Here is a 143877-nt window from a genome sequence, read left to right on the forward strand (position 1 = left end):
CCCTGAAACGAAGCAGCTGCAGATTATGTTTCCTTTATTGCATGCAAAGAACCAGCTCTGGGATGGTGGAGTTTACAGGAAGCACACGTCAAAAGAGTAAATAATGAATATCAAAGCAGCAGCGAAGGTGAAAGGAGCCCTTTAAGCTTCAAAGTAAGCCACTGGATTGCCCCAGAAGTTCTTAAGGGATCCAGATGAAGCCAAAGTTGGGAAAGGTGCAAGAGAAGCTGCAGGGAGGACGTAGCTGTCGAGGATTCTGGTCATAAACAGATCACAGAAAATCTAGGCGTTCATAGAGGTGCTCTCAGCTCCCTCTCAAGATGCAGGATTTGAAGTGGTATGTGGGGAGATGCATGGGACTGATTTCTTATGACCATCCCTTCTGCTACCTAAGAATTGAGAGATCTGGGGAGGACTGGTGCTTGGAGAACTAGAGATGGGCTGAGCAGTGTTAGGGAATGACAACATCCATTTATGACGCTGTTTTAGGGGCACCTTCCAGGCAGTTATATGCACCAGGAGCATCTATCTGAGCAGCTGTCTTCCCTAGTCTTCTCCTTCATCTGCAGTGGTTTCTTGTAACTGTTGTACTGAGTCTTTTAGTTGGCCCAAGGATAAAAGAGTGAAGCATGCTGATGGCATAGGAGAGCAAGAGGAGAGTGCTGCTTTTCAAGCAAACACCTTATTTGTCAACAGCACAGGCTCAGCCTGCAAGAAACCCATTTGAAATTCACAGTGAATGATTTTGACTAGGAAAACCACCCTCAGTCCAAACAAAAGACAAAATGTCCTGCACCAGTGTTTTGGGAGGAAACAGCCCCTGTTTTCCACTTTGATAAGACATTTGTTTTCAGGTCTACTGTCATGAGATTCTCCAAACTTAAACAGGAGATGAAATGTTTTATTCAAGATGCTTTTTGTCCCTTCTGGTATTTCAGTTTAACTCCAAACTAATAAAACCTATTATTTACAAAGTCCTCATGGGCACAGGACCTGGGGGGCCATGCTGCCACAATAAATGAGGGTTTGATCATGCAGTCCTCACTGCAGGATTTAGTCCAGGGAGATGAGGAGATAATTCCAGCCCTGGCCCAGGATCCCAAACCTTGCAAGGTTGGCAGTGCTTTCAGAGGGAGCTGCCCCATAGCCAGAGAGTCCTGTATGAGTCTGGGCACATCTGCAACACTTTCTGAATCCCCATCTGCTCTTGCAAAAGCTCCTTTGCAGTGTCAGTCATGAAATCTCTGCTGCCTGCTCCTGCGTTGGTGGGTGGTGGTTGTGACTGCAGGCTGGAGCAGCAGGTGAAGGCAGGAGGCGATGCTCTGTCCTCTTCTTCCTTGTGCAAGGGGCTGGTCACTCCTTGCCTCAGGCAATGCCAAAGGCATGTCTCTCTCCAAGGAGACTGCTCTTCTTCTGGGCTATGTCAGGAGTGCTGTACTGGGGGAAAATAGATGGAGAAAAGTGGAGAAAAATATTAACCCAAGGTGTTTAGGAGCTTGTTTCTGAGAAAATGCATGCTCTTGGCATTTGCAAAATCCTCCTCAGACATCTTTCAAGGGTGGAGGAGCAAGGTGACCCACAGTGGGACTGGAGGGGCTGAACCCTGGGCAGAGATGGACCCCACAGGGCTCTGCAGGAACAGGTCAGGCTTGACAGCACTGCTGGCAGAGCTGGGGATGCCAGGACAAGGAGCTGCCAGGGTATTTACAGGCATTCACTGCCAGGGCCATGCAGCAGGCAGCTCTGCAAGGCTGCATGGAGGTGAATTTGCCTTCCCTGCCTCCCATCACTGCTCCACGACATCTGTCTGAGGACAGAGCACAGTTAGAGTGACTGTCCTTGATGCTCACTCTCCTTGTGGTAATGAACCGGGGCTCGTGCTGTTACCTAGCCAGTGCATCGTCCAGGACCAACGCAGGTTCCCATGGTGAGGTTTCCCATCAATCTCCTCCCCATGCCCAGAGCTGCGGGCTCTGGCAGAAGGCAGAGGCTGGTCAGGCCGCAAGTCTCCTACAGCAGCATTGGTGAGGGACGAGAGCAGTGCCGCTCGGGGCAGGGGCAGCGCCTCCTTGTCACCTGGAGCAGCTCAGCACACCCACTTCCACCCCTGGCCCAAAGCATCATTCATTCCGCAGGAAGGGAGAATCCTCTGTGCCGCTATTACCTGGCCCTGGGACGAGAGCTGTGAAGGACACCCGAGGAGAAGCTGGTTACAGGGCCCCTTTGGAAAACTTGGAGAATGAAAAACCCTGAATAAGCCTCAACCCTTTTCTCCAAGCTGGGGCACATACTGCATAGTAGAAACATTTGTTTACTTTACCAGGGCATTTGTTCAACATAGCCGAGGTTTTGTCTTTTTCAGGCTCACCAGGCAGACTGGGCACAGCAGCAGATGCTGCATCTGGACTCAAATGACATCAATAACCACTCCAGCAGGGCTCTGGCTTCCCATCATTATGGACAGGGATGATATATGAAGAAGACGGGACACAGTTTAGTTTTTAGGTGCAGGAGTGAACTTACACTGCTGACAGATTAAAAAAAAAAAAAGTGTTTGGAGCCTGAACAAATGTGTTGTGAACGTTTTCCAAGGAGAATGAAGGGTGTGGGAGGACAGCCCAGGCCATAGCAAGAGCTGGTGCAAGCTGTCCCAGAGGATGACAAGAGATTTGACAGGAGGGAGAACTTTAGTTTCAACCTCTGCTGCTATGTCAGGCCAGGCCTGAAGGAGTCTCCACATCCCTTCCACTGTGGACAGCCCCACCTCAAAATCAGTTGCTTAGTAGGAAGAGATCACCAAACTGATAGGTGATCTGATCCTTGGTGTCAGAACGGTTCTTGCTGTTTTCTTCGGGATGGGAAAGGTGCCATTTCATGTGCTTTTATGGTTCTGCTCTTCTGGTGCTCTCCCCAGCTCAGGGCTTAACATGTTACATCCCTTCTAGGGATCAATATGTGAAAAGAGAATACATACATGGGAAAGGGTGGGGAGGGGAAGAAAATTGGCAGCATTTGACCAAAAAAAAAAGCAAAAAATCTCAATAAATTGAGCACCAGCTGTTTCAATACTTTTTCAAAGGGAATTTGCAGCTATGCCATCTATATAGCTGGTGTCATATGTCCAGTACAGGACCATGAGTTGGTAGTTTGGTGTGTCGCCCCCAGAATAACTCTCAGGCAGTACAACCATATTTTAAATACTGTGCAACTGATGACACAAACTTCGGGGACATGCAGCTGCAGGAACAGGAGCAGCTGCTTCTCTTCACTGTAGAAAGGCGGCTGCCTCTGGATGGAGATACACTAGCTCCTTGTCAACCCATGCCACAGCAGTTCAGGGTAAGCAAAAAGAGGCCAGGATGGTCATGGCAGCAACAAAAACTGTTATTGGGATGCAAACTGTATTTCACACAGCGACTCCTCCCAGGGTTGCTCAATAGCTGGGAAAAACCTGGGCTTGGGGCTCTCCAGAGGACACGCCGGGATTCAGAGCAGAGCCTACACACGCAGAAGATGGTGCTCAGGACCAGAGCTCCATGGACGGACCTGGCCAGCAGTAACCCTGACTGACCCTTTCCATAGTGCAGCCCTGAAGGCACAGCTGAGGGCACGTCATCGTTGACTGGCCTCCCTGGCAGGATTTAAGAGAGTGAGAGAGGGAGGCACAGTTGCCTTTTATTGTTAATACCCTCAGGCAGTTCTGTCCAGGGCTGCCGGGATTTCAATGAGGTCTCTCTACACTGGCTCAGGAATGTTTATACACCAGTAGATAATGTTAACTGTTCTCTGTGGCCGAGTTTAGCTGTCGCAATTACAACCGTTTCCAGCAGCTGGTCTGGGTCCTGCACTCTGCTCTCCCTCTTGCCCCAGCTCTGCGGTTTGCCTGGCAGTTTGACATTTTGTCAGCCTGAGGATAACCCAGGGCAGTTGGAAAGTGGAGAAACCAGCGAAAGCAGCTTTCCTTCCAGAGCCGAGGCAGAATGCAGTCCCTCCTATCACATGCATCAGGTGATCTGGGGTCACACGAGTTCTGTTGTTTTGCTATCTATTATGGGGCTGACTTTGAAGCCCCGGGACAGATACCTGCAGCGAGCCAATATTCTCACACCTCTTTCTTGGAAGCTACTAGGCATTTTCAGGCCCTCTTTATTTTCTTCCCCTGTGAAGTTCTGGTGTCTCCCCCAGCAAGAGGAAAATGCCCTTCTCATTCAAGGGCCCAAACTCAAGGGACACATTTTGGAGGGGCTGTTTTTTGTTGTGTTTTAGGGAGGCAGTGCTTGGGACTGTGGTGCTGTGGTCCACAGTGCCACCCCAACAGAGTTGCATTAGCAAGAGCTCAGCGGAGGAGGTGACCAGCTGAGAAAGGGCTTGGCACACCTCAATGCGCTTTGCCCATCTGGCGTGCGGGCTCCCCAGCACACGCCTGCTCGGGGCAGGGGCAGCACCTCCTTGTCGCCTGGAGCAGCTCAGCTCACCCACTTCCACCCCTGCCCCAAAGCATCACTCATTCAGCGAGAAGGGAGAATCCTCTGTGCTGCTATTACCCACTCCCAGATGGGGGGGGAGCGGCACGACTGCCTCTACTGCCACCTCCTCTTGGCCTAGGTGGGCAACAGCAGGACAGCTGGCCCCCATGGCAGCCCTGAGAGCCCCCCATGGTCATGCCACCAGGGTTCCCCCTCAAGTCCATGGCAGAGCAGGATTGCTTTCCCAGTCCAGACTCCATCCAGCAGCCAGTTGCTCTCTGCTGCTGACACTGCCATTTACACCCTTTCCACCTCCACACCTTTATGCTCATCTGTGAAGCTCCTCAGCCCGTGCCTGCAAGACTACGTGGAGAAATGCCAGCACTGCTCTCTTCCTCAGCTCCAGGGTCTCCTGTGAAACACTGACCTAGATCAACCCTGAGCCACACGTGAGCTCGGGCTGTGCTCCTGCGGCTGCTGGGCACGGTGAGCCCCACTCAAGTACCACCCCTCTTTGGGGTTTTATTTTCCAACCAAATACTCCTCACACCTCATCGGGTGGAAATCCAGACCCTGTCCGGCCAACACAGCTCGTGCCACAGTGCCCAGCATCCACTGTGCCCCTCAGCCTTGGTTTTCTTCCCCTCCATCCCAGCTCCTCCGGTTGCCGAAAGCAATCAGTGGCAGCTGAAGTGCAAAGAAGCCGACACTGTGAGCCGCGGCTTTTGCGCTTGGTGCCCTCCAGCTTCTGCGCTCCCAAAGTCATTGGAGCAGAAATGCCTGCACACGTAGCGCCTCTCCAAAGAAGAGATGCTGGCACTAGGATCTGGTAATTGCCAGAACGTCAGGAATGAGAGATCTTCTCCTAATACTCACTAAGCTCCAATCTTAATCTTGTTTGTCGCTGTTAAGTCTCAGAGAAATCGGGCTGATGCGTTGAAAAGAGGGAAAATAAAAAGATTCAAGAAGAGGCTGAAGTCTCTTCAGAAAACTGAAGAGAAATAATCTTCAAAGGTTCCCACGAGCCTGTGCGCCCTGGCCTGGAAAAGCAGAACAGATAAACACTGAGAACAGCAGCAGGAGCCTTGCTGGAGTTGTTTTTCAGTCTGGTATTTTGTGGCAGGAGACAGAAGAGTTAAGGCTGGAATATCAGAAAGCAGTTATGGGATCTCAGCACCCAGGGCTTGACCCCTTGCCCTGGGACTCCATCCCTCGAGTCACTGCTGCCTGGCAGGCTCGGGTCCTCAAGGCAAAGCCCAGTTCTCGTTTCCCCACTGGGCTGGGGACCAGCTGGAGCAGTGGCACATGAGGGGCTGGATGCTTTTCCCTCAGTGAGAACTCCCCCAGGCAGGTCTGTGGTCCCTTCCCACTGCCCCACGCATGAGTGGGATCCAGCCAGGTGGAAAGTGCTGCAAAGAAACAACCTGTTCTGGGGGGATGGAAGGAGTCGCCTCGGGCAGACAGCCTCTGCCTGTGCCTAGGCAGGGCGTTTGCTGCTCATCATCCCGGACTTTCAGGGCAAGGAGCCAGGGCAGCACAGACCACCTTGCTCCCACCACCCTGCCTGGGTCTGCCTCACCCCTCCCGCATCCCTTTGCCTGCAGCGTCCCTGCAGACAGCCCTGTGCCTGCCAGCACCCTCTCACGGGGGACACGCATGGAGGGGTCTCCCCTCTCCTTGTATCCTCCCCTGTGGCCTGGGGGTTCCTGCAGTGGAAGCTGCTTCCAGACTAAGTATTTGTCGCTGCCCACTGAGCTGCTGCTGAATCCCTTCCTCAGCTCACCGGTTCTTTTAGCCTCCCTGACAGCCCAAGGCAACACGCGGTGCCATTAAATAGGGCCCTGCCCTTTCACCTTGCAAAAAGTGCATGTGTGTGGAAGAGACCAGGGCTCATCCCTGGCATACTCCAAAGGCACCCCAGTGCCGCACGCCGAGCACGCACACATTTGTCCCACGGGCTGCAGAGGGACGTGCCCAGCCCCGGGGTGTTCGCAGAAGGTTTGCGGTGCAGAGATGTGGATAAGCTGAACCAGATCCTGTCTGTGCAAGCAGGGTGGGATCTAATGAGGGTCCTGCACAGCGGGGGCAGCCTGTTTGCAGGCTCTCGGCTAGAACCTGTGGCAGGGAGGCAAAGCACTTACTCCCCAGGCAGCTCTGCCAGCTTCAGGCTTTGCAGCAGATTTTGCCTTTGTCATTGCTCATGTGTTTGGTGGACAGGGGACTTCTGTCTTCTAGGAGGCTGTTAGCAAATGCCTTTCAACAGCAGTCAAATTCACTCAAAAAAAAAAAAAAAAAAAAAAGGCAAGCCATAATTACACCCACACAGCTCTCCACACTGCGCTAAGCTTCACCCCCCTGTCAGAAATGCACCCGCACTGGTAGAGTGGATATGTTGATTAAAAGTCCCCCAAAATGAATAGATCAAGAGAAATCTGCCATGCCCCTGCAGCAAGGGTGAAGTGCTTTTTAATTAAGGACAAAGAGATGCAAATGTCCTGAATCATCACAAGCAAATAGCAAAATAGCACCTGTCAGAATATTAAAAAACAAGCACTCAGCGTTCCCTTCTGATCAGCTCGAAAGAGGCCTTGAGTTAAAAAAAAAATAAATTCCACCGAGAGTTGAAAAACGTAATAGGCTGGGAGCAAGCGAAGAAAATGGCTCGATAAAAATAAGCGGGTATTACTTGCTGGTGGTTTTGGCATGGGAACATGCCAGCGCGGCTGACAGGAGGGTCTGGAGCATCCCCAGCCTGCACTGGACCCACTCTGAGGCCGGCACAGGGCGCTGCTGACCTGCCCGGCCCGCCTGCAGGCTCCTTCCCATCAGCGGCAAAGCCCCGCTCCTCCCAGGTGCGAGATCCCTGCCGCGACCCGACAAAGCCTGTAATCATGAGCGCTCGAATAACCCGTCAGCTGGGAAAAACGACTTAATGCACACTGAAGTGCTTTGCTGGCGGATCAGCCTCCACCCTGATCCCCTCACCCGTGCCAGACCTGCCCCTGCTGAAGGAGAGGGGCTTTAAGTCTTTCCAGGTAGTGAAGGCAATAGGGTTGCGTTTCAGAGCTGTGCGGCGAGACGCTGTAAGCTGTTCTCCTCCTTGCTGTACATTTCTTTGCAAGGCAGCCTGGGAACCCACAGGAAGGGTCCTGCAGGTGTCCAGAGCCTTTATTACTAGGACTGGTTACAGGGGAAACTGGCTGGAAAGGGTGCTGCTGGGGAGAGCAGGCAGGTGGTCTCAGGCTGATCAGGACAGACAATTATTTTCCCAGAACAAAAGGAACGGTGAGGTTTGGGGAATTCTTTTGCATTTTGGGTATTTTCATTGCTATTGTTGCTTGTTTTCACCTAAAACTGTTTGCGTTCAGGTTAAAAACCCAGACGTGGGGGGACATGCTGCTGTGAGGAGCGCCCCATGCGTGCAGCCTCCCCTCTGACCTCCAGCTGCTGGGCTGCATCCCAAAGCAGTGGTCTTGAGCATCCCTTGGCTTAATGACACAGCTGAGACCACTGCTGTCCCCACCACTGTACTGGAGCCGGTGGGGGGGATCAGGGCTGGGAAAGGCAATGAAAGGAGCAAGTGTTGGGAATCGCGGTGAGAGCCAGCGTCGCCCAGAAGCAGCGACAAAGGGCCGGGGCTGTGAAAGGAAGGCAGAGCGAAGGGGAAATGCCTGGAATAATAAGTGACGGACGGATGCCTTTGAAGGGGACTCGGATATCTTGGGTCTCCTGCCTGACCTACTTAAAACTGGCGTCATCTGATGAAGGAGCATCCTCCGGCTCTAAATATAAACTTCTCTCCTCTTTATTTAAATTCCTTCCCTCTGCCACCTGGGGGTAGGACTGTGGTCAACAGCTGCATGCAAGGCACTGTATGTACACCATAGGTCCCAAGTCCTGCAGAAGACCCCCTACCCCAGGAGGGCTGGGGACCCTGGGGAGGCTGCTGGGCACTTTTCCTGTGAGAACAGGCCACGCAGCAACAGAGGCATTAGCACAGAGCCCAGAGGGACAGTGCTGGCATCTCATGGTTTTCTAGCAGCATTGCCTATAGGGGAATTACGGGATACACTGCTGTCAGGCAGCCATTCCCAGCGCAAGCTGCAGAAAACTGCACATCAGGACCCAAAAGTCAGTGGTCTCCCATTAGCTCCTTGTCAAAGGATTTTTCATTTTGTCCAAGTCAAAGATTTTTCATTTTAAATGAACTGCAAATCTGGTGCACGACAGAGTCCTGGGGCATCTAAACAATTGGCAAGTTTAGGCAGAATTTGGCAATTAAGTGAGAAGAAAAACAAAAGCACAATCCAAGAAAAAACAGCTGCTGTCAAAGCACTTTTTTCAACCTGTTTTGAAATAAAATGTTCTGCTTAGGAATGCCAAAATGTTTCATCAATCCATTTTCAAAATTAAATGCCTCAAGTTTTTCCACTCCAGCACACCATTGTTCATTTAAAAGTTGACTTTCTTTAAATAAAAATGGTAGGAAAAGAACCCCTGTTTTGGTTTGAACAACACACTGAGACGACAAGATGGATTTTTTTTCGTTTTTCCTGTTTCACTGGAACGCCCTATTAAAAAAAAGAAAAAGATGTTTTGATTCAATCTGAACCAAATTTAATCCATTCCTCACTCTGCTCCAGAGCAATTTCCATATCTCAATGTGTATTCCCTGGAGAGCTGCTCTCGCTGCAGCCCCAGCCCTGTGCACGCTCTCGATGTGCACAGCCAGATCTGGCACAAAGGAGACGTTCAAGCAACACTCGGCCAGTTTTGCTCAAGGAACTCAGCAGCAATCAGGTATCTGGCGTGGGGCCAGCTCTGTGAGAGAAACAGTGACCACCGGTGATAAAACTCCAGCAGAAACTAAGACCCCTAAGCAGTGAGATGGCCGAGGGCAGAGCAGGAGAATGGACAGCCTGGCCCCACTCCTGTGGAAAGCCCAGCAGCAGCACACCCCTGGGTGAGATGGGGTCACTGTGCTGTCCCCAGGCAGTAGGCGCTGCCACCACTCTAGACTATTGGGCTATAGCCAGGGACTCCACACGTCTGCTTTCATCCTTCCTGCAAGAACTACAAAGCCAGGACATGCCAGGGGCTTCTGGAGCTCCAGGTCTCCCCATTGCCATGTGGGGAGCAAGATGGTTTGGTGAGTATTCCCAGCAGATCAGAGTAAGACTCCTAATATGCTTTTATCGAGGGCTTTCGTCAAGCCCTTACGGCTCCCAGCTCCCTAAGGATATTAAATTTCCAGCTCATGAGCTCTAGCTTATGTATGAGCTATTTAGGAACCCTCATATGCTTTATTCAACTTCCTTGCTTTGGTGGCAAAAATGTATGTGGGATTAGAAAGGAAAAACAATTACGTTAAAAAAGAAGTCATTACAGAAAGTTAGTAAGCTGCACATCTCTCAGTACCGCCATCAGAATTAGATGAGTCTGTTCCCTTTGTGGAGATAGGCCCCGTTAATTTTCTTGGCAGATTCTCCCATGTTAAAGCAACAAGGCAAATGTTTGCTTTGACTTTTCAACAGTGTTTGTGAACCCTGGGAAGCTTGTGGGGAGGGGGGTGGGAAGATAAATTCTCTTAATCTGAAATGCTATACATGTTAATTTTTTCAAAGCTCAAATTTAGGGTCAAATTCAAACTGACAGAGTCTCCTTGAAGGAGGAGGAGGGGCAGAAGATAATATTTGGTAAAGAGAAGAGAAAAATGTGACAGGCAAAGTGGATTTTTTTTAAGCTTGCAGAGAGATACTAAGCTCAATAATCAGACAAGAAAGGCAACGAGCAGTTATCAAAGCAGCAGCCGTTTTAAGAGCTGTACTCATCTGAAAGCGACTTTTAGTTCTTGTGAAAACTGCCGCCTTAACAGCTGTCCCAATTAGAGTCAGCCGGAAATTTCCCAATAAACCAACATTTTTGTCAGAAAATAACTCGCTGAGTCTGAAATGCTCCAAGTTGGCTGAACTTTTGTTGAATCAAAAAGCAGGGCTCCGACTGGGTCCGGTGCTCAGCTGCCAGGTTTGCGCTACGAGTGGCAGTGCTGTCGGAAAAGTCAATTTTGCTGAGCATCTGCAGGCGCCAGAAAGCGCCTGGTTCCCATAATTTATGTTTGGGATTTGGTTTGAGTTGAAAAAAAAAGATAAAAAGGCAACTGAGTTCCTTATAAACTTGAACTTGAGCCAGCTGAATTTGCTCATGCCACGATTCCATATGCCTGACCCGTTTTAGGATCTGGCGGCTGGATCTGTGAGGAAAAAAAAGCAAACCCAAAGTGCTGTGGAAAGACCAGTGCTGGAGGTGGCTCCTGCCAGAAGAGACGGCTCATGGCTGTGCCCACATCTGCGTGACCCTGAGGCCAGAAGGTCTCCTGGGGTCTCTCCTTCCCTGGGGTGGCCCTGGCAGAAACATCCCGATGCCACCTTCCTTCTCTTTTATTTTTTTTATTTGCAAAGTGCAAGCAATGACTACAGTTACTAGTTTTTTCATCTTTGAAAACAGTTGTGTTACCATTGGACGTATCATTTGGATTTGTTCCAGCTGCCTCACTGAATCAGAAACTTATTAAAAGAAGGAAAAAGTCAACAAGACTTAGTCTAGGAGACCCTGTGCAAAGCTTCATATGAGCATGGAGAGATTTTAGCTATCTCTATTTAAATTTATTTAAAAAAAAATAATCACCAGGCAGGTCAACCGAGACTCCCCCCAACCAGCTTCCCAACCACCTTCCAATGGTCTGCCAGGCTCTGAGGCAGCTGCCGGGCCCAGAGAAATCCCTGGGCCAAACTGGAGCTGTGTTTGCAGGGGAAAAATGTTGTTAATGCTCCATGTGACTCCTGACCAGCAGGGAAAAGCCTTTCTGTGAGTGGTGATGATTAATTACTAACAATAATTAACCTACAACAACAGTGGCACTCAGAAACTAAAGCAGAGGCACACATCCCATCATGAACAGCTCTGAATGAATACAGAGAACGCCCCAAAAGAATTTCTTTTTAAAAATGCCTAGAAATTGTGAATGACACATCTGGAGCTTTTCCCCACATGAGTGCTCCCCAGGGGCAGTTCGCAGAGCACAGTGCCCACTTCTGTGTAGCGGTCTCCATTCCCACACCGCCGGCTGTTGCACATGGAGGGGCTCTGCTGCTTTGCCGGGTGGCTCTGAAGGCACCCCTGCAGGCCTCTGCTGCACCGAGCCTACCAGTGCCTCGGGGAGAAGTGCTTTGTTGGGACCCTGCTGCCTCCCCATCACCAGTCCCATCTGGTGTCCGTGGCTTGCTGGCCCCATCACCATGCAGACGTGGTACCAACGCTGCTCATCGTGCTGCCACGCCAACAGAAACGTAGGGGTGTGGGGCTAGAGCTTGAAATCATCCCCCTTTGGTCCATTAAAGTGATGCTAAGGGCTCCTTGCTAAGGGCCCTCTGAAGCTAGAAGAAACAGCATCTGCATCATTCTCGATTTCATCTTGCAAGCTGTGAGATCCCACCCCTCTCACTGCCTATCCCTACTGACAGCCGTGCTTCCTACAGAGCAAATGGGCTTGAAACTCTGTGATCAAAGTAATTTGCATTGATTTCCATGGCCTGGTTTCTCTGCTTGGATTCTGTAGCTGCCCTGCCCTTTCAGAGTACGAACACCAGTGTCTTGCCTGTTTGGGGTTTTGCTGTATCCCTATTTCCTTCCTAGAGGAAGAAAACAAAATATTTGTGCTGGACACCAGTGTTTACCTGCAGGTTTAGCAGCACACACCAAGCTGCTTTTCCTTGACCCAGTCTCAAGGTGGAGGCAGATGTTTCCCTGCACACCGTTTCCCAGCTGACTTTCCCATCTCTGCTCCCTTGAAGGTCAGCAGCTTGTCTGTCCCTGAGCTCTCTGGTTCCTAGCAGACTGGCTCACCTGGCAGCCCCCATTTGTGTCCCCCAACCAGCCTGCCCCCTGAAAACCTCTCAGACAAAGAGCTCGATCCCCAATGAGCTTTGCTGTAGGACCAGTTGCCCCAGTGGGTGGCATCCAGTGTCCCCAACCTAGTCACTCCCAAGGGGGTTGCTTCTGCTTTCTGTCCTGCTCAGAAAAGGACTGTAACAGCATCTCTCACTCTAGGAGAAAAGAGGGTCTCCATGGCAGCTAGGAACAGCACTAGCATGACAGAAAGACTGTGCAAGAAACTTGATATTTTTTTCCTTTGAGAAAATGCTTCTATTTTTGATAAAAGGCCTTTTTGAGGTATGAAACCTCTTACGAAATTTCTCCCACATCAGTGTTTTACATAAACTATTTTGCTGTAGTTGTGTTATTCATTGCACACATTTTACACCAGCATGAACTAGTTTATCTCCAGAGAATGGAAAGCAGAGCCTGGCAATGGGGCAAGGCATCCTGCAAGCCACATCCTCTGCAGGACACGTTATCCAAGCCATGCCTATCACAAACAACACTCCAGCCTGGTGCGACTCCTCTGAATAGGGCAGAGCTGCACTATGGGACAAGAAAAGGGTCCCACCAGCATGAAGATCACCTTTAGCCGTGCAGGAGGAGAGTGTAAATAGGCCAGGAAACCTCAGTCACAGCCTCTGCCGGCGGGAGCTGCAAAGTTGAATAGCATTAAGCTGACTGACGTGCTTCCGAAGAGCCCATGGCCCTAAAGCACATGGGGAAGACAGCCAGCTACACCCTCATAAGGATTAATAGGGTGAAGAGTCCATTCATTGCATTAGTATCACAGCCTTTTTTTTTTTTTTTTTCTTTTTTTTCTGAGCCTGAGATGTCAGGGTTGGTAGCAGATAGTTTGTTTCACAGCAAATGTACAGCAATAGGTCAGGGGAACAAGTGAAAATGCCACCTTTGAGGGGAATTAGATCATTAAAATGTCACAGTAGTACCTTGGGAAGCCAACTGGAGATTCCAGCTGCAGTTTCTTGCTCCCTGTGCTAGGAAAAATAAATAACACCTGCCAAGTGAGACCAGGCCTGCCTTTTCTAAAGAGATTACTGTTTTTTAATATCACCACTGTTTCACACCACTCTGCCGGCAAGAGAGTCATGATTTCATTTTCCATTGCCACAAAGTCTGATTTTGGGAGACTAAAAGCTTTCCTCCAAGCCTGGACTAAAGGATAAAGGGAGTGATCTGGGGACGGTAGCACAGAAGGGAAGCCTATACACTGTTCAACCTCCCAACACGTCTAATGAACATTGAATTAATGGCAGTGCTGTGCTAGGGTTATTCTCTTGTCTAGCTTTTCACCCTCAGTGCATTTTTTCCAGCAGCAATTTGACTCTGTGGGTCTTTGTTTCTGCTCCCCCATCCACACTGCTATTGCTCAGTGCCTTAGAGATTGCCAGACCCATCATGTGAAGAAGCATTGTCCATTGAAAAAATCACAGTCTAGGGCTGACTGCAGCTCCGAAGCTGTCTTGGTTGGAGCCTGCAGCGGATTTGTCAGTGCTCAGCTTCCCAGCTGTGTAATGGAAGAAATAATCCTTATCTTTAGTGTGTGTGCTTAGCGCCGAGGAACACCGCGCTGCTATCATCGACCACTGTCCTTGTTAGAAGTTTTCTTTCCAAGTACATATGGAAGGACATCTGCACAGTAATGGCACATTTTAGAAGAGGCCACAGTCCTCACTGTGCTTCTTGTCCCATCTCCCAGCGGCTGCCCAGAGGAGATGCTAAGGAAAGGGGTAGGTACATGAATGGTTCCTCCTTTTCCAGGAGGACCCTCCACATTTCAGCAAGTCATGTCTGATGAGTTGCTATTGTCCTGTTGCCTCCTTGCTTTCCCAGTCTCTCACTCCTCCCTCTCCCTCGGCACTGCTGGAATTTCTTCCTTTGCCAGCTCAGGATGGAGAAGCAGAGCCAAAACACAACTTTGACTGCTGTCAGGCTACCTTATCTAGGTAGCCAGTCACAGGACAGCTGATGGCAACAGCTGCCATCACTCCTGGCTTTTCTCTGCATTTCTCTCCTGCTTCCCCTCTGGAGGACCAGCTCCACAGCCGGCCCAGACCTTCCCAAAACTCAGAGCACTCCAGCCCTCGAAGTGGTGACCTCTTTGCTCTCTCCCTGCACCATGCCTCAGCGCCTAATTTTCTAATAGTTTTTCAGAGACTTCATTCATCTTCTGCCATAATTGAAGTCTTTGTTCCATGCCATGATGCAGAGGGAATAAAGCAGAGTGAGGACAATGAAAAAAATCAGACACTGAGGGGCAGATGACTTTTTCCCTTTGACCATGCACACAAGGAAAATCAAAGCTACCTGGGTTTTTGTTTGTCAACACCAATCTGGTCCAGGCAAGATAATAACCACAAATGCATGGGGCTGAGGTGCAAAGAATAAGAAGGGAGCACACTATTGTGGCTGGCTGAATGGTTTGACTGCTGGCAAAGCAAAGCATTTTGTCCACTGATTTTTTTTTTTTCCCCTTGCAGATTACTTCAGTGGTTACCTTTTGAGTTTTCCCTCTCTCTTCCTAACCATCATATTACTTAATTTGAAGAATATTTTCAGAAGTTTAGGGGTGGCCAGGAAAGTAATTTGAAGCAAGGGCTGATGTAAACCCCCACTTCTAAAGGGGGCATTAACTCTGCACTGGAATCTGACTGCATCAGTTGAATTCAGCCTGGCACATTTTTAACTCTTTGCCTGGTACTTTTGATGAGCCATTTTTAGCCTGTCAGGCACAGATTAACCATTGGCTTAATCTGTCTACAGGGTGGTCTCTGTACCACAGGATCAGCCAGTGAAGCCCCAGCTACTCCTTTCCTGTCTTTGATTTGATGTTGGGATCTTTTAATCAGAAGAATCACAGATGGTAAATAAATGAACAGTTTCAAAAAACCCAAATTAATGTTTATTTATGCTAAAATTCATCATCCCTTTCGTTTGCAACATACCTGTGCATCAGGGGATTTTGATTGTTTTGAACTTCTCTGACCAGCTCTAGCCCTGAGCACAGGAAAAAAGCTGGGAAGATTTGGAGTCATGACACACAAGCAGATTCAAGGCAGGGAGACACCTAAGAACCAGAATATATTCACAACTGAGGCTTTGATTCTCCAATCCTCCTGGTGTTTACAAGGAGAGAGGGATTGTTTAACTTTGAAACTCCAAAATGGCCTTGGTGTCCACAAAGGTTTTAGAGAGTGCTTGCAACACAGCAGGAGCCAGGGATTAAACTCTAAATCCATGTTTTGTCCCTGAAAAATCTGTCCTGATCACTAATAAAGTGAACTCCATGCTCTCAAGAAATACTTATCCGCACCATTGTAACTCCCTGCTATTGTTGAGCATGACTGGCAGTCAGCAACTGGGAACAAAGCTGTAGAAGCCCTTCAGCCTGAGCTTGAAGTGCCCCTGCTGAGCAGAGCAAGGGCGAAGAGAGGGTCAGAATAGCTAGGGGGTGCCTATGGGGACAGAGGTGCCTCATCATAACTGTGACAACATCATTAGCGGCCCAAGCCAAAATAGCAGGGAAGCTGGGGTCAGGGCAGAGGGAGACAGCATCTCCATGTACCGCCAGTGCCCCCACGTAGGTAGCTCTCATCTGTCCCCCGTTTACATAAGCCTCATTTACCTCAAATGCCGCAAAACAGAGGAAAGAGCTGCAGTGTGACAATACTCACTCAGTCAGCTCCTGCAAAACGCAGCACTTTGCAAAACCATCTCTGCTCTTCCATAGCTCCTTCCAGGAGGTGGGGAACCCTCAAGTGCAGCTGAATGTGACTCTGCAGCCTGTAAGACCAAGGGGAGAGGTGACCACTCCCCAGAGGGGAGGGCCACAGTCAACTCCCACTACTAAAATTTTGGCTGGGAAGCCACTTTGCACAACCAGTAAGAATACCACAACCTGGGCAAGACTCTTAGAGAGCTGCAGCCCTTTCAGGCAGTGGGAAATCAATGGAGCAAGGGGACCGAGCCAGTATGCCACATGTGAAGACCTAGCATATTCTGGAGTTTCCTAGGCTGATGTGAAACCATTTTTTGAAATGCTGTCCTAGAAACCATCATCTGGTGTGTTGCTGCAGGAGCACTGCACATCCCACTGGCCACAGGGAGATCCTGACACATAGGCACAGGAATTTAGAGGCTCTGCCTTGAAGAAATGTCACCAGAGGCACACCGAATACCTCCAAATCAGGCACCGAGCAGCAGGCACACAGCTGAATAGCACTGGGACCAGTATCCCATTAGCCCTGCCTCTTTGGGCATCGGCCACACGTACACCATGCTGCAGCTCCCCAGCACTCAGCTTTTGCTCTGGAGCTGCTGTACACAGAGGCATAGGCAGAAGGAAACACACTGCACCCTCATCTATCGGAGTCAGCACAGTTTGTCTCAGCCAGATCGCTGACTGCAGACGCCTCAGCTCCCTCAGTCCCCAGAGCCATGACTGAGATACTCAAGGTAGGATATAGTACATAAAGTTCAAGTGTATAACTGTGTGAGGCAGGCAGAGGATGGGCAGGGATCAAGGGTTCACCTTCTCTTCTACTGAAAGTACACAAGGAGACATCAAATGGAAGGTGAAAATCATAGCCCCAAACCTAAATGAAGTGGTTCTTTATACTGCAGTTAAACCAGGAAACTCCGTTCTGCAGGATGTTCTGGACACAGTTGATACGAGTTCAAGGAGCAGCTGGATCAACTCACACAACAATGACAATCCATCAAGAGTTATTAGAACAGAATATTTGCAGTTGGGAGGGACATACAATGATCATGTAGTCCAACTGCCTGACCATTTCAGGCAAAATTAAAACAAATTATTAAGGACGGTGTCCAAATGCCTCAAACACTGACAGTCTTGAGGCATTGACCACCTCTCTAGAAAGCATGTTGCAGTGTTTGACCACCCTCTCAGTAAAGAAATGCTTCTTAATGTCCATTCTAAACTTCTTCTGGTACAGCTTTGAATCATTCCCACTCATCCTATCACTGAGTACCAGTGAGAAGAGATCAGCAGCTCCCTCTCTACATTCTATGCTGGGGCCTGCGCTTCGATCACAACAACCCCATACAGCGCTACAGGCTTGGAGATGAGTGGCTGGAAAGCTGCCCACAGTTGGGGTGCTGGTTGACAGCCGTCTGAACACGAGCCGGCAGTGTGCCCAGGTGGCCAAGAAGGCCAACAGCATCCTGGCCTGTATCAGAAATAGTGTGGCCAGCAGGAGTAGGGAAGTGATCGTCCCCCTGTACTCAGCACTGGTGAGGCTGCACCTCGAATACTGTGTGCAGTTTTGGGCCCCTCACTGCAAGAAAGACATTGAGGTGCTGGAGCGTGTCCAGAGAAGGGCAACGAAGCTGGTGAAGGGTCTGGAGAATAGGTCTTGTGAGGAACGGCTGAGGGACCTGGGGTTGTTTAGTCTGGAAAGAGGAGGCTGAGGGGAGACCTTATCGCTCTCTACAACTGCCTGAAAGGAGGTTGTAGTGAGGTGGGAGTCGATCTCTTCTCCCAAATAACAAGTGATAGGACAAGAGGAAATGGCCTCAAGTTGCACCAGGGGAGGTTTAGATTGGACATTAGGAAAAACTTCTTTACTGAAAGAATGGCCAAATATTGGAAGAGGCTGCCCAGGAAAGTGGTCGGGTCACCGCCCCTGGAGGTGTTAAAAAACTTGTAGATGTGGCACTTCAGGACATGGTTTAGTGGGCATGGTGGTGTTGGGTTGACAATTGGACTTGATGATCTTATCACAGAATCATTCAGGTTGGAAAAGACCTTTGAGATCATCAAGTCCAACCATCAACGCTACTCAACCAAGTACACCCCTAAACCATATTGCCAAGCACCATATCTAAACAACCTTTAAACACCTAGACTTTAAACACTTAAACTTAAATCTTAGGGGTCTTTTCCAACCTTATGATTCTATGATTCCTCTCCTCAGGAAGCTGTAGAGAGCAATGAAGTCACCCCCCAGCCTCCTTAACATAAGGATACCATAACATATTTAAACATAAGGATGGGGCTTTTACAGGCAAATCCCTGAGCCACAGATTGCTGTAGGCTGGGAGAGTACCCTGGTGAAGCTCTGAAAGATGCATGAGAGTGAAAAGATCCTAAGATTATAGGAAGCATCTGCTGTTTGACTGCTATCAAAAATTGGACACTGTTTAGACAAGGCTTTGGGTTCTCCCAGTATAGCAGCTCTCCTGTACCTGCAGATTATAAGCCCAGAAAACACTTGCACTAATGTTGGGTTAATTTTAGGAATACCTGCCTTTTCTCCTGCACATAGCTGGGCAATATTTTTTCAGCAAATGACTTATTTGCTTTAAATAAATGCAATTTCTAGGCATCCAAAGTGATGCAAAAATTCAGGTCAAATTCCCTGAATAGCTTCCACCACCAAAAAAAGCAACAAACGCTCTGAAGGGTTGAGCAAATCACATGGAGAAGGGCTGAAGTCCTTTGGAAACACTCCTTTTTTGCTCTTTCAAAAATGCTTCTATTTCAAGCACTTCCCATATACACCAGGGATAGGCTCCTTGTGAGCCCAAGAAGTGCAAACCCAATTTGCTGCTCTCCCCTGGGGTTACATCCCGCCAGAGCTGCCTCCTCACCACCATGCTCCATTCTGCTGCAGGAACATGTTCTCACCCTGCCAGGACTGGAGGAATTCACAGGAGCTGCTTTGAACATCCGTTGGGCTGAGGCAGGCCCCTGAACAGGCACAAGACAGTTCTGACATGGTGCCTCTGCTTCCTGCAGCAGTTGTGAGGCTCAACAAGCTGGCATCTGGGCAGTCAATTTCTACTGGCCCACCTGGGTTTTATCTCATTATCCCCCTCCCTCCCCAAACCACCAGTTGCAGCTGAGCTGAAACAGCTTCCTTTCCCACACGCCTTGAAGAAAATGACATTTTTCTATGCAAGACTAAAGTGATAAGGAATTCTTTTAGCTTTGGAGGAAAGTTCCCCCAGATGGCCAGCCTACTCCAGGCAAAGGAAGAGACGCAACATTTCAGTGGGTGTAAGTTGTGCTGAAAAGGGTTTGGATAAACGCTGCAACCCAGATCCTGTTAAGAGCAATGCATCAGGTTCTCCTTTCACATGTCTGGCCAAACAACTTCACTTGCAGATCCTCAGATGTCCCCTTGGAGAATATTTAGGGGGCTACAAAATCAAAGACCCCTGACCCAAATGTTGGCTGGATCCAGATGCCAAATGTTGACATTTGCCTTTTGTGGCATGCCTTTGGGTTCAGGCTGATTTTCACTTTGAAAGGAAGTCAGCACTATACAGATTTTGCTGATTTTACACAGAATCTCCAAACCAGGAATCACTCTTCAGAAGCCCAGGGCTTTCCAGCTGGAAATGTCTCCCTACAATGCCAGTTCAAACTAACTTGTATCCAGAGGGGCTAACATCATCCCGGTTTGATTTTCAGAGAAGCCATAAGCATTCATAATCAGATCTCCAAATAAGCGTGTAGATATCTAGCTCTGAGTGAATATCTTGGCTTCCAGAGTATTTTAACTAATGTAATACACATTGACCCAAATTTTGGGAACAGAAAAGCTCATTGATTCAGACTGGGTAAAACACAGCACATTTGCGAGGGACGCATTTGAAAATAATTAAAGATCCCATCAGACCTGCTTCTGTCCCTCTTCATAAACACTTCCCCCTGCCCCCCACCCCCAGCATATAGGTCTCCTTACTGGGCCAGCCCTCAGGGCCATTGGACTATCTCCCCTTGCAGGGAAAGGATCTTTTCCTTCCAGGTCTAAGTTTTGAGGGGCAGCATTAGCACATCCTGATTGTGTTTAACTCCCACTGTTTGGTAGAATGATTCATGAAACCTTAGTTTTTCTAAAAGTATTTTCTTCAACTAAATTCCATTCCATTTTCTTCAGGCAATAAATGAATTTTGTTTACAAAGTACTTCAACAAGCCTTGAAATTTCATTTATGGAAAATGGGCCTCAAACTTCCAAGACATTTGAAACCATGCTGAAATATGGCAATTTCAAGCACTTACCTGTCTGCTTCCCACAAGTCTCTGAATCAAAGGTTACCATGACAATGAAGCCCACTCTTGGTCTAGCAGAATGAACTGTTTTTACATTACATCATTATTAGCCAGGACCCAACAAAATTACACAAATGAGAACCCCAGACAGCAGGACTGCAAAAAGTCAAAACAAGTATCATAACAAATTACACCCTAAACTTAAGAAAGGAAGGAAAATGTCACCCAACTCTCCAGCAATAATTCTTTGAAAAAAACCATACCAAAATGGCTGACCTCCTCCCAGTACCCCTGCAGGGCTACAGAAGCAGACCAGCTCTGCTCCGTTACAAGTTAGACTTGATTTCCACCCTGGGAGTTGGCACAGTTGCCTGCACATCCCAGCACACAGCCATTAGCGTTCCCAGTGAGGATGCTGACTCCCAGCACACTCCCAGCAAGCTGGTTTGCATTATGCTATCTACAAGCAATTTAGCACTCTGCGCAGGAGCTGGGAGCCTTTGCTTTCTGATTGCCTCATTAATGAAGGTAGCCTAGACCAGTCCTTCCCAGGGCTAAGTCTGAAGTTTATGGCACCACACCTGAAGGAGAGTTTGTAGGCCTAAAAGCTTGGCTTCTTTTCCCCAGCTGTGCTATCTGTGTAATAAAAAACCACTGCTTTTTCGTACCAGCCTTGCCTCACTTGTATCCTTAGACTATCACGGCTGCAATACCACCTCTGCTGAAACCACTGCTGTCAGTTCCTAATTTGCTATTTATAAGGGACCCCGAAGTACTTTTATAAAATGCCCAATGCTCAGCTAGCTCCTATGCCTCTCCCCTTCTGAAGAAAATCACCTGGTGCTGTTTTTCAGAGACATTTTCTCTCTGCTAGCCAAAAGGGTGGCCGTGGGGATGGGGGTGGCACAGTCCTGCTCAGCCCAGGGTCTCTGCTGTCCCCAGGATGGCTGATTCCCTTGTCCCACCAGAGTGCCCTTCACCTGTGTCTTCCACTCCCCCTGCTGCAAAACACTCATTGTAGCCCCGGGGTGGGGTGTAGGGGGAGACCTGAATCCCACCTGCAGTGCTCATCCCCTCGAGTAGGGACCATGGCAGTAATGGGCTGGACACCTGCTTTGTTGGTAACACTGCAGGATTGTCCAAGAATGATACCCAAGGAGCCCTGCAGTTCCCACACCAGAGATGTCTCCCCTGCCCTGGGGTCACAGCAGGACTGGATCAGGCTGATTCTTCTGCTTCCCCTGACCAGGGGGCTCAGGGAGGCATCCCCTGCTGCTATGGGGTGAAGGAGCTTTGCTGTGGTTGACACCCGCATCCACTGCTCCAGTCACATCACCCGGTCCCCGCCACAGCCTGTATCACTTGCTGCCTGCTTAGGCATGGAGGAGAACAGGACTTCTTCATCCCCATGAAGGACATGGAGGATCCGCAGAAAGAGCTGAGTGCTTCTGTGCTGGGAAGCAGCCCCCCTTTCTGCTCTGGCTGCTGTTAACACATCACCTGACAGCTGAGCATGAAAAGGGAAGGGGGCAGGGGGGGAGGAACGTCACAGCCACTTCTTCCCACTTCCAGTTGCAGGGTGTGTGCTTGTGGCAAAGAAGCCTGGGATCCGCTGCGAGGCCCTTGCAGCCCGCAGCCTGCCAACACATGATGTTGTAACGGAGAATGAATCCCAGCAAGCCTCAAACCTGCCAAGCAAGGGTGTTCTCCAGGGAATGGGGCGACTGCAAAGTCTCAAACCATGTCCCTGCTGACAACCTGCTGATGGATGAGTTCAGTCAGGAGGAATTGCACTTTGCAGAAGAAAGCACTTTTTGCTCACAAGGCAGCCAGCATGGCAATGGTCCTGGGAAGAGCCCTGCAAATTTGAGTCATGCAGCATTGGACCTACTCATCTTACAGGGTGAAGAAATGAGAGAAGAGAGTTTCTTCTGCAGAGGAAACCCTACCTTGATGCTGGGGTTTCTGATCATACCACCGAAATGCATGAAAGCTACCTTAGGGCTGGCTTTGAGGCACTCACCTTGCTTCATGAGGAGGTGGTTCTCAGAAGAGTTTTCTGGAACAGCCACCCTTCGAAGGCAGAAGATGACCACTGCACCCCAGGGAACCCTGTCCTTCACAGGCCTGTGGGGCTGAGCCATCCCTACCGGCCACATTACAGTGGCATAGGGGACACATTTATCTGCTCCCCAACATCTGGCATCTCAGGAGCCACACATCAATGGTTCCCCCTGCTGAGCACTGCTGTAATATAAGCACCTAATAATAAAACCCAGCTATTGCATTCCTAAGACACCTGTCAGCCCAAGCACTACGTGCTGGGGTAATAAATACTTCCTCAGCTATGCCTCTTCTCCACCAATTCTCCTGGCTCTGCCTGTTTTCATTAGTATTTCTTTTCTGTGGACACTGCAATTACACTCTGTTCCTCTTCAGGGCCCTTGTTCCAGGTTCAAATAGAGAAGTGATAATGCAGGGAAGCTTTTCACATCGCTGTTTATTTTTGTCTTCTGAGTCAGGAAGATCTTTTCAGGCTGGGACCAACCCTGTGCAGTTTTGATTGAGAAGGACTCAGGCAGGGGGGTGGTAGGGAAAGGGGGGAAAACTCCAGGTTCCAGCTCTTATGGTTTAAAACAGTGGTGGGCTGCTTCCTTGCCTGCTCTTGCTGAGGTCACCAGCTATGCTTCTTCCTCGGGAAGACATAAGTATGCAGCTTGTACTGCTAAGACCCATGGTAACTATCCATCTGCCACAGCAGCTGCGAGGCCCAGCACTCCCAAGCCTCTCAGTCATCTGAATCTCTGAGCAAGAAAGAGGATTCAGCTGAATGCAGCAAAATCAAATGCGTAACTTTTTTGTTCAAGGTTGCAATATGTTTGGAGATACTGTCCCGCCAGCAAGTCCCTGGTGCAGCATCCAGATGGTGCTCAGGGAATCTGGGGGAGGGTGTTTCATTCCTTCTTCAGGCATGGAAAACAACTGACGATGTCACTGGAGTTATTTGCTTCTCCTGCTATTTCCCAGTGGTAATTGAGGGGGGAAAAAAATCCTCACTGAATATGTGGGATTTGAGTAGATCACCAACTTTTTTAACTAAAAAGTAGCCAAAAATGCAGAAAAAACCCACAGGGGAATATAAGATGCTTCAAGCTCAGGGCAATAGGAAGAACTTCAGCATTTCTTGCAGGTAATTTTTCTTCTGCTTTCATTTCAAGAGATTTACTCCATTTCAGATGTTCCTACCCAGTGCGAAAAATCCTTCTGTCTATTAGTTGCTAAATATAACTTCTCATGCATCCAAGGAGATCCAATGAAGTATCCAAATGAAGCCCATACACCTTGACCTTCCTTGCCAGCAGACCACCCAGTCACCTGGACACCTCATGCTGTCTGAGTGATGTGGCATGGCCAGCTGTCTGCTATTAAGTCTCCAAAAACAGGGTAGCCACAATCAAAACTCCCTGCATCAATGGTTTCTGGACCATGGTAAATCCCAAGTCATGCCTGGAAGCTGTTGGGGTGGACCAAAGTGATAGTGGAGGACGTTGTAACAGCTGAACAGCACAGCAGGGTGGGTTGAACTGCTCACAACATTTCCTGCGCACACATTTGATTTACAACATGGCCAAAGATACTTGGACTAAGGGCACCCATGTCCTTCTCCCCGCCAGGGTCTCTTTAAGGCATGATTCAGTTGCAGAAACATGTGTGGTGGGTTGGATAAACCAGCGCCTTGGCCAAGGCCTCTTCTCATTGGCGTTAGAGCAGCAGAAAGCTCAATCCATGTTGTACATAGAAAGACACCAAAAAACTATAGGAAAAGCAAAGGCTAACCATGGGCCACACACTGCAGGGAAAGAGCACAACTCAGGGTCTCCTTCTTGCCCACCCATCACACCACCACGATCCCATCTTTGAGCTGGTTCCCAAACTCCCCAGCCAATCTGCCTTGAACATACTTTGTGCCCTCCATTGGAAGGGAAAGCATTTTAAACATGACACAATAGGAACCATGGAATAGTTTCAAGCTCTTTTATTTTCCTCTAGAATATTTATTTTTTCATGGGTAGCTTGTCTACTTGTCACTGGACAAACTCCCCAGATGTGCAGATAGCCTGAAGCCCAGAGGTTTGGCTCCCTGGGCTCACCATCCCTTTGTATGTCAACATCATTTGGCTTTGAGAAATAGGCCATGGAAAAAACAATGACACAGATTTTTTTAAAATATGAATTTTTATTTGTTTTGATTGGAGTTCAAGAGAGCAGGTAGAGTGGAAAAGCGGAGTGATTTAATTCAGTGAAGAGGTCTAGTCCTGCCTTGTGTGTTAGATCGGGAGGTTAGTAGGTGGTCAGAAGAGTCATCCTCCTCCACTCAGCTTGCTGACCTTATTTATGTAGTTCTTGTTTCTAATCTCTCTTCAGAACTTCACTGTAATTTTTTGAGACATTTTTCAGTTGCTTTAACTTATTGAAAAAGCTAAAAGATGAAAAAAATTGCAGGACACAAAACCCTGCTAATTAGAATGGGCAAAATTTGTTTTTCTGGCAAAGGTTGAAAAATACGATTCAAAAATACAAACAGGCATTGAACACTGCACCAAAAAGCATTTGAAACACAAATCTCAGAGAGAGAGAGAGAGAGAGAGAAGAAAGGTCACAGTTTCCATGAGAAATCCCTTAAGAAAGTGGCTACCAGCTAGTCAATAGAGAAAATAAAGTCAACAAAAAAATTTAAAAATGCATTTTTTTCTAGTTGTTAATTATTTACAGCTGTAATAACAAGATTGTCATGCGTTAAACTGCTGCCGGCTAGATTCTTTCTCATAGTGGAGCAGAGAGAGTCTCACAAGATGGAAAACAAAGCAGAAGACATACTGGGGCACAGACTGAACCTGAGGCAGTGAGAATGAGCATATTCTCTGGCAATTTGCTGCGGTGTGCTCTTTCCCATGATGGGCTGCCCTAGTGTGATGCTAATGCAACTTCCCCTATGCGGGGCACCAGGGCTGCTCCTAAAGAAGCAGCAGGTGCCCTCACCTTCAGATAGGACGTTCGCCTGCGGCTATCCCCAAGTCAGTCGACAGTGAAAATCTAGTTGATGAAGGGATACTTGTGGCCAACTGACTAGATTTGGTGGGCTGAGAAACTCCCTTGTGACAACCAAGAGCAGCCCCTCAATTCTAAACACAGCCTGGCAAAGGCAACGTGGCAATGACTCAGGTTTCCCTACTCTGCCCCTACTTTTTTGTGTTTGCAAAACCCAAATCGTTCAGTGTATGATTGCCATTACATTTGCTGGGTGTCCTGCAAAAAGACAGGAGGAATAGACTTTTCAGGGGAAACTGAGTGCTGCTAGCAGTGTCACATGAGCCAATGGACTTATCAAGTTGACAGGACCTTCCAGCAGCAATGAAGAGAAGAGGCACAAGCCTTCAAAGACTGTGGGAGCATCCTGGCCCATGCAGCAAACTGGGCCCCCTTCCCCTTCTAGGCAGATGTGTTCATTAAAGCTGTGTACAGAAGAGACCTGCACTGGTGGGGACTGGGACAGTGGGGAATAGGAAAGAGTAGCTAGAACATCATATTTTGTCCTAGAGCCTCATGAGTGAAAACCAGCATAGCCATGCTTGTGGTGAAGGATGACAGGTCAAACACTAGGACTAATCCAAGCCTAGGGCTGTCTGCTGTTTAAAGTAGCAGATTCCTGTGGTGGGAGGCAGGCGTAGACCCAGAAAGAGAACCAGCTTTGTTTGCTTATGAGTGGTGACATCCTTCATTCTCATGGCTGGGACACCACAAGGCACAGGTGGTGATTGCCGCTGACCATGAAAGCCTTTCTCCAGCATCAGAGGAGGGGATATAGGAACTATGAGTGCAGTTGCAGGATAACTGTCTAAATGTTTCTCCTAAGACAGGGGGAGACGAAGGGGTGACAGCAAGGAAGCTGACGCTGGGTACTACGCTAGGGGTGGCACACCGCTGACTTACTGGGGCACCATCGCTCACAGGCTGCCCAGCATCTGTCTTTGGTGCTGCTTGTGCTGAGGCGAGATGAGATGCAGGTCCAGGACACAGCAGCAGCAAAGGCCTATGCTTTTGCTGACCCCTCCCACAATTAGCACATAGTCATGTCTCAGCACATCCCACCTGGATGAGCAGCAAGCAGTGGCCAAGTGCCAGCACCTCCCTTTGCTTTGCAGAAAAGCACAAGCTGAAGCACAGCTCCTACCTGCAGTGCTCCTCTGGCCAGGGACAGCTGCAATGAATCCCACCAGGTTTTGTGCTCCCTCCTGAAGCACGCTCAGGGTGGAGATCTCACAGCCCTTTGCAAGGCTTAGCTACACGTTCCCTGGTTGTGCTATGGGGTGAAGACTAACTGCTTATGGCATTCAGCTGTTGAAAAGCCATGCTGCCTTCCTGGGAAATCCTAGTGTCTGGGACAGGACAAGGGCTGTGCTGGAGAAGTTGACTGGGGCTAAGTTTTCCTGAAAGGTGCTGGGCAGTGCTGCCAGCAGTGACCTTGGTCCAGGCAGCAAGCCTGTACCAAGACCCCAGCATGGAGAGAGGCTCTTCTTTCTTGCTCCCTTTATTCCCTGTGCCTCCTGAAGTCATCTGAGGACCAGCGGAGAGGGATGTACCTCCTTCCAGAAGATTTAGCAAAGAGAATGAGAGGGAAATAAAATAATTGAAAATGGCCATTTTCTCTTTCAAAGAGAAAGAGGTTTGACTTTTAGATATGAAGAGTTTGTGAACATAAATATACACACACACACACACACATATATATATATGTAAAAACCTTTGGTTGACTGAAGAATAGCAAGGTCAAACAGTAAATATTTATACCTGGAAGCCATCAATCTCATCTGTGCTGTGGCCTCTTGCCAAAAATGCCTTCGGGAGTAGTTTAGCTTGATATGGAGAGAGGACTGGTGAATTGTTTGGGGTTTTTTCTCCCTACTTTGATATTAATAGAGCATTTATGTTTTCATGAATGTGCCCCTCTCCTGGGCTGAGCCCTCCCCATCCCCAACAGCCACCAAGGAGTCAGGGAAATGTTATTTTGCTCCAATCTGCAAAATCCACCCAGATATTTGATTGGTTGGGTAAAGTGTGGCCCCAGAGAGGCATACGATTTGGGAAGAGGGCCTGGAGCAAGGGCTGGCCTGATGCTGTATGCTGTGACGGTCTAGTCCCATGGCCCCACGCCAGCCCTCCACCACCCCCAGAACCAAGCACGTGGAAGGGAGGCAATAGCATATCCCTATCAAATGGTTCCCCATTGAGCCCATTGGGAGCTGCCTGGTCCTCTCCTGCTGATGGCATGCCGTGGCAATCTGGGAGAGCACAGTACCTGTCCTCAGTAGCCACTTGCCTTTGATTGTGATCCTTCCTTTTACAGCAGTGTGTGTTTAACTGCTGTGTTCCTCCAGCAGCTGCAAAGGGCTCTGCAAACAGGCCATCTCTACACCACCCTCTGGGACAGGCAACAGCTCCAGGTTTCTGAAGGTTCAGAGACGTTCTTATCAGAACAAAGGGTCTCTCCATGCAAGGTGATCTGGAGCAAGAGAAACCCCTTCCAGCCCTATAATCATCCCCAAGGGATGGCTGAAAGGAATCCAAGATATGGACGGAAGAAATCAAGGCAGCAGATGAGAAATGAATGCACCTTGTGTCCATAGGATAGGTTTGCAGGAACAGGCTTACAGGAACAGGCTGGTCATGGCCTTGTTTGCATGGATGGCTTGTGTCTGGGAATAGCAAGCATGGGGTCTGCAAGTTAACTAGGACCTTGCCAGTGCCCCGAGTGGTATTAGGATGGGGGTGAGCTGTGTTGGCCACAGCACTTGTCTGTAAAACCTAGGAAATGGTAAATCCAGCTTTGCTTATTAGAGCTCAGTGCATGGAGGAGAACCAGGAAGCTCTGTTTTGGGTGTCACAGTCCTGCTCGGTGATAGTCAAGAAGCTTCGGAGATGTTGTACGGGGGGTAACTCCATCAGCCCTTTAGAAGAACGGGTGGCACCAAGGGACTACTTCTCTCCCATCCCTCTCATGTCACCTTGCAGAAGGGTCACAGCACTAACATGCTGCTTTCAGCCACCATGTGCTGCCTCCCCTGCCCTCTAGGAGGACCTCAGCTGAACCGTCCCCCACCTCCCCAGGGCACAGGGCTCCCAAAGGCCACACTGCTTTTGCCCATGTGCAGTTTCAAAGGAGGGAAGAGGCAAGCTGCCAGCGCCAAAATGTCCCTCTGACATTTTCAGGAGGAATGCAACTGCAGACTTGGACTGTACTGTGTGTGTCTCAGGTAGTGCAAGCTACAAAACAGGAGCGCAGACTGAACCGATCATTTTTATCACCCTCAAAGACTTCTAATTCCTGCCTGGGAGACTCTCATCAAGTCAGGGAGGCTTTGAGCCTTGCCAGAAGAAAAAAAATATTGGTGTACTGAGGTTCACAGTGAAATGAAATGCCCACTCTGTGCACAACTGTGGATTAGACCATCAGTGGTCATGTACTGATCTATTCCTATCCAGAACAAATTATAAAAATGGAGCCCTTTCACAGCAAGCAGTAAACCCCAGTAACTAATGCTAGGTTAGGTCTGGCCTAGTGTGTCCTCAGGAGAGGCCCCATCAGCAGCTTTGTGTTAGCTGGGAAGGAATCATCCCAATTTGAGCCACTGACAGATTTTAAAAAAAAAAAACCCAACATTATCTTCTCTGTGATGTCTGCTGGCAGGAAATGTTAAACCACTTATTTATAACTATCTTCCCGAAATGCTTCCCTGCTTGGAAGCCAAACTACAAATCCTGTTTGGTTTGTTGTCTTTAACCAAAGGATGCTGGTATTTCTGCTTCCAGCTGGCAAAAAGATTCAGAGCCAGTGCCAGGCTTTGGTGGGAATAGACTTGGCTTTCAAGGTATGCTAACACAGATCCAGGAAGGCAGCCTTTTATCAGGCAGAGAGCAAAATTTTTGGAGTCAGGAAGAGCAAAGATGAGAAAGCAGATGGGCGTCACTGGCAAGCCAGATTGGTGGGCTGTGTCCTGGGGAGGGACAAGAGTCTTGGTGTCACAGGGAGGAAAGGACTGGGTGAAGAGACAGGCAGGAGATTCACCCCAACAGTTTGGTGACACAGATCAGATAACCCACAGCAAGGGAGGAGGCTCAGATGCTGCCCTGATGCTGAGCACAGCATCGCAAAGAGGTCCAGCCCCAGCACCTTGAGCATCCCCCTGCTGCACTGAGCCTGTGTGGCCTTAGGCAGGCGGCAGAGACAGCGACTGCGAGTGCTTGGGCTGCTGAGAAGCTGATGGTAAGACCTGAAAATTTATGAAGAGCTCTATGAAGCAGGCACCAACGGACACAGGAACATGTAGCGGGGTGATGCACGGTAGGACATGAACCTCGGGGTAGAGGGGATTTTGGGGAATGCCCAGGCTAGCAGAGGAGACCACCTCGGTGCTGGGACCAGCTCAAGTCAGCTAAGTCACTGGATTGTGTATTTAAACTTGCCTTTGATGTAATTCTGTTAGTAAACACAATATACTCTTTGTTACCATTTTATTGTGGGGTTTTTTTTTTGCTTTTTATAGGATTTCTATTCCATTCATTTAGGCCTGAGTATTATAGTGACATGAATGTTTTATGAGATACACGTCATCTAGCTTATTTAAGAAAATGACATCCAAGTAGTTTCCAAAACAAACAGCCTCACAGCTGGTTAGTGTATCACTTCGCACCAGAAAGCCCAGGGAGCAGAAGGGCAGCAGCAATGGAACTGGTTGCTGGAGGGAACGGTGCTAGCATGGAGGGAGCCCCACCACAGGGGGCCTCAGTGGTGAGGGGTATGGGGCCGCAGCTGGGCAGTGCTGGGATGGCTGGGCTGTCGGAGCGGGGTGGCTGCAGCAGTGGCAGGAGGCCAGTGCCAGAAGGAACTGGGTGCCCCAGGTGCAAAAGCAGCCAGGATGTCCCCCCTGCCCAGCAGAAGGCCTGGGGACGGTGCACCCTCCCTCTGCTCCTCCAACCCAATGCGGGGTGCAAAGACGGAGAGCTCCCAGGCTTTCCCCTCCTTGCCACCCAGCGGGGAACCCTCAGGGATGAAAGGCACTGTAGAAATGTCATGGGCGGTTTGGGGTGCAGATGCTGTGCGGGGGGATGGGGATAGAGCTGGTTTCCTTAGCATCGGTTTGGGGGGGGTTGCCACCTCTTGCCCGATGCTGCCTGCTGGTGTGGATGCGCTGGTGGACTGAATGCACTGGGGACTGAGCTAAATGTCTCCAGGCTCCTCTCCTCACCTCAGCTGTAGGCAGAGGGGAGCGACTGCACTGCTGTTCAGCCAGCAAGGTTGGTAAGGGACAGGCAGGACACGCATCAATGCCACCCACGCTGCAGGACAAGGTGCCCTGGCCTTCTGTGCTCCGTCCTGTCATCCCCATGGATATTCCAGGTGGGGAAAATCCTGTGCTTTGTGCTCAGCCCCACTCCTCCAGGGGCAGGGGTAAACTGAGCTTGGCACAGTGGCTCAAAGCAATGCTGAAGACACCACCTTGGGGGTTCTGGGGCCTCAGCCTGGCTGCATGCACGTGAAATGTGCTGGGGGCAGCCAGAGGGTCAGAGGGAGGCCCAGGAAAGAGGGGGTGCATCCCACTCTAGGAGCAGGGCTGTTGGCAGGATCACTACTGCCCACAGGCTGGGGAGAAGAACTCACCAGGCATGGGATGCTTTTCCTTGTAGCAGGACAGTGTGTCCATGGGGCTAGGCACCACGGAGGGGGGACAGATGTTTTGCATGCCACCATTTTGTGCTGCTGCTGGGAAGTGGACAACCACTGGTTTGGGTCCTTGACTGAGGTGGCTGGGAAGGGAGAAAGAGCCTCTCTCCAAGGCACTGGAGAGCTTTCTTTGGAAGAGTGTGCAGGTGTTAAGAGTTGGGTCTTATCTCAATGGCTTTGTGGGATGGCACCTGCCTCACACGGCTCTCCGGGACAGCAGCATCACCCTGCTGTTTCAAAAAGCCCTTTCTGCTGTTCTCCCACAGTGCTGAGGATGTTCAGCTGCATTTGTTCACCAGGGGCAGGGAGATCCCTGGGGACTGACTGTCCCCTGAGTCACCCCCGCAGGTGGCAGAGTGGCTCCTGGTGTGTCCTCCAGGAAACACCCTGCACCTGAGCTGGCCTGAACCAACATCGCTGCTGCTCTGGTGCACCGGAGCAAGGATGCACCATGACCTGGACCTACCTGGCCTGTACTCCTCCCCGTCAGTGTGGCTTACCTGAGAGGTAGGGGCTTCTCTGCCTAAATCCACCTGTGAGCAGTGATATACTACTGAGGGCTGCTGAGTAGCCAAAGGAAGATGAACGGGAAGCTGAAAGAAGGGTCTGGGACAGAGAGGAGATGCCAAGAAGAATAAGTGAATGGGGACAAGAGAAAGTGATAAACCACCCATCTAAACATGAAATCTATGGCTTCCAGTCCTGATGCTGAATGCATGTGGCCTCACAGCTACTATCTCCTCCAAGGCATTATAAAGCTCCTGTCTCAACTTCCTGACTGACTCTGAGAAAAATTATTTCTCTGGTAGGAACCACTCCACCCTCTAACATGAATTGCCCCAAGAGTGCAGGATGGCAGACAGACAAGGTCTTTCTCACCTGTTCTTGTTTGGGGAGCACATGGAGGAAACCAGCAGCTGGGTTTGGTGAAGACAGAGAAGAAGAAGCCCTGTAGATACCTACAAGATGCTGCCACCCTGTTCCACCCCTGCGATGGCTCCATGGACCACAGCAGTGGTGGGTTTGCCCCCAGCAGGCTTTGGGCTACAAACTGGTCCATGCTGCACTGTTCCCTCAATGGACCAGCTCACTGCATCCACAGCCCAGGGAGTACCACCTAGCACAAACAGCCAGGCACTGAAGAGCAGCCTGGCTGACTGACTGACTCTGGAGGCCTTCACATCCTTGAGCTCAGGCCACCAGGAGCATCCACCATGCTAGGGCAGTCCATTGCAGAAGAGGAGGAGGGAGGTGGACTGCAGCAGCAGCCCCCAGCAGAATGGAGCATGGAATGGCAGTGGCATGCAGACCACAGGCACGGCAGGAGGTGGAGGAGGAGAGATGGAAGCATGGGGTGACTTGGACAGATGGGGGACATCAGACTCACAATGTTAGAGGCACAACTTTTTACGATCCTTTTTTTTTTCTTTTGTCATCAGAGACGAAGTAGAATGAAACTAAAGTATACAGGATAAAATTAAAATCACAGTTTTGTTTACATTATAAAAGAATGATCTAATAGTAATAATAATATCAAATTAACAATAATAATTAAACAAAACAGGAAAGAAGAAAGCCCTGGAGAATTCCTGCCTGGATGGTGCTCACTGATGGAAGGTTTGTGTGACTGGTTTTATTGTTTGGGGATCATTCCCTTGATAGCTGACTCCCGGTTTACATATGTGGCCCAGTAGACTAAGTTGAAAATGGCAAAGAGGACTGGAAAGACGATGCGGGACATCTTGTCTACCTTGCTGACGCTGTTGTATGTCTTCTTACTCTCTGGGAGCTTCTCCTCTATGCGGGGCATCTTGGGGGGTACGTTGGTGGCAGTAGCCGTGGCAGCAGCGCTCTTGGAGATGGTGGGCAGGCCAGGGTCCTTGGCAATGTTGAGGGCATATGTGGTGCCAACAATGTTGTAGGTGTTGTTGGTTTTCTTCGCTAATGCCACTGGCTCTTTTTTCTAGGGAAGGTGGAAGAAAAAACATAATAAAGATGAAGTGACTGTAGACCTGCATGGAGAATATTTTGTCCTCTGAGTTTACCAGACTGGATGAGAAGATGGAAAAGGGTTGAGGGGAGCAAGAGACCAAGAAGAAGGCATTGTGGAAGGGAAGGAAGATGTGGTGAGAATACGGCCAGAACCCATGACATCTATCACTTGAGGGCTGCTGGAGCATAAGGACGTGCTGGGCTAGGGTGGACCAGCTACTTCATGTAAGTCTGGCATGCAGCACAGCACAAAGAGGTCCTGGACTGGCAGCTAGTCAAATAACTGAAGCCACATGGCTGGGTTTGTAGTCCCCTTGCAGCCCCTTCGATCAGAGTAGTGGTATAAAACGGTGTGCGCAGACTCACTCGAGCAGTAGCTGCCCCAGACGGGTGACCCCTTGATTGGTCGAGTGCTGCCAGTTCTGTGTTGCTTATTGCGGGGTCAGTATAAGTGAATGCAGGCTCAAACTGTACAGAATCTTTGTTTTCTCACTCAACTGGGTAGTGTTTTATGTTGCTTCAGCCATGGAGAGATGATGCACGAATGCAGTCTTTAGAAAAGAATGACAGCCTGTGTGGTCATGCGGGGAGGAAGAACTTGATTTTTGGCTTTGCTGGCCTGCTTCCTGGGTCAGGTGAGAGGAGGAGATATCACAGAAGATTATAGCTCCATTTTAATTTTTTTTTTTTTAACGGAAAGCCAGTGGCTTTAAGAATGTGTGTGACAGCATCACAATATTTTTGCACCATATTACAAGACCATATCATACACTGACTCAGTGCCCTGAATACCTCACAGGAATACCTCAACTTAACATCATGATGTCTAAAATGTCTCTGAGACCCTTCAGAGCGCCTCATGACCTACCCAGGTAAGATATAGAACAGATGGAAGGCATTTGCACTAGTCCTGGATTTCAGGATTGCTCAACACAGCACTATAGGGCAGAGGGGAACCTTTCATCTTGCTTTCATATCTAAGTGCGGCTGCAAATCAAGGGACATAAGTGCACTCCTCCCACAAGGCTCCAGGGACAGCCATGCTGTCCATGCTGAAGGGAGAAGAGCTTACATAGCCAATGCCAAAAGAGGCACTTATGTGTCAGACATGGTGTACTGAAGAATGATGGAAGATGCTGAAGACAGACAGTTCAGATGTTAATGAAGATGACTGAACAGGAAGACAGAGCTCGGAAGTCATGATAGGTGTTACCCCCACTCTGAGGATCTTCCTGTTGCTGTCAGGGGCCTGAGACCAGCTCCACCATAGACCATATCGTATAAAGCAATACAGGTCTACCAGGAGAAGCCTGCTGAATGAAATCTATTCATATGCAGACACCCTACATGTCCCAGCACTCATGTACTCCATGCAGTGTCCACTGTAATCACACCAAGAACCAGCATTAGACACAGCAATGACTCATGGTGGGAATCTAGTATCTAAACTTAGACAAGGTGTGGCTTTGAATTTCATTTTCTGTTCAAAAGCAACTGAAACACAAGGTAAGGCTTATCCAGGCGTTTCCCAGGGATGCTTGGCACAGTCTTTCATGTACAGGTGAGGGAACCACATACACAGTGATTGTCAGGAGAAGGGGAGAGTGTGCAGTCAGCAGGACCTGTTCATCTCCCCACCCTAACCTGGGAATTGGTAGCAGGCAGCATTGCTGAGTAGCACTGGGAGCTGGAAAGGCCAGATTCACCCAGTCTGCTCTGCAGAGATACTCCAAGGTTTCATGCTGTACTTCCATTTAAAATGTGTCCACAATCACCACAGATATTTCTCGTTACCTCAGTAAATTAATTTTCCACAGTGATTTTCAGAGGGACACTAAAAGCGGACTTCTTTGCAATCTTTAAACACCTCCCCAATAACATCATAGCCAGGCCTGCAGCTTTGTAATAATGCCAGCAATTACAGAAATGAACTTACTGTTAGAAGGAGGTCTAAATGTCTTCAGACTCCAAATCAGACTAAACCACTGATCACACCATATTATTCATAGTCTTTTATGGGAGAGGGTGTTATGATCTTTAACGATTAACTGAGAGACTGATTTCTGCAATCATTAGAGCCATGTTAACTTGTACCCCCTGCACAGCAGGTGAACTTTTCCTGCTGAAGAGCTGACAAGAAGCAAATAAAGGACTAAAGATGTTTCACTTCCTAAAACATTTAAATATGCTTAAGTATGATGACTTATTAACACAGCTACAGGAGGTAATAAAATAATTAATAATCAGTAATGAAATGAAAAACAGGTTGATGTTCGCAGAATGCAATTTGAAGTGTGCTGTGATTATTTTAGTATTAATCAGCCATGTTATTTGTTACAGGAATAAGATGACTACAAGTGACATGACATTTTCAACCTGTCTAGCTTTTCTGCCCCAGAGCTTGGAAAGTGAATTTGTCTTGCCTGGCCAAAGGCATCTGAAAACCTTAGGCTGAAATAGAGTAAAGTCAGGCAAATACGAATGCTGTGGGTGGCGATAGCAAGCTACTGCTCCCATTAGTGTGATCCAGAGCCCTAGAGCATCAACTTCGGCTCCTCTGGACTCAGATCAGGCTTTTCAGGTAGTGCAGAGGCTTGGAAGCCTAGAGCCTGGGCCTTTTTCCAGCTGCCTATGGAGTGTTCTGCCCTGGTCAGAGCTGGGAGCCTGGGGTAGCCTTTGGGTAGCCCATGTGTGTGCTCTGGAGTGCTCTGCTCCTGAGATATCAGAAGAAATGGTTCAGCCTGAAGTTTACTGGGCTGTACTTTATAAATAAATGTTTCAGGCAAGATCTTGACAATCAAACAAAACAAAATGTGCTTATTGCTGTCAGCTGCAAAGTACCCCCAGCACCTTTATGTGTGAGGAGTTCCATGTCCTACCGAAACAGAAGGAAATAGTGGAAAAACACAAGGAAACCTCACATTTGCTTTGAAAACTTGTCCTATTTAAACCATCTATGTTGCAAAGCAATTCCTGCATTTATGGCCCAGTTTGGGCACAGGGAGACTGAACCATTGCACAAAGCTGTCCCTGCACTGCTCTGCTGAGAAAAAAGTTGTGAAAGCTGGCCTAGAGATAAACATGTTCCCTGAATATTGCATCCTGACAAGTTCTTCCACAACACACATAATGGAAAATAATAGCATTTTTGTTAAATATTCTTGTCTTCAAGCCTCTCTGTTGAGGAGCTAATGGCTGAAAGTCTGGATGTGCTCTGCTCCTGAGACATCAGAAGAAATGGTTCAGCCTGAAGTTTACTGGGCTGTGCTTTATAAATAAGTGTTTCAGGTGAGATCTTGACAATAAAACAAAACTGGGAACTACTGGTTCTAGCTATGATCTGCTGGAGATTTAGTTCTCTGCACCTGCTCCTTTGCTAGAAATTTGGGTTGGAAGCACTACCCCTCTGACAGGCCACTCTGAAGGTGACCATCACTACTATCTGCAGTACTTGAGATATGCAAGGCATCTGCCACTTGCCATTCTAGAGAAAAGTCACTTTAATGACCTCCAAGCAGCTCTGGTCTCTGACATACTTGTATCCTGTAATTCAAAGCCCAGCAACTGCAGTTGCTGTTGCAGCAAACATGATACTCCTTCTTCATGCCAGCCAAAGTTCCCCTCTGCAGTATGCTAGAGACTTGATCCTACCAGAGAATAGCGACAAAGTGTTTTACACTGAGACACCTGTACCCTGAGCAGAGCCAAAGGCTGCGAACAATGCAATCTTGCATTAACAAGCAGGCAACGTCACTGCCCGGTTACTGTCAGCTGCTGGTGTAACCTTTGGCATCACTTACCCGTCCCATATCTTCATCCAGATTATGTGGGGCTGAGCCCAATGATCTTGTGCTCCCTGGATCACCACATGAAGACTCAGAGGTTGGATGGAGTCAATAATCAGCCCAACAGATAGTGTTGAGAGAAAGAGGGTGAAATGTGTTTAAAGGATGATACATGGGCTCCAGTGACGATGCTGAGAACATAGATCCCTTGGAGTGCTATGGAGAGCTACTGCAAGTGCAGTAGGACAAAGGACAGACACATGGGCTGCAGAGCATGGTCAGCAAGGAAGAGTCCCAGCAAAAACGTATTTACCATACTGAGGCAGAAAAAAGAGAGATGGGTCTGAACCACCCCATGAGTCTGTAAGGCTTCAAACTTGAAGCCTTGAAAATGGTGGCCTGTCAAGGTTGGTTCTAGTTGCTCTCTGTTGGGAAGGAAGAGACTGAAACAAAGATGCCACAAATGGAAAGAAACAAAGGAGAAAGAAGAGTGATTCCCAAGTGACCTGGATCAAGGGGCAAACTTAAGAATCGCTGAAGAGTGGGCTGGACAAAAAGCTAGGCTTTACTCAGTCAGTGGAAAGGCACCTAGTGCCAATGGCAAACATGCCCATCACTTCCAAAATACAAGAAAGAAAACCATGATGACCATATCAACAGAGAGGTTTGGAGGATGCTTTTTGGTGACTTTCTCTTAGTGAAAAGACGTGAAAAGTACATAAAAAGCCGGGACCTAACCTTCTCACCATGCACTACATGATTATTGTCTTAAGGATGAGAAGAATAAAGATCCAGGACTATTCCTCCATCCAAAGTGTGCTCTTGCTTGTTTCATGTGTCTGACTGCAGCTACTTGTAATGTTTTTGTTGCTTCTTACCACCCAGGATTTCAGGGCAATGTCACACAAGCACAGGTGCAGAGCTAAATCAGATTTTATATGTAGATATGACACTGCAAGTGGAAGTGGGTTTAATTAAGTGTCTTCCAAAGATCCAAAGCATCTTCTGTCTTGAGGAACGGACAACACTTTTTTTGCAGGGAACTCCCTGGTAAATGTCATCTTTGCAGACTTCATGAGTTTCCCAGTGGTGAAGCCACCAACAATGTCTCTCCAGACCGTCATTGTAACAGCTGCTCAGGAAGTGACCTTGTTGGCTCCAGAGATGGCCATCCCTGTGGTTGGGATGGATGGGATGAATGGATGGATGGAACTCACTCTGTTCAGACACAGCCCTTCTGTCCTGAAGTGGATCTTTTTACCAAGATATTGTGAGGATGTTGGAGACAGGGAGCTTTGCTGGCTACTGAAACCACTCATCTTTCAATCTTTTTGGCCTCTCACTTCTCCCCAACTACTGCCATCTCTTACCTTCATCCTGATGATGTTTTTTTTTAAAAAAATCGTCTTTATTAACAAGTTTTCCACATTGGATCCAGATACCTCTCTTCAATATGATTTGCACCTCTAGGTTGCTTGCAGCCACTCTACCATACAAAAAGAGAGGAAATCCTTCATCCACAATTAGCACTTACTGGTGGCAGGTAGGAAAGGCTTGGAAAATCTTTGGGTCCAAAAAGCATTAGTCAAATCTTACCCGAGTGCATGCTAAAGGGAGTTTTTGGTGGCATCTATGGTGATACCTGCCTGCCTTTCGTTAGAGGAGAACTGCAGAGAACGTGCAGAGTAGCTCCCATCTAGAACCAGAACCCAACTGTGGTTATAGCCAGAACATCATCATGATCGTTTTTAATGCAGAGATCAGCAATTCACCAAGATCAGCCCATCATGATAGATTCTGCCTGAATAAATGCTCTGTTCCCATCTAAACTCATGGGCTGGCTAAAGGGGAGAAAGAAAGAATGGAGCCAGCCTGGAGGAAGTGGACACACTGGGAGTGCCTGCCAGCAACCAGCAGCTTTTGCAAGGAAGTGATTTCTTTCAAATGGCATGGGAAGCATTGCTGCTGCCTACATTTGGGGTGAAAGAAGGACTGATGCTTATTGATTTTTCTTCATGTTCATGCAAAGAAACAATCAAACCTGCAGTAAGGATCCTTGCCATCACATCAATAAAGAACATTCTTTTTGGCTGGGGGGAAGGCTCTGTAGAGACCAGGGCTCAGCCTGGGCTTGTCCCCGCTAGTTTTACTCCTGGTACAAACACTTTAAAATGCCAATAGTTATTCTTCTGCCTCCTGTTTCTTTTGTAGTTTCAAACACATGGCTTGTCAATTGTTTCAAGAAGAGCTAATTAAAGGCTGAAACTGAGCCAATGAGGCACCTTCATTGCGTAGCAAATTCACTGCTTGGAAATAATTCAATGGAATAAAGATGAAAAGTAAATATGGTGACACATTGTATTCCCGAGCTCCCTGAAAGCCCACCACTCTTCAGGGAGGTCCCTGAAGTGCACATACCAGGAGTGGCTTAGCTTTCTAGGATAAAGATCAGGGTTAGCTTGAAAAAGCAACCACAAATTTGGAGTCCTTCCTGATTCTCCAGCCTGATACCACTTGCAGCAAACTCACAAAGAGCATTCCTTCTGAAACATTCTTGGTCCCGCCTTGTTTTCTTGTTTGATTACCACGTGCACAAACATGCTCTTACCCTATTGTTTCAGACTGTTAGTCTTGCAGTGCTGGGTGAACGAATAAATTAAGGAGCATGCTTCTTTTATGACAAACTGAAGCTTTTGAGACTTGGCTCCTTTTTCGGCTGTGCCCAGTTCACTTAATTGCCCAAGGCTGTGTGAATCCTGACTTTGTGCTGATTTCCCTGTCCCTGAAAGGGACATGGTTGCTTTGAGGGCCTGTTCTGATCCTTTGCTCATACCAATAACCTGGGAAAGGCTTGTCTCATCTCTAGAGGCCAGATCAGCGTTATTATTCATGACGGAAGGGGAAGACTATCAACTGGCCTCCTCTGGAGCCTTTCTGCCATGAATCTGTTGCTCAGACCACAGCTGCAAAAGCAAACAGATAGAGAGAGTCCAAGAAACACACGAGAGAGGCATTCAACACCCAGTGATGGCTGTGGTTCTCCACAAGGCCTCTGTTCTCCTCCTTTGACCTCCATACCTGAGAGATGACTGGCTATTTTCTTCCCCAATTCTGCCAGCTATTTGCATACAGCCCCACAACAATTTTAAACAACATATTAAAATGCAAAGGGGAAAAATACAAAGGCTCCAGAACCAAGAACAAGGACAAAACTGATTTTCAAATTGATTCAATAAATATAAACAAGGACCAGCATGCTACAGTAAGCAATTTCTCTGTGCAGCTGAGATTAAATCAGTTAGCAGGGAGGGGGCATAAGCAAGGGTAATGGTGGCTGTCAGGAAGGAACCTGCCAGAGAGGCTGATCCTGAGCAAGAGGGGAAAGCGTGGGTGATATCAGGCATAATTTACTGCCAGTTGCTGTTTCTGATTGCTTGCTTCCCACCCACCCTCTTCGCCCGAGCTTACAAAGCCGCAGCTGCCGGCAGCTGTGGGCAACAGCACAAGCATTAGACCTCCCAATCACTGCACCATGCTTACCCATGCCAGGGGAGACCTACAGTCAGGGATACCAGCCGCAGGGGACACAGCGGAGTGGGCCCCTCTCCATTGGTGAGGCTGGCGTCCTGTGGCGTACTTGGGTTTGTGTGGCATGCTAGCAACATGCAGCGGGGCATTTATGGGTGGGACAGAAAGAAAGGGAAGAGGAGACTACTGGCAGAGCAAGACCAAAACATGCAGGCATTCGCATTTCCATGGGCAATGGTCATGCAGAAGGACAGAGGGAAAAGTGAGAAAAACACCTGGGTGTTTTTCTCCAGCTAAGCACAGCAACAAGCCCTCCAAGCCCTTCCTCCCTCCACCCTCAAGAACCGCTCCAGTTGAGACCTGAGCTGGGGAACCCAGTAAGTAACATCCAGCCTCCTGGAGTGCTGCGGGGCTGCATGTTACCAACTCCTGGCCCCGGCGCAGCTCTCTCGTGCAGCGTTTCTTCAGCACCCCCTCCTCCCTGGCCTTGGCCACAGGGCTGACCTTCATCTCTTGGGCCTCCAGCACCTTCTTGCCATCCCAAGCCCAGCTGCGCTTGGTGAAGTAGTTGACAGTGGCAAATTCGATCAGCGCAGAAAACACAAAGGCGTAACAGACGGCTATGAACCAGTCCATGGCCGTCGCGTACGCCACTTTAGGTAACGAGTTTCTTGCGCTGATGCTTAGTGTGGTCATGGTGAGGACAGTGGTGACACCTGTGGAAACACAGCAGGAGACAAGGGTGTGAGACCACACACTCATACTCACCCAGTTTCTGCTCTAACCACAGCTGGCATTTCCATCATGTAAATTTAGGAGCCATCCCCTAAGCCATGTGGCCCTTATTGCTTCTATAATTAAGGCAGCCTTGCTCAGCACAAGTCTAGAATAATGAAACAGTCCAGGTTGGGAGGGAAGCCAGCTTGTCCAACCCCTGCTGGAATCAGGGCCAAATTCAGGCTGCTCAGGGCCTTCTCTGGTTCAGTTTTGAATATACCAAATTCATTTAATCAATGGCAAACACCTGCGTTAGGATGAGATTAATCTTCCCCAAACGCCATCGACGAGATCTCTGCTCACTGTAAAAGAGTCCTAGCTCATAGGTAGGCACCCACACTCAATTCCTTGTCTGCTAGTAGGGTAAGTTGTGTGATGCTAGACCCAGTTCCCTCATGTAGAATAGGGCCACGGAGAATCACAGAATGACAGAATGGTGGGGGTTAGAAGGGACCTCTGGGGATCATCTAGTCCAACCTCCCCGCTAAAGAAGGTTCACGTAAGCAGGTTACACAGGACTGCATCCAGGCGGGTTTTGAGTATCTCCAGGGAAGAAGACTCCACAAGCTCCCTGGGCAGCCTGTTCCCGTGATCTGTCACCCTCAGAGTAAAGAAATCTTTCCTAATCTTCAGATGGAATTTGCTGCACTCCAGTTTGTGCCCATTGCCCCTTGTTCTGACACTGGGCACTACTAAAAAGAGCCTGGCCCCATCCTCTTGACACTCGCCCTTTAGATATTTATAAGCGTTGATAAGGTCCCCTCTCAGTCTTCTCTTCTCCAGGCTAAAGAGCCCCAGGTCTCTCAGCCTTTCCTTGTAAGAGAGATGCTCCATCCCCTAATCATCTTAGTAGCCCTCCGCTTGACTGTCTCCAGTAATTCCCTGTCTCTCTTGAACTGGGGGGCCCAGAACTGGAAACAGTACTCCAGATGTGGCCTCACCAGGGCAGAGTAGAGGGAGAGAATAACCTCCCTCGACCTGCTGGTCACACTCTTCTTAATGCACTCGAGGGTACCACTGGCCTTCTTGGCCACAAGGGCACATTGCTTGCTCATGGTCAACTTGTTGTCTACCAGGACCTCCAGGTCCTTCCCCGCAGAGCTGCTCTCCAGCAGGTCAGCCCATAACCTGTACTGGTGCATGGGGTTATTCCTCCCCAGGTGCAAAACCCTACACTTGCCCTTATTGAACCTCATGAGGTTCCTCTCTGCTCAGCTCTCCAGCCTGTCCAGGTCTCGCTGAATGGCAGCACGGCCTTCTGGCATGTCATCTACTCCTCCCAGTTTAGTATCATTGGCAAACTTGCTGAGGGTGCACTCTGTCCCTTCATTCAAGTCGTTGATGAATATGTTGAATAAGACTGGACCCAGTATTGACCCCTGGGAAACACCACTAGTTATAGGCCTCCAACTAGATTCAGCATTCTGTCCTTCAGCCACTGTCCACTCATCTATCCCACACTTCCTAAGCTTACTTATGAGGATGTGATGGGAGACAGTGTCAAAAACTTTGCTGAAGTCAAGGTAAACAACAACCATTGCTTTCACCTTGTCCACCCAGCCAGTCATGCCATTATAGAAGGCTATCAGGTTGGTCAGGCATGATTTCCCCTTGGTGAATCCATGCTGACTACTCCTGATAATCTTCTTTTCCTCCACCTGTTTAGAGATAATAGCCAGAATGAGCTGTTCCATCACCTTTCCGGGAATGGAGGTGAGGATGACTGGTCCTTCTTCTTGCCCTTTTTGAAGACTGGAGTGACTCTGTCTTTCCTCCAGTCCTCAGACACTTTTCCTGTCCTCCATGACCTGTGAAAGATGATGGAGAGTGGCTTGGCAGTAACATCTGACAGCTCCTTCAGCACTCGTGGATGCATCCCATTGGGGCCCATGGATTTGTGAGTGTCCAGTCTGGCTAAGAGATCCCTAACCCAATCCTTCTCTACCAAGGGGCAGTCTTCCTTCCTCCAGACTTTTTCTCCTACATCCAGGGTCTGGGATTCCTGAGGACCAGCCTTAGCAGTAAAGACTGAGGCAAAGAAGGCATTTGGTAACTCTGCATTCTCCGTATCCTCTGTCACCAGGGCACCCACCTCGTTCAGCAGAGGGCCCACATTTCCCCTGTCTTCCTTTTGCTACTGATGTGTTTGAAGAATCCCTTCTTGTTGTTTTTGATGCCCTTAGCCAGACTTAATTCCAAACAGGCCTCAGCCTTCCTCATTACATCCCTGCATACTCTGACAACATTTCAATATTCCTCCCAAGTGGCTAGTTCCTTTTTCCACATGTTGTAAACTTCCTTCTTCCCTTTGAGTGTTTCCAGGAGCTCCTTGCTCATCCAAGCAGGCCTTCTGCCTCCTTTGCTTGATTTCTTCCTCATAGGGATGAATCAGTTTTGGGCTTGGAGGAAGTGGTGCCTGAATAGCAACCAGCTCTCTTGGGCCCCCCTACTGTCTAGAACCCCAGCCCATGGGATTCCTCCAAGTAGGTCTCTGAAGTTGCTAAAGTTAGCTCTCTTGAAGGCTAGGCTTGCCGTCCTACTGGTTGACCTGCTTCCTCCAAGCAGGATCCTGAACTCCACCATCTCATGGCCACTACAGCCAAGGATGCCCTCAACCTTCACATCCCCAACCAGGCCTTCTTTGTTTGTTAGTATGAGATCCAGCAGTGCACCTCTCCTCATTGATTCCTCCACCATCTGAGTCAAAAAGTTATCATCAATGTTTTGCAGGAACCTCTTGGACTGTGGCTGCTTGGTTGTGTTACTTTTTCAGCAAATATCAGGGTTGTTGAAGTCCCTCATGAGAACCAGGGCCTGTGACTGTGAGGCTGCTTCCAGCTGTCTGCAGAAGGCTTCATCTACCTCCTCATCCTGGTCAGGTGGCCTATAGAAAACACCCTCAACGATGTGTCCCATCTTAGCCTGCCCCCTAATTCTTACCCATAAGCTCTCAACTCGCTCCTCATCACCCCCAGGCAGAGCTGGATACACTCCAGGTGCTCTCTCACATAACGAGCAGCTCCCCCACCTCGCCTAGTTGGCCTGTCTTTCCTAAAGAGTACATTGCCATCCATGACAGCATTCCAATCATGCGAGCTGTCCCACCATGTCTCAGTAATGGGGATGAGATCTCAGTAATGAACAATGAGATCATGGCCCTGCGACCACACACAGACCTACAGTTCTTCTGTTTATTCCCCATGCTGTGTGCATTGGTGCATAAGCACTTCAGGATCAGAGTTGAGCATATAGATTTCACCCTCAAGGGGTGGTAGGGCCTTTGGTTCTCAAAAATACTGCCCCATGAGCACTAAGCTACTACCCCCAGGTGCCTCTCTGGCAGGCCCAGATTCATCCCCATCTCCCTTCAAATCTAGTTTAAAGCTCTGTCAGTGAGCCCTGATAACTGTTGTCCTAGAACCCTCTTCCCCCTATAAGATCAGCTTTTCCCATCTGTTGACAGCAGGCATGGTGTCTTGAAGGTCAATCCATGATCAAAGAACCTGAAGTCCTTCTGGTGGCACCAGTCTTAGAGCCAGGCATTCATCTGCTGGCTCTTCCTGTTTACTACCTCCTCATTCCCTGCAACTGGAGGCAGAGAGGAGAACACAGCTTGTGCTCCCGATCGCTTCACCAGCTGTCCCAGGGCCCTGAAATCTTTCTTCATTGCCCTAGGACTTCTTCTCATGACTTCGTCACTGCCTACCTGAAATATCAAAAGGGGATAGTAATCTGAGGGCCATACTAGGGAAGAAAGCTTCATCCTTAACCTGGGCCCCAGGCAGGCAGCAGACTTCCTTATGTAGTGGGTCTGGCCTGCATATTGGGCCTTCCACTCCCTTCTGAATTGAGTCCCCTATGACAAGGACCCATCTTTTCTTTCCGTTTATCGGATGTTTTGATGCAAGACATACTCTGCCTTAGCCTCAGTGACATCTCCGAGCTAGGCAAGCTGTCCTCTTTGTTATTATTTAGTTCCCCTTGCAGAACATCATACCTGTTATGCAAGGGCACCTGACAAGGTGGGGTAGTCACTGGGCAGACGCGCCTGTTGCGCCTGTAGCGCTGGGCAGGAACTTTTTGCCATTGCCCCCTGTCCTCCAAATCACCACATTCAGCTGGGCGGAGAGAGGACGGGGAGTTCTCTGTAGCAGGGGTTCTGTCCGCCTGCTGGGTTTCTGTCACGGGAGTCAGGGTATGAAGCCTCTGGTTGTTTTTGCAATAAAATAACAGTAAAAAGGACAGCTAGAAGGTTGGGAACTTCATGGGAGGACCAGAAACTGGCCACTCATCCAATGTGATTCTCTCAACGTTTTGGAAATAGTGTCTTGTGACCTGCATGGATAGACACCCGGGATCCTGGGTCCTCCCAGCATGGCCACACACCCATCATTGGCCCAAGCTGACAGAATGAGTGTCATAATGATTTATTTAAAAAAAGATCTGTTGCAAAATGCCTTTTAAACCTTTTTTCATTAAAGCAAGCAGCCATAGCTATCCATTTTCCCCAATAATGTGCTTTTCAGTTAAAAATGCATTAAAAACATTATAAAAATATTGACTAATTTTCACTTCCCTTAAGCCATACTCCTGGTGATTGAAGAGCTTCAATAGTATTGTTGACAGTACTTTCTGAGGGGCAAAAAAATGGAATAAACAATTGGAGTTCTCATCATTTTCTTAATAGGAAAGCAAGGCAATTTGGGAGCAAAGACATTTTTCACAAAGGTAGGGTTTAATTTTTCAGTCAGCTCTTCCCTGCTCAATCTGAGCTGCTACTTGAGAAAACCTGTCTAATTGCAAATATCAGGATAACATAGGAGGGTATCAAATATCCTCAGAGAAGGGCTCGCCCCTGGTGTTAGGAGTGCAGAGATACTCCAGAACTGATGCAGATGTAAGAGCCCACCTGGGGCACAGACAGACATGGGGTAAAGCTGTGCAGTCGGTGGGGTTTAGTTGCAAATGATTCACAGATAGATATGTGAGAAAAATTAATCAATGACTCTCTATATCATAGAAACATAGAATGGTCTGGGTTGGAAGGGACCTGACCTTAAAGATCACCCAGTTCCAACCCCCCTGCCGCGGGCAGGGACACCTCCCACTAGACCAGGTTGCTCCAAGCCCCATCCAACCTGGTCTTGAACACTGCCAGGGAGGGGGCAGCCACAGCTTCTCTGGACAACCTGTGCCAGTGCCTCACCATCCTCACAGTGAAGAATTTCTTCATAATATCTAATCTAAATCTACTCCCTTTCTGTTTGAAACCGTTGTCCCTCAGCCTATCACTATATTCCCTGATAAAGAGTCCTTGCCGACTTTTCCTGTAGGCCCCTTTGAAGTACTGGAAGGCCACTATAAGGTCTCCCCAGAGCCTTCTCTTCTCCAAGCTGAACAACCCTGACTCTCTCAGCCTGTCCTCATAGGGGAGGTGCTCCAGCCCCTTGATCATCTTCGTGGCCCTGTTCTGGACCCACTCAAGCAGGTCCACGTCATTCTTGTGCTGGGGGCCCCAGAGCTGGATGCAGCACTGCAGGGGCAGAATCGCCTCCCTCGACCTGCTGGCCACGCTGATTTTGATGCAGCCCAGGATGCGGTTGGCTTTCTGGGCTGCGAGTGCACATTGCTGGCTCATGTTCAGTTTTTCATCCACAAGCACCCCCAAGTCCTTCTCTGCAGGGCTGCTCTCAATCCACCCTGTATTTGTGCTTGGGATCGCCCTGACCCAGGTGCAGGACTTTGCACTTGGCCTTGTTGAACCTCATGAGGTTTACATGGGCCTGCTTCTCTAGCCCATTAAGGTCCCTCTGAATGGCCTCCCTTCCCTCCAGCATGTCCACTGCACCACACATTTTGGTGCCATTGGAAAACTTGCTGAGGGTGCACTCAATCCCACTGTCCGTGCCCCTAATGAAGATGTTAAACAGCCCTGGTCCCAGTACTGACCCTTGAGGAATGCCACTTGTCACTGGTCTCCACTTGGACATTGAGCTGTTGGCCGTGACTCTCTGAGTGCGACCATCCAGCCAATTCCTGATACACTGAGTGTTCCATCCATCAAATCCAGCTTAGAGACAAGGATGTCACACAGGACAGTGTCAAACGCCTTACACAACTCCAGGTAGATGATGTTGGTTGCTTTTCCTTTATCCACCAACGCTGTAACCCCATCGTAGAAGGCCACCACATTTGTCAGGCACGATTTGCCCTTGGTGAAGCCATGTTGGCTGTCACCAATTGCCTCCTTATTTTTCATGTGTACTAGCATAGTTTCCAGGAGGATCTGCTCCGTGATCTTGCCAGGCACAGAGGTGAGACTGACTGGCCTGTAGTTCCCAGGGTCTTCCTTTTTTCCCTTTTTAAATATGGGGGTTATGTTTCCTCTTTTCCAGTCATCAGGAACTTTGATAGTCTGCCATGACTTCTCAAATATGATGGATAGTGGCTTAGCGATTTCATGTGACAATATGCCTGAGCTAGTCCTATTTTCCACGTGATTTCTGTCTGAGCCCCCCTTTTCCATTCTGTTGGATGGAACACCGAAAAGTGGGTGCTAGAGGGCGATACACCCTCTTCTGCACTTTTATCACTGTTCAGTACAGCTCTTTGCAGTCGAGATAGCACAAACCAGTTTGGTTGTACTAACTGCCCAGCTGCCTGCAGCTGCACTCCTCCCTGGGGATCGCTGTAGGATTTGCCTCACCAGGGAAGGGAAGACAACCTGGTACTAATGGGAGGAAGCTGGTGTTAACCGTAAATTTTAAAGTTTCTTCATGACAAATATTTCACAAGCCCAATTCAACACAAACCCCCTTCTAGTTCATTTAGGAGGGTGCAGAACCACCTGTGACCCTCCCTGAGTTCCGTTCCAGTCCACAACATGTGAACAAGGTCCAGGCCTGTGGACAGGTTCCAGAAAGGGAGACATCAGCCACAAGGAGTATTTCTGTCATGACACCTGCTACAGAGAAAATGCTTCATGATCTTTGAAACCACACCACTTTCTGTCTTATTCAAAAACACGAGCAGGTGGTACCACATATCCCCTCTTTGCTTGGTGAATTTTGTCCAATATACTCTCTGTTAAATGGTATCCGCTGGGCATTGTTATTTCCAGGAAATACAATTCTGCCGCATCACACCTGGTCTGCGAGCATGTGTGTGTAGATCCTGAACTAAAGGTCTTGGCTGGAAAGCGCAAAGCAATTCTGGTTTTAAATGTTTGTAAAAACTATTAATATATCTGCAATGCCAGCCTGACACTGCCTCAAAGGGAGGATCTGAAACCAGCTGAAGAAAATAATAACAATATATTTACCATGCAGTTATACTGCCTCAGCCCAGGAACTTGTTATGTGGAGCTCTGACCAGGGCACATTAGCAATTTCAAAGGTAAAGCTTTAAATGCCTCCCCATGTACCCATCCTCTCCTCAACTCAAAAGCCAATATAGATAAGCAGACACAGCCAAATGCATATAATTAAATGATCAATACCTTGATTACTGTTAATATTTATGGCTTGGCTTGTAGCAGAAACATGGACAGAAGTAATTTTGCAGTGATTCAGTGGAAGCAGGGGCACTGGGAAGACACTGAGAGCTATTCTGGGAAATGGCCAGCAGCTTCACTGATGCCAGTCAAGGCCTGGAGAAGACCAGCTCTGATGCTCAGTCTATTTCCCATCATTTGTGGTGCCTTTCTCCCCCCCAACCTGAGAGGATGGCCCTGTGCTCCCAGACTCACCAAAAACTGTTCGGGCAGGAACGGACTCCCTGTTAAGCCAGAAGGAGACCTGGGACAGGATGACCGTCATGATGCAGGGCAGGTAGGTCTGGATCACAAAGTACCCAATCTTCCTCTTGAGGTGGAAGTGTGTGGTCATGACGACATACTCCCCTGCAGAGACAGCCAGTTAGAGATGCTGAGCCACCGGTGCTTTCCAGGATAGGGCCAGGTGACCACCATTCCATCTCTAAACCACTAAAGATGTGTCCTGAACAAACTGTCAAGGTCTCAGCTGAAAGTGCAGCATGTGTGTCATATTGTCACTGGCTGGCATGCCCTGGTGTCTTACAGCACTGCAGGCCACCCTAACAGCCATGCGAAGGAGGGATGCATGCTGCAGCACACTGTTGGCACTGGCTTTGCACATCCTGCACATGCACACATAGCTGCTGTGCCATGCCAGGCATGTGCTCCAGTGTAGCCTGGGTGACTTCCACATAGCGTTTGTCCTTTCAAAACATTTCTCTGAAGATTTCTTTAATTCACTACAAAACAGTTGTGGGACAAAGGCAAATCAATGCCAATAAACAACCAGGCAATAGGCTTTCACTGTTTCACCCCAGGCACCCTCTGGGCGTCTCTCCCGACCCAGTTCCAATCCCTTTTCTGCTCCAGCCCTGGGAGCCACATTGTGGGTAAGATCCCTTAAGCCTAGAGAGACCCTAACAGTGCTTCAGTAGGATTTCAGGACAAAGGATTTTATTTTCTCTAACAATCCTGAAAATATTCCACCTTTCCTCACTGTAACCATCTCAAAAATCAGGGCAAGTTCTGTCGTTAAAGTTCTGGGCTGTAAACCAAAGAAGCAGCTGTCCCTATTTTCCCTCAGTGCCCTATTCCTCCACTCAAAGCTTTCGATATTTTGTTGGATTATTGTGCCTTCTTGTTGTGAGTGTGGCTCTGCTAAATTGTTACACACAGGAGCCTTTAGCAGCTTTCTTGCCACTTCAGGTTATTCATCCGTACATTTTACTGTAACTTAAGTAGAGAGATGGGCCAGATACTATGACATTTAGTTCCCTGGACTCCCCACATTTCCCCAAGGGAGCTGATATGAGTTGTTACAGACAGACACTATTAAAATCAAGTGCACCAGAGAGGAAATATCCTCAAATGAGAGAACTACTGGTGCATAGAGAAGGAGAAGAAAAAAAAGAAAAAAAGAAAGATGAGAGACACACATGATATAACAGAAGCTATCAGTACCTGGATTCAGAGGGGAAGGGAGGAGCAGCAGATGGGAGAGAAAGATGATTAATATTGGTCATTAATCAGAGGAAACATTTGTTTGGGATAATCTTCTATTAGCTGTGATAATATTTGTGTAAGCAGATGCAATGAAAATCACACTGAACATTATGTTGCATTCACCTCCCCTGCCCACAATGCTCTCCTGAGGGACTGGAAAGGGATCCAAGACAAATGAACCCACAGTACCAAGAACCACCTGTGTGGTGGGGCAAATTTTCCACACAACAGATCATTTTTAGATGCTTGAAATCAGTTTTCTAAAGGGTATGGGCTATAAGGCTCTTTCAGTGGAAACCACTAAAAGCTAAACCCTTTACTGCCTCTTGGTGACTGCTCCAGATGTCCCCAGCCACATTCTTCAACAGCACGTGGCTTGGGAAGTACTATGGTGCTCACTGCTCACAGGTACTGACTCTATAATTATGCCAAATCATGGTATTGAAGCCCATGGCTCCATCTCGTCTGACAGTGCGCTCAGCTCATTGCACTGTGGTCCCACAAGTACCTGTGCTGGATCGAACCATCTCTGTCCCAACAACATGACCCAGCAGGTCATACTGGTTCAGGCGAGAGCCACCCTTCGCTACTTCCACTGATTTATCCTTCCCCAGTGTCCAGGTGTAGATCACCTCCGTCTTTGTGTAGGCATCTGCAGAGGAGAAAGAATAATGAGGTTTGTGCTTCTGCCTGACCAAAAATATACCAAAATTAGCCTGTAGCCAAATTAATCCCTGCTGTGCATTCCTCAGAGCCACATGGCTGAGCATAGCCAAGCAAGGCAGTTCAGCAACTGCTAAATCAAATGAGCAAAAGGGAGCTGGGGTTTTTGGAAGGGAGCTGGAAGAGGGGGCAGAGCGCTGTTGTTGAGACACACACTGTCCCCTTGACATGCTGACTCTGCAAGGGCTGGCTCCAAGCAGAGACAAGATAGGAAGGTGTCCAGGGCAGCAGGCTTCTGGGGCAGGAGAACAGCCACAGCCCTGCCATTCCAGGGACCAGGAGAGTCATGCTGCCAGCAGCTGGTGAGAAAGGCTAAACGCAAATGGCGTTGAATTTTAGGTTAAGGTGGAAAAGTTTAAAATCTTTACCCTAACTCAGAAGCAACCCACTCCAAGCCCCTCAGCTTTAGAAGTGCTGTGCCCTCCCACCAAGATGTTTTTTCCCCTGCATGACCCTGTGTTTGCCAGCCTCCAGGCCAATCCACCAGGCAGTGAGGGAGGGCAGTGCTGAGAAAAGCCTGCCCCCACATCGCAACACAAACAGCAGGCAAGTGCTGCTGGACTGCAGCGTGAAGTAGCGCCGGGCTCTGGGCCAGGGCATCCTTCCAGGAGCTTGCAAGTTTCCCTCTCTATCCCACCTGCCCAACTCCCGATATGCAAACACCTCTCTCTAACACACACAGTCACTATCACCTTCACAAACCTTTGTGACCAAACCCCTGCTTCTCCTCATAGCTGCTCCCTTTCCTGACAGCGCCTGCACGCTCTTGGTTTTGCCAGTCCTATGGTATCTAGAAATTGAGTCTCTCCAGACTCTACTAGGAGCCACTTCTCCCCATACTGCCCAAGCTTTCCGTCCATACCCACTGTGCACCATTTTTTTTAGGCAAGAACAAAGTTCACTAAAACAAGTTTTTAATTCATTTTTACCACCAGCTTCTCATATTAGGACATTATGGAATTTTTTTGGCTGAGGTCAGGTCAAGCAACGGGTCAGGTCTGTTGCAGAAATGTCTCAGCTCCTGCTTTGTGGAAGACTGCATCTTAAAACAACCAGATTTCTCTGATCTTTTTAAAACAGCCACCATTATCCCTGCACTGTAGGTTTTGGCAAACCTGTCAAATAGTAGGCAAGTGCTGTGCAAAGTAGAGGGAGTGGTTTTGATGATCAGTCAGTGTTTCTCAGCACACCAGTGTGCTGCCTAAGCACTTCTGATGCAGGCTGGCACCTCTCATCTGAAGTGCAACACTCTGCTTTTCCAGCCCCTCCTTCCAGCTCTCAACATGCTTCTGGAGACCTCCATGCTCCTTCAGGCTTAGCTTTGCACAGCTCTGCCAATGCTCTTCCACCTTGATGGGCAGCACCTTCCGCTCTAGCAGTCATGGTTCACCCACTGCCACTCAGTCTACCAAAGAAACTTGCCCACAGTTTCATTGCCATCATCCTGGAAAACGCAGTTGTCTGCATATCTGGTCTTCTGGGACAGAAGCGTATCTGGTGTTGCATAGGCAAGGCATGGATGCTTGGAACATATTTAATGCCATGAAGCTGTTTCAGTTCTGCTCAATGCCTCGCTTGCAATGCAGTCTAGTCCAATCCAAATAGGAACAGCTCTTTGGCATTTAGTGGAGCTGGTAACTTCAGCAACATCTTCTGCTAGCCTAGTCTCGGACAGCTGCTGTGCAAATGTCCTATGACTGGCTTAGAAACAGTTCTTCTCTGCTGTGTAGATCCATCTTCTAGGGAGCATGGTGATAGGTAAAGCCATCACTATCACTGCACTTGGTCCAAGGTGGGCAGCTGAAGCTGTCTGAAATGCCAGATGTCCTTACTTCTCCTGCAAGGTCTCTGCCTTCCCTCTTTGGGTGGCTGCCATGGTGGCCCAGGGACAGGAGACCACTGATGAGCCATTCAGGTTGTGGGGATCACTGGAAGGTGGTCACTAAGGCAAATTAGGCTGTCCTTTGAACAGCGGGTGTCTGGCCCTGGCATTGTCCTTCTACTTACAAATCTGACCCACCCTAAGCTTCTTGCAAATGAGCAGCTTCCAGCTGTTGATGGCTTTGTGGTACAAACACTAGTTTAATCCTACTCCAACACGGGACAGGTGAGCTCAGATGCTATGTGGATGGATGCTTTAGAAAGAGCCATACTAATGTTAATCAGGGGCAGCTTGTGTCAAAACTCTCATCATTCAGAGGCCAAATCAGTAAAAATACACAGAAGAATCCCAAAAGGTGTTCCAGCAGAAATATGCACATTAATCTCTTTTCCTCACCAAGAAACATTATAAGCAATGAGATGTGCAGTAGTCTGCCTTCCTGCAAGTCTTGTAATAATCTCAGAGTTTAGGCCTGAGGTAGAAGATTTTATATCACTCCGCACAAGGTCAATTAACATCCTTCTCTAAGGCTTGCCATTTTACTGGCCTTCGTGATGGCTTGTGGCAATGAGTTCTACATTTAATTAGGTGCTGCCTAAGAAATAACTTCATTTTAGTAATTTGAATAATCCAGTTTCATGGATGCATTTTGTCATGAGGCAGAGGAGCAGATGCACATGATAAACATGATTTCTTCTGGTGTCAATCAAACTTTTCAACTTTCTCCTTAGTTAACTCCCAAATGGCTACAGGAAGGAAGTATCAGTTTAGAAAGGCTATGATTTCTCTGCTTTCTTAGAGTCCAAAAGGGAGGTTACTCGTGGGAGATCATTCTTTAGTTGGAGGTGGGTAACTCTTCCATCTAACACAAACATAGACTGAAAGTGGTCCTCAGTTTGTTGGACCTGGACGAGACTCCAGGCAGAGTGGGACTAGGAAAGTTATTTTTCCACATTATGGTGAACCAGTGGCTTGGAACTTGGTTCCTACTCACTTTAGGAATAAAACCGAAAGAAATTTAACTTGCACAAGGGAGAGAAGAGGGAACTTGTTCTTGGGCAGGGTATGGGAAGCCCAGGCAGATGAGCAGCTGCAAGTGTGGGAGGCTGGAGCAGCTTTCAACTCACCAGCAAATCTTCCCTAAACCAGGACCCTTGGGTATTGGGACCGAGATTCTCAGAGTTTCCAAGCCTTTTACTTGACAGCAGCCTACCTGACAGACTGAAGAGGAGCAAGGAGTTTGTAAGTGCCATTGGAGCATGGAGCCAGAGCAACCAGAGATTTCAGGCTCTCCCCAGGTTGGCAGGAGTGATGTAGGTAAACTGGACAGGACACCTTGCAGCAGACACCACTGCTATCTTCCCAAATCTGTACACCCAGGATCACCTTGTGATGAAGGAAAAGCACCTCTGACTTTCCCCTGATGCCAGTCCAGCTGAGGCAGCACTGAAGAGGCAGCACTGCCCTGAAGAAGGCAGAGAGGGCAACGGGAAGCTGCTCTTCCCACTTCCCTGATAAACTTGCAGAAAAACCATAGCTGTCTAACCCATCCTGTGAGCCTGAATAGACCACAGATTTGCTTGCTGTCCATTTCTGATGATGGTAGGAATTGGATGTATGAGCTATCAGGAACAAATTTTTGGTCACATAATCGTTAGCAATAATTAATAACACTGTTACTAAAATACTGGAAAACACTAGCCACACAAAGGACTGTTCTTCAGCTCTGTGCCCAGCTCCTTGCAGAGGCTGATCAGGGTACTTACAGCTCCCAAATTTCAGCGGGCAAGCATGCACATCCATTGGGAAGTCCTCCAGGTGCATGGGGCACTCTGCATGAATCGTTAGCCTACAAGACAAAACACAGGGCGCGATCAGAAACACACAGCTGCGGAGGCTCCCACCTGGCCCTTCTGCCATGGCGTCTTCGCCCTGCATCCATCAAAGGTGACAAAGGCCTCAATGTGGGCACTAACCTCTGGGTCTCCGGGCAGAAGGCCATCATCTGTGGAGAGAACAGCAGGCACACAGATCTGGCAACCTTCCCCATTGTATAAACTCAACCCTATTGACTGATTTCATCTTTATCTACTCAGTGCAATCAGAAAACCTGCCAAAGCCCGGGGCTTTTGTTTGCTTATGCGTTATGCACAAGGAGTGCATTGATGCCTGGTGCCAGGGACATCTCATGGACCATGCTGGAAAGCAGAAGGAAAGAGCTTCCAGGGAACATGGCCTGTTCTTCCTGGTGGGCTGGAAGGAGCCGAGAGCTGGCAGGTTGTTCAGTCAGGAAGCCATAGTGCTACTGGGCTTACTGAACAAAGTCAGTCAGAGCCATGAAGTCAAGGTGTTGCACCAGGGTACAACGCACCCCTGTGCATGTGGGCACCTCATCCCACATCCTACAGCTCTTCCCTCACTGGTGGGACTGCAGAGGATGCTGCAGGCAGATGCAAAACTGTGTGTCCTGGAGCTGTTTGTGGGTGTGCAGTACAACTTGTGTGCTTTATTCATCCACCAAATCCCAGCAGGATACCTCATCAGGAAGTGGTTTTGTAAGGGAGATACAACCATAAAAGCAGCGTGCTGCAGAACATGGGGCCAGGCATAAAAGGATCCATTATAAAAGGCTTTTAAAAAGGTAGCTCTAAGCTCATGTTCCTTCCTGAAGTACTGCAAAGCCTGCAACCTAGGAGGGGCAGCCAGGACAGATGGCTTCTCAGGTGACATCTAATATAATCTTCTCTGAAGGAACCATTTGTGGAAAAAAGGAACCACTTCTGATGGCTCGGCAAAATAACAAATAAACCATGACAGAAGCAACAGCTGGATGCAAAGGGCAAGCGCACAGACCTAAGGTTGAAGGTGGCTTGCGGAAAACTCAGGTCAAGAAGCACAGTAGAAAGATTCTATTGAGATATTTTCCTTCAGCTGGAAAAACATTCAGGGAAGTTATTCTTCATAGAAAATATTGAGGCTTAGTCAAATGCAAAACAAACCCTGAAAAAAAAAAAGGGTAATATTTTGTTCACTAAAAGCAAAGAAGAAGAAAAGGAAAGAAAAACAAAGGTTATTTCTTTCAGGTGGACAAACCTTAAATGATTCTACAAAAAAAAAAATAAACCAAACCCAAAACCCACACACTGTTTTTTAAACTTGGCATAAAAAAATTTGGTAGACCAAACGAAGCACTTCACAAATCGCTTTTAAAAAACCCTATTGGGAAACAAAGCAGAATCACCACGGCTTGGGGGTGGCAGGGGATCTCCAAGGCTGCAGCGATGGTGGCTGCAGGCGGCAGATGGTGCTATGACAGGCGGACACCAGCGCAAGCAAGGCACAGCTGCTCCATGTCAGGTGTGAGAGCAGCCCAGGCTGTGCTGGAAACTCTCTGCCGGCTGTGAATTTTGCTCTGCCAGGTGGGAAATGAACCTTGTGATTTCAGACCCACATCCAGCCTCATCTGATTCTTTTAGAGGGTCTAGGAAAGGTGGCATCCCCACGAGAGACAGGCAAAGGCCTTAAATCAAAAAGCAGAGGAACAGAGTTGGAAGCTGCTGTAATTTTGATGGGGCAGGGCTGGGTGGCCAAAATCCTCCTGGCATGACCTGGAGTCCCTGCAGCACCCACAACAGGGTTTAAATCCCTGTTAAGCCAGCCTTTCGGGATATCTGGGAGGTGAGGCGTGCGGCCCCTTTGCAGTCGCCACTCGAGTCACAGCACCGCAGAGCAGATGGCACCACGAGGAAGTCTAGGCCTTATTCTTGTATGAGCTAGCAAATGGTGAGTTTCCTGCAGACCTTCTGAACACAGCCCCATAGTGTTTCAGTGGTACCTCCTTGTTCCTTAATGCAATAGCAACACATACTAATTTCTGCTGGTTTTCAGTGCTAGGTACCACTGTCCTGACTCCACGGGGCACACCCGCGCCACTGTGTCGCAGAAGCTACCTCACAGGGAGAAAAAACCCTGTAAAAGCACCTCCCACATTCACAGAATCATAGAATCGTAGAACAGTTTGGGTTGGAAGCGACCTCAAAGATCATCTAGTTTCAATCCGCCTGCCATGGGCAGGGACACCTTCCACTACACCAGGTTCTCCAAGTCCCATCCAACCTGGACTTGAACACTTCCAGAGAGGGGGCAGCCACGGCTTCTCTGGGCAACCCGTTCCAGTGCCTCATGAACCTCATGGTGAAGAACTTCTTCTTTACATCTAATCTAAATCTCATCCTATCACTACATGCCCTTGTAAAAAGTCCATCTCCAGCTTTCCTGTAGGCCCCCTTTAGGTACTCGAAGGCTGCTATAAGGTCACCCCAGAGCCTTCTCTTCCCCAGGCTGAACAATCCCAACTCTCTCAGCCTGTCCTCATAGGAAAGGTGCTCCAGCCCTCTGATTATCTTTGTGGCCCTCCTCTAGACTTGCTCCAACAGGTTCACATCCTTCTTATGTTGGGGGCCCCAGAGCTGAATGCAGTACTCCAGATGCAGTCTCATGACAGTGGAGTAGAGGGGGAGAATCACCTCCCTTGACCTGCTGGCCATGCTTCTTTTGGTGTAGCCCAGGATGCGATTGGATCTCTGGGCTGCGAGTGCACACTGCCAGGTCATGTTGAGCTTTGTGTCAACCAATACCCCCAAGTCCTTCTCCGCAAGGCTGCTCTCAATCCACTCATCACCCAGCCTGTATCTGTGCTTGGGATTGCCTCAACCCAGGTGCAGGACCTTACACTTGGCATTGCTGAACTTCATGAGGTTTGCAGGGGCCTCCCTCTCCACTCTGTCAAGGTCCCTCTGGATGGCCTCCCTTCCCTCCAGCGTGTTGACCGCACCACACAGCTTGGTGTCCTTGGCAAACTTGGTGAGGGTGCACTTGATCCCATGTCCATGTTGCCAACACAAATGTTAAACAGCACTGGTCCCAATACTGACCCCTGAGGAACACCACTAGTCCTGATAAACAGCTCTTAGATATTCAGCATCAGCAGAACATGGTCCCCATACACCCCATGGGGACTACTTGCACTGAAGCCCAGAGGGGCTGGCTGTCAAGTCAACATTCACTGTTGGGTCCCAAGGGCTCACAGCCCAACTGTGGCTGATGCAATGCTCCATACTTTGGCCAGGTTAATCACAGTGGGTTTATTGGGTCTGTGCAGGCTGACTCCCTCTCTGGTAGAGGAGGCCAGTGGATATTCACAAAGTACGAAATCTGAGTGTATTCAGAGCAAACCACACTTTGTTGTCATCTCCCAGCAGCCAGTGGCTTACGACTTACAAAGGCTGCATCCAGGCGACTGAGTGCACCAGAGACGAAGGACCTTTTCTACTCTGAGCCTATCCATCCTTTCTGAAGCATATACATAGATAGTGAACCTCATGAGGTTCACCTGGGCCCACCTCTCCAGTTTGTCCAGGTCACTCTGGATGGCACCCCCTCCCTTTGGCACATTGACTGCATCACCCAGCTTGGTCTCAACAGCAAACTTGCTGAGGGTGCACTTAATGTCACTGTCAATATCATTAATGAAGATATTAAACAACAATGGTCCCGGTACAGATCCCTGAGGGACACCACTTGTCACCATTTTCCATCTGGACATCGAGCCATTGACCACTACTCTCTGGATGCAACCATCCAGCCAATTGCTTATCCACTGAACAGTCCATCCATCAAAGCCTTATCTCTCCAACTTAGAGAGAAGGATGTTGTGGTCACTAGGGACTTCACCTGACTGTCATGACTTTTCAAATATCATGGAGACTGGCTTGGCAACTGCACCAGCCAGTTCCCTCAGGACTCTGGAATGCATCTCATCAGGTTCCATGGACTTGCGTATGTTCAGGTTCCTCAGATGGTCATGAACGTTGTCCTCACGTATGGTGGGAGGGACTTCGTCTCCTTGGTCCCCATCTTGTGGGCCATTAACTTGAGAGCTGTGAGGAGAGAGGTTGCCAGGAAAACTGAGGCAAAAAAAGTTGTTGAGAATGTCAGCCTTCTCCTCGTCTGTTGTTACTAGTTCACCATTGCTGCTTATCAGCAGGGGTTCACTTTTTTTGACCTTCCTTTTCTGGTTTACATACCTTTAGAAGCCCTACTTGGTGTTTTTTTGCATCCTTTGCCAAGTTCAGCTCCAGCCATGCCTTGGCCTTCCTGACCTTGTCCCTACACAACTGGGCAACGTCCCTGTACTCTTCCCAGGATACCTATCCCTGCTTCCACTGCCTGTGTCATTCCATCTTGCCTTTAAGTCCTATTGACTAACTCCTTGAAGAGCTGGAAGTTTGCTTTCCTAAAATGTAAGGTCCTGACTATGCTTTTCATCTGCCTTATACCCCTTAGGACAGTGAACTGCACTAGTGCGTGACCACCTCAGCCCAGGCTGCCTCCAGTCTTGACATCTCTGATGAGTTCACTTGCATTTGTGACCATCAGGTCCAATATCACATCCCCTCGGGTAGGGCTGTCTATTTCTTGCCTTAAGAAGTTGTCATCTAGGCACTCCAGGATTGCCTACAGCTTGCCGTGCCACTTTTCCAACAGATGTCAGGGCGGCTGAAATCCCCCAGCAGGATGAGAGCCTGTGTGTGCGATGTCTCCTGGAGCTGGAGTAAGAAGCGTTCATCAATAGGTTCCCCTTGATCAGGTGGCCTGTAGAGGACACCAGCCACAAGGCTCCCTTTGTTGTCTTGATCCCTAATTGTTACCCATAAGCTTTTGACCTTCTCATGGCTATTCTTTAGGGACAACTCTTCACACTCTATCCATTTCTTAAGATAGAAGGCAACACCTCCACTCCTCCTTCCGCTCCTGTCTCTTCTCAACAGCCTGTAGCCGTCAATAGCCACTCTCCATTCATAGGATTCATCCCACCAAGTTTCAGTAATGGCCACTATGACGTAGCCTTCCCGTAGCACGATAGCTTCCAATTCCTCCCGTTTGTTGCCCATGCTGCACGCATTGGTGCAGAGGCACTTCAGCTGGGCTGCCAGCCACGTTACCTTCTTAGAGGGACATCCCTTTATTCACCCTCTTGGCTTCTATTTCCTCAGCAACCTCTAGCTCATCTGTGTAAAACTTTGCCTGTGCTGCAGTGTCCACAGCATGCCTCAGGGCAACAGGCTGAAGGCCCTTACTGTCACCTCATCCCTCCAACCCTGGTGTGTCATCCTGCCACTTATCACAGATAATCTTGATATTATTATCCCCCTCCTCCTTTGCTTCTAGTTTAAAGCCCTGTCAATCAGCCCCGCAATCTCCTGGGCAAAGACCCTCTTCCCCCTTTGAGAAAGGTGTCTCCTGTTTGATGTTGGCATTCCTGGTGCTGTGTAAGCCATCCCATTATCAAAAAAACCAAAATTGTGGCAGTGACACCAGCCATGGAGCCATGTGTTGACAGATTGGATCCTCTTGTTCCTTCCAATGCCACTACTTTCAACTAGAAGGAGAGAAGAAAAAATAACCCGTGCCCTAGATTCTCTTACTAACCGTTCCAAGGCCCTGAAGTCTTTCTTGATCATTCTTGGGCTACTATTTGCTGCTTCCTCTCCACGCACTTGGAAAATCAATAGTGGGTAGTAATTGGTGGGCCTCACTAAGCTAGGAAGTTTCTTAGTGACATCCTTAACCTGGGCTCCACGGAGACGGCAGACCTCCTGTGAGAAGGGTCTATGTGGCATATTGGACTCTCTGTTCCCCTCAGAACAAAGGTGCCTACAACTATAACCCTTCCTTTCTTCCTTTTGTCTATGGTGCGGATATGGGCAGTAGGCCTGACTGTGTAGACAACTCTGGTGTAGCTTGCCCACTGTCCCCATCCTTGTTTAGATGTTCTTCCTCAGCCAGAGCCACATACCTGTTGCTCAGAGGCACCTGGGAGGCCAGGTGGGCAAGAGGGGATTTCGCCTGCTGAAATTTTCTTCTGGGCACTCAAAGGCCACCACTAACAAATTGCTCACTTGCTCTGGTGCCTCTCTTTCATAATCTGGATGAAGATTAGGATTTCAAGCAGCAGGTATGAAAACCTGGCAGTAAGGTGTGGACTTGAGAGCCTTGCTCCTCCTGTTCTGTTTCTTTTGTGGTGCTTTCTTCTGTCAGCTCAGAATTCACTTTGGGAGCTTCATGGTTGGCAAGCTTGTCATGGATCTTACCATTCAATTCTTTCTGTGTCCTTTTCAACTGCAATGGACTTTTTGCTTCTAATATTTGTCACTGTCATTTGTGTAAAGGAAATGTTGATGCATTTCCCCTGTCTCCCTCAGCAGGCCACACAAGACCTTTTCTTTTTAGCTTCCTGTTCATTCATTGGCTTCACTAACTACTTTATTATTTCAAAAGGCTTTAGCAGGGTGTTCCCAAAATCAGCTTTTCCAAAGGACCTCTCTTCTGATCACTGCTTTCCTTCTGATGTATCCTGAACTCCCCCAAAACCCCGGAAAGTCCTTTTTCATCTACTGTACAGTTTGCAAGTCCTGGCCGTCATCAACAGCCACTATGAATAAGGCTGAATGACTCAAAGGACTGCAGATTGTGGGTCTGGTAGTTGAGTGCCATTTAGAGCAGCCAGAAAGAGCTCAGAGGAGGCCAGGAGGCAGCAGAGACCAGCTGGGCACAAGCTGGCCTTGGCCACACCTTCCTGCCCTCTCCAGGCCATGGCCAACACGAGCAAGTATTGTTAAGGTAAGGAGACAACTTTATATGGATGCTGGATGACTCTGCAGGTGTGTGGGAATGCAAAGCGACATTTTAAATCTACAGTGTGTTTTATTATCTGAGCCAGTAAAAAACAACAGAATATATCCATCAACAAACCACTGAAAAAGGAATGTAATCTGCCACTTCTCCACCTACAACTTATGGTGTTTTACATCTTCTAAAATTAAAAAAAAAAAAAAGGCATATCGTTCCAGTGGGACGAGTCCGAGTCTGCTTCAGTAACTTCCACCAGCCAGAAGTCAGTGTGTACACAGATAATGCACAAAAGGAGTCAGCTTCCCTGCCAAAGGGAAAAGCAATACAGGCATTCCCCCTCCCAGGTGTTGTCCCTTGCCTGAAACCTCTCTGCTTTGACTCTGTGCATGCCAGAGTGTGCTGGCTCCCTGAGTTGCTCTCCCCATGACCAGAGTGCATGCACTGCTGCTCACTCCTGCTCACTCCTCTGCCCCCCGCATCCCTTGGACATCTTTCACCCCTCTCCTGCAGCCTCTCTTGCACACACTCATCGTTCAGAGTGCTAATTAGCACAGGTATTTAGGTGAGCTGCGGAATCAGTCACCACTCAGGAGAATGCCCACATTCTCCTTCCATTCCCCCCACTCTGGCCTTCCCCACCACCTCCTGTTGCTGGTGAAGGACTCCTCAGCACCATATGTTTTGCCTAATGAAACATCAAAATGTCAAACTAAGAGGAATATATCTCACTTCCCAGACAATTACCACTGCCTCTGCGGCATTTGGGTAAAAGAGCCTGTTGCAGAAATTCTCATCTTTGGCCCTTACCCTGTGCAAAGGAGCTTGTGGCCAGCTAGCCACAGAGGTTTGCTTCATTGCTCTGATGCCCTGTTCAGGTCCAGACATCTGAGCCCTGAAATGGCATTATAAAGCCCAAGCAGCCAAGCTGCCAGCAATCACATAATCCAGCTGTTGTATCCTTTGGCTCATCTGTCCCAGGCACTAGCAATAACTTATGCAGAACTGTCTTGAAATTAAATTTCAAACTCCTTGTGTTTTCTCTTCACTTTGCTGGCACAATGGCACCAAAGTGGAACATCCAGGAAAGAAACCATGTTTTTCTCTTTAAAGTCATGGGAAGTCCTTTGAACTGCTCAACACAATGGCAAGAAGCGTGAATCAGGCTAAACATACCTCTCCCAGGGCTGACGGTACAACAAACCACTTCAGCTTCGTTCTCATGGTTACCAGGAGCTTAGCGAAGCCTTTGATGTGTCATTAGAGCCCCTGTCGTTACCTGCGTCGTGCTGCAGGATGAGGGAGAGTCTCAGTCCAATTTCTGGGACGCAAACGTAATAATCCCTTGGTGTATGTGTGGTACAAAAACATGACAGCACCCTGCACAGCAGAATCGACTTTGTTTATGCCAGGGATATTGCTTGAGTTTTGTCCTGATTTCTCCTCTAGGAGATTCATTAATAACCACAGTCAGGCCAAATAGTGTTTACAGTTTGGGCTGTGTAAGAATCTAGGTTAGGTTTAATTGCTGGGGTTTGAGCTTGAAAGCCAAATTGCTTCTAGGATCCTTGTGCTGGATCTGAAAGCACTGAATTCACTTTGCATCCTCCCCCAACCCCTGGAGATTTCAGCCCATGATAGCAGAAATGCAGCGAGATAAGGTGGTCTCTCAAGATTTCTCCCTCCTGGGACAACTTCCTTACAAAAGTCTGCCTGCACAAAACCAAGCCTGGGAAACAGATCATTTCTGCCTTTGGATCCACCCTGGAATCTGTAAGGCAGGGAAAAGCACGCTGTGCAAATCTCACCTCATCTATTGGTCTGCTCGGGTCTGTTTTTGGTGTTATCTAGGATCAGCCCCGCTGTGGGATGCAGCCAAATAGTTGCCAGTCTGTAGTACCCAGAGGAGCTGGTGCTGGGATGTCCCAGCTGCTGCTCTTGCCGAAAGGAGAATGATGGTTGCACCTCCATTGTGTGGAAGGGTTCTGCAAGATCCAGCCTTCAGCCCTCTTAAGTTGCCCAGAGGTTAAAAACCAACAGGCAGTAAAGACAACCCAAAGCCTTTGCTGGGAGAGACACTGCAAAGCTCTGTGATTTCAACAAGCAGCTTGGGAAGCTCAAACCCCTGAGCATGCCAAAGTAGGTTCAGGACTTGTTATCTGGGGTTCAACAGCCCCAGTAGGACTGCACATGTCCTGGGTGCCTTTGTACTCAGCTTTCCCTCCTGTTCTGCCTCTGCCTCACCCAGGGGTTCACTGACCCTCCTTCCCAAGTGCTTGTGCACTGCTGCTAAGGACTTCATGTTGTCTTTAGCAATAGAGGCAAAGTCTTTGGGCATGCAGCTGAATGCATCAGCCTAGCAGTTAAAGAAAACACCCTTTAAGTGCATAACTTGAGGACATGCTGCCTGGGATCCACTCTGACAATAAGCACCAAACCTTAACATACCACTCTGACAGTCCCTGTGAGGACAACTCATCTTTAAAGCCTGGATTCACAAAGTTGAATCCCATCGGCACAGCGTTAAGTTTTCACTATTTTCATATGTTTCGAGGCCAGGAAGAACCAGAACATTATCTATGTGCCCCACACAATTTGAGCCAGAGAGTACATCCAGAGATTGATACAGCAGCTGAGTTTTTGTCTGTACCTTACGTAAATCCGTGCACAATTCCCAGTTTGTTGTACTCAGGTCTGACACTAGAGCTTTGAGGCCCTAGCTGGGCTTTTGTGAGGTACTTGGATCTTGTAGGAGCTCAACAAACAAGACTGCAGAGGCAGGGCTACATAATAAAACTGTGTTCCCCATGCCCTCTAAGGCAGCCAGAATAGCAGGGAAGGGGCGAAGGGATCAGTAATCCTGTCCCTTCCTCAGCAGCCAGAAGGAGAGGAATAGTGAAATGCAAGTTTATGATGCAGTCACAAAGGAGATCTTGTCACTCAGGTGCCAAGGCCTGAGTCAGTGATCAGATGTTTGCACTGTGATGTTGCACCGATCCATGAAGAGGCTATGCTGTGACTGAAGGCAATCTCTCGATGCTCAGTTACAGCTGGTGTGCGACTCCTTGAATCTTAGGTCAGTGATAAAGAGGCTCTCTCCAGGAGCTATAAATATTGTCACACAGGTGTAATTTTGCTGGATGCATGTGTCAGAGTTGCTGTTCCACCAGAGCAACTTCATCTATAAACGTAAACCTTGACTAAGAGAAGTTGGCTTTCACAGCAGGATAAATAGCAAGAGACATGCCTCTAATTGCATATCAGCAGAACTGATCCCTCAAGGATATTGGCTGGTACAAGGTAAAGGAGTAGGATATGTCTCAGGAGTCAAACTGCACAGCAAGGTACCAGTCTAGACAGAGCCTGCCAGGGATCGCCTGGGCAGTCCTGCCAGTCCAGGGGAGATCTGGTGGAGGTCCAAACTCGCTTCCTAGTCAGCAGGACAAAGTGTGCCTCTTTGGGATTTGCACTTTGCTGGATGTCAGCTATGTGGGGCTGAGACTGGCTTCACGGTCCTGCTCCTTCCTTTGAGAAGGACACATATGCATGCCCTTGGGCATGGAGAGGAACAGCGAATGTGCCACTTGGACATAAAACATAAGTCTCCTTCCAGCCCTGTCCTGGGAGGAGGTTTCGAAGCACTTACCAAGCAAGGGTGATACCATCATCATTGTTTACAGGAGAACTGAGGTGTGAGTACTTATGAGTGGCAGAGACAGGGAGGCCTGGGTCTCTGAGCCTCAGCCTGATGCACAGTCCTGGACCATGCAGCCTGTGCACCTTCCTTTCTGAGCCCCCACTCAAAAGACCCTGTGTGGCCCTGAGCAGGCACTTCCTTCAGCAGCAGGGAGAAGGGCAATCGTCAGATGCACCAGGGCAGACATTCCAACCTGGATGTGTTGAACGGCAAACCCAGAGGAGCCCTGCTTCACCCCTGGCACACTGTCCTGTGCAGTGGGTAGTGCTTTTCAGATGGCCATCTGGCCAGCTCTAACCACATCTGCAGCATCAGGCTGGTCCAATACTGCTTGGAGCCCCACCAGGATAGGTTCACACACTGCACAGCGGCAGTCTGTGCTGGGTAAGGAAAAGATCTCCATGCACTACAGCTCCTGGTACTGTGCAATACAATATGTGACAAAAGGCCTCATATCCAACCCTCAGTCTTCGGGTATCTCTGAGTGGGGTCTTCACTTTTTACAAAACCTTACAGGTAAATTTAAGGGGGGCAGAAGTACATGCAAAGGGAGGTCCAGATTCTCCTTCATCTCCCCCTCTTCTTTGGGAGACAGCTAAACTGAAGGATGTCTTGAATTTATTTTAAAAATCCTGTTAATTCATTTTCTTCAAGAAGTTCATTCCCAAGAGCCTTGTGATTCTGCCATCCTGACACCTGCCCAGCCCTAAATGGAAAAGTAAATCCAATACTTTCTCAGTCACACAAAACTTGCTGAAGCTAATGGCTGTTTGCTGAATAAAGAAGAAGTGAAATGATAGAAAAGCCCTGAAATTGAGTCCTTTTTTTTTTTTTGCTGTCTTATGCCAGTAGCTCCTGTAATACTTTACAGTCAGGACAATGATACAAACAGGGGGAGTGTTAGTCATCCACATGTAGGTCAAAGAGCCGGGAGCAGAACCGAGCCCTTAAGTCAAGTTGGGCTTCTCCCTTCATTTACCCCATCTGCCTCAGTAATGTGAGATCACTGATGTGTGGAGACCTAAACCCCCAGGGCACAGGGAGTATTAGCTCATATTTGAGAACTCAAAAGCAGAGTATTGTTTATCAATGAAGGTTGTAAAACTTGCTGACACTATGTAGATTCACAGCCACTTAACTATGAAGAGATGAAATTCTGTCTGGTCCTCAAAAGACAGAGGTGAAAGTGCAGCACCTCAGCACACAGAATCGACAATGAAGCCTGTTATTAGTTAGAATCAGCTTGAAGATGGAGGCAGAGAAAATAATTTTTGAAAATAAAATTTACACCTTTCCAAAACTAACTCAATACGTTTCTTGTGCATCTATGGGCAGCTTGTTGTTTCATTTATAAGGCCATTTACCTCGGAAGGTAAATTTGTACATCAACCCCAGGTGGCAAACGTTATTTACGTGGGTGAATAGCTTACAAGCATACAGGAATATCTGAATAGTTCCGGAATGAACGTACAGTTAACCCAAAGGCATTCCTCTTCATGCTCTCCACCTGTTGCACCTTAGTGATAAATGAATATACCAGGGCTGTTCTTGAGAAATCCAGAGAAGACGACTGCCCAAGCATGGTTCCCCAACAGCGACTCATGTTTCAGAGGGCCCCAGTTGCTGCAGCTCACGGTGAGGTTGCACAGGATGTATCACTGCCTGGGGTCTCATGCTGCAGGGCTACCTCATGTTCAGAGCTCCCACTGAGAGCTCAGCAGGGCACAACATGGGCTGGGTTAAACTGAGAACTTCCAATGGCCTCTCCAAACCTGGCACAGTCTCCTCCAAAGCACAGATTTTAATAAGCTGGTGGGTTTTTTTCCTAATGGTGTGCATTGATTAAACAGATTTGGATTTTTGATTCCATGATGCAGGGAAAAAGTCCCCATTGTTCTCACAAGCAAGCTTGGGCTCATTAGATGTTTCAAATGACTCCAGTGTAACATGCTGAACAAGTTCAGATCTGTTCTCAAACTGCTGGAGAATAACAAATTCTCCCATCCTAACGTTCCCCTACCAACACTGGAAACCTGACTTCATATTCCATCAGAGGTCAGGAACAAAAACAAGTTTGGTGGCGCCCCAACTCCATAGATCCCAACGCTTCTGCCTCATCACATAAAAGAAAAACATCAACATGAATGATGAGAAGAAAGCTACCTGTAAAAATGTGCTTAAGTTGAGGATCAGTGATGCTACATAGGTAGGAAACAAGGACAGCGGGGAAAGTGGCAGGGTAAGACTCGAGTGTGCTAACAAAGTCACTGGAAGTCCACATAAACCCTGCTGTAATGTATCCTGAGGTCCCATCCTTGCCTGCACGTGTATAGGGACCTGGATGACCCCGGTCCAGGAGACACAAACATACCTCATGGTGTACAGGAGGGTGCCATTGTCCACCAGGCGTAGCAGCTTGTTGGGTGTTGTCATGTTATGGGCAACAGATTTCTTCCCATTGTGGAAGAAGGTATCAGGAGTCCAGATCTTACTGGCCAGCAGGTTGTTCAGGGGAAGTATTTTCATGGGACCATCAAACTTCAGCCTCTCATCTCTCCAGGATTGCCGGAAAAAGACATCAATAGTGTATTCCTTTGTGGAGAAAGGAGATAAAAATAAGTCTTGTTTTACTCAGCTCTTCATTACAAGCAAGCTGCTTCAAGAAATCATTAATATCTTGAGTCATTGAGCATACTGTGGTTTTGCACATCTTGGCTGACATGAAGGGTGATGCAACAAGAAGCAGGGATTAACAGCAGTGGAGAAATCTGTGAAAGATAGAGGGCATTTACCATACTTTGTATAATGACTTACATATGATGCCAAAATTTGAGTTTCAATGTTTCTGACCACTGCAGACAGTACAGACTACAGTGGCCAGTGGCCACTCCTGAAGTAGCTCTGTTGCACCACCACCAACATCCAGACGTTTCAGGGAAGGGAACCATTGTGTGCAGCTACACAGGAATTTAAAAAGGCAAAAAAAAAGTTCCTGGGTGATGGAATTTGGCGAGGATACTACTAATTATACCCCTGCTCATAAAAATAAATAAAGAAACAAAGTTTCATGACATTGTCTTAATGTTATTTTGTTCCCCAGGCCACCTCTAGAAAAGCATTGCAAGATCCTGTGACTTTCTTTTGTTTTTCTTCTTTTTCCTATTTTTTCCCTTTTTTTTCTTTTTCTTTTTTTTTTCTTTCAGCTAGTGTAGAAACCCATTTTCTAGGACAAATTCCAGCTGGGGTAATTAGAAGCCATCTCCTTGAAACCCTGCAGCCAGGGCCAGCTCCTTGTTCTATGCATAAAGGACTGCCGTTCCTTGTGACCTGAGCCACCCTGTGTCCTCAGAGGGTCCTTGTCACTTGAGGGAAAGTCTTCAGCCTGTCAGCATGAGCTGGACCCACTGCTCACCTCTACCACACACACTTCCTCTTGCTAATGAAGGATCTCATTAGCTCACCAGGCTTTCAGAGAGTTGGGGGCTTTGGAAAATCTGCCTGTCCCAGCTTTTTTTCCCCTGCCACTGCAGACTCGTAGTCTTTATTTACAGGTTCCTAGAGGCTGCAGGATCAACTAAACTTATCATTGTGAGTGATTTCTTTCCTGCAGCTCTTCTCAGCAGCATTTAAAAGCTGCTGTGCATCAGTTTCCTACAGGTCATAGAAATTCCTACAGGTTTTGCAGCAGATGGCAGCTGAATGAAAGCATCTTGGTAAAGAAATTCATCCCTGCTCCCTGGCCACAGAGCCACTCTTGCTTAAATATGAAGTTTCTGGAGCCTGGCTGGGGTAAGGAAAGAAGAGATCCTACGTTCCCACAGGCTCTGCCCTGTACAAGATACTCTGCCCCTTGATGGATGCAATCTTCAGTTTGTGGTTTTAAGCTCAGTAAAGGGATAAAACCAAAGAAATGAGCCTGTGTGCAGTCACAGGAGGTAGGTTTGGGAAAAGTCCTTAGCAGGAGAAGAGCTATTTTATTCAGAATTCCCTATTCCTATTTAAAAAAAACAAAAAACAAAAAACAAAAAAAACAACAAAACCAAAGAAAGAAGCAAAACTTCTATAACTTCCCAGGCCCTGTTTTTCTTCTTTTATGCTAAGGAATCATTCAGAAAGAAAACAGAAATCATGTTCAGCTTCTTCCCCTCTTTTCTGTACTTCTTCCAATGACAGCATCATTCCCAAGTCACCCCTTCCAAGGAGCACACTTAGTTCTACATTATGTTCTTTATCTTGTAGAAATGACTGAAACCATCAAGCCTGAGTCTGTTTTCAGAGTCCATCCACCAAAACATAAAACTCTCTTGAACTTTTTTCTTTTTTTTCCTGGAGACTGAGGCAAAGCTGCAAGAGCTCACTACCGAAGACTCATGTGTATGTCAGCTCCTATCAGGCTCTGCTTTCCAAACCAAACTGAAAGAGAGATTAGAAGTCCCTTGGAGCATCTCAGGGAAAAGGTCTACATGTCCTCCTCCATGCTTTGTAACCAGCTACTCTCCTCCACTCCCCACAGCAGCTTTACCTGCCTCTCCTCCATCATCATAATTACAGTCTCTGTCTGCATCAAGATGCGCAGGAGTGGCTTTCCATCACAATGAGTAATGGCTGTGGAAGGGACGGGAGCAAGATCACAAGGCAGATGCGAGTGGGGAAGGAGGGACTTCCCCACTCCCGAGATGAAAGGAACCACCACAGAAGAGCAGGCTCTTCCTACACTTCCCGAGGAGATGGGGTTTCTCTCCCTCACGTTTCTGAGTGCATTTAGCACCAGAAGGGCATGCTAAACCACATTCGCTATGCATTTGTAAAATGCATGCAAAGGGGAAATAATTTATTATTCTTTAACTGCCTTCCTAATTTTAAATTCATTTTGTCAAATCACATTGAGAAAATACCTTCCTCTTTTCAATAACTCGTATTTCTTCTTCACAGTTCATTATACACACTCCCTTAATCAAATATGCTCCACCTTGGAAGTAATTATCAGATACTCCCCAAGGGCTAAGATTGTTGAATATACTATGGGTCTCCGCTGCAGTAGGAAAGCAAGCGAGATAGAGAGAGAGCTTGTAGATGAGATTAATACCCTCAGCTACACTGACATCAAGTTAACTTCTAACCCAGGAGGCAGTGGTCTTTCCAAAGCCACATGGGGTTGCGAGATGGGGCTAGCACCTCAATGAAACATGGAGTTTTTATTCTCCCCTAACTCCTCCGCTTACTAGCACAGGACTGTCAGTGGGGCAGCTGATGAGATGTTCATGGTCATGTCAGCCCAGAAAATGAAACCTTCTCAGATCCGGAGGGGCTGCAAGAGCTGCAGGACATTGCTCCTGCCTGACCCAGTTGGTGAGAACAATGCCTGCTCCCTCTCCCAAAGTGGGCACCCTCCAAGGCCAGGATGCCACTGCTGGCCTGGGCTGTGCCAGCACCAGGTCACCTCTGGGCCTAGACGTGCAGGAGGGTCTCAGTGCTGAATGCATGACTGTCCTCATGTGGCGCCCTTGAACTGCTGAGCAACCATCAATAGCCAACTCTTCTCTGTGCGCCTGGGAGCGTGCGGAATACAAGCTGCAAGAAACACTGTTGAGAAAGCTCACTATTAATTATGCTCCACAGTCCTGTTTTAATTAGAAGACAAACTGTTGTGGGAATACAAGCCTAAATTCAGACCTCAGGCCTTTTCACTAATAATTTTCCCCGAACATGTCAAAATATTGCAATCAGTTCACTCCTTTTTTTTCTCTTTTGCATCCATTCTGGTTCAAGCACTAAGGACAGTTTAATAGTGAACTGTTCTCTTCTGGCACTGCCACCAAAATGGGCCAGATTCTGGCATCCTCCCCTCTTCCCAGTGGGCACATACAGTCAAGTCAAGGAAAGCTGGCTACAGTGAAGGTGTTTGTCAAGGCATATAATGGGTGTAGCATCCTAAGCACAGGTCTTGGTCCTGTGGGCAGACCTCCCCATTTCATTAGGGTGCACTTGCAGGGAAGAAAAAGCCCCTAAAGCCTGCAGCGTGCTTGAGTGGTGCAAAGTCTTTGACCCTCCAAGGCTGCATTATCAATTGGTTTCTAAAAGCCCAAACATATGTGAGAAACAATCCCTGTCTACCACCTGCACTGGCTCCCTCTGGACTGTGAGAAGATGATGAGGCACACTTGTGACCAGGCAGGCAGCTGGGATGCTTGCTCATATTCTTGCCATTTAGGAAAATCCCACTTTTGCCCAGATTGTGAGGGTATGAGTGTGGGACACATACGCTGAGGCTGCAGGAGAAGCCATCCCTCCTCGTGAGGCGACCAGCCAGTGGCACCTACCATATCTGTGTCCGAGACAGGGCCGAAACTCGTCACGTAAATGTCTGTCTTGACTTCAGTTACGCTGTCTGGGACAAAAAAAAGGGGAAAAAAACAATTAGAGAACTGAATTTTCTTGTACAGGGAAGGGTTTGGGTTTTGTTACATAGTGGATTTTCCTGCTAGGTGCCTCCCTGGTGAGCCCTCACCAAGGCGGCATCGTGTTCTTTGCTGTGCCCTGAACACTGGCCAATTTTATCACTCGTAATTGGGCAGATTCATCTCTGATGTAGCTCTGCTGCTTTCCACGCTTAAACCGAGGATGAGTATGTCCCGCACAGCCAGACAATGCGTATTTACAAAATGCATGCGGCTATACAGTACATAATGCGGTACAGATCCACACGTTTTCAATACAGAGGTAAGCCCTGATGCTTTGAAACTCCTTTTAATCTGAAATCCCTTTGTGTCTCCCAGCCTGATAAACAGCCTAGCAATGTTCCACCAGTTTTAGGAAACCCTGGGTTTGTTACAGCTTCAGGCTTATCTGTATGTAAAAAGAATCAATATTCTGATTGCCTTTTACTGCCATCGTGTTTGCTGTTCTCCTAAGTGCCTCGCTCCTGGCGAGCAGCTGCTCTTGCAGAGCTGCTGCTTGCCTGCATCACACGCTCCCCTGCATCCCAGGCTGTGCAGCCCTCATGGATGCTGAACAGTAGCCTCGTCGCCCCAGCAAAACCACAGAGCCCCAGTTCCTGCCCCCAGCACTAAAACCTAGGGACAATCTTAATCACACGCCTTCAGGTAAAGATAAACTGAAGTGCTTTGCAGAACACAGCCACCAGCACATACGCTGAACAGCATATACAGCTCTCATTCTTGACTTCATTACGATTTCAGCATGTTTCCTAATTGAAATCTCTGCTGCTGTCCCATTTTGCAGGGAAATCAAGGCAGAATCATGGTCCTACGCTCTGCCCACTGGATTGTACTGAAAAAATGATGGATGAGGTGCCTGGAGTTTAGCACTATGTTACCATAAATCCTCACCACTTTAGGGACAGATCATGCCATTGTGCTCCTTTTTTATGGCATTAGCTGGCTCAGAGCTGCTTTCCCAATGAAAGAACTAATTTAGAGCCCCAAAGAAGAGTTCATGTTTTATGCTTAGTACCCTATTTTGGCCACTGCAGCAGCTTTGCAAGTAGCCTGGATAGCCCATTGCTCAGTTCAGTTATGGAAATCCTTCTGTCCCCTGACAGTTATTTTGCAGTGCTATGAAGCTTAGTTTTGTGCTTCAAAGTTTTGTATCCAAAAATAAGATAATGCATTCTGGCAGGGTTTTCTCCTTAATGGCTAAAATATACGTATACATGTCTTTAGTTATTACAGCTGGAAAGCTTCTGATGCAGCCCGTGGCTGATATTATTGTGCTATATAAGTAACCCTTGATCTTGTCTTGATGCGATAAAAAGAAGGTTAAAGAGAAATATGTATGCGGTACACTTTCTGAAACACCCAGAAGCCAACAAGACATCATCTGAACGAAATGAGTTACTTCTGTAAGACTTAAACACTCGGCATATTCTGTCTCCCTCCAAACAAGTCCCCAAATGAGATACACAGCAGAGAAGAACATTTAGTGAAGCGAGACTCTTTCCGCTAACACATGCAGCGAGAGAAATCTAATTATGTTTTAGAGAAAACACAAACTCCCTCTCCCCTCCCCTCCTCCCTTCTTGGCATTCAGTTTGCCCAAGATAATAATTTACAGCCATGGTTATCAGATCAGGATCCATGGCCGCCCATGGCCAGTGAAGCCAATCCTCATGAGCTGCAGAAAGAATTGTCCCCTGCACCTGGGGGTCCATGAAAGGACCCATGCTTTACAATGTGATCCTTGGTTCCAAGCACAAGGAAGGGATTCAGGAAGTGATGAGGAGGTAAAAAGGCAGAACTAGTTTTGGACACCTTTTGATATGGTCCTGCTATCTTTACATGAGCTTTTATGTCCTTATCATGCCATAACCTGGCTGTCACAGAGTTCCAGAGACCCCTTCCCACCCCTTCAATCTACTGGCAAATTCAAGCAAAGATAATGGAATTAATAAATAACACTAATTTATTAAGATTAATAATTGATTACAGCCCAGGTCTGAAGAGGATCTCCCATTTCCAGACCGCAGATGCACCCCCCGGGCCAGGCCATGCAAACCCACCAAACTCAGTGGGATCCCTTTGTGCCTGCAAGGCAGCACCTGGTGCAGGGCGAGCTATGGGGGCTGGCTCAGTCACTAGCTTATTGATGTCCCCCAGCACTTAGAAAAATTGGCTCCCTGCACCTTTCATGGCAAAAGCCAGACTGAACTTTCCCTCTTAATATGTGCTCCTAAGGGCAGGATTTGGCTGGGATCCGTAGGGATTTCTGAAATTAAATCATTGCTACACAAGCAGGGATTTCAGCAGAGCTGGGAAATCCAGAGATAAGTAAAACACCAGCAGAACAGAGTAAGCTCCAGCCTCAGAGATTCACTTCCTTCATGATTCTACAGCCCAAGAGTATCCACACTGCTTGCAGCTCTGCCCGAGCTCATCGGCTCTGTGGTAGTGGTGAGACCTTCTCCTCCAGAGAAATCAGGAGCTACTCAGCCAGCCTCCCCCCTTCTTACCCTCACACCTACCCACTCTCAGCCTGCACAAGAAGAAATTGCATCTGTTTTTGCAGCAAGAGGAAGCTGAGAGAGGAGCATCTCCTGCCTCTGCTCAGAGAGATGTCAGGGAAATCCTTATGTCCTTCTCAATCCAGAGGCACAGTCACACTGCAGCTTGGCTGTGTTGCCCAGTTCTCACCAAAGATTTAATAATTAAAGACTATACTGTAGATAATTAGGCACTTTCCCTAGACCTTGCAGAACATTAAATGGCATTTTTCCTTTTCTAGCATCATCCTTCCCTGTGAGTCAAATTTTTTTTACATGCGCAAGAGTTGAGCCATCAAGCCTGCTGGGGTGGCAGGCGGATGCTGCCAGTCCTGGTTTATAGTTAGGGAAACAAAAAAGCAGAAACTTGGTTCAGGTAGGAAGCTGGAGCAGAGCAAGGATCAGAGGTCAGCTCCAGCTGCCCTAGGGAATGGCGTGGGCTGGTACACCACTGCCCAGTGGAAGGCTTGGTATTGTTCCTGGCAGGCTGCAAAACCACCTTCTGGCCACGTTGCTGAGCCTCACCTTGCCCCAAGCTGCTGACACCTGGGGACTGGAAATGCAAAAAAAAAAAAGACCCTGAAGCAGTCACAAAACTAGAAGAGCAAGAGATTTTCAGGTTTGACGTTTGAGTGTGGGCAGAATTTAGAGACCCGAGTGGCAAGTCGTCTGTTTGAGGTTGATTCCCTTGTCTGGGGGCTTTTCCCATTTATAGGCTCAGCTTATTCCCCAGCTTCAGCACAATTGTGTTTCTAAAACCATCTGGAGCAAGTGTGTGAGCAGCAATAAGATGCTGCAGGTCGACCAGAGCTGCCCCTTCTCGCACACGGTACAAAGCTCCCTCCCTGCCTGCCAGGCAATGCTGCCTTGCTCCTGCCTGCAGAAATCCCCCACAGCTGGGCAGATCTGCAATGCAAATGTAAAACAAAAGCTGTAACATCCCTTCCCACAGTGTTACCATGGCACTCCCTACACCTGTCTGCTCTTTAGAAGCTACCCCTCTCCTTCTCCAAGAATTCGCTATGCCGGATCTAGCTGCTTGTGCAGGCGATAAACATCCCTCTTAGCTGTGCGTGCAGGACCGGATCCTGCCGCCCCGAGCCCCACGCCAGCAGGGTCGGTTGCTTCCCTTGTGTGCGCAGAAGGTGTAAAGCAGCAGCGGCTGCTGCTGAGGCACTTCAGGGTTTCCATTTCACCAGCCTTCCCCTGTCCCCCCCTCTGAGTCCCCATGTCCCATCTTCCCAGCTCTGGCTCAAGGCAGACATCCCCCCCCCCCTTTCCGCAATCTCCCTTTTAAGTGCTCGTGAATCCCTGGGCCTGTGAGGAGATAGCTATTATTTACAAAATGATGGAGTGCTATTTTTACTTGCTTCTTGGAAGCACTAGGAGCAGTAGCAGAGCTGGAATACAAATTACACTGCCTCGCTGCCTCTCCCCTTGCTGGCTGTAGATTATAGGGCTGCCTCTACAAGTGATTATGGGAAGCAGGGGGCATGAGGGGCTGAGGAGGCTCTTATTAAACACCCCCCTGAACCCACTGAGTGCTGTTTATTTAAGAATCTCAGCCATAATATAATTGACTCGGCCAGTTGTGTTTCAGCTCTTGAGGTTTGCGGATGTGCTGAACACAGTCACGTTTCCCAGGCGGGGGTTCCCAGAGGCTATGCTGCAAGCTAGCAGCAATGTGCGCCTGCATCCACGCGCTGGAGGCTCCCAAACGATGTGCGCTATTAAAACAGGGGCAAAGCCACTGCATCTTCGTGCAGGGGATTCCTGGTTGCTGTGCTGACGTCAGGGAAGCTGCACAGCCTTATCTTGGAGATAAGCTGGATGAGCTAAGGGATGGGAACCTCCTTGAGGCTGTGCTCTGCATGGCATTGCTCCAGCTCTGCCCCAGGGCTGCGCAGGGACCTAAGGGAGCTCAGAGGTGACAAGCCTGTCTGTACTGGTGTTTCTGTGCGTGATGGCATGGCTGAGACTAGAAAGAAGGACCGTGCTGTTCAGGCTCTTCTGCACCCAGGGATACAAACCCTCGATCTGCTCCAGGCCAGCTCCTGGAGGCAGACATTTCTGCACTGGGCTCACTATGAACTACCCTGGGCTCACTGTGAACTGCCCTGGACCCCAGCCAGCCGATATCCCATCTCCAAGCGTGGCCACAACCTAAAAAGTGCAGTAACAGGCTGATGATGCCCCTTAACACCCTCCTAGACTGCCACTACATTTAGCCTCAGCTGAGGAGTTTCTCAGCTTGATGAGGTTCTTTTATTCAGTAATCCTCTTCCAAAGACCTGTCCTGCATCCCCTCAAATACACAAAATCCTTTGGGAAGGACTCCCACCAGCCTGCAGTGAGGGCAGTGTCACCATGAAGAGAGAGAGGATGGTGCGTAGCTCTTTCCTGTGTCACGTAACCCAGAGCGAGCACACTGGACAGGATGGTGCTTCACAGCTGACCCACCGTGCCCAGGAAGTGAAACACAAGAAGTTGGTTTGTACTACCAATTTCCGCCTTATGCCTTCTCCCAAATCCTTGCCATGCTAATTAATAAGCAGCAGAAGGTAATTTTTGCAGCTACACACAGAAGCTTTTTGAGTGTTTTGTTCTTTGTTTTCTCAGCCTCTCACTAAGGGGATTTAATTTTCCTTCCAATTTTAGCCTCTGGAACAAAATAGGTTTCCATGACCTTTGCTACAAGCCCCATAAGCCCGCCAGAGCCGAGCCACACCACAATCCAGAACAGCCCTTGCCTTCAGAAGCAGCACACTGCAGACCCCGATCAGAAACTCAACCCTTGGGTCCCTCCTCTCACTCTGACAACTTCAGTCCCACCACACCAGGGCTGCTGCCTTTGCCAGTTCCTACCCTGGTTTTTCAGACGGCCTTTTAACCTGTGGTGCTGCCTTGTTTTGGGAAGTACGAGCTGAGTTGTGTCCTCTTTCAGTAAGAAGACAGGCATTGAAGAAGGAAGGGCACATCTCTGGGTGGCACGGTGTACCCTTGTGAAGGACAATCCTATTTTCTTGCCTTAAACAACCTGTTTTGCAGATTTTATGTATGTGTCTTGAACAAACCTCTTTTACAGTGCAAGTTTTATGTATTAGCCTTAAAAACAGCCTGCTTTGCAGTACAGCCTGCTCCAAGGAGGGAATAAGCCCCGTGAAGGTGGAGCGGTGCTCCCTCCTCAGAGATAAGAGGGTGAAGAGGTGCTCCCTCCTCAGAGACAGGAGGGTGGAGCGGTGTTCTCCCTTCAGAAACTTCAGTTGGGGTGATCGATAAAGGGGGGCTTCAGTTGGAGAGGCTACCCAACTTCCCCTATCCAAATGAACAAACTCTGCAGAAGAGGAGCGTTTCCAGAGTTGGAGAGGCCCACTCCCTTATCTACGGGTGTACACTGGACTTGAGGGGGTCCACTCCCTTATCTATAGTGAACAGAACACCTTGGAGCCCTCAAAATGTTGTACACTGTGCCTGTGTCCTAATTAGCATGAAAAGCGAGGAGGGGATAATATGAACAGGACTCATGAATATTAATGGAAGGGACAATAAAAATACCAGTAATCAAGACATGCATGCGGTGTGCATGCGCCACCAAAGAACCAAAGATCAGACCGAACCTGCGAAACGTAGCTGGACCCCAGGAGCAGTGATATCTCTTTCTCTCTTTCTTTTTTTCTTTCTTTCTTTCTCTTTTTCACTTTTTTTTCTCTTTCCATATTATTAGATAGCATTAGGGAAAGCCATGTCTTTTATCCAATCTATGAGATATAATTACTATTAAAGTGTGTTATTGCTGCCAATCTACTGACCAAAGAGGGTTATTAACTTGCTACCTTTGCCAAGCAAAGCGTCTCTGCCGTGCAGAGGAAACCCCCTTTTAAAGAGAGGATACAAAAGATTGACCTACCCTGAAACCCACTGAGTGGGATGGGACAACCCTCTCTGTGCCTACCCTTGGGACTGTTATGCCAGTACTGGGAGAGGACAGGGAGGCACAAGCAGAGGGGTTAGGTGCCCGAGGGGAGAGTGTAACCTTGCCTCTCCCCACAACCTCCCATGCAAAAGCTGCAGAAATGGAGACATGACATCTTCTACATCACCAACCACACACAAGAAACCACTGATGTAGCCTTCACTGCTGCTCTCCTGCTGCGGGGCCAGCAATACTCTCCCACATACATCAGAGATGCTTCTCTTGCATTTTTTGCTAGAGAGCTCAGGAATAGCAGCACAGAAGGAAACATTTCAGTGAACATCACTGCAGTGCTGTTAATGCCTTCTAGGCTTGTCCAGCCCAGCCAGGGAATAAAGCTGACTCCAGGGACATAGACTGGCAGAGCTCCTGTCACCCAGAGGCCACAAAGCAGCATGAGCTATTGCTAATGTCAGGACCACAAACATCCACGCTGCACCTGGGATGCTTTCACACCAAGTATCCTGGGAGCAGAGGCTGTGCATGAGTCAGGAGGGGAAGGATGGGGAACAAAGATAGCAAAAACCCACTAAGGTACTGCATTACCACACCTTGAATACTATGTGCAGTTTTGGGCCTCTCATTACAAGAAAGACACTGAGGTGCTGGAGCGTGTCCAGAGAAGGGCAACGAAGCTGGTGAAGGGTCTGGAGGACAGGTCTTGTGAGGAGCGGCTGAGGGAACTGGGGTTGTTTAGTCTGGAGAAGAGGAGGCTGAGGGGAGACCTTATTGCTCTCTACAATTACTTGAAAGGAGGTTCTAGTGAGGTGGAGATCAGTCTCTTCTCTGAAGTAACTAGCAATAAGACAAGAGGAAATGGCCTCAAGTTGCACCAGGGGAAGTTTAGATTGGACATTAGGAAAAATGTCTTTACTGGAAGAGTGGTCAAACATTGGAAGAGGCTGCCCAGGGAAGTGGTGGAGTCACCATCCCTGGAGGTGTTCAAAAAACATGTAGATGTAGCGCTTCTAGACATGGTTTAGTGGGCATGGTGGTATTAGGTAGACTGCTGGACTCGATGATCTTAGAGGTCTCTTCCAACCTAGCGACTCTATGATTTCCTCCAGCATCTGCAAAAGAGAGAGCAGAGCTGGAGTGCAGAGAGATCTGGGTAGCTCTCAGCATCGCCCCTTCTCCCTTCTCAATTGGTTTTGACTTGGGCAGCTTAGACAACACACGGAGAGGTCACAGTCAACCTCTTCAAACTCCCAGTCCCAAAGTAAAAATACGTATTTTCAGATGTTGCTTGTCTGTTTTAGTGCTTCAGCACCCTTGAATATGAAATTATTTGTTGAGAAGCAGAACCCAAGTCTCATATCACAGACATTCACCCAGGTTTGATAAGTTCAGCCTCAGCATCTTTCCCAAAAGTGGACAGCAGTATGCACATGTTCTTCTTAGAAGAATAAGCCAGAACTTACATAGGGTGTCTCAGTCCTGTCAGCAGCCTTCATTACATAGGAATAAATTGTAACCACCTCCATATATAAATATAGAATTGAAACAGTTGAAATCAGTAAGAAGCAAAGCCTTTTGGTAGCACCCCACACAGCCTACAGAAGTCAATGCTGAGCAGCAGCAATCATGGCCAAGAGTGTCACCAGGAGGGCTGGCAGCTGGCCCAATCCTTCGCAGGCCAGACAGAGCTAACAGTGGCACCAGGTTTAATTCTCTGAACTACCTAAAACACTAACATGTCTCCAGGAAAACTCACTTGCACAGAAGCATCAAGACACAACAGAGACCCTGTTGCCCTCATTTTGTCTATGGGGGGAGGGTAATCCCAGAGATAGGTCAGCCCACCCAGACTTGATTGCCTCTAATGGCATCTGCCTCTCTCTAGTAAGCATAGAGATAAGGATGACAAGGGTCGCATGGATGAAGGCTGCTCTTAGCCTCATGCTCCCACCTGAGACAACACAGTTAAAGATGACAGGATGCTCATCCACTGCAAAGTGGGGTCAGTCAAGGACTGACCACTGGGAAACTTGTACTCTGCAGAATAAACCACACAGCAAGGAAAGAAACAATATAAGTGTCTGAAACAAATGTCTTATCTCAGCAAAAGCAGGGGTGAGTAAAACCCTGCAGGGGATTGCCAACGAGACCTTTGGATCAGATCCATATCAAGCTCTGCCTACATGTCATAACTGTTTGTCCAATGCGGTTTTGCTTGGTTGTTTGCTTGCTTCCAAAAGTGGTTGCCCTGTCTCACTCATAAAACTGAAATAACTCAATCTGTGTAACAGATCTGACTCCCCTCAGTTACACTCCCAGTGACTTCTGCAGAGTTATGATCAAAAAGGCATCACATTTACACAGGAAACAAGGCTATCTGCTGCTCATCTGTCCCTTCCATCCTGGGGTGCCGAGGCATCTTTTCACAGGGGTTGGCTTATCACCTACTGCTGCTGCTTGAATCCCCTGGGACTGCCAGCATTTGCTGTACAGCCAGTTCCCAAGTTGCTGCTCTGTGAGCCACGGTGATTAATCACTACCTTCTCTCTGGTGTGATGGCACATCAGTGTCTACAATTGCATGTCCTCCAGCCAGACTAGAGAGAAGTCATCAAATCTGTAACACGGATACACGTGCTATCACTTCCAGCTGTGCTCTCTCTCCTTTCTCCCCCCAACTTGGATATTTCAGCATAGGGGGAGCAAGAAGTTCAGAAGAATTTCAGGGGCTCTCTCAAGAGACAGCTGACAATGAAACCACTCACACAATGAGAGAGATCAGCATGGTCTACAATTACATGTGCTTAATTTTTCAGCCCAGACAAAGTGAGATGATGCCTGCCAAATCCCTCAAAGAGAGCCTGCTGCCCTGGCTCTCTTTCTTAGCAGGGCTAGGGGAGAGCTGATGCAATGAAGAGATTTATTCCCTGTCTCACACAGTATGCTGCATACGCAGCTTTCTAACACTGCTGTATCCAGTGTCCTCTACAGGAACCAGATATAGGACCATGAAGTGACCCATTTACCACTTGAGCATGTCTTGTCTAGGATTTATGGCACACTGTAATGCCTAGATGGATGTCTAACTCCTAGGTGATCCCTAGGGCACGAGCCACCTGGGTCAAAAACTCCTTGGGTTACGTAGGGAAGATCAGCTCAGTTTTTGGAAGGGAAATCCCTAAGCAGCCTCCACATGTGCTATACATGTGCTCGTGGCTCTGACCCAGGTCTGAGCTCTCTCCACATCTATGTAACACATTGGCTATGGACTTGGGATCAAGGCATAACTACTGCTGAAAGCAGAGGAGTCAGGCACACCTTGTTTCTCCTTGCTTCCAAGTCAGCAGGGAGCCAGTGTCCCAGCACAGCACTGAAAGGCACACAGGGCATCTGCTTGTCCCTTTTGGGTGAGACTGCATTCGCTCCCTAGCACTTCCACATGAATAACAGCACAGGGTAGCCAGTTTTCTGGTCTGACCTCCCTGCACAGAGCATGCTACACTGCCTCTTTCTCTCAACACGCGATGGATAAGGGGGCTCTAAGCATACCTGGCATGGTAGCTAAGTCCATGTGTTGCTGTAGAAGGCGCTATAGGGATTTCACACCCTCCCATGCTGGAGAAAGGCATTTTCTCACATTTATCAAGAATGGGGGATGCAGGTCAGAGCTCTATCCAGCAAACAGCCTAGGAGAGATGCTGCTCTACCAGTAGTGGAGCCAACAAACCCTGCTTTCCTGCATATCAGCTTTTCCTGCCTGTTTTTCTGATGCCTAACACCAGCTGATCCCATCCAGTTACCTCTCTCTACTTTGGGTCTTCTTCCACTCAGCTGAATAATTCCACAAATCTTGCAGGGACTTAAAATCTCTGAGATATCTACCTTTCTGTCAGGTTTTGTTCAGATCAGCCAAAAGGCTCAAAAGCTTTTAGAAGACAAAAGGCAGAAAGAAAGATGTGATAAGCCTTACTCCATCAGGAGTCCAGGCAAAAAATCTAGCACAAGGCTCAACAGAACTATGCATTTGGATCATGTAGTTTAATTCAGTTTTCCCTCATTGTCCTGCGCAGGCATGCACATATTCTTATTGCTGCATTAAGTGACACAAAATACACATCCAGAGGTTAGAATCAGGATGGGGTGCAAGTTATTGATAAACATAAAGACCAGGCGGAACAGAAGAGTCAGATAGAGAGAGTCAGAAGCAGCAACTGCTAGAGGATGTACAGTCATGGAGGCTTTACACACAGCCCTCATTCTCACACATACAGACTACAAACAGAGACTACAAATTAGTTGCGCTATTTTTGCTACAGACAGAAAAGACAGAATGAACAAAGCTACTGTAGTTACTATTTTAAGGACTTAGGACACCCTCAGATGTTATGAAGACAGAGGAGGAATATGTATGTATGAGCATGCTTTTAGAGGTTCTACAGTGCTTTGAGACCCTGTGGTAATGGAACAGAGATGCTACATAAACATGTTTGTTATATATTATAAATACAATGAGAAAATGTGTGAATATAAATTATCATGCATAATTTAACATATTCAGTATTAAAGTCTGTCCTTGATGGCTAAGCCAGAGGCACTGAGGGAAGGGAATCCCTGGCAGTCCCAGCGGACAGGGGAAGAGCATTCAGACAACGTGGTGTTGCTGGCTGGTACACGGGGCCGTGGCTCTAATGAAACCAAAGCCAGGAGAATTTTGCTGACCACAGTTCTGCAGGGTGCCTGCATGGCTGTATGCACTGGAGGGAGCAATGAAGGGAGGGCAAAAATGCCAGACTGGTACTTCAGCATTAGGCAAGCCTCTCCATGTTACCTAGAAAACACCCGTGTTTTGTTTTGAGCCTGCCTTCCTGACCTCATCTTCAGTTAATTTCCCTCTTTATGGTCCATGACGATGTTCTTGTTGACTGCATCAAGGGATCTTGGTGAACAGCACCCTCAGGGAAAGAATGCAGCAAGTCCTGTGCCCCAGTACTGTGGCTGAAGTTGCACGTACACAGGAGACGTAAGGCACCAGAACAAAACAGTCACTGGGCTGCTGCCTTTGCTGAATCTCTTCACACATGTATAACTCAGCTGGGAGAGTCAATCATTAGACCAAGCTTATACAGAACCTGTATGGACACTGTGCACTTCTGAACCTTCTCCACCAGGCAGCTTGCAGACTGGCCCCGGCAGGTTATCACTTACTCCCTTTCCTAAACACACTGAATGTTTTGTTAACTCATTCTCAGCAAGTCTTTCTTTAACAGAAACCATCACCTCCCAACAGGCTACTCACATGCTTGAAGAGGAGCTGCAAAAACTTCAGATCAGTGCCAGTAAAATCCCTAGTATTTGTAAAGCAATTACTGAGCTCTGTAATTCATCAGAGCTCAAGGCAAATCCCCAGGAAAAAGATAAGCACAAGGGTGCAATACAAAACTGCTATTGCTAACCTGATAATCATTGATACATAGAACACAACTGGAAAGACTGGAAAGCCAGAAAGCAAGCAGGGAAATGCAAGAAAAATCAACTGAGGCGCACTGTATTCCATTAATTTTATGTTTATTCTTTCTTCCTCTGAAATGACAAGATGTCTCAATCAAATGCATGAGATTTGCAGCCTGCGCTCTGAGCTCCAACCCCACCATTGCTGCTAATCTGCACTATGGCACTGAGCATGCAACCCAGTTCTGGTGTGCCTAAGTTTTCCCATCTGCCTTTTAGCCTCAGTGCTGCCTTCCCACGCCTCTGGCTGTATCTTATTCCAGGTTGCTCTGCAGGCTGAGGATTGCCAGACGGCATGATGAACTGTAGTGTGCGAAAGAAGAAAGAAAGAGAAAGTGGCTCCTGGGGCTTGCTGTATAGCTGAGAGGAAGAGTCCATTTAATTCTCAAGCCTGTCCCCTGAGGCCAATGCCAGGTACTGAGACGAAGATACAAGAAAACCATAGCAGGGAGCAGCACAGTAATTTGCACTCTAGTTCCCTTATCCATTAGCTCCTGGCTGGCATTTCCTTCAGCAGGAGAACTTAATCAGCTCCTGCCACAGTGTGCCTCCAGTGACGCTTCTGGCATCCTTCACCACCCCACCCAGGGCAATGCAGACAAATGCTTCCCCTTCCTTATGGACCCCAGCGAGGTCTCTGCCTGTGTGACTGCTGAGCTGTGCACAGAGTCAAGGTCTCCACCGAGCTGCCTCTCCCCTGTCGTGCATGGGCCACTGGGCTGCATGGCCACTGCTCATTTAGTTTGCAGCAATTCCAATACATAGTACAAATAAACTTATTTAACTCACATTGCCTCGCACAGGTCAGTGTCGCATTCCCTCTGACGTTGGAGTCCTGTTGTACAGCTCAGCAAGCTTTCCTTGCTGCTGGGGCTCACCTACCTCCTGGTGTTACCTCTGCACAGGCTGCTGCCAACGCACCAAGAAATGCATTAGACAGCGCGGACTGCGAGTCCACCTCTGCCACGCAGAAATAGCTTCTCCCGTGTTTGCTGTCCCAGACTTGCAAGGATAAACAAAGAGTCTTTGAAGCACAAGATGAATCCCTGGACACGCACTGTGCCCCTCCATCACACCCCTCTCTCCTGGCTTCCCCCATGCCTCCCAGGGAAGCCCCTGGCCAGCAAATGGAGCCAGCAAACCCCAAGAGCAGCAGGTGCGGGGTGATCCACACCTGGCGAGATGGGCTTATTTGTATGCTTGGGCTGTGATTTTATCGCCAGGTGAGCAAAACCCTTCTACAGGAAATTCCACTATGGCTCTACATCTTCCCTTCCCCAGTGCTGTTCAGACATCAGCATTGTCTGTCCTGTGGACAGGAAGGATTTTTATCACAGTTACTCACAAAAATCTGGCAACAAGTATCAAATGTTCAGTTCTGCCCACTACATGAATTACGATATACTGCATAATACTCCGATACTTCCATCAGAGACAAGCAGAGGGCAGATGCTGCCAGATGTAATTTTTAATTTCCTTTGCTGGGGAGAGTGTTTTCTTGTTTTAGCGATGTGTGTTCAAAGCGTTCCAGTTCCCATGGCAACTCTCTGCTTCCACTGGAGATGTCATTTTTCATGCCATGCCTTCAGAATTAGACATCTCTTAGCAGAAGTTCTGAAGAAATGTCTCTCTTAAATATATATTTATTAGAGACAGTGCCTGCAAGTGTGCTTTATTGACATGTTTCTTAGGCGACTCACAGCCCACAAGAGGAGAAAGCTGTCTCCAGAAATATGCTGGCTGCCAATCTGCCTTTTCTCAGCTTCTGTTTTCAGCCAGAACTCTCCTCTCTTTTTCTGCCACATACGTGTTAGCCAGCACCTGCTCCCTTTTTTTTTTTTTTTATTCCTTCCTGTCCCATCACTCTCCCCCATGCCCAGCCTCAGCCCACCTCCCTGGTAATGCAAGCACAGCAGGGGAGTGCCCAGCCAATTCAGCACACGCTGAAAGTATCTATACCCGTTCACTGCCTGCTGGCACGGTCCCTGCCCAGGGACCCCCTCTTCTCCTGCAGGCAGAGAGCCATCACAGGCCTCATTATACATTTGTATGCAGAGAAAAACCCAAGACTGCAAAACAGAGACCACTACAAGAGCCTCTCAGCCTCAGAGGGCAGCATCAGGAACATCTGCACCACCTCTGCCCCTGGCTGCTCTCCCTGTGCCATCTGGCCGTAGCCCCCAGGGCACCATGTGCCCTCCGGGAAGGGGTCAGCACATCAGAGCACTGATCCTGCTCCCCAGCGCAGGAGCCTGTGCATGGGGCTCCCACGCTGGCTGGGGGAAGGATTCATGCCCCAGGCCTCTGTTACCTGGTGCCGCTCGGGCACGCCAGCTGCAGCGGCTGGCAGCGTGGCGGTACCTCCCTGGGCTCCGTGGGTGTGGAGCTGGGGGATGCTGAGACTGACCCGTCTCCCTGCCCAACACACACGCTGCCTTCCCTGCTGCACCGAGGCACACCGCCTGCCTCTGCTCCTGTGCAGCGCTCACCACCCAAAACACCTACGCCTCTCAGGAAACCCCTGCAGAGAAAGTGGGATGCAACATTCCACCCACGGCAGCTTCCAAAGATGTTTTGCAAGACCCCCGGGGAGAGTTTCTATTTCAGGCTGCACAGGCAGCCCCCAGTCCTGCTGCCCTCCAGGGGCAGGGAGGCCCCCTCACCCCACAGGGATTTCTAGGCTCCCCGTCTCAGCAAGGGTACCGCAGCGCCTGTGACCCTCACTTGCACCGCGCTCAGCATCTCCCACCTGAGCTCCCACCAGCTCATCAGAAAAAGGCGGCACCAGCCCTTGCAGGGGTCCCGGCGGGAACCACACTAGAGCTCTCTAATAGAGCCGTAACATTACAGATTCAAATTGCCTTCCTTCAGGAGACAAATCCAAGCAGGTAAATTGGTAGGAGCTGAGCAGATCTGGAGGCTGATGGAGCTAATCCCAGGCATGTTTAAATGCAAAGGCCCAGGGAGTCTCACTCAAACCTGACATGATCACTGAAGCTCACTGCTGTGCTTAATTCTCAGGTGCAGCCTGCTTGGAGGGGTGTGAAAAGCAGAGGAAAATGCAGAGCACTGGGAGGAAAAGCCACAAACCGGCTTCAAGGTCAGAACATCAGCCCTCAGCAAAACCATGCACCAGCCAAACAGTAGCAAAAAAGCAGCTCCTGTTCACCCCATTGTGGAAACCACATGGATAAACATCACTGTTGTCCCTCAGAGAAGTTTAGAAACATTTTCTTAGCCCAGCCTCCATCAGGGACACACAGGCTCAGGGGACACTTCTTGCTGACTCCAGACTTCACGTTAATTGTACCATCCCACCAGCCATTAATCAAACGTCTTCCACTGGCATTTTTATTGAAAATCAATTTAATAAAGTAGGTGGGAGTCCACATGCTTCCATAACATCAGATAAATATTCATGGGGGCTTGTGCTGCTATAGCTAAATGAGTTTTTTAAATTTAACTGGTGCAATTTCCTTGTTCCTTAATATATAGCTTGGCTTGCCCTTGTTCAGGAATAGAGATGAGGTGTGCTTCAGCCCTGCGCTTGCTCGCTCTCAGGCACACCAAGGAACAATCCTTTTGGCAAGGATATTGTCATCCGCAATTGGAAATACCAGTCTGCTGGGGTCAGTGTCACCTGGTGCGAATCCCCAGAGCCAAGGCTGAATTCAGAAGGGCCATTTGGAGTTGAAAACTCATTTCCAGCCACTAAGAGTGTGGCCACCATTTCTACCTCCACGGGTGTGCCATTTGATTTCCACTTTTCCCTCCCTGTTTAAGCAGCTATTGTGCTCCAACAGCAAAAGCTAATGAAAACCATCAGAAAACACATTCTCCTGATACTCATTGAAGGGGTTTAAAAGGCTTCCAGCTACCAAAATATACAACACACCAGTGAAAGAACCGAAACACACCCACACAAAGCTTCAAAATTTGTGGGGTGCATGAGTCCTAGTAGAAGGGATAAGCACCAAGCTTAACCTGCGCTCGCTGGGACAAACTCCATCTGCAGCCCTGGCTGTGAGCATCTGCTCTGGGGTGGGCAGGTTAACCCCTCACTCCCCAAGTAGGCTGCAGAGCAGCCATGACTGAGGCTCCGTACTGCAGTCCTCCTTCTCGGAGGCAATTAGAGTCCAGATGGAAGAAAGGAAAAATCTGACACATTGATCAAATTTAGTAGAAAGACAGGATTCAGACAGCCCTTATCAATGAGAGATTTTACAGCATCTAACAGCTTCTTTGTTAACTGGAGCAGTGAGGCGCTGCAGCTTCCAAAAAGCAGCAATGCAGGGCAATTCAACCACTGCCAGGACTCCTGTCATGTTATCCTAGTGATACCCTTCTCTTGAAAGGCAGTGCTTTAGAAATCAAGCGCATCATCATTTTGCCTTTGTTATTAACGCAAACTGACTTGTTTTCATCGTTACAGCCTCGACCTAATTCCCCGTGCACACGCTCCCTACAGCAGCTCAGATCTCTGGACAGGATTTGCTTTCCCTGTGCTTTAATGACATGAAGGTTGTGACTAGCCCCGCAGACACACACAGATAGTCTGAGCCTAGGAACAGGGTGCAAACAGCCCTCCCCACCCTGTGCACTTTCGCACACGAGCTACTGAGGGTCACGTTTTCTACGCCCCAGCTCCAGGGTGGAGGTGGTATGAAGACAAATGGAGTCCATGAAGTGCAACCATAATAATTTTCCCCTCATCCCCAGCAGCTACTGATGCAGCAGAGGTGGGCAATGGCCACTTTCTGATGCCATGAGATAGTCACTCAGTTCCTCCCAAAATAGAGCATTGGCTGTCGGGACAGTTCTCCTGCAAGCCTCTCAGCTTACTGGTTTCTCCAATTTCCCCCCTGTTAAGATAGCAGTCCTGCTTCGAAGAGATCACCCTTGCTGGAGACAAACTGCCTGTCAGCAAACAGCATTAAATACAGGGTATCATATTTGACAGATGATGGCATGCTTTTAGTTTTCTCTCTCTTGGATGCAGGTCACACAACTAATGTCATCTCCAAACGCTGAAATCCCAGATGTGAAAAGGTAAAGCTTAATTGCCTTGAACAGCAACTCTTGTATTGACTCCAACATAAGGCCCATAAATATTAATACAGCTATATTTAGCCCCTTTCAATTATACATACAAAATTAAACATCTTTCTGGGAACAAATCAGTCCAGATAGGGCTTGGGTTTTTTTTCTTTTCCCTTTTTAATGCATTCTGCATCAAAATAATAATAATTCTAATAGACCTAAGGCTTTCAAAAAAAAAAAAAAAAAAAGAAAAAAAGAACAGTGGATGGAGGCAGGGACTTAAAGATAGTGGAGCAACCAGTTAAACCGCTGGTTCACCTGTTCAACCAATTTGTTCCAAAGGTACTCAAGAGGCACTTGCATACTCCTAACCTTACCCCTGCCCCATCTGGTTCCCCTGTTCCCCTCTTATTTGTTTGATGCAGTCCCTTTTCCGGCTGGCAGCAAACTGGGACCCACTGAAGGTGTATGCACAGAGGGAGGCCTGTGGGGGAAGCAGCCCAGCCTGGGACCTTGGGGTCCCATCATCACTGCTGGGAGGGGATGCTCAAGGAAGGACTCCTGCGCAGCCAGAGAGGAGAGGTCCCATCTGCAGCACAGCCATGCCCACACAATGCCTTCTGCACTTAAAGACCTTCTCTTTTGTATAAAAATCACATCCACTTTCCTGATTTGCAAATTAATTATAGGTCGCTTTCCTTGCCAAAGTGGACTTAATGGTATTAACATTACATGACAAAGAGAAGCTATCAGAAAGCTTCTCTCATAATGATGGCTAGATTGATCAGCAAAGAAGAAAGGAGATTTCATGCTTTTGTTCTTTAACCCTTCCTCATGCAAGCAGACAGGGCCCTTTTCTAGGAAAAGGCTTTTTTAAATTGTCAGGTGAGACTAGGTGCACCTCTCCAAAGGGAAGAGCTCTAATCTTTCAAGCACAAAAGCCTGTAATTCAGTTTCCACATGTGCATAGACCCTTTACAGAAAACTCAATTTGTGGAAAGAAGAGTTTGCACCTTCATTTTTTTGCTGGACAGTGGCCTTAACTGGCTCAAGTGACATCCACAGCTCTCCAGGAGACATGTCTTCAGGTGAGTAAGTAGGAATGCAAAAATCTGATCTGGCCTGTATAGATACAAACAACTTCCTTGATAAGAATTCAGATGGGTGCAGTAAGTCTTGTGCAGAGCCTCTGTCACCATCCCCTTTGCAAATTGCTGTGGTTGTGGGTTTTTTTATATGGTCATCAGATCCTTTCCTTGACAAAGTTTCTTGTATCAGAACTGATCCTTCCAAAAAAGAGGCATCTGAAATTACTTTTGCAAGGTTGAAATAGTGTCTTGAATTTTCAGACACTATTTATTTTGTTCCAGTCACGACTCATTCCATCCACTGATTCAGTCTGAACTTTGTCATCAATAGGGTTTTCCAGTAGGCTTGGGTGAAAAAAAAAAAATCATATACTTTTTCCACGCCTGCTGTTCTCATCACTTTGGTTTGAATTATGTTCTTCCAGAAGGTAAAGTGAATGGGGTGTCCTTTTCTCACAATGCAAATTGCAGATTAAAAACACTCTCTAGGCTATACTCTATGCTTACAATTGCCAGTACTTCACAAAGACTTTTTTTTTTTAATAAATGTTAGCTGTATGTCCTTCAGAGGCAGACTTTTAAAGTAAGCTGCAGGTTAGAACACACAGACAAAGAAATCATTACACGAAATTCCTGCCCCACCAGACTCAATGAGCATTTTGCCATTTACTGCAACAGGGTGAGAATTTCTTTCTGAATTTTACCAGTATTTGGTTAAGGGACCCTGCATGGTTTAGCCTCAGTCTTGCAGTAACTCACTCCCTAAAGCCCCATGCATCTTCCAGAGCCTCACAAACACTCCAATGTTTTCATTTAATCAAACAATAACCTTTAAATAAATGAAATGGCATTAACAAACTAACAGTTCTGAATCAGCAGCATTAATCCCCCCACTGCAAGGGGCCCAGGTAGATGTGATTTGATTGCTTCTTCCAGATGGAACCAGGCTGAAATTCAGCACCAACATGATCAATGACTTTGCCTCATCAGACATAATCGGTGCCTCTGTACAGGTACACAAACTGCTGCAAATATTTTATGCTTTAGTTCAACAAATAAAATAACTGCTGTTTCCTCAATATTTGACAAGTTGTTTGACCACCAGCTTCCCAGAATAAACCAATTAAAGTTGGTTTTAAACTCTATAATACCTAATAAATAAAATAAATAAAAAAATCTTATTTCACAAGCCATATCAAAGACATAAATCCATTACACGGGACTAAACGAATGGCAATTCTAATAAATGAGTAGCTGCCATAGTCTAACAGATCAATAAAGACATCCTTGCAAGCAGTTTATAGCCATCTATAACACCATCTACTAATGTTCTTAAAACCATCTAACACATGTTCAACATGCTTAGACATCAGCTCCCCCCTTCCAAAGTCATTATAAACAAATAGCATCATCCTGTCTCCAACACACACCCACCAGCTTCCCCTCAGGCAGGGATCAGCTGCCTAGCATTCGCACTGGTTCACTGCAGGTGTCTTTATCTAGCATTGAAGCTCTGAGATGTTATTCCAGTACAAACTACTGGGGTAAAAATTCTTCCAAATGCATTCACTTTCCTAGAAAAATTTCTCACCCTTTGGGAAAAAATCTCACTTCTTGCCTGCATGCATGTATATATGGAGGGGTTATCAGCTTGGGGCAGACCCCTCATTGGAACCACACACAGCAAATGAAGGTGCTGTCTAAAACAAGGCATCCAAAGTCACATGAGAAACAACGCCAGCAGCCTAGGCTCTTGGTTGCAGCCCCTCTGGAGAGCCCAGAAGCGTGCAGCCCAAGGACAGCCTCATCGTTGGTGACTGACTTTGGCCACACGACTGCCCCATGGAAAGGGTGGCTGGGCAGAGACCCGCCGTGGTGGTCCACTCCCTCCCACAGCACTGCAGGAGCACAGGCAGCTGCGAGGTGCCCCCAAAGGTCCCAGTGTTGACCTGAAGCCCAGGTGCTGTTTCACACCAAAAACTATGAATCTCTTTTCACAATGGGTTTCTGACCCCTCCAGAGTGTTTGTGATATCCCTGAAGCTTTGATACAGGCTTGTTGCCCTAAGCAAATTCATAACTTATTTAAGAGAAGACTTTCACCCTTAGGCATAGCTGTCAAGCCCATATTCCTCACTTGTCTTCTGATGTGTGCATGCCTTTTCACACAGAGCTCCCTCTCCCTGTACGCCGTAGGCTTAAACAGCAGCACAACTGGGACTTCTGCATGAGAGAGGAGAGCATCAGGGCTGTGCAAATCCATGACAAAGCTGCGTTTGGAGAGCTGCACCCAAGGGTAAGATAACCTTTTTTTAATTTGTTCATAGATCTTAACTTCAGAAGTTTGACAAGACAGAGCAGGGTCCCCATTGCCCAGAAAGGTAAATAGAAGAAAACGCTGTTTAGGCAATGCCTCAGCTTCAAATTAAAACTCGTCAAGGAATCTCAGACAAAGACAAAAATCTGAGGAGATAAGACATGGATTTTTTTTCCTAAGAAAGGATCAAATTCCTCCCTGGAGTAATCAATACAAGGCATGAAGTCAGATCAGAAAGAAGAGATGAGAAGTTGGGAGAGGTAGAACATTAAGACAGAAAACCAGATTAAACACAGTCCTGAAACCCTGGAAATCATAACATACCACAAAGGACCACTGGGTTTGTCATCTAATGTTTCTCTTGCACAAACAGTAGATCTAGATAATGTTTATGACATATTGCAGGCAGCTTCATCACACACAAGTGAAAAACTGCAGAAGAGCTCAAGGCTGGACCAAGTCTGGCCTCCCTGGACCCCTGGGGACCAGCTCTGCTGCAATGGGGAGTGGGATACACTGCAGTGGAACCCACCACTCAGGTGTCCCCACAGCAACAGGCAGTGCCTGATGCTTCTGCCAAGGGACCAAGAACAGACCAGTCTCCACCCCTCTGCCCACCACCGAGCACCTGAAAGCTGGGCTGCATCATGCTGCAACTTATATGCACCCAAAGAGCTTGTGAGGGTCCCTTCCCCAGGGCTTTGCAACCTATCCACAGAAGAAAAGGACAATCTCAACATCCAGATTTCAGGAAATAAAAGTTTTCTAAACTTCAATCTGGACAACATAACAATTTCTACTATCATGATAAGTCACCCTCACTGCAAACAGATTTCTTCTTGGATCCTGCCAGACAGACAAGCCCTCACTGTTTCAGCTTGAAAAGCACTGTACTTTTGAGAGAAGGAAGTTCTATAATTTAATTATTCTGACTATTTCAGCCCCTCTGCCTTAATGCTCACATAATAACAGACAAGCCCTTACCTGCAGGAGGTCAGGACAAAATGACAGATGCACTGAGGTTTAACCAAGCATCTCACAGGAATGTCTCAACCTAAAGGGAGCTACTCTAAATCTAAGTCCAAAACCTCTTGGCCATCAGCATTTGAATCAGTGAAATATAGGTGGCAAGACAGGGATACAGATGTTTCTTGCTTGCTCAGAAGCCATCCTCCCAAACTACATCGTCATTAAAAAAGCAGGAGGAAACACTGCACCGCAGAAAGAAGAGACAAGAAACACTCCAACTGAGGTGCACTTCACTTAAAAAAGAATAAAGGGAATACATCAGCAGGATAAATATTAACAGGTGGCTACAGATCAAAACCATCAGCAGGGTAGAGCTGACATAGTAAGGTCAGATAAAAGGCATCATAGGCCCATGTCAGCCATCCCTGAATGGAGTCCTATTGCAAGCAGTAGAGCCTGACCACACCAAAACCTGCTTGAGCCCAAGGGTGTCTGCGCCAAGCCCAACGTGGGCAGGGAGATGCTGACATCAAGCCACAAAGAGCAATCTGTGGAAATGAGGAAGAGGAGGCAGCCATGAGCCTGGGTTGCTTTGACTCTCCGGATATACCCAGTTGCGAAGGTAAAACTGAAGCTTCCTTGCTGCCTGGATGGGACCCACTTGTTGCCAACCCTGAGGACAAGGAATGGGCACCATGCCCTGTCCCCAAGGAAGGAGAAACAAAAGGGGTGAAGTGCCTTGTTCTGCCTAGGGGATTGCATTGCTTTAATCCAGTTGCCTGTCTTTGCTGGTCCCAGTAAACCCCAGGCTACAAAAGCTTCAGTAGGCTCCTAACCCTCAACTATCTAGAAGCACATCGTGGAGACACAGATGGGCAGGATGCTCGCCAGCCACTGCTCCCTCAGCAGGGCTGAGTCAGCCATTTAGGGACTCCAGAGACACAGGGTAGAAGCTTCAAGGAAATACGGTGAGTTACCTTGTAAGCAATGTTGCATCCAGGAAGGATAACACTGATGGATCCTAGCCTAGCTGCTTAACATGGTACAAGTTACTTTTTAATTGCAATTGAAGAAACTGGCTTATCGAGAAAATTTACAGCCCATCTTCTAGAAAACTGAACAGCCTACTCTCTCCTTCTCTTCCTCTCCTTGGCATCCCCTGGAAAAGGCCAACAGTTTTCTGGAGTACAGGCTCCCCCTGACCACCCAATACAGAGACTTTGCCCACCACTGCACCAGATACCTGCTGGGTTCCTCATCCTTGCACCAAATAGCACCTCAGACACGCCCCTGGCCCCCATGAAGCAGACAGTCACTGGCTGAGCTGGAAAAAATCCCCACCCTGTTTTGCAAACAGCTATGGAAAGGCCCCATGTGCCTCCTCCCCGAGCAGTAAGGTGCTCCCCAATAGCTTTATATTGCCAAAGTGTGTTAAAAGGATTCTCAAGGCTGTAAGGAAGGAAAAAGCTGGGGAAAATCTGGAAACATCCCCTCCTGCCCCTTCCCAGGCATTCACAACATGGCTGTGTTTCCGTTGCAGCACAATGGACCCAAACTTCATCGGTTAGGAAATAAGGCTGCAGGAGGTACAACTGCACAGGGCCCACCAGTGAACCTCAAACAATCCAACCACTGCATCCTCTCTCATGGTAACTGTGCTGGGCATCACATTGTCTGTGCAAGTATCGTAGAACTTCAATCACTCTTCACAGGAAGCAGCACAAGGATATATGGGTATTTTTGTGCGTCAGTCATTCTTGGAGGATCACTAATGGTCCCATCACTCACATCCCACTTCTTGAGCTTCTCTTCTTTTTGGGTATACGATGCCTCTCCCTCTATCAGCCAGTTCTGCCTCTTTATCCTGGCCTCATCTCCTCTCTTGCAAGTAAGACAAGCTCGAGGTTCAAAACTGAGGCCCCTCCATGTGCCAGCTCTGCAGGGAGCCCTAGAAAAGAGAATCTGAGAGCTATAAATAGATGTCCCTCACCACAGCCCCCATGGGGCTGGACAGAAGATCTGCATGATTGCACAGCTCTAGAGCAGGAGTGGAGGCCAGCACTGTCCATAGAAACTCTCTTGGTGGAAGATTTTCTTATCCTACAAGGCTGGCCATGACAACAGATGTCTTCATCCCCTCAGGGCCCATTTCCGTTTCTTTTCTGACTTAATAACCAATCTGCCCTGTGTTTTCCCAGGGGAAACTCGGGTTATCTGCTGACAGTTCCTTCCTCTCCTCCCCCACTCTGAGTCCTATGACATGATCTATTTATGCAGCTGTCCCCTTGCCCAAGCCCAGACTGTACTTCAGTGGTCATGGGGCCAAACGAAAAACTCATCTCTGTCCCTAAGAGCAAGCCAGCCCCAGCTCACCTGGCAGAGACAGGGAGAAACCTCCTACCAGCCATGGAAGACTTCTCTGTGACACCAATGGTCATGTCCTCAGTGCTGTGGGGTGTTCCTGCAGAAGGAGGAGTCTGACAGCCACCTTTTCCACCCCCTACCTTTCCTCTTCTAAGCTAGGCTGGAGTATGCTTATAAACCTCTACTTGCCATCACGACTGATGGAGAGGATGTCCTGAGCCATCTCCTGGGGGCAGGAGCAGCAGCAAGGCACAGGACCACGCTCTCCTGGAGCTTGGCTTTGCCGGGAACTCCTGAGCAGCCTCAGCACTGGTTTGCTTCAGTTTGTGTCTGCAGCATCCTGGTAGGAAGAGCTCTGGCATGGGAGCTATTAGAGTGGGTGGCAGCAGATGGTGAAAACAGAGGGGATAAGAAAATAAATACAAAGAGGCTATCTTGAGGGGAGAAGTCGCCACATCAACACTCTGTTGCTTACACAGTCTCTTTTCCCAAAGCCCAAACAAACATTGCTCGGTTCCCGGCACACAAGGAAATGGCTCTGCTGAACACGGTGGGACAGACACCTGGGCACATGCAGCACCACACAGCCTGAGAGGTGCTGCAGCCCTGCACCCCGCTCAGCTCTTCGTATCCTAACCTAGTGTTTTCAGGAGGATCTGTGTCAGGCAGAGCAGGGAAATCAAGGCCAAGAAGGGAGCCTGCATGCCCTGCTTCCTGATTAACCAAAACTTAGGCCAGTCCATCTTTCCATTAGCCCGAGCGTGGGCACAGTACCACCACATCTGCCCTATCCACAGACACCAAAGCACGACTGTGTGGTGCTAATGGAATACCTTGCCTGGTATCTTCAGAAAAGCAAGCAGAAGATATTCCCGAGGGAAACAGGGAAAGCCAGCGCTGGGTCTACAGGGAACTGCCCAGTGCTGTCTCACTGGAAAACTAAGGCACCTTGTACAGCAGCACAGCTGCTAATTTGAAGCAAAGCACTCCCTTTCAGGGATCCCACATAACCTTGGACAGCAGCAGCTCATCTCTTGCTGACTATCACTCCAGGCTATTTGACTAACTCCTAAGTCTGGAGTCTGCAGCAGGACCATTTCTGATCCTCTGGCCACCAGCAGCAGTGAGAAAGGTCTTTCCTTCTAATGCTTTTCCTGATAGCAGCCCTGACAGCCCTCCAAGGAATAAAAGCCCAGATTTGGGGAAAAGACGTCCAGCTAAAGTGGGGAGAGCCTGGCTTTCCAGGCTGCCCCATATACATGCATACTGAGGACAATTCATTGCCAGCCAAGAGTCCCCAAAACCTGTAGCCCTTGTCAAAACCTCCCATCTGGGTCCACAAGAGTGCTCTATAAGGGGAAATCAGAGGTCTTTAGACATGCAATGTCTGGTTCAGGCAAAGGCAATTTATTATGTTAAGCATATTATTAAAGGATCTAAAGCAACAGCAGAGATGTTCCAAGAACGGTTTTAACTCCCCAGTAAGGGATTCCTGGGAGTCCTCTTGTTAATACTTTGCACAGGGCTGTCTGCAACCAAGCCTACGGTGAACATAAATGCCCCCTCAGTCCCCTTTCAGAACTCGTTTCAGTTGGCTGTATTGATTTAACTGAATCAGGGAGACTTGAGGAAGCAAAGCTATTAGTGGGACCGCAGTTAATTCTGGGGGAAAGAAACAAGCAACAAAAGCAATAAAACTGATGGATGGCTTATGCAGACACAGTAACCCTTTCCTGTCCTGGTCCTGCAGAGGTGAGGATGCCCACTGGAGAAACCCTTCTTCCCCAGATTTTGCATGGTCTCTGCTTGGTATCAAAGTACTCCTGGACCGGTGCAGGGCAGAGGGCCATAGCACAGAGGTGGACATGGGGCTGGGAAGAGACAATGAGGCTGCTCTGAGGAATGGAGGGTGCAATTCCAGGCTAGCACTATGTCACTGGAGCCCATCAGCACCCATCAGCATGCAAGACCTCAGGAAAGCTCATTCCCAACTTCCTTTGGCAGCTCCCCTTCAGGGAACAGGGGAGCACACAGTGACTCCAGCTTTGGGTGGAAATTGTGGTCTAGCAGCACATTTTTGCAGCCAAGCAGGAGAGCTCAGGGCAGTGCAGGGACATCACCTCAGTGGCCCCTGTGGCACACAGTCACCAGCTGACCTGAGAAGGATCATCTTCTCCGTCACAGCAATGCCCCTTGGCAGCAACACACAGGCCCATGTCTCCCTCGTGTCACTGAGACAGCTCACGTCTGTCTTCCCCACACATCTTCCCATTTATTCTCCAGACATAAGGCTTCTGCTTCCTTATATCACGCTAAATGCATGCCATAAGCATTGGGAAGGAAGATGACTATCATGGTTTTGCTTTCTAAAGCACCTTAAACATCTGTAGGTGCTTGGAGAGAAATTCAGCAGCAGTAGCTATAATGGCAGCAGTGTTAAAAGCGGCTTAGGAGACGGCAGAGCCTGGCTGACTGCCCAGTGCCCAGACCAGCACACAGAGAAGAGCTTGCCAGGTGACAGCTACATAGGAAATAACTGAGAAGATGTAGAGATAGAGGCCCTGAAGCAAAGCCCACCAACATGAGTTGAAGGTCCTGCAAACTTGTGGCATCATAATTCCTGAAACAGTAATGCCTACAAAAGTAGCAGAAATAAGTTTAATCATATTTGCTCCATCTACAGGCCTATCAATGTAATGTCATAGAAGAATACAGCAGTCAGAGACTTGCACCTCTCATCTCACAAAATATCAAACAACAAGATAGCACAGGCTCAAAATGGGGAAACCAGCAACAGACTGACTCTTGCACTAAACCAGCGTCTCCTTTGGACAGCACCAGACTTCATTAAAAAGACATCTGTGCAGCCTCTCATTTCTAAGGCTACACAGCTGTGGAAAACATCATCTCTTTACCCAATTTACCTCCAAGTCCGGGTCTCAGGCGGTTGTCGTATCCATCCAACAGCCTGTCCAGGATGCGGGTGAAAATGGTGATGTTATCTTTGCTGTCATCGACGACGTCTGAAACATGCTTCTGAGAAAGCCTGGCACATGGGTGAAAAAAAAGCATCATCAGAAGAGAAACTTACTCTTTACCTGCTCTGAACATTTACTGGAAATGAAGGGATACTGGTTCATGCTCCAGCGGGCCCTGAACTGAAGGATGGGGCACAGCTGTTGATAAGGTGATGTCCTTGCAGAACTCCCCACAGGGCACCTTGAATCAACTCCCCTCTAACTTCTGCCACTGCAGTCCTCACTGTGGAAGCTGAGGCATTCCCACTGCCCCCTCCCCACCTTTCCCCACTTAGGGCCAGTGGCACCATGGGTAGTGGTTTAGGAGCCCTGTTTTTTCAGGGAGACTTCCCCTGCCCCAGCATTCATCACCTGCCCCTAAGAAAGGTCACTGTATGAAAAGACTCTGTGGGAACCTCAGTTACTCAAGTGCTAGTATCTTCTTATAGGCAGGGGGGAAGAAGTGATGCCAGTTATTTACCATATACAGCCATTTCCAAATTCTCTGCTCCTGGGAAGAGGGAAGGGAGGCAGAAAAGTAGGAATTCAGTAAAGCAGGCTTAAAGCCTGAGTCCATCATTAAAACTCTTCGTGAACCATTTCTGCAGTTTGTTGAACTTTTCCTGTTTATAAAACCAAATGAGTTTTCATGTTCTTATCTCTGCTCAACACAAGAAGCCTGGAAGCCCCCAAACAAGATGATTTCCTTGGGGCATTTTCTGCCCTAGGTGGAATAAAATAAGTAGTAAATTTCTCAAACAAAGCTCATCTCACCAAACAAAATCTTCAATGCAGTTTTGCAAGCCCAAGGGGCTCAAATAGTACATTTGCATTTTGTGTCTCCCTTTCAATCAACAGAAGAGGAGCCTGCGAATCCTTCTGAAACTGTCTGTCTCTGAAAGAGATTTCAGAAAACAGAGTACCAGTGCTGTGGCTCCAAGCACAGCTTTCCCCAGCAGAAATAGCTGTTAGGACAAAAATAAATGGAAAGGCAGAAGATTAAGTAACAGAAAACCAAAAGAAAAATCTATAGAGATGCGGAGATGCAAGGAAGATGGAAGAGGAAATAAAAGAGACACCAATGAGGCCAAAAAAAGATTAAGAGGCATAGACAGGCAGTGGGATGGCTGAGGAAGCCCAGCCAGGCAGGGGGAGAAAAGGCTGGTGGAGCGGAGGGATCCTCAGCAGCATCAGCAGTAGCCTCTCAGGACCAGGGCAGTCTCACATCTGTGCCCAGCAAGATCATGGAGCGGATCCTCCTGGAAACTATGGTAGCGCACATGGAAAATGAGTGACAGCCAACACGGTTCACCAAGTGCAAATTGTACCTGACAAATTTGGTGGCCTTCTACGATGGGGTTACAGCATTGGTGGATAAGGGAAAAGCAAGACATCATCTACCTGGAGTTGTGTAAGGCATTTGACACTGTCACTCACAACATCATTGTCTCTAAATTGGAGAGACGTGGATTTGATGGATGGACCACTCGGTGGATCAGGAATTGACTGGATGGTTGCACTCAGAGAGTCACAGTCAACAGCTCAATGTCCAAGTGGAGACCAGTGACAAGTGGCGTTTCTAAGGGATCAGTACTGGGACCAGGGCTGTTTAACATCTCTGTCAGCAACATGGACAGCGGCATTGAGTGCACCCTCACCAAGTTTGCCAAGGACACCAAGCTGTGTGGTGCGGTCAACACGCTGGAGGGAAGGGAGGCCATCCAGAGGGGCCTTGATAGGCTGGAGAGGGGGGCCCCTGCAAACCTCATGAAGTTCAACAAGGCCAAGTGTAAGGTCCTGCATCTGGGTCGAGGCAATCCCAAGCACAGATACAGGCTGAGCAACAAGTGGATAGAGAGCAGCTCTGTGGAGAAGGACTTGGGGGTGTTGGTGGATGAAAAACTGAATATGAGCCTACAGTGTGCGCTCACAGCCCAGAAAGCCAACCGTATCCTGGGCTGCATCAAAAGCAGTGTTACCAGCAGGTCGAGGGAGGTGATTCTCCCCCTCTACTTTGCTGTGGTGACACCTCACCTGTAGTACTGCATCCAGCTCCGGGGCCCCCAGCACAAGAAAGACATGAACCTGCTTGAGTGGGTCCAGAGGAGGGCCACGAAGATGATCAGGGGGCTGGAGCACCTCCCCTGTGAGGACAGTCTCCAGCCTGGAGAAGAGAGGGCTCTGGGGAGACTTTATAGCGGCCTTCCAGTACTTCAAGGGGGCCTACAGGAAAGATGAGGAGGGACTCTTTGTCAGGAAGTGTAGTGATAGGCTGAGGGACAACGCTTTCAAACTGAAAGGGGGTAGATTTAGATGAGATATTAGGAAGAAATTCTTCACTGTGAGCGTGGTGAGACACTGGCACAGGTTGGCCAGAGAAGCTGTCGCTGCCCCCTCCCTGGCAGTGTTCAAGGCCAGGTTGGATGGGGCTTGGAGCAACCTGGTCTAGTGGAAAGTGTCCCTGCCCATGGCAAGGAGGTTGGAACCAAATGATCTTTAAGGTGCCTTCCAACCCAAACCATTCTATGATTCTATCCCTGACTGGCAAATCAGACCCATGTCACTGTGAGATAAATGCCTGGGGACCACTGCTTAGATGAAGACCACAAATGCAGCACAGAGACACTGGTGGTGCAAGACATGAGTGCAATTACCAGGGAGGGCACCTATAACCCTCTGACGCAGGGTCCCACTCTCCATAGCTGGAGGAAGAGAAGCCCCTAAATTGTTGCTTTCTAACCCTTCTGCCCCTTTCCTTCTCCTCCCAGCCTCATTTTGTCTTGCTCCAGTTGATGCATGCAGCCACTGGTTTAAGCATGCATCAGGAAGTAATCGGGGAAAAAAACCCAGAAAGAGGAATATCATTTAAGGAGTTCAAAGCATAATCCTGCTGTATCCCATCTGGTTACACTAGTTACCCCTGACACTACTGGTCCATTTCTAAATACTCTGCAAAGGGTCAGTAGGGTGACAAATTTTCAAAGCTGTCTTGGAGTTTTCTATCAAAATGTTCTCCCAACCGAAAACCCAGCTTCTGTAAGAGAAGAAAAGCAAAAAGTATTTTCTAGCAAAAGAGGAAAAATTGAGACCAGGGTATAGGTATTTTTAGAGTTAAGCCTATTCAAGAGTATTCAGCATGCTACAGCTAATTGAAATATTCCATTTTAGGCAATTTTGACATTAATTTGCATTATTATCAATGACCAAACACTCCAGGAAATTTCATTTCAACTGCTTGAGGTTCACTGCTTCAGGGACTGGGTCCCATCTCTCACAAGGCCACTTGGTTTTAGCAAACCAATCAATACCTTCTATCATGGGGCAAGTGGTCAAGCCAGGAAGCTCAGCCTAAAAGAGCCCAATGAGGGTAAGAAAATGCTTAAACTGCTGTTCCCATAGGGTATGGGGGGGTGAGGCATAGTTGGGAAAACATCCGCCCCAGCCCTAACGCAACCTGTCAGATTCAAAACATCAAGCTGATATTATAAACTGCATCACAGCCTTCAAGACTTCCCATATGGATCGAAACACTGGTTTTGGCTTTTCATCTGGACTTGAAATAGTTGAAATAGTTGAAATCCCTGCAGGTAAGTAGAATTTTGAGGGATTTAACAAATGCCTACCGTAATTAGTGAGGTTTCAATTGTACCAGCTTTCAATAGATGTCATGGTTAAAAGCAATCTGTACCAGCGTCTGCTGATGGGTATATAACCATCTATAACTTATGAATAGCTAGCATGCTCATGAAAGCTCATTCATTAATGTTTTATAACCTATCTTTAAAAATTACCCATAATATAAAGAGTGAGAGGACAGATTTTTGTGAAGGAACTCCTGGCGGAGGCTCAGCAGAGATGGGAAAAATGAGTTTACAAATTTCAAAGCCATTTTACTTAGCCTGACATTTGAGGTTTGAACTTCAATGTGAGCAGCCTGGGATTCACTCTGGAGGCACCAGGGAAAGAGCAGCATGAGCAGGGCGAGGGAAAGGCACAGGCAGGGGACAGCCAGCAGCACCTCTGCCTGGCACCTGATTTGGACTAGTTCCCCAGTCCAGCCAAGGTCTGGGCTGGCTCACCTAACCTTAACATAAAGTTAAAGCTGCCCTTTAGCAAGGCATAAAAACAGGTCTCATCTATCTCTCTCAAAGCCCCAGCAAAAAACTCTAAGGAACTGCAAAGAGGTATGGGGATCAGGGGTTTAAAATAATTAAAAGCCTTTAGGCAGGGAAGACTGAGGTTTACAGCAAATTTAATTAGCATAGGCTTGAGGAAAAGTCATTACCTCGCCACCCGTCCCTATGCACATGGTCTCTGGAGAGCTGGCTGCCACATCGGCAGGCTAACCTCCAAACAAGCTTCCCCTCACATGCAATTTAGGAAACAAATCCTCCCGCGGACCGAAGCGATACCCGCATGGCAGGCGGCAAGGGAGCAGCGGCAGCAGCATCAGGGAATACGTGGTGGGAAGCAAAAGGGCAGCGGTGAGGAAGGCTGAGGCAGGGCTGCAGGCACAGAGGCTGCTGACACCCCCCGCCCCAGCCAGCATGGGGATGGGGACCCAGCCCCAGCAGGCTGGAGGGGAAGGCAAGAGGGTGCCTACACAGGCAGGCAGGCAGGGGCAGGCAGCCATACGTGACAGGAGGGTCAGCATCTACACGTCAAGGCACGCTCGGGATGCATTTATTTATGCAAAGTTAGATCCCAGCAGGTGGGCAGGACCGGGTAGGAGCATGCAGCTGGGCAGACGGCTGCACAGAGAGGTGCGTGGGTGAAGTAGGAGTGGCAGCGCTGGCATTTTTTCATGCATGAAAATCTTCGCTGCTGGACTTGTAATTCAGCAGGCAGTATTTCAGTGTCCGTACATGGCACTCTAAGGGTTTTTCTAAATTTTTTATAGAAGTCATGTATTATTTGCATTTCTCTCCCTCTGTGCAGAGCTCCTCCCTTCCCGCAGCTGGCAGGCTGCGCTGGGGGTGTCTCTGCCTCCCTTTCTCGAAGGGCTCTCCGAGCTCACCAAACCTCGGCGGAGGCTCCAGCAGGATGCAGAGGAGGGATGCAGAGCCTGTCACGGACTAACCGGCTTTTGTCTTCTCCCGACAGCTCCCAGAGGCTGGGAAGGCAAGGCTGGTGGCAGCGCGTCTGTGTCGGGACAGCCAGAGCCTGCACGCAGGGACACCAACCCAGGCAGAGGGTGAGCAGCATGCCCAGCCAGTGCTGGCCAGAGCCCCCCACCGTGCTGCACCAGATCAGGTGCGCTGCTTGTGGGCCGTTACAGCATAAACAGCCGAACAGCTGAAGCAGTTTCGTTTTCTTTTAAAGAAAAGAGTATTAAAAAATCAAAGACGGGAGGGAGTCTCTGTTCCAGGGTAAAACTCATCCAAGCCGAGTCCTTGCCCAGAGTGAATTGTGCAGAGGCCAAATCTGAAAATTGGTTTTGTTGCAAAAAATGCTGACAACTGTCCCTAGTGAGAGCGTCTCAAATAATGCTAATGTAGTCAGTCAGCTCGGCCACGAGGGACTGAATGGTCCCCAGGTGAAATGCATGGGGACAGGGACAAGGGGAGGGTCAAACACAGCAGAGACACTTTCTAGGGCTTTGCCCTAGACTACTTCATGCAGGCACTGGCCCCGGGATATTTAAGCACAGCAAGAGGACTGCAGCCTTGGCCAACAGCCTCAGCGCTCACCACCTTACCCAGCATCAGCAGGGAGAACCAAAACCAGGACTAGGACTCCAAGGCTAACGAGAGAGAGTGACCCTGTTCCTGGAAGCCTCAGCGCCATGGCGTCAGCACGCGGCGACCTGCAAGCAAGCCTCCAAAACCTGCCAGGGTGGGCACAGAGGGGAAAGAGAGAAAAGAGATTTTATCAATAGGAGGAAAGCAATCCGCTTAGTTCAGTTTTTCCCAGGTGTTCATCCATGCTAGCCAGCAGTCAGTATTTCTGGTGTCCTCTATTTGCAGTCCCAGAGGCACTCTCAGGGACCAAAGGCTGCAGCATCCCCTGCAGCAATGCTGGCCGTAGAGAAGTCACAGCATGGAATCAGAGCCAAGCATGTACATACACATACAAACCTTCACCCCATCTAGCAGATCCAGCAGCTCCCTAGGTGCTTCAGCAAGTGCATATCTCCACTTCCAAAATGACCCCACTGGTTCTTCTTCCACCCATTGCTTCCTCCTCCTCCTCACACCGTACTCCCAGTCACCTCCCTCCCCCTGCAGCAGTTCCCAGCTCCTCTGCTACCTGTGCTGCCTTGGGGACACCCACACAGCAGAACCACTTGCAAAGTCTCAAGACCTGTTTTTTCCAAGCATCTTTTTCTGGACAGTTAGGCCCTCATTTAATTCTGGTAATGACACTGCCAGAAATTATTATTAAGTTTGGGCGCTGAGACCCAAGGTGGTGGGAGTGTTCGACTGTACTGTACTTAGTGTGCTCAGATTTTTCATTAATGCTCAGTTTTACTTTTATTGTGATGTTATTGCACATTTAACTGCCTTCCCTTTTTATGTATCTCATTATGTTGATGCACCTTGGAACAGCACTGCCAAGCAACAGCCTGTATAAATACAGCATGTCATGACGTCTCCCCAACGCAACATCTCATGTCTGGCTCACATGGGATTCAGCCCAGCAGAGCCTCAGAAACGTGGCAGCCAGGGACAACCAGCCAGTGTGAGCCCCCAGAGCTCTAAATGAAGGCACACTTCAATCACAGACTGCAGAAACCAGCGTCAGTTGTTGTGGCCAGCCAAATCTGACCTCTAGATCTCCCCACTCAATAGGCAACAACATTGCAGAGCCTCAGGCAGCTCCTTCCAGCACTGAAGGAGATGCTGGTTGAAAGACAAACCCCACCACCAGAATGGCAGTTCTCAGCTGGTAGAGGTTGCCCCAGGATGAAGAGGGCAGGTGAGCTATGCTAGTGCTACCAAGGAGCAGGGGTTCTGCACATGGACGTGGGAGATGGGAACCCCCAACAGCAATCCCATGCAGAGAGAGCAGGGAGCTTAGCTGAGCAGGATGGAAACACCCGGTGATCACGTATATCATGTACGTGCAGCGATGCGTATCTGGCTACCCCTGCCACAGCTGGAAGAGGAGAAGGGGCACAAGGACAGGCTGGCTTGTGTGTTATGCGACAATTTTGCACTTAGCTACCCCTGGTCACCCCACAACACTTTAGCCCTAGTCTTCCTGGATGATGTGCCTGATCCTTGCTTTTTAGCTTAGTACAGCTCTAGGAGGACATGAGCTGCCACGCATGCAGAAGGTAAGTCCTTATACACCCACCTGAGCTTTTGTTCTGGCAAGATATTCACTAATGGCAAGGCACAGGAAGAAAAAAAAAAAATAGCTTTGGGCCCTAGCATTGCCTTGCTTAAAGCATACTTCAGACGTGTTACCTTTATCTTCCTCCCCATCACTCACCTAAAATCCTTGCAAATATCAGCGCACAGATTAATTTTGTGCATGTGAGCATTTGCCAGTGTGCTCAGGCCTTATTTAATCGGTGCTACCTCGGGAAGCCCAGCCTTCACACCAAAGGAACACACACTTACCAGAGGCTGCAGGAGCCTTCGGGCGTGGGCACACCTACACCTCCAGTGAGACAAGCCCTGATTAAGGACGGCTCCTCTGGCTCCTGCCGCCCTCCAGCTGAGAAGGGACATACAGTCTTGGAAATTGAAGTGTTTGCTGATGAAGCACAAATTAAGAGGCTGAACATCTGTTCTGTGGGAAATTCCAACAGTTAGGGGAGACTCATTCCAAATCACAACAAGGACAGCTAAAATGTTGATGTTTCTTACAAGGCAAATTCAAACCTCCTTCAATTAGCAGCTCCTCGACAGATTTCCTTTCAAATCTTCCCTTTCATTTCACTTAAACTTGCATATTATACAATAGGATTTAATTGATTTTTTTTTCCCTAAGGCAATTTCAAACACTAGCCAAAAGCAAAAAAACCCAAACATTGCTGGCTTCCCTCTTCCCTCCCCACACCACCATTGAAAAATTTCATTGAAATCAACACTTTCCCATCAACTGCTGATTTCAATAAACGGTTTATTTGGCAGAATTTGTACTGCCAGCGATTTTTGACCAGGGATATCCACACAAATGAGGACCCTTTGGTTTTGCAGCAGGTATTTCCTGGCTCTGCAGGAACTGTTCTGACTCCTCTAGAACATTTTGGACCATCTTTACTAGATTTGGCGAGACCATGGGCTGGGGAGATTACCACCAAAGGTGGGACAGAGCAGCTAAAGAAAAGAGGACCAGAAAATGGGGCAGCAAGGTAATTCAGAAAGAGATAGGGTCAGGAACAGTGACAAAAGCCAGAAGCACTTATGCCTTCCATGGAGGTGTGTATAACACGTGCCAAGAAGCTCTAAACAACTGCATTTCCACCAAGCCTTGTTCATACAGTTTTCCTTCAACATTATAGGGAGATGAAGGGCTAATTTTCTACTTCGGATAGGCCTGTTGAGGAAGGCACTAGCCAAGGATAACAGGGCTGCTTGAATAAAGTTAAATATGTACTTAAGTCTCATTTTAAGCATCAGAAGCAGTTCTATATACCTGCACCGCGAGAAAAACCTGTCTTCAGTACTTGCCCAACTGATTACTTTGCCAGCCATGGCTCAGTTTGCTGGCACAGAGAATGCCACCAAAGTGGGGTGTGAGAGTACATAGGTAGCTGGTTTTCTATGGCTGCACTTATGGACTCAGGAAGGACAACACAGCATGGAAAATAGCTTGGCACTGTTTTCTACCACTTTCCTTTGGTTCTTGTATCATATTTTTCCTGAGGAGCTGGATAGAAGAGGCTGCATGACATTTTCCTTGTTCTTTGGCTCCTTTACACTTAGAGATGGATTGAGAAGTAGACCCGATCCTGAGAATTGTGGTTGACATTCCTGATTAACACAGGGGCTTTAACGGTTGGTGATGAACCCTGGTAGCCTTGTGACACTAAGCCAGGGCTGGCCAGGCAGTGCTGGGGGAGCAGCAGAAGGAATAACTCCCTCCCAGCACTGGTGCTCATCACTCTGTTGCCAGGCAGGAAACATGTCTCTGGAGGATGCAGGAGGAGGTTTCACCCTTCATACAGTTTAAGGGATCTTCCAAAGCTCCCCCATAGCCAGAGCCTAGTGTGGTCCCCATGGCACAACAGGTCTCAGCATAACCTCTCTGCTTTCCTGGGGCTCTTGCTTGTCCAGGCCCAGCACCAACCACAGGGACACACAAAAATCTCAGTCTGTGCAAGTGCTTTACAAGCCCAATAGGTCACACGGCCTCTCTAATAACAAGGTTTCTGCCCTGGCAGGTTTGTAAAACCAGTCCTGGTTTCAACAGCCCAGTAACTGAGCTCCTCGGATTTTAGCACAAAAGAGTCGCTCTTGGAGAGGACAGCTTGCCCCACAGCAGGTGCTGCTCGCGGCAGAGCAGGCGGGAAGGGGTCCCTTGGTGCGCAGCACCACCTCGAGCAAAGGAAAGCAATGGAAACACCCACAAGTGTGCCTGAGGAAAAGTAACACCGGGGCTCCTGCAGCCCAAACTGGTGCCATCCTTGCAGAAGGTGCTTAAACAAAATTCTACTCAGTTGTCACTTCCCACTCAGGAAGGCTCTGAAACAGTCAACATCTTGATTGGAATACCTGCAGGGATCCCTGATCCTCTGGGAAGGGGAGGGAGGATGCAGCAACACGCACTTAACTGCGTGTAACCCAAAGAGGGTTTAGGAATGTTAATTGGATGGTAATAATCTCAAAAAAGCCCCAACCAAACAAACAAAAAACCCCCCACAAACAAAATCTCTTACTAAGTCTTACTGAAAGGAAACGGCATAGTTATCTAGGAAGAAAAAAGCAGAACGCAAAGGTTTCTAAGCTCAGAAAGGAGTGGTACAACTCCTTAGACTGATCCCCTCTCATAAAAGTTAAAGAACATCACCCTATAGCTTCTGGTTCTTATCTATGCCTGTGCAAGATGGAGCCTATACTAGGGACGGTACGTGTTCAAAGCAGCTCTGCACTTCCTTCCTCCATCTGTCCATTGCTCATTTCTTAATGGCACAGTTAGAAAATGCATTCATCACTAATTCTGCAGTTGCTGGTAACCTCCACAGCTGAGCCAAATGCAGATTTTCTAAGGAGCCCTGCTAACACTTTGCAGCTGGAATCCAGCAATTCTTGAAGTTTACAATTCTGTGCACTCTGGATTTTGGCAGGTCTCTATAACCACATACCTAAAGGCATCATAAACATACCCACTCCTCTCCAGCACGTGCAGTTTGTCCAATCACCACAGCATCATAGCTTAACAACACTCCTGAGAAATGTATCCTTCCTGTTGGATGTGCAATTTTGAAATTAGAAATTGGAAAAGCTTTCTTCTCCCCAAGACAGCAACATGCTCCAGCCCCTGCTCCCACCGAGGTGGGTTTTGGAACCAAAAAAAGTGCTGGCACCTTTCAGATCAGCAAGGTACCCTAGTAACTATGTTAACATTGGGTATCTCCTGACTTGGCATGCTGAGCCTGATCTTTTCAGAAATCTTTATTCTAGAAACCATTAAATATTCTGAAATGCCTTCCTAGGAGAAGAGTGATTAGCACAGGCTTACTGCTGACAAGGGAAAGACAGATAGAGCTTTGGAGGTGGAGACTGAAAGGTAAAGCTTGCAAAAAAATCTGAGAGAACAGCTCAGAGAGGGGGAGACTGCAAGCATCAGAAAGGGAACGAAGACAGAAGATGCCTGTAAACCCACCTGGGTACATCTGTGAGAGTCACATCAGTATCTCTCCCAAATTACTGCCTCCTTGGAACATGCACAGCCAAGGGAATAATCTGATTCACTTAGCAGTAGTCTCATCATGCAGGTGGCATTCATGAAGCAGCCCAAAGGACATATTTGTCCCATCACAGCACCCAGACCTGTGGTGTCATTAGGTCAGCATGCCCACATGCCATGAACCTACATCAGTGGCATCAGCTGAAGGAGTGCTGAGCACTGACAGCTCCCACTCAGCCCACAGCCCACAGGACCTGCAGCTGCTCCACATCTTTGCCAAGCCAGGTACCTCAGGGAGGGGCGTGCAATGAGGAGCTGATGTTGGTAAGACAGCTGGAAAATGACTGGGAAGTAGAGGCAGCCTCAGTCCAAAAGCCCAGACACAAGCACTTCCATGCAGGGGGAAGAGGGTGATCTGGACCTGGTGGGTACCAAGCACACCCACCCACCTGCACAGTAGCACAGACAAGCACAGCACCATAGGTGACCTCACAACACCTGCATGTTTACCCCCAAAGTCAGGTGCACTTGCACAGCACAAAAAGATCCTCTAAAGCCCTTCCTCATTGCACTGGAGCCTCTGCAAAACAGGTCCCAGGCATCAGGAGAGGTTGTCTGACACCTCTCGAGGATTCCAAAATTGTCCAAACTGCATGGGCTGTGCTCTGCCCAACCGTCCATGATCCTCCGTGAGCACACCAGCCTTGTGGTGATCACTGCTATGCCTCATCTAGCACTTCTTTGGGTAAAGCTCCACGCTCCCTCTGCAGAGACAGGCAGCCAGCAAGTGCTCAGTGCAGCAGCAGTAGCAATAAATGCAGGCGATGCACATGCTGCCCTGTGTCGCTGTTTGGGAGGTTATGCTTCAGTTTTCAATCACTTCAGCTAAAAAGGAGGGTCCCTTGGAATAAAGCTGTCTTTTTATTTGAGGGCAGGGGCAGCAACGTGCAGACACAGTTCATCTGGAAGCCTGGAAATGATGGAATAGGACACCATGGTGTTTCACAAGACCCTTGTCCTACTGGTTGTTTGCATCCCTTTGTTCTGAAACGAGATAACTGGGACGCACGCATACACTGCACAACACAGGCAGAGACACCCAAGCTAGTGCGTACTGGAAGCAGTACAGCCCTGCCAGCATCATCCTCTACCTGCAACAGACAGCACAGGGGAAGGCTTTGTTTGTTATCCTGGACTAAGGGAAGTGTTTTGCTTCCATCACCTGAGATAGCCCTGATCTCTGACTTGCCTCTCAGTTTAGTGCTGCTTTGTGCCGTACAGATGCTGCTGAAGGCCAGAAGCTACTACAGTGTTTTATAGGAACTGGAGAACAAGAGACAGGCAGCAGTACCTCCACCTACCTGAATCAAACTTGCTGTTTACCATCTACTTAGAGAAACAGCACTAGCTCACAGCAAGAGGCACATGGCAGAGGAACCACAGAGTCTTCAACTCACAAGCATGAAAATGTTTGTGCTTACCTACTTGAGAGGCACACATTGGCTCGTCCCCACAAACACACACACTGCACAAACCATAAACAACCTCCCCATGAATCTGCCGCACACATAAGGTACAAGGCACACGTGACAGTTACTGAGTGTGTTGTCTGCAGCTCCGCAAGAGATGCCAGCAGAAGAAGACACTCGGAACCAGAGGCACAAGACAAAGAAATTAAAGGTTCAGATCAACATGGTAATCTCGGGAGCAAGCCTTAAAGTGGATCTCTTCTTTAGAAAGCTGGTAATGGAGAAACAAGCTCTGTGCCCAACTCCCAACCCAGCTTTAATTTTTCAAAACGAGAAGCCGCTTGACAGTTTTTCCTCATCAAAACAGAATTAATCCCAGTATTGCATCTCTCTACTCAAAAACACATCCAGAGGGACTGTAGAGTGATTCACACCCACAACTGCTATGGGAAACCGTTTGCACTCAAAGTGTAACAAGCCAACACTGATTCACCCACATAATTACAGCAGACACTGATTCACAGCTACTGCAACTGCAGACAGACTGACTCACAATCAAAGCGACTGCAGACAGACTCAGGCTCACAAGCACAACTGGAAATACAACCGCGCTGACAATACCCACAGTCTGCAATAATAAGTTCACACAAATCCTTGGAAAACTAGCTAGCACCCTAACCAACGCGAACATGGCTAGCCAAGCCCTGCGCTTTTTGCTGGTGCTCTTGACCTTCACCCCACATCTTTCCTTCACCGATGGAACAATATCCAGACCTCAGCAGTTCTTCCTTCCCTGACAGCGCTCACACTTGCCAAGCATGACTGTCAAAGCCTGAACCCAGGAGCAGAGCCATATGATGCATATTCAGGCACACAATGCATACAGGCGCAGTAAGTGTATATGGTGCAAGACATCAACGTATATCCACTTTGATACCATATATCTCTGCACTGACTGCGCTGACTTCATGTTTCCAGAATATAAATAAATGCAAGCCAAGTATAATGCATTTAGCCCACGGGCAAAGGAGATGGCAAAAGACTCACCACTGGGCAAAAGCTTGAAAGGCAGGATTATTTACTACACTCTCTGGCTGGGTATGTAATTATGTCAGCGTTCAGCCTGGGTATTGTGCTACTTTTTGTAAACAGTTGGCAGGAATACTCCTACTGAGATGAGGGACTGAGCTGCTTCTCCAGTGTCGAGAGGAGCAGGCTGAAGAAGACAAGGTCTACTTAGAGAAAAAGGAACTGAAGTGAAAGAATGGATTAAGCAGGAAAAGATGAAGGAGAAGCTGAGAGTGAAGTGGGACAGGCGGCAGTCTACAGACAAAGAAGAAAGAGGAAAGGAGAAAGAACAGAAGGAGGAAAGCTGCATGATGCGGACGTGATAAGAAGCTCCAGAAGCGAGGAGAAGCAGCAGCCTCCCACTTCTGAGTGCGTCTTGCAGCGGTGCATACAATGCATCTGTGCGTACCCACACGCTGATCTTGGCTGCACGCTGCAAACCAGGAGGAGATTCCAGGGGAAAGGACAGAGCCTCCAGCCAAGCATGTGCCAAGGGGCCCAGGTGCAGCCGCAACCCTCCAGCTGCTCAGCTCTCTCGGAAAAGAGCAGGAGCGTCGGGCTCGCGCTCCTGCCTCTGTGCAAGTGTGTGCGCGCACGCTGCAGGGCACCCAGCCACCACAGGCACAGGCTGAAGGGCAGGCTGGCAAACTCCACCAAAACAGCATCGCTTCAAAACAGCCCAAAATCCTTTATCCTCCAAAGAGAAAGTTAAGAGAGACTACAAAAAGGAGAGGGCTTGCCTAACCACATGTAGCATCTTCTAGTTGTAGGCTGGCCCTGTGTCACCACCTGTTATTTTTCTTCTTCACACTCCCCACAAGGAAGCTAAGAGGACCAGGAGGTGAGGGAGCAAACCTGCTCTGCTGCTGCCATCAGAACAATTCAGGTGAGCAGGCACTCAGAGCTGCTCTTGCTGGCTAGCCCACGACAGCAGGAGTCTCACCAGAGGGTCCCAGTTCTCCATTTCTGTCTGAGGACAACTGCTGTGTTTGCAGCCAGTCAGCAGCAGATTCAGGGGAGAGACAACGGACGCAATTGGCCAGGGAAATGAACTATTTGTACAATTATACTTCTCTTGTCCAGATGAGAATCTTTCTGGCAGAAGGCAAAGCGAAGAACAATGGCTAAGTGTTGCAGTGGGGACTGTCTAATGCTTAATTGCGTTATGCTACTCCTTTTTAACGATCCATATCTCAGTCCTAGTAACTCTGGGGCAAGAAGGAAAGATCTGGAGCTCTTTTCCCTTCCCTCCCATACCAGCCTCAGAGACTGCAGCCCCCAAAACTCTTTTCCCTCCCCATCCCAGAATCAGTGCCCGTTAGGCCTGGATGCAGGATTCAGGGGGAAATTCGACTTTGCTTTACTACACCGTTCTCCCCGCTCAGCCCTTCCTCCCGCATTCACCGTCCGGCTCTAGGAACGGGGCTCAGTATTGCCCTCGTCCAGACACTCTCCGTCGGAGCCGCTTACATCTCTCCCCGCTCTCCAGCCGGCAGTAGCAGGCGGGCGGGCTGGAGCCCGGGGGGTCCCCAGCCGCCGGGGGGGGACCCCGGCACGTCTCGGGCGGCCGCTCTGCTCTGGAGCAACCCGCTCCGGAGTTCCTGCGGGAGCGAAGATGCTCCGACCCCACGGCCGCCTTCCCGAGCCCCCCCTGCCCGGGGGATGCGAGCCGGGCAGAGTTCCCCTTCCCCCGCGGGGCCGCTGCTCCCCCTATTGTTCACCGGCCTGTAGACAATAGCCGGGGGGCGGCGCAGCGCCCGGAAGCCCCATCCCCGGCCCGGGGGTCCGCACGGCCCCCCGCGCCCCCCAGCCCCCGGCGGGGCGGTTATTTGCCGCTCGAAGCAGCCGCCGGGGAGGCGCGGAGCGGGGAGGGGAGCAGGGACGCGGGGAGCGGGGACGCGGGGAGGAGGGACGCGGGGAGCAGGGACGCGAACCGCCGCCGCGCCCCGCCCGCACTCACCGCCGCGCCGGCTGCCCCAGCGGGGGGCGGCCGGAGCCCGCTCCGCTCCGCAGCGCTCCGCGGGGCTGCGCGCCCCCGAACCCACCGTGCCGCCCGGCCGGGGCTGCCAGCCGCCGCCTGCGCTCTCCTCCGTCCGCGGCGAGGGAGGGCGAGAGGGAGGGAAGCAGCATCCCCCCGCCTTCCTCCTCCTCCTCCTCCTCCCCGCGCCCCGGAGGAGGGTTTACCCACCCGCTTTGTGCGGAGCTGCCCTCCCGCAGCGCGGGCGGCGGGGATGGGGCGCTGCCGCCCTCGCTGCCCCGGGTTGGGGCCACCACCCCGAGCGATGCCCCGCGGCCCTCCGCCAAAGCCTGGCCTCGCAGCACCGCGGCAGCCCCCGCCCTGCTTTCCGCGCAGGAGGATGAGCAGAGCAAGGCTGGCTGCTCCCGACATCTACCTGTTGAAGGGGGGAGCTCCCCAAGGCGCTGGTGCTCTGCAAAGAGGTGGCCAGCACCCCACGGGGTGCGCTCTGCCCCGGCTCCTGCCAACCTGCCTCCGCGCTGCAAGGCCTGGCCGAATCCTGGGTCTGCCGGCGGGGCAGGGAAGTTTGGCTCGCAACTTGGGATTGCCGAGGTTTATATCGCAATAAAACGGCACGCAGAGAAAAACAAATGCGGAGAAGGGGGGAGGAGGAAGAGGGTTAAAACGCAGCAAGGAGTAGGCAGTGAAAACAGGGACAGATTCAGCGTGGCAGTGCGGGAATCCCAGAGGAAGGGCGGTGAGAGATGCGCTGGACAGAGCTGGCTGAGCTTTGGAGGTTTTGCGGATCCACACGACAGTGGAGCTGGGAAGGCGAAAGCTGACAGTAAGGCGCACTCAAAATATATTGTCCCTGCAGAGCTCTCCTTGTTAAATACGCACTGCAAGACTCAGCCGCAGCTGTGACTCCAAGGTACATAACCATTCCTCCATCACTGAGGATGGGGGATCACGTAAAGGATCATAACTGCAGGCATTACTGACCACCCCAAAATTCCTCTAAAATACTCTTGGTTTTGAATGCTCAAAATAACATGCAAACATGCTTCAGGGCAAGGGCACTTGAGGCATGAGTGATTAAATCCAGTTTAACTGTCAGTTCTCTGCATTTTGATATCAGAAAATGACCCAGTTCTTGCTTCCAGGAGAAAGTTAGGGGCAATCACTGTTACAACTTCTCCCTACAGACCACAGCCACCGCGACTTTGGTGAGAGCAGCATTCATCAGGACTTGTTTCTGGACAGTAGGAAGAACACATAGACTCTCTTTCAAAGCAAAATTTCAGCTCCCTATGATCTGAGCACGGTCTTTACTAATCCAGGTATCCAGACTTATTATCTGTTAGCAGCGATTCGAATGCCAGTAGAGTTCTGCTTTCCTCTGCTGGATAGGGGCCATAGGCAAGACCTGATGAGCCTTACAAGATCTGAAGAGCAACATCTTGAGCAAAAACTGAACTCAGTCCAACACAGTGCCCCCACAATCAAATCTGACATCTCTTAGACCAGAGGAGGAAGAGTCCTTAAGTGTTACTGCAACACTTGGCTCTCTTACAGGAACTTTGTGGATACCACAAACCATATGTAATTGAGATAAGTTTCCCCAGCTCTCAACACCGCATCCAACCCTAGCCAATGGAGATTAAATACTCACAGGACAATTTTGAAGCATCAGCAACTAGGCCTTCAAGTTACTATTTTCTGATCTCTAAAAGATATTTTGTCTGAGCTGCAGGGACAGAGATCTTGTGTGGACAGCTAACATTTTAATTGTCCTTAGCCTGCTCATAGATGAATGACAGCAACCAGTACACGGTGTGGGGCTGTTCCCATTTTTAAAAGTCTGTTTCTGCGTTGAATTCCTCCTGCCATAATCTAAAGCATGACTCAAAGACAGGTCTGTGTGCATGCCAGCAGAGGGGCTTTTTTTGCTGGTCTCTACACATCTGGGGCAAATCATAGGATCACAGGAAAATTCATATTGGAAGATACTTCAGAGCATCATCTAGTCCAACCTCCTACTCAAAGCACGGTCAGCTAAGGAATTGCCCTGAGCTACACAAGCTGGCCATACTTAGTCACACTGAATTTCTGCTTACATCTAAGTTTCCTCCAAGACACATCTTCCGTTCCTGATTTATATGCTTGTGAACACAAGACTGTGGGCAAGGAAACAGGGAAGAACTCAGAGGGAGTCCCAAGGCACAGCCATTTATTTGGCTAAAAGCCCCAAGGATCTGGTCGACCATCTTCCCACTGGAAGGTGACACTCCATTGGAGAATATCACTGAGATGACCATGCCCAGAGACGGGACCAGACACAGGACCTGGCCAGCTCAAGAACATTTGTTGCCTGGAGGCTGAGAGCAGAAGAGACATGTTCTTTCTCCCTGCTAAACTGACTCAGCTGCTGGCCTGAACTGCTTTCAATATGAGAATAGGCATGGAACAGAATCAGTGAGACAAGCATATCTGGAGACAGAAATGACTCAGGATTTTAAATGGCTCATATTGAAGAACATTCCGAGTTTTACAGATTTAAGTAGTGCTAACAATAGTCACAGTCGATGGAAACCATGCTTCTCTTGAGGCCTGTTCATCCATAAGCAACAGCCATATAGACTTCCCCAGGGGCAACTTATATCACACCACTCTGAGATGCCGTCTCCAAAGACTGCCTCCTCTGCTCAGACGTCTCCTCTGACACTGCCAGCAGCCTGAAATGGTCTTAGGCGTGAGGCCCTTTATTGGAAAAGTTTTTCCAAGAATCTAAAAATGAAATTAAATCCCCTCCCCTCACAACTTGGGATTGCCGAGGTTTATATCACAATAAAACGGCACAACTGACCCATAAGGGAGAGGAGTACTCTTACCGTCTGGACAGTGCATGATGACAGAGTTAGACACAAGGGCTATTCAGCAGTAGCACAGGATGGCTTTGAACAACAGGGGATGCTGTTGGGGGGGAAAGGCTTTGGCCAGGGAAGAAGGCATTAGCTAGCTCAAGAAGTCCAGCTTTACACAACCTTTTCTTTGATTCTATCTTATTGATAACTGGCATTAGCTAGCTGGAATTGTCTCGATCTGTATTCTGTTCAGAATGAAAGGTAACCCTCCACTAAAAGCATCAGTCTCTGTGGATATATCCATCAATTTAGGAGGCATAAAAACATCTTGTGAAACCTGTAAGCAATTATCTTTTAATGCATCACTCAATCATAAGGCTTTTTATTTCCTTCTTAAAATATATAACCTCCCTCCCCCCTACCCTGCGCTCCTTTACCTGCTGAAACACCTACCTGAAATCTGGCACACTCCAGGAGCTCATGGCTTTGAGGAAAACCCCTTCTTAGGGTGATCAAGGTTAAAATATGGTTGTCACCATATTACTGAAGAATACTCTCTCAAAATGGAAGTACAGCAGCCTAGGAATATCTTGCTAATAATTAGCTAAGCCTTTCCCTCCCATCACCCTGCTCAACTAGCCGGAATAAAAGTATACTTAGGTTTAGGTCCATGCTACAGTGCCCTTGAACTGAATGGGATTGCAGACTTAACCCCTGCTTATAGCAAGGCAGGATGGTCCATTCTGAAGGTGCAGGCTGGAGCAAGAGCTTAGGGATGTGCAGCACAGCTCCAGTACAACCACATCTTTGGAGGCAAGTCCATGCCATCCCCATTCATCCCACCCAACACCCCTACTCAGCATCCAAGGGAGCTGGCTGCAGTTATATTGCAACGGCTGGGGTGGAGGACCAAGCCAGGGAGCAGGTGACCTTCCCCAGCGCTGAAAGACAGAAGGGCAGTGTGCCAAGGGAGACATGCCCTGGTAACACAGAGCCGCCCAGGGGCACTGGGTGGTGCAGATCTGCTCCACGGCTGAAGGCTCATCAGCACAGGGAGGGCGCTGCAGTTAGAAAGGTCTTGAAAACTTGTGTGCAGGGGCCTGCCTTGGCATGGAGCTGGTCCTGTTTTCCCCACATGTGAGCTAAGCCTGAGCACAGCAGAGTCCTTTGCACCAGTCCTTTGTGAGGTGGCCTCTGCCAGCTGACATCCATCTCCGCTTTGAAGCCCTCTCATGCTGCTGGTGGAAGCAGCCAGCCTACAATCACTAAGCACACAGGTGGTTGATGCAGGCAGGAGACCAGAACAAAAGATACTCTGGCTTCACAGGGGTCCAACCCCTTCCTTGAAAGCTGCTGGTTCCACTTACCAAGGAGCACGGTGCTGACACCACCACCCCACCCCACCCGCCCCCAAAGAGCTGGGAGAAGGGGGCTCTCTTCTCCCATCACCCCTTCCTCTCTCAAAGCACCCAGGGACATTTCAGCAGCCGTACAGACCCAACTCCTGCCCCACTCTCCTGGTGCTACCCTGCTCTCTCTCGCCATCCCCACCAGGCCAGCTGCCCCTTCTCCCCACCCGACTGCTCCTTGCAACCATAGCAGCGTCAGAGCCGGCTGCTGCCTGGTGCTTTATTAGCCCATCTCCATGGTAACTCGCCTACAGCTTAACTCAGAGAGACCCCTATCTCATCTCGGCCATAAATCAGCCACCCGCCTGCGTCCTCAGTCAGAGACAGTGGTGACCGCTCGTCCTGCATGCTGCTGGGAGCCTTGCTCCCACCGTCCCAGCCTCCCTGCTGGGGCCGTCCTGTGCAGGCAGCAGGCATGGCAGAGCTGCCGTTTGCCCTCTGCAACACCACATTTGCACCTCTCAAGCAAATTCTAATGGTCACCCAAAGAAACAGTATCAAAAAGCTGGTGGTTTTCCCAGTTTGCAGGCAAAATGGAGCCACCCATGCAAACCAGCAACAAGCTGGTGCTCTTCCTTCTTGGGGCAGGGAGCAGAGTCCTGGGCCAGCCCCCACCGAACGGACATAGCACTGGGCTGAGGCGGAAAGGCAGCATCTCCTTCCCCCATGGTAAGGCAGCTCCCTCCCCTCCTTGCCCATGGTGAAGCCCTTAAAGCATGCCAGAAGGGAGCAAAGAGCCACCTAAGATGCTGTGCTGTCCCTGGCATCCAGAAACAGCTCAAGAGCAACATTTCCCACAGCACAGTTCAAAGGCAAGGCTCCCCTTCGAAGTGTTCTCTTATCAGGACTGTCCTTTGGGCACCACCTTACCAGTAAACCCACTGTCTGTTATTGTGCATGTGCTGGCGAGTTAAAAGTAGGTGACTGGTAAGAATCTGCTGGTCCCCACAAGAGCAGAATTTTCCACATACTTTTTCCCTGTGGCACTGGGAAGGGGCTGCAGGACATGCTGCGCTTTTCACCCTCTCAAACACAGAGCAAAAATGTGTTCTTGCTGCTGAAACTCTCCACCTCTAAACCTTACACTTTGAAAACGGATAGAGCTTTTTCCTTGTATCCCACATTGTTATGCAGTTAGTCATTTCGTCCATACATTTCAAGGACCTGATAGTTTTGGGGATAAATCTTGGCAACACAAACACAAAGGTGGCTCCTACCATCAGAAGTTTAGTCTATAGAAGCCTGGGAAAGTAAATGAGAGAGGAAGCATCATCTTTAGAAGCTGCTGAGGTGTTGCAGGGCTGTGCTGGTGGAAGAGGAACACGATGGGCTAAAGCAGCGTCATCGAATGGCTCACTTGAGGTCACAGGCACAATCCATGACAAGAGACACAGGTCTAATGTGCACTAGTGGAAAAGATGATAATTTTTTCTCATCTTTCCACATTCTCTGAGAGGTACTGATCTACATATATAATCTCAAGGGATGCTTGAGGCAGAACATGGTGTTTCTATACAAGATCACATAATCCTTGCTGCTTTAGATAAGGGCTTCAGTATATCTGGGGGTTTACCCATAGCTTAGACATGTCCAAGGAAATCCAGAAGTGGGTATTGGCATAGCTATACATCTTCATTTTACATAGATGCTCAGCATGTATACTCATGCAACAAAGAGCTTAAAAACCCTTCTTGCAGGACACTGCAGAGCTTGAGGTCTGTGACTCAGTGGAACCTGGTAAAGCAAAGAGCTGGAGCCTTGTTTCTATGGCAAAACATGTTCATCCAAATGTCCAGAAGCCAGGTCCAACTACCTGGAGAAGTACCAGGGCTGTTTTAGCAGGGATGGATGTCTTGAATTTCAAAAACTATATGACGGTTGAACTTGATGATCTCAAATGTCTTTTCCAACCTGAATGATTCTCTGCTGGCAGTGGAACAAATTCATAAAAAGCTAATGGGCCTGAAAGAGTCTGTGTTTGTCCTGCAGTCCCTTGGCAAGAGCAAAAATAAACCTGGAAAGACCTGTTCACGTACTCTTTCTTTTCTCTTCCGCAATTACAATAGCAGTATCAGTTAAAAAATTCCCCCTGTGGAGTCATAAGCATGCTAGACGACTGACTTATCCATAAGTCCAGGTCCTCTCCATCCCTAACTTCATTAGGGCTGATGGTGACTTCCACTCCCAGAAATAGTCAGACACATGCATTGGAAACCACTACAACAGTTGTCTGCCAGAACTGGGCCAACACTGACGCAGACAGACATTAGGCTAGAGGTCCCTGGGCAGGCAGCTGGGACTCCTTCCTGGCACGGTGCTTTGGAGAATCCAGCTGTAGTTGCAACTACAAACGTGCCACTGATGGTCAATGCTCTCTCAGGGCCTGTCTGCTTCAGGAGGGTTTTTTAGTGTAAACAGATCAGAGACAAGCAGCAAGAGGAGTTACGCATTTGATGATAGGAAGGCACATAGCAGAGCGAAGCAGCTGTGCATGGGAGGAAGAGCCACGGGGCACAGAGACAGGCAGATCTGCTGCTGCTGCTATCAGCTGTCTGGCAATGGGACATGGAGCCTCTGGAAATGTAGTCAGCCTCAGCCAAATGGAAAAACACAGGCCCATGGAACCAAAGAACGCTCAAGATGAGAAAAGAGATGCTGTAACTGCCCCCAAACCAGCAATACTCGTAACAGGCCAAGTTGCATGATCTGGAGCAGCCCTACACAGAGGGAAGCCCTGAGGCTGGTTGGACTGTGATAAGCATCGCTGCTTCCACTCAGCCCCATATCCCAAAGCACACCAGCCTTCGATACTGGGAAATCTGAAACAGCAACTTTTCCTTTCTCCCTCCCACACCAGCTGGAAACAGTGAGAACAAGACAGTCCTACAATGGCTTGGTCAAACACCTACCAAAGATTCAGGTTAGTTATTTCCTTCATATGCCTCCCTAGTCCAGGTCCTGGGCTATTCAGGTGACTCCAAAGCAGCAGGTTCCTGGCTCAGAGTTATCCCGTGCTGATACACTTCACCTTCAGGGCTGGACTTGCGCCCCAGCTGCAGCATCTGAGCATCAAACTTTGCGATATTTACAAGAGCAAACTTTACTTGGCTCCAACAGATAGGAGGGGAGACGATGATAATTAGCAGGATCCATTCTGCTTTTCTCAGTCCAGCCAGCCCCACCATCAGGGAGGAGAGCTCCTCCTGTCTGGGAGGCACTGCACACACCACCCTCTTGATTTCTAATTAGTGGAATAAGAATGCTCAGTCAGCTGGGAAATCTGCCTGAGTAAATGACATCCTCAAGTGCTTTCTAATCCGAGGAAGGCAGCCTGTCACTTCACTGCTAATGGGCTGCAGTGGGGAGCACCAAAATTTCTGCTGTGGACCCACATGTGTCCAGGAACACTTCTTTAGCTAATTCTCTCCAGGATCCATGCCAGCAGCCCCAGCTGGTCACCTGGGAGAACCTGCTAGGCCCTGCCAAGAGTTTTTGTCAGTCTCAGTCTCACGGCACTTGCTCCCTCCTCAAGGCATTGTGAGCACATACTGTTTAAAGAATAGTCCAGGCAGAAAGGACTTGAGGAATATGGGAGCTACAGAAAGCCCACAGGCAGGTTCAAGGACAGCTGCAGTGCTATTTCCATGGACAGGACTCTGTAAGTGAAACAACAGAGGTTATGAGTTGAGACAGGAGCTGCATAGCACCTGGCAAATCACACACTGGAATATTAACTAAAATAACCCTCTGCCTCATCTCTTTTAAATTCAGATGCACAGGGGAATCCATTAAGGTAATTTATGGTGTGTAGCTGCTGATATGCCAATCAAAGGAAGCCCAGAGTAACAAGTGTGTTAAGAGAGACCTCATTGATCGTTATCTCCACAAACACAGGCTTAATTCCTTCAATCCCAGTTAATCAGGCTACTTTGTTACATTTTTTTATACAAAACGGTAAGTGATCAGTGGGAAGCATTAGGCATTAGATATGCAACCCCCAGATAGCTTCCCTTGTCTGGAGGGAGGCTGTGGAGGTGGTGTTTAGTAGGGCACATGTCCTGGAGCAAATCTGAAAGGTCCTCAGCCAGAGGTTTTCAGTAGGACGTTTTTTTCTTTCATAAGTGGAAATTTCTCCACATACAAACCCCCAAGATTTTGATGAAAACCTGACAATTTGCAGATGCAGAGATGATAACTAGGAAGGCAGAAAGAAAAGAAAGAGCTTTCTTAAATTCCAGGAGCTCACAATCAGCTTTCACAGAGGAAGCAGGCTCACACGTTTTGCCAGGAGCAGCAGAGCAGACCTTGCTCTGTGGATTGCAGATCTGGAGCCATCCAAGGTGCCAGGAGCTGCGGCAGGAAAAGTACCACTATAGCAGCTTCTCTTTCCACCTTCTGTTTAACAGCACAAGCAGAGGTCTCTTTTCCTAGGTCTGATTTTGTTCTTTACTTGAAAAGAAAGCCATTCTGACCGGGTTAGTAGGGACTTTTTCGCATGGACTGATGTGCTATTGCATTACTGTAAGCTGTAACATCATGGCAAACTGAAAAGCATTGAGAGAGCAGAAGGTAATGTACAGATCAGGACTAGATCTGGTCCTATTAAATATAATAATTACCGATCTGGAAGAGGGAATAAGCAGCACATTAATTAAGTTTGAAGAGGATCTGAAACAGGAGCTGCCAATAACAAAATTGAAAAAGTGTATGAAGAGGAGAAAAAAAAAATTCAGACGAGAAGAAAGCAGAACCCATCAGCAAAGGAAAAAGACACTAAAGAGAGGCTGGGGCAGCGGAGGAGGAGGTTCAACCCCACCTCACCCCAATAGCCCCTTGCTTATCTCTACCTTTTTCCACAAAGTCAAAGCAGGCCCCAGGCAGAAAGGGCTTTGGCACACCGTCATAGGAAGACAAGTCCTCCTAAGTTTTTTCCTTCATCATTATCAAGAGAGAATGATGGAAGCTTTGTCCCCAGTTAAGACGGGAAAGTTTTGCCGACTTTTAGCAAAGGACCATTTTGGGAAACTGCAAAGACTTCATCCAAATTCAAGTCTCTTGCTGCAGGGCATGGCAATAAAGCACAGCATCGAAGCCTTGCACACAGACCAACACAAGATACTTGCAAAATTTCACCCCTAGATAAGGATGAAAATGTGGGGCTTTGTTTGTGTGGGTTTGGTTTGGGTTTCTTTTTTGTTTTGTTTTTGGTGGGGGGTTGGTTTGTTTGGTTGGGGGGGGGGGTGTGGGGGTGGGGGCACGACTTCTTTGAGAAGTTCAAAAGCTACAAAAAGCTTTTAGTGAACCAGCCTTCAGATGCCAAGGAAGCCAGGGAATAGCATGCTGCAGAAAAGCTTTTGCTGAGTAGCAGGATAACTGGACGAAGCTGCAACCTCTCCAGGACACAGATATGCTCAGACAGCATGAGTGACTACCCTCAGAGAGGCACAGCCACACACTTCTCTATCGAGTTGCAAAATAAAAGGGCAAACTCTGTTTCCCTGCCCTGACAGTGGCAGCATTTCCAGCTTTGCTATGGCTGTCTTAAAGTTGCTACACACTGTAAACTTCTTTAATGCAGATTACTTTGTTGAAAATTATATCTACATCCAAAGATGATGTTCAGCTGGCCTGCCCTGGAATTGCTGACAGAATGATATCACCACTAATTAATCAACCTCTGTCCTGAGCGTTTCTCAAATCCCCTAAATTCAAAGCACAGCAATTAGTCACATATCCTAGCAGGAATTGCCACCTTCCTTTCTCTTGCATTCCTCTCCTATTTCTTGCTCACACACATGCTCTGTATCTGTGTTGCTGAGCCAACCCAAGCACCTATCCACAAGGGAAATTATCACATAGTATTTCTTGAAGTCCCTATTTGCCTTACTCATCATCATCCCTGATAAAGTGTTGGTCAACATCAGTATGAACAGAAGCAGAAATGCAAAGGACAAAGAAACAAATATTTCCTGTACTGCTGCAGAGAGCTGGACTCCACACAGCCCTCAAGCAACCTTTCTGAATGCCCTTCAAAAAGCAAGGGCATAAGCACATACTGAACATGCACAGCAGGAATTCCAGATTAAAAGGAACAAGAGGGAGTTCAATGGCTGACAGCTCTACCTGTCAAGTCAGGGATGTTGGGACTGGCTGGAAAGGTAGGAACAACTGAGACAAGGCCACATTGGTCAAATGCTGGGCTGAAGACATAGGACCCTGAACCATAAACAGCAGCCAAGGCACATGGGGAGGGGACCAAAGCCCGTAAACACAGCTACGGCCACAAGTGTCTGCTGCCAACTGTCTATGAAGCCTCTCCAGAAGCAGTACCCACAAGGCTGTAGAGTCAAGCACTCACATCAGGAGCGCCAGAATTCAGAGCAGCCCTGATGCCCTTACATGCAGATACAAGAGCAGCAAATTACAATGCTGTTTAATTATCTAGTCCTATTACTTCACTACAGGACCTCCATCTCTTTCAGCCAGCCAGATGCACGTATCCCAGACTGAATTAGCACAATGAAGTAGCAGCAGTTCCTGTTTACAGGGAACTGCTATTTGTTACAGATAATGAGGGACAAATGGCAGATAGCCATAAAACTGCAGAAAGATAGAGGATACTTATCTCGTGAGGGCACATTGTGGGAGCAGGTGCTGCCTCTGGCTTTTACAGAGTACCAACAGAACCACTCAAATCCAAGTTTCCATAGGGAGCCACTTACTTTGGTCCCCAGAGGTATATGAGATCTCCTAGGTCTGCCTTAGAGATGTGCCAGGCACCCGCTACTCTTACTCAGGAGCAGCTGCACTGCAGAGAGCCCTCTGGGGTTAAGCATTCCAAAATCGTGACCCTAGATATCTTCAGCTTGACAGCCAAAAGCATTCACTGCTTTTCTGCTTTAAGCTCTGCATGTCAATTCTCACAAATTTAAAGAGAGGATAAAAATAACTCATCTTCCAGTAGCGGTGGTGTGAAATTAAATTCATTACCATGTGTGAAGCAGTCTGATACAATAGTGATGAGTACTACCGTGCAGCAAGGAAGCAGAACCTACAGTAGGCAAAAGAAAAACCCAAGAGCCACACTGAATGCAAGCACTGGATATCCTGTGCATTCAATGAGGCAGAGGTGCTTCAGAGAAGATCCATAGGGGTCAGGTAATTGGGCTGTATTGATGCATACGCATAACATGAGGTGGGGTAAAGTAAAAGAGGCAGATTCAATTTTCATCTCCCAGCTCCTGGACCTCAGGCTTCACTGCCTGAACGCTTCAGTAACATCAGCATACATAGTACAGAGAAACTTGGTAAAGAGCAGAAGGTTAAAACTGAAGCTAGGGAAAAAAAAAAAAAAAAAAAAAAAGATAAAAAAGGTGGGCCAAAAGACTAACGAAATCAAGGTAGATAATACTAGGTTTGCAAAAAAGCTTGGCTGCTTACAAAGAAGCATGACTTCTTGAAAAGGCTGATCTAAGAGCCAGTACTTCATTTACTCTAAAAACCACAGCTATAAAAGGAAAGATACATAGGGTGTAGAGGTCAGGGGAAATGGAAGGTGGGCAAATACAAGGGTTTGCATCTCTTGGTGGGAAAGCACACACGTGAACGCAGGGCTATCAGAGTGACTCCAGGCACAGCACGCTCAGCAAGCACTGCTAACCTCTCCTACAATGGCAACACCCACGAGGTCTCATCACAGACTTTGGGGCGTAATTTTCAGCCTTTGCCTGGCTTGCATTTTGCTGCTGTGGCTTGAGCCTCACAGATCAGCAGCAAGCTGTCCTTGGCCTCCAGTCCACAGTATCTGGAACAGCTATGGATGGCAAACTGCTGTTGGCCAAGGAGGGATTCATCATGTGGATTGACTTTGCTGCCTTCAATATATTATATTTTTAATGGGAAGTATAAGACAGCCACATTTGTGGTCACCTATGCAGGCATCGTGGTTGGTCTTCACTCTGGACATGGCGTTTCTGTGCCTGGGAGGCCCTGAAACACTGCAACAGGCTAGGCTGGTCCACTTGCAGCTCTTGGTTTCTTCAGTAAATTTAGTCTTTCCCATCTGAGCCTCCTGCAGGCAGACTGCTTTCCATCTCAATCATTTGTCCAGTGGTTTGGTTAGATGCAAACCAAAGCTCTTTGAGTTCATGTCCCAGCTTAAGAGGATCTTGCCCATGACTCCGCTTTCTTTTCCAGTATTTTATCTCCTACATAAAGTTCATCCCATGCCTTGTCCTCATTCATGTTTGCAAAATGGCAGCAGAACCTACAGCTGTCTCCACCAAAAGCTGTTTGCCTCAGTCTCACCTGCTATCTATTAGCATGAAGGAACTCAAGCTTGCACTCAGGATGCTGGTTAACACATTTAGAAATAGGATTCTTTGATGTTTCTTTCCTGCCTGGTGTGAGGGGAGGTACAACTGACCTATTTTCCCCTTCTCACACTGAGTTTCCACAGCAAAGCTTAGATGATTTTTTTGAGGTGGTTTTCATTTTGTCTTGATTCCATCTCCAAAGGACCTCCATGGGGCATAGCACTGAAGGAGGTGGTCAACTCTCCTGTTGCTTTTGGGGCACACAGACAAGGCCAGCAGGTGAGAGTGCTCCAAATCCCTTCGAAGGAGATAGACGGGAATTTAGGAGGAAGAGACATGGTGCAAAGGCACGATGGAGCAGAGGAGCTGCTGCCAAGAGCCAAACAGACCCTACTGCACATCAGCTGCACCAGACTTCAGCACTGCCCTGCTAGTAAGAACCAGAGTTACAAGGATGTAATACTGGCAGCTTTTTAATTATAAAATATTTTCTGCTAGATTTTCTACTTTTTTGAAAAAACAACAACTTTGACTTTAGAAATGTAAAATGAAACCTTTGAAAAACTGCATTTTTCTTCAAGGTCTTACATTTCCACTTTAAGCTCTCTACCAGCCAGAACAGCAGTAAGAAAGATGAATTTTCAGAGCAAACAGAACAATGTCTTTCGGTTCTTTTCTTCTTTTTATCCTTCTATCTTCACCCAAGCAACAAAGTCAGAATATTTGAGCAAGTTGCTACTGCTTTAGTCCCTTACTTCACTCCCATTTTACCAACTAGAAAAGCGATGAGGGGTTTCCATCACTTTGAGGAAGGTGAAAAGGCCTGATAAGTCTTGTCATTAGAAAAGAAAAAAATAAACCAGAACAAAAAAAAATCTTTGTCAGGTGAAAATGGATGAGAAAATTCAAAGAAAGAGGTGGCTATTTCTCACCAAGAAACTAGCCATTTGAACCAGCTTCAACTCTTGTACTAAGACATTCTTCTGGGGAAAAAAAAAAAAAAAAAGAGGATTTAGTACTTGTTGCTAAAGGTACTTCTTTTTTTAACCTGGGCTGATAATATCAACCAGTTTGCAAAACAAAGCCCTGTGATGAGACAGCAAAAAGAAACAGTAAATCTGCCTTCACCCCTTCACAGACAAACGTCAGAGCCTCCAGAGCCAGGCAGTGCTGTGCACCGATTGCTGCACTGCAAGGAACAGACCCAGACCTGGTCCCGGCCTTGAGGACAGGGCCAAGGAACACCACCACAATCCGCAAGGGGCATTTCACAGTGTGGTTAAACACATGTGAAAGTTACCCAGGCATTGGGAGGTTATAGCCTGCGTGAGAACAGCTGCCCATTTTCTTAAAATGCTGAGGGAAGGAAAGCCACATCTGAGGTGGCACTGGGCTGTGCAGGTCAGGACCTCTTTCCAAAAGGGACTGCTGTCCTTTGGCAATGACTAGCACCAGAATACCCTGTTTCAGGAGATCTAGAAACAGGCATCCATAAAAAGGAGATTTCTGAGGGATTCCCTCAGCTATTGACACACGAAGATACTTGGCAAGACACTCGCTCTGGAAACTGCAGAGATACAGATGCTGTGCAAGCTCCCTCTGGGGCTTTTAAGACGTGTCTGACTCAAATGGAAATCAATGCAAGGCTGGAGTCAACTACTCTGGAGAGAAAAAGCTCGATGCAGAGCCAAGCCCAGGCCAGCCTCTTTGTTCCACCCTGGGGCCAAGAGGCAGTGTCCCAGGGCCCTGCCTAGCTTGTGGTGAGGGAGCAGCACACCAACAGAAGCCCAGGGGTTTGCGTGTTTCCAAGAGCGTCTCTTCACCACAGCACTGAGTTCCCCCCCCGCCGCTTACCTCCCTTCTGCATTTGCTCTTTATTTTCTCAGGCTCTGTCCACAGCCCTTGCTGGTCACACTCCCAGCCCTGTGCCTTGGTCCCAGGACAGCCCGTGGCCAGGCAGCTGCAGTACTGCCTGCAAGGGCGCAGCAGGCCTCCTGGGCACCACTGCACAGGCTGACCAGCGGCTGGGAGGTTCGTTTTGCCAAAACCAGCTGCTTCCCTCCCAGTTCCCAGACAAGGCTGGAAGGGGGAATTACTTGTAGTGCAAGGAAAGCTCCCTAAATCGCAGCTGTATCAGGAGCTATGGCAGCAACAGATGTGCTCGAAGGGCCAGCCAGGCCACAGTCCTACTGGTGAATGACACCGCTAGGAGGCCGCTTTCTAACATGGGACAGACATGCATTTGCTCCAGCTGAGATCCTGCTGGTTTCTGCGCCTACCCACCAGCAGAAGGGCCGCTGCAGGGAGCACAGGCCCTCTCACAGGCAGAGCTCCGGGCCAGGGGTACAGCTGCCCGCAGGCCGGCCCGAGGAAGGAGCCTGGAGGGAGGCTGGATGAATCCGGGGCAGCAGCTCACCAAAGAGGCCGGGACAACCGCCGCGGCCGCTGCCCGTCTCCCCGGCTCCGCCCGGCCCCCAGCACCGCTGCAGAGGCGCCTCCGGGCCGGCAGCGGCCGGGCAGAGCCCGGCGGTCGCGGTCCCGCCGGCCCGTCGCGGGCTCCGCCGCCGTTCCGCGGGTTCTGCTGCCCCCTGCCCGCCGCGGGGGGGAAGCGCCGCTGCTGCGGGAGGGCGGCTGCGGGGACCCCGGCGCGGGCAGGTGGGCGGGAAACACACCCCCCCCCTCCCCGTTTGACACGAACGGGCTCCGAAAGCAGCAGCCGGCCGGGAGAGCTCCCCGCCCGCCTGCCAGGGCAGGAGCTCGCAGAGCCGCACCGCAGCCAGGCCACGAAGCCCTCGGGCCCGCTAGAAACCTCCGCACCTCCGCTGGCGGCAGCGGGCTGCCGAGCGAGCGCTGAGAGCAGAAGCAGCAGAGACCTGGTTGTACGAAACTACAGCGTGTTTCTGCATGGTTAGTTCTGCGTATCAGAGGAGGGATCAAACAGCAGGCTGGGAACTTCTGTGCAACACCAGCACCTGGCTCCTGAGGAAGGAGACCGATTCCAGAGTCACTCTCGACTCCAGCAAAATCCAGGCGCTCTCAGTCCTGTCTTCTCAGAAAGGCTTCTTCCCCCTGCTCCCCCTTTTTACACAGCACTTCGAGCAGCCCTTAACACATGGTTCCCAGAGTGTCTTTGCTAGGCTGACATGCCAAGAAAAGCTGTAAAGCAATAATAGTGTCACCTGCAGATGTGTGCCATGGCCATTCAGGTCAACCAGTGCATTTCTAGTAAGTGGATATGTCCACAGGAGACCTCTGCTTTCCCAGATGAACTTCCATTTTAAACTGAAGCTTATTCAAGCATTTGCATCCCAGTGATGCATGAAAGTGTCCCTCTGCAGGTAAAGTGACAGTAAGACGGCTTTTTTTGTGTATCTGTGTTTCGTGGGGTGGTTTGATTTTTTGTTTTGGGTTTTTTTCTGTTTGCTTGTTTTACACGCTGAGCTGTAGATAGTTCCTTCTTCAGATTACTGCTTTTCAGCAGAATTAGGGTTTGTGCTACAAGCTCTGCTGCTCCAGACAGACCCCAGCCTGTAAACCTACCCAGCAAGGTAAGGAGTCAAGCCAGGGGGCTAAACCCCTACCCTGCAAGTACAGATCTGCAGAAGTTTCCTGCCTACACAGCTATCCCAGTTGGACATCTGAGAAATCATTGGCTTTGTCTCTGAGGAATAGGGAAATTCAGTCTCCCTGCACCTGTGTTAACACTCCGCAGACTGCTGGCAGCACCTCTAACCCTGACTCTGCTGAAAGAAAGAGTTTCAGCACAAAAAAAGCTTCAGCCCTGCAGCTCTGAACCATACCCAGACAGCAACTTAGCACTATGCATTTGCTAGCTTAGGCTGCTGCAGACATACCACAGGCTCACTGCAACAGGCTCATGCTTCTCCTTCAATCTCCCTGCCAAGCAGGCAGCAGGGCCCATGGGAAGACAGGTCAGTTCACTGCCCTCAGGGTAGTCCCTCCCATCAACCTGCTGCGTCCTAATCCTGTGTTTGCACCCATCATAAACCATAGAGACACAGGCCCTCTCTGAAAGCCAGCACCCACCATGCACTGCTGTAAGCTCTGGAAAGGCCTCATTAAAACTGTGGGGTTTGCTTTTCTTTCCCATAAGAACTCCTTGGCTACTCACAGCTTGTGGTCAAGCAGGTTGAAAAACCTTGGTTTGTTCTCCAAGAGGAAGATCAGCTTTTAAGAACTGTTCAGACAAAGCATGGCATAACAGGGTATCTGTTTCTTCAACAGATCTGCTTGCCTGCATTTGTTTGAAGTCTGACCTGATTATTCTTGCAATTGTATTTTTAATCCTCATCAGGTATCCTTAGAGAAATGAATAGTCACTTTTTTTAGATCATGCATATGCAATCAGACAAACAAAATATAGCTCACCTGCCCTGTTGTTCTCCTCTACAGCAAAAAACACATCCTTAACAATTGCTCCAGTGAAAGCAATAGCTATTCAGATGGGACAGAGCACTGGTTTCTGGTCTGCCTTGGGCACATGCACCAGAAGTGCCATCTGTCTTCATTGTAGGGACAAATGTTACCCTCATACTGGAATAAACCAAAGGAAGTTGTTTTCCTGTCACCCATGCAGTTGCCTTGCTCATATTAGGAATTTAAGCACACAGTGCCTTCCTCTAGTATTGTTCTTACATATTTGTATAGGTTTACTTAGATTTTTAGATGGGTTCAGCTCCATGGGTACTTTTATTCCTGTTTTAAACAATTAACCGTTGCCTGGACAAGATAGAGGCAGGGAGGATCACCCTCGATACTTTGCAGTAGTGACCTTGCCAGGAATGTGCTACTGAAAGGAAAAGTGCACCAATTCAGCAGATGATGCAGCATCAGTTCAGCACTTTGCGGCTGCTGAGATGTCACCAGCATACACTGGGTCACACCCCCCCTCAGGCAATATGACCTTAGCAGTGGAGGAATGCAGAAGAGCGACTAGAAGACCTGCTGAGGAGGCAATCACATAACAGAAGCTCAAACAGCCCAACCCAGCCCACAGCATGAACCTGGGACATCAGCTCCAACCTGTGAGCACGCCCCAAGCCCCTCTGGTCTCTGAGGCTTGACATGTGTTACAGTTCTAGGGCACACAGTAAGATCCATAGGCAGCCCCTGACATCGGGAAATGCCACCTCATCCAGGTGCCTGATCAGCTCAGCCCCCAGCTCTCAGTGAGCTGTGATCAAGGCTTCATCTCTCAGCCTTACTGTTGAGCAGCTGCTCTGTCACAGACCAACATCCATGCTCAATTCCTCCCTTGGCACTCCCAGCATTCCCTTTGCTGCTATTAAACCTCCCAGCCAGGCGGGGTTGGGATCAGGGTCAGCAAGCCTGGGGTGCAAGGGAGCTCCACACACCAGTCTCAGCAGCAAGAGCCATGGAAACCCTCCTCCAGGCCCAAGTTAGAAGGCAGAAAGTTTGAGATGTTGCAGAGTGCTGCCATAAGCAGAAACCACGGACACAGGCAGTCTCTGCATCTCATAAATCATCAGGAGGGGGCAGAGAACTAGCCACCAGTTACCCATCAGTTAATTACAACTGTTAATCATATTTTCATTAACCTGAAATGAAACTGCCAGCATTCTCCCTATTTCCACCCCATGCCCCAAGTCCCATTTCTCAGATAGCGATTCTCTATCAGCCAGGACACGTGCTGTCTTTTGCAACATGCATCAGGCCAGCCACCTATGTACAGTGATTTCTAGACCCTGCTATCTCACCTCTTTTCTACATCTGCATACACACCCCTTCCTAGGCTTCAGTAGGCACATAGGCCACCTTTGCTATACAGGTGACATGTTTAACCCCCTTGTACTCTCCTAATCCTGCTCCAGATAATCTCCTAACCCTGCTTAGGATGGGGAAAGGTCTATAATCTTGGCTATCAGACTTGCTAACATACTGATCATGTCACTATAATAGCATGCCTCAGTTTCCCCTGTTTTTCAAAATGGACTGGTGTTCCTGGAAAGCATTTTGAGCTCTCTCTATATACCTGTTCATGCTGGATATGCCATGGGGCAGACAGGAGGGACAGGGAAGCCTTTACCATCCACAGGGCAGGAGGTAGCTGCAAGGGCTGTTCTGCACTCTGCCAGGGAGGGAAAGCAGAGTTAATAGCTCAGCAGTAATCTTGCAAGAGTCAGGCCTTCCTCACCAGGGATGGAGGATTAGGCTGCAAAGCCCCTGTCCCACACTGCTCAGTGCCCCTCATGCAGCCACAGCAGCTGCCAGCAGAGGTTCTTCACACTCCAGCTGTGCTCCTCCTCCCCTGTCAGCTTCCACTCATGGCTCTCTGTGAAAAGGGGTGTTGATTAATGCTATTTGAAGACTTCGGGTGCTACATCTTCCCCCAGGGTATAGAGAAACAATGAGCAGCATGACATTTGAGGTCCCCTTTGCCTATGTTGTTACAGCAGTGCACCTCAGCCCTGCCTGAGGGGACAGCTCACCTCTGGGGTGAGAAGGGGATTCAGCATCCCTATGCCTTAACTGCTCTCTCTTCCCTGCTCCAGCACTCAGTCCCAGGCCTGGAAAAACCCCTCTTCCAGGCTAAGGGATCACATCCTTCATGTCTTTCTGCTCTTGGGAAAGCAGTCCCTGAGCAGACCCCAAACACTCCCTAGAGGAGCAGTGCTAGCCCCAACCATGCTAAGCACAGGGCACCACATCAGTGGAGCAACATTTATCAGAGGGTGGGGGAGAGGGAGGACACGAGAACAACCACAGAGCTTAGAGCTTCCTGCTCAGCTTGCTCAGACTGGTTCAGTCTTGGTCTACCAAGGTCACTCCTAGTCTGAAATAGGTGGCTTGAGAGAAAGTGTTGACCACCTGGTCAAAGCCAAGCCCTGCAAGGGGCAGGACAACACTTCTTCAGCCTCCAGAGCTGTCCCAGACTTTTTAGATGGGGATGTTGCACCTCTTCCTCCATTTCCTTAGTCTCTTCACCCACTCCTAACATCAAAGAGTGAACTCAACTCTTTTCTTGCCCCACTACCTGTGGGGCTGAAAGGAGGTCAGAAAGACAGCCAGGGAAGGGAAGAGAGCTTGGTTATAAGCCAGGACCAGAGGCTCCAAGCTCTGCAGTTGCTTTTGCCTCCCTCTCCTCTCTCCCACCCTCCAGGAGCCTCAGATGTGCTAAGCAGCCTGTAAAAGTGTTAATGGGGAACGTATCACCTCTGTCACAATTGCAATGCAACATGGCACCCAGCATGGAAATGAGATATAAAGTGTACTTACTCTCCCAGTGTGAAAACTGCTGGGTTAAATATAACAGAGGCTTGCTGGCTCCAGGAAGCATAGCTGATCTCTTCATTTGATGGCAGAGTGCTTACTTTGCCAAACAGCCCTCAATCCCCACGGAGCAGGCAATTTCTCCTGTGTTAAATGCGTATATACATTACCAGGTACGATACATGCATAAATTGCTCCATTATATATATTTCTATGTCTCACCAGCCAAGCCCAGCTTTTTTTCCTTTGTTTAATTAAGTTTTTGATTGGGTCCAAAACCACTGGTTTCTGCAGATGCAGAACTTAACAAAGGAGGTGTGTGGCAAAGAGGGACCAAGAAACCTTCGATGCCTTCCTGGCAACCTTAAGCTGAAACATAGCAAACAGGACACAGGATTGCTACCAGTCAGCACCTGGTTCTGTAGCAGCCTTGAGAGTTAGCATCTGCCTTGCAGTTAGAGCTTTAGCCACAGATTTCCCCTCCCCTTTGTGCTTAACTGACCCATTAGGCCCCAGATAGAGTCTTGGAGTGAGGATAAGCTGCATTTGTAATACACCATCACGCTGACTGCACAGACTACTTGGCATTCACCCTAGGTCTTCCACAGGATCATTTGTAATCCCCTGGACTTGAGTCCAACACAGGACATCCTTATCAGCTACCGGTGAGGAAAGCTTAAATACCAAACAAATGCTCCCCTGAGTTATAGACCTGCTCTCCCAGCTAAGCAACTCCCACACCTTGCACCCCTGTCAGAAGACTGCAGGTGTTCACCATCATTAAAAACAAAGCTTCAAATGCAAAGCCCTCTAAATTCAGCAGTAAACTGAGTTAGTTTAGCCATAGGGGAGGAGGGGAGAAGGTGGTGAGAAACTAGACTTGCTTCTAGCAGAAGTAACCATCAAAGTTTGAAATTAGCCAAGAAAATTCATAAACCAAATATTTTTAACAGCAAGGGTAATTAAATATGGCATTCCCTGTTTATCTTGTTGCATAGGAGCTTCTCTTTACAAGAGGCCTACAAATAAAAATGCAACCGTTCTAACAAGGTGGCCTTCCCAAACACCCACTCTGCCTTCATCCAGCTAAAGTTGTTGGGCTCATCAACTGAGCTGAAACTTCAGGACATCCTAAATATAATGCTTCTGGCCCCCAAGAGCTCAAACCTTCTTGAACCCTTATCAAAAGTTGAGGCACTATAAGCCATTTCTTGTAGCAGACTAGCTAACTGCCAACAACATAGGAACACATCACTCACCTTAAAAAAGCCAGCATTAATATTTACTAACTGAATGCAAACTGCATAACAGCTCCTATCTGTGCTGCTTATCTGTGCCAGGTTTAAGAGCAGCCCGATAAAGGCATGCAGCAAGGCTTTTTTTAAAAAGGGTGCCAAGGGATCTTCTTGTAAGTGAAGAACTTTGAGAGAAGTGAGGACATTCATTAAGTGCATGGTATAAAACTGGGTTAGACAGGACTGTTCTCCCTAGGGAGGTGATTTTGCCAGTCACCTGGGGGAAAGTATCTTTTAGAGAAAACTGTCAAACAATCCTCAGTATTACCCAATGCATTTAAGATCATGATCATTTACCAACCCAGTTTTCCTCTTCAGCTGGGAGCACCAGCTGGGTGGATGGCACCTTCAGCCCCCTCTGTGCATTATCCTAGCTGGGTGAGGGCGTACCGAAACAAAAGGCATAAGGCTACCACCCTCCTAACTCCCCTGCCACAGCCCACATCTTCATGGCAGCTACAGCTTTTGCACCACCTTCCTTTGCAGTATGTTAAGCTAATCCAGGTCATTGCCTACAGAAACCCTGAAGGGTAGCTAACACATCCCAGCCCATTTTCAAGAGTTGCCCATATACAGAGTTTGCCAGTTTCCTTATATCCATAGTTTTATATCACTTCATTTTGTAACCTAGCACTGTGACACAGAGCAGTGCAGGCTGCAGCTGGAACACCATGCCCAAATTTGCAGCAGCATCTAAGAGACTGTAGACTCACTGCCAGAAGAACTGAAAAGCAACAGAGGCTTATTAGCCTTGTTTCTTCAGGCTGAAAGAAGTGCTTTGAAGACACAGGCAACAAAGGGGGAAGTTTCAACTCACCTGAAGCATTTCACTAAAAATAGCCACTCTACCCCCATCACAAGCTTGTGTTAGACTGCTATAGTATTTTAAAAGAAAGGTTATATATACAGCTTTCTTCTTTTACCTCACTGAATTTCTGATCAGCAGCTGCAGCACGTACACACACACTTTACAGCATGCACAGCACCCTGGCAACCATTCTGCCTTTAGGGTTTATCAAGTATTAGGTCCAGCTCAATAGGCAAAACTTAACACATTTGGTATGGGGCAGTAATTGCTCAGGTCCCCTCAACACTTTGCAGAGGAATCATAAAACTCCACAACTCACTACAGAAGGAGGAAGACTAAAATAAAAGGCAGAAGCAAGAAACAGTACCTAATTAGAGCATGGACTAAAAACCCCCAGGCTCTGTGGTGCCTTAGACTCCAGCCTTTGGGGGCATCTGTTTGCACTGCTGGCTTTAGGTCATTCACCAAGGTCCAGAGCACTCCGCCCCACAGCTCTACTGCAAGGATAAGCTAAATCCAACCTGTGAAACCTCCCACAGGAACAAAGCACCGACCAATCAGTAAATATGCTGATGGTGATCCGTAGGTGATTAGTTGCAGATGGTTTTGCTGCAGTCTGTGGGGTGGATACAGGGGCTTCCCACAGTATCACAGGTGGCATGGTTTGTTTCTGGAGGCTGGCACCTCACTGTGGCTGGAGAGGAGATGGATGCTGGCAGCACTGCCAAGGCTGCTGCTCTCAGGCTCAGATTTTGTTCCTGCTCAGGCTGGGAGTGCCCTGGATGAACACAGCACTATGCTAAGATAATCAGTGCTTAGAATAATTCCTCAGTAAGCACCCCACCTGGAGAGCAAAGTCTTCCTCTCTAATGCTCTGGTTTTGCAACAAGATGTTTTTGCAGGAGGGCTTTAAAGTCATCTAGTCTGCTACACATCACCAGTGAGAGATGATGTTTGGGCTAATGCTCAACTACATCTCCTAGGGCAAAGGCCAGGGAGAAATACTGCAGGAGAGCGGTGAGGGAGGGAGAAGAATTCCCTGAGCAGAAATTATTTTGAGCAGAGAAAGCTGCAGAGCAGTGTGGAGTGAGGCAGAAGAAATGCAGGAGAGGGAGGTGGCTGTGTTGGGGGAGACAAAAGAACAGAGGAGAGTGGAAACTCTAAAGGCTCCTCTGGTGAGGATAAGGTGGGGAGGTAGAATGTTGCTCACTGGGGCTCTGTAGAGGATCCCTGTCAGGAGCTGGGTAGGCTCAGCAGTGCTTCCCCTTGCAAAGGGATTCCCCCTGCCACCCACTATTGGTCCTGGCGCAGTGACGAGCTGCTGGAGTGGATTTCTCTGCATATGTGGTAAAGGTATAGGAAAACCGCAGCCACATCCCTCTCCACTCCCCTCCAGAGACGCGGGGTTCCTTCCTCTGCTGTTGCTGGATGCTCTGCACCAGGGCTGAGCACTCGCACAAAATCACACGACCTGTCTTCAAGGAAATCCGCTGGGGTTTGTGCTAAGCCTGTCTGCAAGATACAAGGGGAAAGGTTGCTGTGCCAGCAGAACACTGGGGAAAGGATTAAAAAACTCAGATCCTGGTGAGAGCCACATATCTCCATCTGCTGCTGTCACCGAGACACCCCGTCAACCCCACAACCATGGTAGGGTCCAGTCTGTCCACACAGAAGCAGGCACCCAGACACCAAATGGTCTTGCAAAGCTGTTGTGCTCCTGCATGCTGTGCTCCTGTGAGGCCAAGTGCAAGGTCCTGCACGTGGGTCATGATAATCCCAAGCACAAATATAGGCTGAGGGGTGAGTGGATTGAGAGCAGCCCTGTGGGGAAGGACTTAGGCATGTTGGTTGATGAGAAGCTCAATATAAGCTGGCAATGTGTGCTTGCCGCCCAGGAGGCTAACTGTACCCTGGTCCTCATCAAAAGAAGTGTGGCCAGCAGGTCAAGGGAGGTAATTCTCCACCTCTACTCTGCTCTGGTGAGAACCTGAGCAGACAAGGCTGCAAAGTATGTGTGAGGATCCTCTAAAAGACAGATCCAGAGACAGCTACAGCATGGTCCAAAGCAAGGGGTAGCACTGTGGACCTAAGCTTAAATGGAGTCATGGCCCAATGGGTGGGTGGGCATTAGTGGACATCTCAGGTAGGGTTGGTATTGGGCCCTGACAGAGCTGCAACATCATAAGGCAAAACTCTCCAGGAGTAAGTGTCCTGGCGGTTGGGCATTTTTAGGTGTCACAGATTACTTTTCTTCTTATCACATCTTGCTTTATGCTGTTGACTATAGTTTGGTAAGGAGCAGCACACAAAGCACTGGTGTAAAGTAAAAGCCTCACAGAACCATTGCAGAGATGGATGCTGCTCAGAGGCTGGAGGGAAACCTCAGTGAATCCTTTCAAGAGACCTGAAGTGCAACCTGGATCGATCTGCAGTCCTGGCCAGGGAGAAACCAGAAACAGATTGAAATAGCCCTTTGACATACCTGGAAAAAAAGCAGCAGAATATTTAGCCTGCCATTAGCCAAAACTGTGTGAAACTGTGTTGTGTGTCACACTGTCCCAAATTATGTACATGAGGGTAACATGCCTGCTTGCTGTGGGTGCATGGACAAACCCCTTTGTGTTGGAAGGTGGCCTCCAGGGTGGAAACAGGGACTGCTGCAGTTGCCATTTGCGCAGGGAGTCCTGGTGTCTTCTCCAACATCTCAGAGATCCTGTGTGGAAGTAGTGAAGGTTTTGGCCATGCAGACAGACCTGCTTTTTTAACTCCTCTTTGTTCCTTAAGGAACACCGCATGATTTCTAAAAGGGAACAAGAATTACTTAATGGTTGAAAATCCCAGGATCTTAAACCACTTTTTAAAAAATGGAATTCAGAGTCACCCTGTCAATCCTGTAATGGAGAGGGTAAAGCAGTCCAGAGTGGTTACAGGGATGTCATGGCACAGAGCCTGGGCCTCCTACTTGCACCCCAGATCCCTGTCCACCACCTGGCTTTGTCTCCCCAGGGAGAGATGTGGAGAAGAAAATGGGCAGATATCAAGAAGAAAAGTGGTTAAACCCTCTCCCTCCCCTCTCCCTGACAGCCGGGGTACAGATTATGATGTTTTTCTCCCACCACAATAACATCATTATTCAACTTGGCAGCACAAGGTGGAGTGAGTGAGTGGAAGAGGGACAGTGCGTGCGGTTGGTATTTTTTAAATCTATCAAACGTTTCCTCGTTCTGCCAATTGTAAACTCCTACCCAGCCATCCCTGTCGCAGCATCCCGCGTTGCCATGTCAACAGAGGCTGTCATAGCCTGTGTCGTGAGGGAACACTCTGCTTTCCTGGGGTCTGCGGGCTGGCGACAGAGGGATGTGCATGTGTCTGGCTGATGCTGACCCCTAACCAGGACATTTTTTGGTAATTTTTCCCCAGAGCTTCCAGTGCTGGCAGATGATTTACCCCTCATCAGCCCCTTTAAGATGTCATCATCAGTCCTTGACTTAATCAGGACATCTTGGCATGAAAAACAGCCTTCTCCTGACCCCTGTGCTTCCACTGCAAATTAGATATAATAAAGCAAACAGCTCTTCCACTCCTTGCAATGCCTGGTCACCTACCTGCCCTCGCTGCCGCTGCAGGGGAGCGTGCAGGGCTGGAGGGAGGTCATGGATCGGGCCGGGGTGTGGGGCCTCTGCCTGTTTGTTTCTGGGGTCTCCTCTCCTCCGCAGGAGCAGGGAGTGGAGGCACCGCAGAGCCAGGCTGCCCAGCCCTGTGCCAGCATGCTTTCTTTTAGAGCATGTTTAAAGCACCGGTTTCCCAGGGAGATGTCCTGCAGGGCTAGTCAGGAAACAAAGAAGAGAAAGTTTGATGAGCTTTGCTTCTTTCTGCCAGGACGAAGATGCTGGCGGAAGAGTTGTGGATGTAAATGTGTGTGCCACCACCAGGAGGTAACAGCCTCCCCCAGGGTGCTGGTTGACTCCAAGGACAGGGAAGCAGCGGATCAGCTGCCTGGTCCCAAGCTCACACCAGGCTATCCTCGCTTTTGTCCCTGGGTGGGAAAAAGTGTCATCATGGCAAAGTGGGGAGGGGGTGCAGGGCTTGTGCTGGAAGACAAAGCAATGGCATGCCAACCAGCACTTACCTGAGACTGGGAAAACAAGAATTCCCGTGGATCAGGAGTGTCCCTTGCTTTGCCTCCTGGTTACATAGTATGGATGGCTTGCAGTGTGAGGGGAGGTTTGAGTACATAGTCTCCAGAGCTTCCTTGCAACCAGTGTTTCTATGATTCTGGGGATCACCAATTTTTTTTTCAGTTTTCTCTGCCGAACCGGTCAGCTGTTGCTATAAGTATTGTTATGTTCGTGGTCTGGAAAACAACTTGGCAGACAAAAGCTGGCATGGTGGGCTGGCAAGCAGGCTGGAGAGCTGCTGCTTCTCCTGGGAGGTTGCTGGCTGAGGCACCCTTGGTGCAAGTTCCTTGGGGACACAGGTGTCCAGCTCTGCCTTTGTTCCTGGGCTTGCCTCTGGAGGCTGTCCCTTATGGTTATGTCTACAAAGTGCTTTGCCCTCTCCAGCTGTGGAAGAAAAGTGGCCCCTACTCTGGATAACAGAGACTGGAGGAAGGGGATAGCAGAAATACAGGTCACCTCACTTCAGTGTGGATAATGTTGTGCTGTGTCCTCCTTTGAAAAGGACCCAAGAAGGTGTGACGATCTGGATTTAGCTTGAGCTGTGGGTTATTTAGGCTTTGCAGTACACTTCCACTAGGGCTCCCAGGAAAGGTAGCAGTGGGATTTGCTTTTATTGAAAATGCATCACCGATACCTGCAAGCCCTATATGGCTAGCTGCTGGCTTTGGAAAATTGTGACCAGCCAAATACATGACTACATCATGCCTGGTTTTTTAGCTTAGTCTCAGGTCACCTCCTATATATCCTTTTGATTTGCAAATAAGGGCTAGAAACTCGCAAGAAAGCAAAGAGAAAGATGAAGTTTCCAGAAACTGGGAGTTCAGGCTCAAATGGCAGCTGTGGGAGCTTGGCAGAGGCCAGTGAGACGTCAATGTCGGCACCCACTACCGACCAGCCAGAGTTTACTGGGTCCCGCAACAGCCCAGCCCAGAGATCCTGCTCGCTGAGCTGCTGCTCCTTGCTTCAAGCCCTTACCTGCACATCCCACAAGAAGGCTGAGTGCTGTGGCCATTTCTATTTCCCATTCATAAAGGAAACTGCCTTTCCCTCCCAGAGGAGGCTTGTACAGAGCAGCATTGCAGGAATGCTTTGTGCTTCCCCTTCTGGTTGCTCTGTTCTCTTGCCTCTCTGCAGTTACCTTGGAAGAGTTAATTTTCCCTATGGACTTTCTTTAGATGGAAACATTTCCCCTCCAGGGATATAGTGAGTAGAGAAAACATCAGTTTGGAACCCGAATGGAAATAATTTAAAGCACTTTCGTGAAGAAAAAACGGGCATGCACTGAGAAAGCTTGCACCCTTATATCCATGCCTTTGTTCACAGTACATATGAGATACAGCCTTAATTTACATCAATAGTTTTCCAAAAGCTCTTGTGCTAGCTTCAACTCACTTTCTACTACCTTCTGCAGCAGCTAGCACCAGCATAAAGCAAATGTAACATGCTACTAAAGTGTTACGTCTTTGCACTCACTTTAGGCTGGTGCTAGCTGCAGCAGGAGGTGTTGGCTGATGGAAAATCAGATGTTTCAGCTATTGCTTCAATTATGGATAGCTCTTCCTGAGAAAAGTGTTTTCTGCTTGAGAAAAAGGCAGTGGAGTGAGAGGGACAGCAGCCCAACACAAGGATGGCAGAGATAGGTTTTGTAGCTCATCTCCACCCTGCACAAGAACACGCTGTAACCCTGCTCTCTGTCAAGTTTTCTGGGTATCGCTCTTAAGAAAAAGTTCTTTTTCTTATAAAGCTTAGACTATGGCAAGGACAGACATGGTTAGCAACACAGCTGACACAGACAAACTCAGTGTGACCAGTGCATGTCCTGGTCTCATGGCTGCTTCACCCTGGGAGCACCAGCCCCAGGGAACACTGCCTGCCCCTATGCTCTCAGGTGCTGTGCTGAACCTTAATTTTTAAAGAGAAAGCAATAGATTAATTTTCTCAGAAAACACGGTGCAAAATGCAAGTGTTCTGTGGCGAGAGATTGATTTTTTTTCCTCAATACTCATGATAGAAGATTATAATAGACTTTGTTCTGATAAGTGTGGAGGTCCTTATCAGTTTAAATTTAGAATTGCCTCATATTAGAAATTATAAGAAAGGTACAGCTAAAACAAAACTTTATCCGAAGCAGCTGTACTTAGAAAAAAGTATTTTTGCTCATCTTTCCAAATTGGGATAAATGAACTGCTGGATTTGGGATTTCCTGCCAGGTCGAAGTCCTGTTACGACACTGTTTTCAGTCAGGCTGGATGGAAAAGCATCAAGAGGGAAAGAACTGAGCTAAAAGGTTTATCTTAATTATTAAGACTCTAGAGCTGAGCATGGGGAAACCACAGTCTATCGCAACCCTACTACTCCCTCACTGTGTGAGTGTGAACAAGATACCTTGTTTTATGTGTCCCAGAGGCAACACGGATGAATGCCTCCTCCTGAGGACACTGCAAGATAGTGTGGTTACTCTAAAAAAGCAGAAGGAAAAGCAGAGGGTGGCCGAAGGGATGGCTGATGTCCTTTTTACAATGCGTTCTGTGCAGAGGCAGTCTAGTGTGGTGTCATGGGACTGGTGCAGAGGGCTGAGCTCTCAGCAGGCGGAGGTGGGGAAGCTTCATGTGTGGGACAAAACAGCACTCCAAAAAATTTCTTCAGGATGTCTGGGGCAGAGGTCTGCAGCCAGGACTCATGGTGCTGTGCTGCAGATAAGGGGAATTACAGACATCCCCTGGGGAGGGATCAGCACTGGTGAATGAGCAACTGAACAACAGGCCTGGGATTTCCCAGTGGGAAAGGACCCATTGTCACTTCAGTCAGCACGGTGGCCTTCCCTAGTGACCTTCCCAGAGGGCTGGCTGTATCCCCTCCCTGCCATCTCTCCCTGAGCCATAGCTCAGCTTCAGGCAGGGAATCCCCTCTGGTCTGAATGTTGATGGGTGGAAAAGGATCCCCAAAAGTTGTTGTGGATGCAAATGGAAGGGCAGAGGTGCACGGAGACCTGTGGCTTTCAGAGAGATTATCAAGATGAAAAGCATTTAGTATGGATGGAAGCCAATTGCTTTCCTTGTCCATTTGCCCCCTTCCTTCCTTCCTTCCTTCCTTCCTTCCTTCCTTCCTTCCTTCCTTCCTTCCTTCCTTCCTTCCTTCCTTCCTTCCTTCCTTCCTTCCTTCCTTCCTTCCTTCCTTCCTTCCTTCCTTCCTTCCTTCCTTCCTTCCTTCCTTCCTGCCTTCCTGCCTTCCTGCCTTCCTGCCTTCCTGCCTTCCTGCCTTCCTGCCTTCCTGCCTTCCTGCCTTCCTGCCTTCCTGCCTTCCTGCCTTCCTTCCTGCCTTCCTGCCTTCCTTCCTGCCTTCCTTCCTGCCTTCCTTCCTTCCTTCCTTCCTTCCTTCCTTCCTTCCTTCCTTCCTTCCTTCCTTCCTTCCTTCCTTCCTTCCTTCCTTCCTTCCTTCCTTCCTTCCTTCCTTCCTTCCTTCCTTCCTTCCTTCCTGCCTTCCTTCCTTCCTGCCTTCCTTCCTTCCTGCCTTCCTTCCTTCCTTCCTGCCTTCCTTCCTGCCTGCCTTCCTTCCTTCCTGTCTTCCTGCCTTCCTGCCTGCCTTCCTTCCTGCCTTCCTGCCTGCCTTCCTTCCTTCCTACCTTCCTGCCTTCCTTCCTGCCTTCCTGCCTCCCTTCCTTATGAAGATTAGACTCACACCCTCTGTGCTGACCATGCCTGACCCCCTTCTTAGCCCCAGTGTGGTCCCCTTGGGACAGTTGAACTGGGAGTGGGATCCTTTCAGGGATTTGTCTGAAAGCTGGTGCTATTCCCAGAGTAGCTCTGTGTGGATGCTTATTGCTCAGAAACATTCCTTTAGCCCAAATCAGTGCAATCAGGTTCAAAACTTGTCTGAAGTCTCTGGGGATTG

General features: G+C 48.6%; 1 protein-coding gene across 1 annotated transcript; it reads right to left on the reverse strand.

The window, feature by feature from the left end:
• Positions 1-32860: 32860 nt before the first annotated feature.
• On the reverse strand, positions 32861-104356 carry GABRA3 (gamma-aminobutyric acid type A receptor subunit alpha3). Its single transcript, XM_086470275.1, has 9 exons — positions 104268-104356; positions 98477-98598; positions 71660-71727; positions 67711-67931; positions 54718-54800; positions 50855-50998; positions 49057-49209; positions 41037-41248; positions 32861-33190 (listed from the first exon to the last, which is right to left on the reverse strand). The coding sequence occupies exons 1-9, from the start codon at positions 104354-104356 to the stop codon at positions 32861-32863; spliced, it is 1422 nt and encodes a 473-aa protein (XP_086326401.1).
• Between the last annotated feature and the right edge of the window lie 39521 nt (positions 104357-143877).

The sequence above is a fragment of the Leptosomus discolor genome, chromosome 9 (genome assembly GCF_034619465.1).
Source record: "Leptosomus discolor isolate bLepDis1 chromosome 9, bLepDis1.hap2, whole genome shotgun sequence".
Taxonomy (NCBI): Eukaryota; Metazoa; Chordata; class Aves; order Leptosomiformes; family Leptosomidae; genus Leptosomus; species Leptosomus discolor.

What these genes read in the sequence shown, in the direction of transcription:
- GABRA3 (XM_086470275.1), bottom strand. Translation starts at nt 104,356, where the DNA reads ATGGCGCTGAGGCTTCCAGGAACAGGGTCACTCTCTCTCGTTAGCCTT. An exon ending in CCTGAGACCCGGACTTGGAG is followed by an intron (nt 71,728 to 98,476) that starts GTAAATTGGGTA and finishes TTTTTGTCCCAG; the next exon opens with ACAGCGTAACTGAAGTCAAG. An exon ending in CCCGCTGAAATTTGGGAGCT is followed by an intron (nt 50,999 to 54,717) that starts GTAAGTACCCTG and finishes TCTCCTCTGCAG; the next exon opens with ATGCCTACACAAAGACGGAG.